Source organism: Lissotriton vulgaris, unplaced genomic scaffold (assembly GCF_964263255.1).
Source record: "Lissotriton vulgaris unplaced genomic scaffold, aLisVul1.2 SCAFFOLD_5318, whole genome shotgun sequence".
NCBI classification, from domain to species: domain Eukaryota; kingdom Metazoa; phylum Chordata; class Amphibia; order Caudata; family Salamandridae; genus Lissotriton; species Lissotriton vulgaris.
The window spans coordinates 1-131,052 of record NW_028245505.1 but is presented as its reverse complement, the minus strand read 5'-3'; the positions used below and the strand labels follow the sequence as shown (position 1 = coordinate 131,052).

General features: G+C 45.8%; 1 protein-coding gene across 1 annotated transcript; it reads right to left on the bottom strand.

Moving 5' to 3' along the window:
• Window positions 1-58,530: 58,530 nt before the first annotated feature.
• On the bottom strand, window positions 58,531-127,576 carry LOC147666393 (collagen alpha-1(IX) chain-like). The gene is made up of 5 exons (XM_086949095.1): window positions 127,435-127,576; window positions 119,991-120,068; window positions 119,746-119,878; window positions 59,067-59,463; window positions 58,531-58,542 (listed from the first exon to the last, which is right to left on the bottom strand). The coding sequence occupies exons 1-5, from the start codon at window positions 127,574-127,576 to the stop codon at window positions 58,531-58,533; spliced, it is 762 nt and encodes a 253-aa protein (XP_086805221.1).
• Window positions 127,577-131,052: the final 3,476 nt, after the last annotated feature.

Below are 131,052 nucleotides of genomic sequence, written 5' to 3'. Positions count from 1 at the left end.
AGGACACACACTTGTATATTAGTTTCTTATTGTCCACTGATGCAAGCTTTTAACCTAACATGACAGCTTCTCTTTCCGCCTACCAGTGACTGTTTCTCAGGCTATGACACTCTACTCCAGACAACCAATGAAAAAGATGCCAGTATGTCTAAATTTATTCATTTAGCATTTTGGGCTTCTGAAACCTTACTGTTACTTTGGTAATTAATATAGATATTTAACAATCATATTTTGTGAAATATAATGCTAAAAGCTGTAAGTGTCTGCCTCTGACAGTATGACAATGATTGATTTTAATGTAGCACTTCACAGTAGTGGTTTAGCTTTCTTCTAACCTCTCCTCCTTCATACAGTGAGCTGATGTATTGTCTAAACTTCCTAGCAGATGGAACCAGGACCATTCATCCCTTTGTTAGGGGACTGAACCCAACAACAGGCGAACGTCTGATTTCTCCACGGTTGCCTCGTATAAAGGCAGAGATGAGCTCTTGAAGAAAACTCCTATCAAATCAGTCTTCAAAATAACACAGAAAGAGAAAACAATGGTTTCTTCAAAGCTCCAAGGCTCTAGAATTTTGCTGTTAACTAAAAATAAGGCAATGGACAGGCAAGTTAAATGCACACAAGAATGTAACAACTTAAGACACATAAATCTTGTGATGTCCTGAAGTCTGATTGGTCGGTGGACCCCCTTGCCTGAACCAAGTTACATAAATATTAAGCCAAATAGATGCAAAAGTGATGAGGATCCTGGTTGAGTTTTGCCTTTGAATTACATTGTAGGTTGTCTTGCCACTAGATGTCCCTCACGTTTTCTGTCTAGGTCACCTGCCGCAGGCGTTGTTTTAATCCAACAAGTGATCCCAAATTCTCCCAGGACTGATAAAAATAGCACTGTATATTTGGGCAACTACATCATCTATTATGTGCAGCATCCTAAAGCAGCAGAAACTGAAGTTGCAAGCACTGAATAAATATAAAGTGGCGATATTGGAGGGTGTTTTGTTTTCCCCAAAATATCAGTTACCTTCTTGTGCAACAACGGTTTTATCACATAAATTTCCTGTGAACATGCCTTGCTCATCAAGGAACCCAAAGACCTTGTGATCGATATTAGCTAACGCTCCCTTATTTCCAATCAGCCACTCTCTTACAATCCATGGTGAACTTGGATGGTTGGAAGAAGGGACCCAAACGACACACAAGTGATGGATGGAATGCTGAACAAATCAACACATTAACCTCCAGTCAAGAGATCTGGGTTAAATCCATTGTTCTTTTGCTCACCATGCCACCCCAGTTTAGACCCAGTTATATGTAAATCAGTCTTGCCCATGTTCGTCATGGGAACGGTCAAGCCTGAACTGCCAAGCCAGGTCCTCCCCGGACCGGAAACAAGCTTCCCAAGACCGGTTTCAGGGTATCACCCCTCATCCGCCAGGCTATCTTGAATCCAGTAGCACAGTGAGCCCGGGACACACGTCGCACCTACCCGTCACACTTAGGGCGAGAAAGCGAAAGACACAGGGACCCACCTGAAATGCTGCAAGCAAAGACTTGAATAAATTATCTTAGGGCCTGAACTAAGTAACAACTTTTACAAGAAGATTTCACTTAATTTCACTTCAAATTCCTCTCGAAGGGACAAGCAAGCTCTGCAAGAGACAAAGTTCCAACAAAAGAGAAACTAGCATTGGCGAAACCTATAGGCAAGGTATCACTGGAATTATGCAGCAGTAGTGGACCAAATTATGCAACAGAGTTGAGTAAATTATGCGTCAGGAAAAGGCAAATTATAAGGCATAATGTGGCACATTTTGCAATAGTATTACTTCATTATTTATTCATTCTTAAACTTTGTAACTTTGTAGGACGTTGGATGTACCTCATTAGTAGCAGTCTAACACACAACTATAGCAATAAGCAACAGAAAGGCGACCAGTCCATTTTTGCAAAGGGCCTTTCACTGCGCTGCAACACGTGTTGCTGCATTTTTACTAATTTTTGAACTGTTTGAGCTAGAAATTAAAATGTTTTTTTTAAATCTGCAGATTGTGCAGGAGATGATGGATTATATGGCAAATCTATTATTATGTGTAAATCACCGCAGCCGCACAATTACACAATTCTAGTGTCCCTGCCTATAGGTCCCAGCTACGCAAGGCCAATCTATTTCCTTTGCCGAGGTTTTTTGCCACTTGCATGCAAACAAATAGATCTAGACGTATTTCAAGATGCCTGTAAATGCCATGCATGCATCATGAAACGCATATGCAACGTGAACCATGTCAGCACAGGCCTGGTGCATGGGGGCCATTTTTATTTACCATTCTTACATGATGGATGTCCATGTTAAAATGGCAAATAAAAGTAAAAAAGAACAAAGGAGAGCACGCAAATGAAAAGGGAGCGAGCATCCAGGAAGTAATTTGAAGCTTTTACCGGGTAAAAGGAAAATTAAAATAAATAAAATAAAATAAATGACAGGTTGTTGTGGAATATCAGGTAGGGGCATGAAAAGAGGATACTGGAAAAGAAAGGAGAATATCTGTTCTAAATAGCACAAGGAGCAGGATAGGGCAGGGAGCAGGCAAAGAATTCAGTGGAAAGAAAGGAGCACACAGGAAAGTCAAAGCAGGGCAGGAGAGCAAGAAAACATGCACTCCCATGCAGTGTTAAATTTAAAAATGTTAAAAATAGTCCCCTCAAGTGTAGTTCAACTCATCCAATCATAACACCGTGTAACCGAAATGCTACTTGGTGAGATAAACACAAGACAAGGGGTGAAATCGATCAAATCAAAAGCTTACACTGGGGATAGACAACAAAGCCATTCCGTCATGAGCAAGGGATTCGCCAAAGACCCACTCTTTGTATATACAATGTATTGGATACTATAGGTCTGGCCAAAAAACAGCTAAAGCTTCTGTAGCTGAGACCTAAAAAGGAAGAAAGAAAAAGGGGGGACCTCTAGTCACGAGAAACTAGTCAGTTCAAAAGCACTTACTTCACACATGGAAACATTCCTAGACCATAAACATAAATGGGGCGCATCGAACTTAATTCAGAGCTGCAGAATAACTTGAGACAAGTAATACTGAATAAGGGTTCAGTTGCCTGGGCCTGAAGAGACATTAAAAATAAGTACAAAAAGAGTGAGAGTGCCTGCCCGCTCCTTCTAAAAGGGAAACTGTGCCTTCATGCGGGTCATAATTTGACATTAAAAGGCAGACAATAGTTATAGGAGCAGTCCAGGCATACTGAATGTAAAGAACCTGACCTTAGTGGGTAAGGGAGCATTGGGAACCAAAAAAGGAGGAGCCCTTCTGTTGCATAAAACATCCTGGACATCTGGGGCCTCATTTATGAGGCCATGCATCACTTTTACGCCGCCGCTGCGTCACTTTTTGTGATGCACCAGTGGCGTAAAAAATGCGCCTTGTTGCGCCATATTTACAAAGTGACACATCTAGGTAGATGCGTCACTTTGTAAACCCCTGCGCCACATTATACCTGCGCCAAGTATAATGTATGTAAGGGGGGCGTTTTGACGTAAGAAAGGGTCATGGAAGTGACGCAGTGAAATCTATGAGATTCACTGCGCAACTTCTAGGACACAAATGCGTCAAAATCTTACGCCTGCCTCACAGCAGGCGTAAGACTGATGCAGGTCCTTTCACATGGGGCTTGCCCCATGTGAAAGGACGCATTGCTGGAGTTGCGTCACTTTTGTGACACACTCCAGCAATGCATCACTTTTGTGCCTACAGATACATCAGAAATACTGACGTATCTGTAACTCCTTGCACCATGATGCGTCATACTGTAAATATGACGCATCATTGGTGTTACAAGGAGGGCGCAGTGAAAAGTGACGCATCGCTGTTTTCAGGCAGCGATGCGTCACTTTTCATAAATGAGGCCCCTTGGCTTTAAGTGGGCCGAGTCCCCTGTGTCTAAAACCCGAGAATAATTAAAAAGGAACATTGAAACGTGTCCCTATCGGACCCTATATCCCTAACCTTAATGGCAAAAACACTGTTCGATTTCTGAACGAATTCATGAATATAAAATTGTTAAATTAATTCCTGTCAGCGATTTCCTTTCTATATATATGTCACATTTTACTTAATCTAGCATTCCCTTGCATTCCCAAAGAGTGTTAGCTATTTCCAAGATGTTTTGTTTCTTTCTTTTTTCGTGTAGCATGCTACTCTCTGTATAGTGCATTCTATGAACTATGGGCCAGATGTAGGTAAATCACATTTACCGATTTTGAAATACCGAATTTTACCGATTCGGTATTTCAAAATCGGTAAATGGGATGTAGGTACCAACATCTGGATTTTTTACCGATACCTTAAAACTCGGTATTTACCGATTCGGTAAATACCGAATCGGTATTTGCTATTGAATCCTATGGGCCTTGAAGCCCATAGGATTCAATGCAAATACCAATTCGGTATTTACCGAATCGGTAAATACCGAGTTTGTCAAGGGTGCAGGGGGTGTCACTTTGACACCCTCTAGCACCCCCAAAACGGGCATGTGTGCAATGTGGCACACAGACATGCCCTAAGGGCACGTCTGTCTGTCACATGGCACAGGTGTACATGCACAGATGTGCATGTACACAGGAATCGGTATTCCATGGTAAAATACCGATTCTGAAAGCCATGTGCCAATGGAAAATTGGCTACCTACATTCCAATTTAGCATTTTCGGTAATTTTACCGAATCGGTAAATATTACCGATTCGGTAAATTTACCGATTCAGTAAAATTACCGAATATGTGCACCTACATCTCCATAGCCCTTTACCGATCGGAAACGGCCGAAAATCGGTATTTTCGGCCGATTCCGATCGGTAAAGGGCTACCTACATCTGGCCCTAAGTCACCTCCAAGTGTTTATAACGGTCGGCACTTGAGAGCTCTGGAGCTGATGATGGAGGCAGGGAGAGTTTCTCAATGCCTGTCAGTGGGTCAAAGACTTCAGAATATACAGACACGCATTCAAAGACCTCTTTGAAGAGCGCAATGACCACACATTCCAGTTGCAATTGTGAATCCATGCAAAGGTGGTTGAAGGAGGTACACAGTGTTCAAAATATAAATAATGAGAAAGTAAAAGAAAATGCAGTGCTTGCAATTGAGTGGGTGTGTTGTGTATTTGTAGGGTGGTGAAGTGAAATACCAGTCGGGTGGCACATTAAGAGAATCACAGAAATGTCATGCCTTTAATTATATAGGCAACACCCCTTTTACACCCCCCCCCCCCTCTTTCATCCCACTTAAAGCCTTGCATAAGGTACCAGCAACATTAAGAAGTGAAATTTGCTGCTATAAACTTGTTTGGTCCAGGTGCATTTTGAGGTAGAATATTATTGTAGAAAATCATCTGTATATTTTTTGTGAATCAATAATGTAATATGTGTGTTTGTATTCCTTGGTAGGGGGTTCCTCCTTTGAATACCTGTCGTAGGCCTCGCTTCAATTAATCCCTTTTTATATTTGCAAATAGGCAGATTTCACCATTGCGTCCTTTACTGCACTTTAAAAAAAAAGATTCACATTTTACACGCACAAAAATTCATATGCATCAATGAATATTTTTCCATTATAATCTGTGGAGAAAATGTGCACATACGGTATTCTTTTTTAAATCAGGCAGTGCATGTGTAATATTAATAAAAATGAACGTCTTTATGTAGCATATCATACTCAATGCTGGCGCTTCTAAGCAATGCGAATGACAGATTTTACTTTCTGATGAAATCGGTCAGAAGAAAGTGTAAGAGGAAATTTATGTTCAAAAGGTGCTTAATTTCTGGTTTAATGGTTTGATTTGTTTGCAGGGACTCTGCAACAACACTCGACCGTGGAAGAGGTCTCTGGGAGAAGTGACCGATGTGACTAGTTGACTTTATTGCCATCTAGTGGGCAAATATAAAATACTGTTTAACTGTTCATCTGTTCCAGGGGTTTGTAAAATGATAGCAATTATCTAAGGCTAACTATGTGGCGCAGGAGAAGTAATTTTGTATTCGTTTAGAGAGCGCCAGTACACTGTAAATACCGTAAATACTAGTGTATTCTTTCAATAAGTGGACCTCTCCGTGGAAGTAGCTGATACATCCTTCGGAAAATAAAGCTAAACAGTCCTCGTGATGATACAGTTAGAAGACCTCAGTGTAGTGTCTTACTACAAGGATACACGGACACAGGCAGGTATATTCTTAACTCTTTATTTCTATGACTGCCTCGTTCCCCGTCCCTACTCTAACTGACCCTTTCCTGTCTTGTCCCCACCTCTTCCCCTCTGCCCACCTAGCTCCGCCCACCCCAGCTACTGGACTGCTAACTCTCTTACATCTCCCCCTTTCTTAACAACACAACAAATGAAAAGATTAGTCCATTTCTACGATCAGTCTCTTAGGGGGTTGCATGTGACGCCGAGGTCTCGCTGGTGTGGACACAATGTTCTCGGTGGATGGTTCCTTTGCCAAGGAATGCCCAGTGTCGGATGTGACAGGCTCAGGTTTGTCTTGACTCTCGGGTGTGGGGATTGTGGTCATGCTTTCATGGCCCTCAGGGGAACATTTCTTGAAGTGAGAAGCGTTGCGGGTGACTCGCCTATTTTCCGATTCTGCGGTCACCATGGTGCCCTTTTGTTGTACAATTGTGAGAGGCTCATCCTTGAAACGACAGTCAGTCTTTTGGCGCTGTTCTTGCTTGACGAGGACTTTGTCGCCCTCCTTGAGGGATGGTGACCGGGCTCTTCGCTTGTGGTCAGCATACTCCTTCATTTTCTCTTTGCGGCACTGATCCGTTATGGCCATGTCTCTGTGCTGCTGATCCGAGAGGGGCTTCCTCAGTGCTCCGTCCCAGGTTGGGATCCGATTTCTCATTGTCCTCCCAAGCATGAGAGTGGCAGGGCACTGGCCCGTCGTGGAGTGTGGAGTGGTCCACAGAACTTCATTCAGGGCTGACCCCAGATCTTTCTTCTCGGCGGTGGCTTGCTGGAAAATTCTCTTGATGGTGGACATGAATCGCTCTACGGTGCCGTTGGCTTGGGGCCAGAGTGGTGTGACTTTGCGGTGTTGGAAGTCCATATGCCTCGCAAAGTCACTGAATTTGCGACCGTTGAACGGGGGTCCGTTGTCTGTCTTAATGATCTTGGGGACGCCCCATGTTGCGAAGGTTTCTTCAAGCACCTTGAGGGTGCAGGCGGCACTGGTGGGTGATATGAATTGGGCCACTGGGAATCTGGAATACTCATCCATGATAACAACTACGTACTTCCCGGATTGCAGGGGTCCGTAAAAGTCCATGGCAACTTCTTGCCACACCCCGTCGGGCAGTGGGGTCATCTGCAGAGGTGCAGGTGGGTTGCCGTGACTGGTCAATTGACACGAATGACAGTCTTTCAATGTGTCCTCAACCATCTGGTCGAGGGCTGGAAACCAGACACGCTCTCTCAGTGCCCTTTTGGTGGATACGACCCCGCGATGTCCTTCGTGGGCGAGGTCAATTACTCCTTGTCTCAGTGTCGCCGGGATGACTAGTCTGTGATCTCTCAGGAGGAGGCCATCACTGGTTACGGAGAGTTCGTCAGCGATATGTCGGAAGGCCTGGAGTTCTTTCTTGATGGCAGGGTCCTCCTCTTCTTCCTGCGGGTGGTACCTCCATCTGTTGGATTGTATGCGCTTTAGTACTGCCTGCAAGATGTTGTCTTGTGTGGTTGCTTCCCGAATGGTGAGCATGGGGATGGCTGGTGGACGAGCATGGCCAGTCACAAAGTGGATGTATTCTTCCGCGATGGAGGGCGCAGTCTCTGAGGAATCTTGGGGGTGGCGGGACATGTAATCTGCTGGATTCTCTGCCTTCCCCGGTTTGTGAATGATTGTGAAGGTGTACTCTTGAAGCCGTAAGCCCCACCTTTCGATCCTTGGGGGCATTTTGCACTTGGGATTCCCATAGATTGTGAAAAGGGCTTGGTGGTCGGTTATGAGCGTGAAGTGTTTCCCGTAGATGAAGATGTGGAAATGCTCACACGCCCACACAACGGCCAGGCTCCCCTTCTCAGGTTGGGAATATTTCTTCTCGGGGTCAGTCAGGCTCCGACTGGCGTAGGCGATGATTCGCCTCTGGTCCGATTCGTTGTCGTATTGGGCCAGGATGGCTCCTAAGCCTACGGGGCTGGCATCAACGATGATTTCAGTTTTCCTCCTTGGGTTGAAGTAAGAGAGACAGTCAGCCGATTCCACGGCGCGTTTGATGTCAACGAAGGCACGCTCACATTCCGGGGTCCAATCAAAAGGCTGACCAGCTTTTGTGAGGAGCCTCAGTGGGTGACTTACGGTGGCGTAGTCACGAATGTAGCGGGCACAGTAGCTCGCCATTCCTAGGAAGGAACGTAGGTCATTGACGTCAGCTGGACTCTTGGTGTTGTTGAGCATGGCGATCTTGTCGGGGTCTGGTTTCATGCCACTGGACGAGAAGATGTGACCGAAGAATTTCAAGGTGGATTGATGAAATTCGCATTTCGCTTTGTTGAGGGTCAAGTTGGCGTTCATCAAGGCGTGGCAGACGCGGTCAAGGGCGATGTCGTGCTCTCGCATGTCAGATCCGTAAACTAAAATATCGTCGCTATAATTGAGGGCATTGGGTACGTGTTGGATGACAAGACGTATTGCCTCTTGGAAGATTTCAGCGGCTGATGAGACGCCAAAACGGAGTCTTTTATAGCGGAATAGACCAAGGTGCGTCGCAAAAGTAGTGATGGAACGTGAGCTGTCGTCCAGTTCGAGCTGATGATAGCCCTTGTTCAGGTCCAGTTTAGAAAACACTTTCGCCCCATTGAGCGCTGTGATCATGTCGCTCAAATGTGGGCCGGGGTGTCTCTCCCGTTCGATAGCCGTGTTCGGCAGGCGCATGTCCACACAGAGACGGACCTTGTTGGGGGTCCCTTTCTTGGGAACAATGACCACCGGGGACACCCAGGGGGTGGGGCCCTCAGTGCGTTCGATGATGTCAGCGTCCAAGAGTTCTTGCAGTTCATCTTCAACCGCCGATTGTAAGTGGAAGGGCACCCGCCGTGGATGTTGGGCCACTGGCTTGATTCGTTCATTTATGTGTAAGTGAATCTGTCGGCCTTTCAATTTACCCAGGCCCTGGAATAGCGATGGAAATTTTACAACATAGTCCGAGCTGTCGTTCACATTGAAGAGCACATGCACTAAACGGAGGCGTTCAGCGGTGGGGAGGCTCAGCAGACAGTCAGCATCGGGCCCCTTAATGACGTGGATGACTGCTGGGATGGAGATGTTGCAGTGCGTGAGGGTGGTATCGAACTTGCCGAGGCACGGGAGTGGTTTTCTCGACATCCAGGTGTACACACGGACAGGCGCGAAACGCAAGTGAGGTTTTGGGTCCATGCATTCATGTTCAGCAACTGAGATGTAGTTGAGCGACGCGCCACTGTCCATCACGAACTTGGCAGCGTGATTGCCCACCTTGATGTTGAGACGTGGGTAGCGTTTGAGCTGGTCGTTGTCGGCGATGTTGATGTACTCAATGGTGTAGGAAGACCGCCTGGATGAAGACGATCTTGATTCTCTTGACGGAGAGTGACGGTCCCATCTGGAACGTCGAGACTCGTGGCTGGAGTGGGACGACGTTGGGGATCGAGTGGATTCTCCCTGAACTGCTCTGACATGGTGGCGTTTGGTTTCAGACCTCGAAGGCCTCTGCTGGCTGTCACGTCGGTCATTGTTACTGCGTCTTTCTCTGTGGTATTCACTACACATGGCCTCAAAGTGATTGGACCGTCCACATTTTCTGCACCGTTGGCCTATGGCGGGGCAGGAATCAATGTGAGGGTAATCATATCCGCATCTAAAACACCGCCTCGTGCGGTCGGGTCGGCGATCTCTCCTCTCAGGTTCTTTCCTTCTGTAGTCCGAGCGACGCCTGGGTGAAAATCTGGATCGGCGTGACCTGTCACGCGGGTTGCCACGATGATCCTGTCTTCCATGTCGTCGGTCAGAGATACGATTGGCATGTTCATTACTGGCGCCGGGCCCAGTCTCGATATCCGCCGCATTTTCTTCAGCCTGGTCGTACAACCGGGAATTCTCCTCTATCTCGCGAGTTCTTGCGGTTTTCTTAGTAGTCGTCGTCTCAGCGACTCCGAGTGACACCCAGAGATTATTTGGGATTTGATGGCCGCATCGGGCGAGAAGTTCGTAAATTCACAGTATTGAGATTGACGTCGCAGTCGATGTATGAAGGAGCTCAGTGGCTCTTCTTTGCCCTGGCGCTGTTGGTGGAACTTGTGTCGCTCTTAATCGACATTCCTTTTGTGCAGAAAACGGTTATTCAACACGTCCCTCACTTTGGCAAAAGTATCACCTTCTGTGGTTGGGATCTCTCGTACGATCTTGCTTATCTCACGCCCTCCTAGGTTGCGAAGGGTTATTATTTTGTCTTTTTCCGATTCTATTTTGGACCCTTCAAGGTAGTCCTCAAGGGCCTCTAGCCATTCTTGCCATTTTAGGCCCATGCTGCTCCCTGTTGTGATGGTTAATGGCTCCGGTGCTCGTAGATGCGTTCCTCCCTTGACTTCCCTTTGCGCGGGAGGGTTAGACATTCTGACGGTGGACTTTCAGTGCTTGTTTTGACTTTGGTTGCAGTTACTGGCGTTTGTTTCCACAATTGTCTACTTCAGCTACCAATGCTTGTTTATTCCTTGCTGCCTGGGTTCACTTGGTAAGGTTTGCTGGGCTATCTTGCCACGGTTTGTCAGTTTGGGCTGCCAGTGCTCGTTTCTGGTTCTTTGCCTGACTCAAAGATGGCCGCCGCCTACTCACATGGGGTTTGTCTTCTGAACTGCCTGACTTTAAGATGGCCGCCCCCTCTTCAGCCCACAAGGTTTCCTCTCGCTCCAGGCACACACACGCTCAGGGCTGCTGGACTCACAGTTGCACTGTGGCAGGTCACCACTCTTCCGGCAGGGTTGGGGTGAGTGTCCGCTGTTCTGCGTGGTTGTCTGGCCTCGGGCGCCGCGCATCAGGCGGCACGGCTTCACTTTCACCGGCGGTGTCAGCGCTGGCTGCGGGCACTTTGCCACTCGCTCTTGGGGCACTTCTCTCACCCTCGCGGCGCTGCAGAGTTACTGGGGCAGTGCCGGAGTGGGCTTCCGACCCTCACTCGGTCTCTTTGCGCTCCCGGGTCTCGCGCGTCCAGCGCGACCGGCGCTCTTCCTTCTGGCGCTCCGGCGCTCTCACTCGGCGCTCTTTCTTGTGGCGCTTCGGCGCTTGCCCTCTGCGCTTTCTACCTCTCTCGACCCTTTTCCGCTGTCGAGGGGAGACCAGGTCGCTCCTGGGGGGCCCGCTGTCGGCGCCGCAGGGTCACGGTCGCAGCGGAGCTCTGGACGCTCCACTCTGTGGGACGGGGCTCGCTCGGGTGGGTTTACTTCTCATCCCACCCTCGTCGCCAGTTGTAGTGTCTTACTACAAGGATACACGGACACAGGCAGGTATATTCTTAACTCTTTATTTCTATGACTGCCTCGTTCCCCGTCCCTACTCTAACTGACCCTTTCCTGTCTTGTCCCCACCTCTTCCCCTCTGCCCACCTAGCTCCGCCCACCCCAGCTACTGGACTGCTAACTCTCTTACACTCAGTACCAACCCAATTGTGAGGGCAATGCAAGAGATGACAAAGCAGCCAGAAGACCTCTTCTTCGTGAAGCTACTGCGCACCACACGCCACCTACGAGAGGATCGTCTCCAAGGGGCATATTAGCAAGGGCCAGATCGCCGGTTTAGCTGCACTTTTTGCTGATAAAGCGGCAATTTTTTTAATCCCCCAGTTACCAAGCTGTTGCTAACAGCAGTTAGCCACAGCTTCCAGGCGATAGCGACCGGTTTGGGGCCCGCTTTACATGTAAGCGACATTTATCGCTAATGACATTCAAAGTGGGCACGACTGAAAGCAGTCGCTAACACAGCTATCGCCTATTAGCAATACCCGTGATGCGATTAAAAAAACGCGCGCTACCGCGATTAGCGTCATACACCTGGGAAAAACCTGACTTAGCCATAATAGTTAATGGGAGGTGGATTCTATGGCTAAGTCCCCACCTGCCTATTAGCGAGATTTTCCTTAGCGATAGGATTTTTATCGCTGAAAATCTCACGTTAAAGATGGGATTCGCCACTATCGCTGGACTGTTTATCGCCGTGGAGATAAACGTTGGTAATACTTCGTTATCTCCGCAATAAAATCCAGCAATAGGAGGTGATAAAACAAGATCACGCTAGGCGCGGTTTGCTATAATTATCGCAACTTGTTGCTAATATGCCCCCAAGTACTGTAACCAAAGTAGGACTTTTTTCAAGACTATCAATCTTTGAGTGAACTCAAAGTAGCTCCCACACTCTCCACTCGCAGAATAAAAATATATAATATATAGACAAATATCCAAACAATATCTTCTCCTACATGCATTCAGATCTCACTGCATCTTTGATCAACTTGATCATGAAGCTTCCTGAATGATGCGCAGAGAGAATTCCATGTCAAAGGAATGCAGTCTGGAGTATTTACTAACGAGAAACACATCCAGAACCATCTTACCAAATGCCTGGCAGCTGCCAATAGGCAGGCGATAAACTCCCACGTCTAAGTGAGTAATCTTGAAGGAGCAGATGCTCATTTTAAACTTATCATGCATTATTACAGTCTGAGTGACCACACAGCTGTTTTAACTACACAAGAGGTCTGTAACCCACTCTGTTTAGAATTTAAGACAGTGGAAAGATAAACTCTGTCTTTCCACTACAAGCGCAACAGAAATGTGAGATCGTGGCAGGCATCCAACATCCGCCCAAAAGAATACAAGATGTATTTATTAAATTCTTTATAACATTTTTTTTTATACATAGCACCACACGTCACCCAATTAACTTTTCGTGCATGAAGGTGAGCACCGACTGTTAAAATCACCCTGCCTAATGGGACAAAAGTATTCACCAAGACTTCACTTAGTCCAGGTAACAACCGGTCATAGTAAGAATATGCTTTGCCCTGATTAGGGCTCATCAGCCAAGCTATACCTGGCTGATGAGCCTTAATTGGGGCGAAGCTGGTCCTGGGTTGCTTGTATTCCGGTTCAGAGAGGACCTGGCCTGACAAACAATGATAGCAGCATGAGGCACATGTGCCTACACTTCAACTGTGCTCTTCTAACTGCCCTGTCCAGAGGCAGCCCAAGTGTAAGGGCCTGTGTTCTTTTGCCCAGTACTGTTCTTCCCTTATTTGTCTGCAAACTGGAAACGCTTCTCCCCCTGCAACTAGTCGTCAACATTTGTGACGTGTTGCCTGCCTAAGGCAGCCCTGAGCAGCTGAGGTGTACGTAGCGAGTGAAGAGTCTGTGTGAGTCAGAGCAATCCAACTCAGGTAGTGTGCTTGGTGGTAGCTGCTCTTCCAACGGTATCCCTGCCTAAATGTCTGTCCATCCTGAGACACAGGGGCATTGCAGACTAGCAATGACACATATTCAGAATAGGAATTATGACAGTATATTTAATGAAAGTACAACTCACATTTCCTTGAAGTAAAAAGTGGCCCTTATGTCCCTGTAATAAGTAGCACGTTCTGGACATATTTACTGTGAGTGCTATCTGTACAACCTGCTCCACCTCCACAACTAATTTTTAACTGTTAAGCCTCTTAACCTACTACAGGTCAAAGCATAAAGGGGGTAATTGGCAGCTCAGCCAACTCATAGAGGGTAACTGCTCCAGGTTTTTGTGCTTAACCTCATGGCCACAGCTACGAAGCCTTTTATTATACATACGACCTACTGCTCCACCCATATGATGGAGGAGCATCGCCCCACTGCTGAAAGGCAGCAGACAGAAGAAAAAGAAAATGATAATAAGATTTTTATTGTCATTTTATTTTTCACTTCCAGTCCGCTGAGTCTATGTTGGGGTGGGGCCATGCCACAGCATCTGCAGCAGGAGAATGAGAAGTGGTACACACTAAACGTGTGCATGTCTGTTTGGCCTGCCATCTTACCACAGCCAAACCAACATGCACACTTGCATATCTCCAGGCTGTTCCTTGGAGATATCAGAGGTGCTCAGGAGCACAGGCTCCTAGTCCCTGCTGAAGTGTAAAACCAGCCTGCCCCATCCAATCCCAGTGCTTCTCTCATACTGAGTAATTGCATGAGAGCAGCGTTGGGATTGTGTGGGGAGTCCAGAAACATGTGTTTAAAGGGATTACAGTACTGGTTACAGAGGAGCACAACTATACTCCAGTTAGGAGCCCCAAATTGACTAAAACATATCTCAAACGTGATACTGAAGGAAATGTGAGTAAATGTATGAATACATCATGAGGTCCTGATGGACCTTTTTGAAAGTGGGGCTAACTCAGCGGACAGAAGGTCCTACACATAGTCCCGGCCATTTGCTGGATGCGATCTTCTCCGACTGTCCGCTCCTGAAATTCACCAGGAACCTACAACTTCCTTGGTCGGACCATGCAGCGGTACTGTTTACTCATGCTCTGCCACCCTCTGTTGGTAACAAGCAGGTGTACATATTAAGCCATAGGTGTTTTCTTTGGCATTGCCTCGACCACACAAAGCTTTCCTTGGATCTCAGCCATAACAGACCCCCTCTTTCCACTGCCCCAGAAAGAGCAGTTCTAGACTACCATGACTGGATTAGATCCTGAATTCAGGCAACTGTTCCCCAAAAATCGGGAAAAATCACTAGGACAGCCCCTATTGAACCTATTAACGAGCTGAGACTTCTTAAAAGGCAGTGTCTCAGACAAGAAAGGGGCTAGAGACTTTTGTATGATCCCAAAGAAAAATAACACTACTGAGAAATACTCGCCCTTCATAAAGATAAGATTCAGAAAGCAAAACTCAAGTTTTTCTTATAAACTATTGACAGAGCAAAGAACAATGCCAAAGAACTATTTATCACGCTGCAAAAACTATGCCAAGTTCAGGTACATATATGGACAGTCCCGAACCAAGCCTTCTGTGACACTCTGGCTTCAACATTTTATAGAAAAGTCCAGGATATCTACAACAAATTTGCCCTGAGTCCCACCCAAGTGGCAAATAGTCAAGAACCCCCAAAGGCTAATAACCCTAACAACCCCAGTAACCCTGTTATCGTGATGGAGTGATGTGGCAGACACAAAATTTTGTGTACCCCTCTTGAAGTCAATGTCCCATAACAATAATGTTTACTAATTGCATGTTTTGTGAAAATAATCAACCATAGGGTAAGATGCACTCATTATTTTAGTTTTACACATGGGAATACAAATTTTGCTTGCATGTTGCAATAAACTTAGCTAATATGTATTGTTATTGTATTGTGAACTAATGTGCTGTTCAGTTATAAACAAAATGCTATTTAAATGTGCTTTTTGTACACATTGTATTGTGAAAAGAGAAGGTCGATTATGTAAGTATAAAACGCATTTGTGTGGCTTATTTGCTAGGTAACAACTAATGGGAAACATTAGTATGGTGGGTGGGAAACAGAATGGGTTTCAATTCAATAACTAACATGAATTTGTGTTAGTTTCTATGATAGCTCCAAAAAGTGGCCTCTGAGGCCTAAACAAAATGGACGTGTGGGTAAACTGTGAGCAAGAGCTGAAAAGCGCAGGCGCACTAAAATCTGCAAGTCAGAGTGAACTGCTTGTGTCAGAGAAAGTTTAAGGCTGACGTGGCCCGGAACCTAGAATGGGTGCCAAGCATGGACAATGTAATGCTCAAGAGCCTGGGAAAGATGGTCGATGTTGCTAATTGAGAATGCACCTAGGCCGCAAACTGAATATAACAAAGATCCTTTATTTTTCTGTTGACACATTGAGAAAAGTATGATGTGATGGTGAGATGATGCTCACCCACCCCGAAACTGTCCAATGAGAACTTGAATGAGGACTGACAAGTTACTTTAAGATAGATTAAGTTAGGATAATTAAGGTATAAAAAGCCCTGGATTTGACTAGAAGGGGTCGCTTTTCAATTTCTATCGGAGATGCTGCCCGTTTGCTGACCGATTCCTGGATTTAAGATTCTAAATATTTTACCTTGTTTGCTTTGCAGGACTTAAGGATAAGATGAGGGTGTTAGACAGGGATGTTAAGAGAGAATGAGTTTGGACTATCTGTTCTTTGCTAAACTTTACTGAAATCTAAACTAAAGCGATTTATCTTGAGCTTTGAATAAAATGATCATTATTGAAGTAAAGTTTAAGATTTTACTAAATAAATATTTGACTAATGCATAAATGTCAGGCATAATAAAGCTTTTCTTTAATACAAATTGGGAAATGGAATCTTAAAAGCTGGTCTTGTGATTTTCCTACGCCTAGTTTTCTTTCTAGCAGATCCATTGCCACTATGGTGGTGTGTCTGAAATAAATGTGCAATGGTAAATTGTTTTTAAAATTACAGGTGTAAATAATAAATATTTAAATAGGTTTAGACACTCCACCAAATGTTACAGCATTTCTCTATTGCGATTCACCAAAAGCCTTGAAGCCAAGAGTAAGTGAGTAGAGTAAATGCGAAGTGTTATGGACCCCACTAGTGCATGTTTTGTATGTTTAAAGATTTCAGGGAAATGGTGAGTAATGATTAGAAATAATTTTTGGAGCTGCGTTGTAGCAATCGCACCTGTCTCAGAGTTTCCTCTCATTGCTTCTGAGCAGACACTTAAACTTCTCGCTGCAGCCAAATCAGGATCTCCTTTGGACACATGCCCTCCAAAGTTTTTAATCGCTGTAATTGAACCGAAAGTCAGTCTCCTCACAAGAACTTACTAGGTTTATCAATGAAAATAATATCCTGGACCCCTATCAGAACAGCTTTCGTGGTAGCAATAGTACGGAGCTTGCATTAATCAAGGCAACAAAACAAATTAGGCGTTCAGTAGACAAAGGAGACATGGCTGCACTGATCCTTCTTGATCTATCTGCAGCTTTCGATACGGTGGACCATGGTCTCCTTTTACGCCGCTTTAAAGAAATAGGGATCTCCAGCACCGCCCGCCATACAATTGCCCAAATCCTTCCTCTCTAGCCGTGTATTATTTGTAGAAATGGATGGTGCAAGGTTGCAGAGCTTTACTCTTCCCTGCGGGGTTCCAGAGGGCTCCTCTCTTAGCCCAACCCTTTTTAACCTGTATGTAGTTCCCCTGGCCAGGCTTATCAAATCCTTTGGTTTCACTATGGTGTCACACGCCGATGACATGCAGATTATAGTGTCTATCTCAGAGGACCCTCAAAGCACCATCCACAACTTTCATGCCTGTGTGTGACAGGTGAGTAAGTGGATGGGTGAAAACTGCCTCAAACTGAACTGCAAAGAAACAGAGGTTTTTCTTTTTGGCAGGGATGTTTCCCATTGGTCCTCCGACTGGTGGCCCAGTGAACTTGGCCCTCTGCCCATGCCAGCTGGCAAGGATAGGAACCTAGAAGTTCTCAACACAACTCTCTCTTTTTCCAATCATATGAATTCAATCACACCATCCATATGGTTCACCTTAAAAATCCTAAGACAAGTCTTATGTTTTATGCCGCCTGACTTCAGAAAACAGTAGTCTCAGTTCTAGTGTTGTCTAGGCTGGACTACTGCAATGGCCTCCTGACTGGTTTAAACAAAATTCTTCTTACCAAACTGCAGGTCTTGCAGAATTCTGCTGCTCGCCTGCTTTTCAAACTTCCAAAATATGCGTCTGCAACAGCGGTCCTAAATTCCCTGCACTGGCGCCCGTTGGACAAGAGAATCAAGTTAAAGGCCCTTCGCATTGCCTTCAGAGTGCTACACAAGCAAGGTCCAGCTTATTTTATCGACCACTTCTGTTGGTACACTCCCTCAAGAATGCTGTGGTCAGCGTCCCTCCAGCTGGTAGAGGTATCTAAGGCGCGTCTGGCCAACTGGGGAGGGATACGCTTTTTTTACAACACCACCAGACTGTGGAATCAATTGCCACCTCCACTGAAAAACTCACCCGGCCTGATATCTTTCAGGAAAAACCTAAAGACCTGGCTATTTCAGTCCCATAATATGTAATCATTATTTTTTCTCTCCTTCGATGACTCATGGCCAGATGGAGACAAGGAGGTTAATGCCTAGCCACCTTCTGCTATTAGTTGCTCTATCCAAATACATACATAAAAAATAAATATAAATAAGAAAACTCCCATACACTACAAGGTCACGAAGCAATGGTTGACCAGAATAGTAAGAATAATTACAGCTATGGAGCATTCTTGAGGTTATTTATGGTGGTTTTATAGTGCACACCCACAATACGTGCTCTGAAATTTAACTGTGACCCCTACAGGCTAACATCACCTCACAAGAGGAGTTGTTTATTTTTTTGTGCAGAAAAAGTTGTAACAGACCAGGCAATGCAATGCTGTGAACATTTACTTGCTTTCAAAATTACGCTGCTTCACTCCTCTGGTGAGATGTAAATAAAGGAACACTGGTTTGTCACAGTAAACTCTCACAATATGCAAAGCGTGGGACTTGTCATTTCTATTCAGTTCAGCAGAGCATGGTTAGAAAAGGTGTTCCAGGATGGTGCTGTGACATATCGCTAGGTATAACACATGTACTATTAACTTCACTCACTGCTAACGCAAAATAGATATCTACTTTTCTCTGTTTGGTCTTGTGTGGTCCTTTTTTGATGAAGGGAACCCAGATTAAAATGAAAGCCATATTTGAAGGACCCTCTTCAACATAAATTAGCAAAAACCAAACCTCCCAAATTATTGGAGAATTTGAAGTCCAATCTTTACTTTATATTAAAAATGTCTGCTTATTTTTTATACAATGTTTAAGATGCTTTAGACTAGAGCATTTTAACTATAGTGCTTCTTTTAAAAATTCTACAAAGCATTTTGGATTTTCAATGGCTAAAAAAAAAAATCAACATTTCATTAAGAGTTCATCGGGGACGAGGCACACATCAGTGTCTCTGACATTCACAAATTGCCCTGGCCTCAGCAGAGGACCTAGAAGAATCCAGTACCTAAGTCCTTGTGGACTTGGAGAAAGCATTCAATTCTGCCCCAGTGCTTTGCAGCCTTCAGGCCTGGGTCCCCATGGGGTGTGCTCTTCCTAACCCATGTGGCCGCTAACATTTGGGGATTATGTGTGGGGTAGGGGACTCGAGGAGGTCGCAACACCGAGATTTACCTCTACTGTGCTCTGTGAGACTGCTGGAACAGGGGTGGATTGATGTAGGTCGCTCAAATAAATCGCCGTCTGACAGACCAAGTGACTGAGGGTGACGTTCTGGGCTCGATCCGGCCACTGTAGCTACCGGGACACTACCAGATGCCTGTGACACACCTCAACAACTACAGGCCATGTTATTGAAACCCAGTAACTCAGGCAATGCCGTACACAGCGCTGACAAGCTCCCAGGGTCAATGTGATCCACAAGGCCCTTTTTGTTCCCCTTCCTGATGGGCATAGACGGTTAGCGCTGCAAAGCGGACTGCCCTGGTGGTTTGGCAGTGATGGTAGCCTGCAGGCATTCGATGCTCACAAACTGTATGGTTCCATAAGGGGGAAGAATGCATCACCAATAAACATTTGCTGAATTGACATCAACTGGAGAGGAAGGTAGGAGTGTGGGCCCTAACCTGCAGCTTTTGAAAAGGCAAACAATCTGAATCTTTCAACCCACTCCCCATGCCATTTATACCCTGCCGCAACTCCCCATAGAGAATGGCAGAGAAAGGGAAACTGTAGTACCAGAAGCCAGTATTCAAACACTAGAAAAGAGATTGACTGATGCATTCAATGACAACGCTGTTTGCTGGCAGTACACTTCCTCTGAAGTTGCTTGATTCGGCCAATATTGCTTGGGTGACAACACAATTTAGAATCTTTGAAATGGGGGACATTTTGGGGAAACTGTTTGCCAATAGAGACATCAAACTTATAATGGTACCCTCCATTCATAATTTTCTTGGGCAGTTGATTACAGACCCTCCAAAATCACTCAAAATGTTCACCTCTTTTGTAAAAAGACAGAATATAATTTTTTTGCGGACTATTTACTCATATACGTCGAAGACCCTGTTAATGTGATGCCCAGGTTGACGCAGATCCTATAATTCTACTTAGATGGCTCTGATCTTGAAGTCAATTGGAAGAAATCAACATATACACCCAAGTCACTGAATGACACAACAAATCATTAACGTGGGGGCGGTCCCAACTTCTGAAATCCTACTTTGGCTTGTCGCATGGCTCCATCAGGTGGCTGGTCTGGAGGCTATTTTATTTTTGGGACTTAATCGGCCTATTCAAGCTAGGAGGAGTATGGGAAGGAACCTATTTCAAAACTTTCCAACAGCTGGTGGTAGAATACTCACTACTTAAATTGTAATTATATTGTTACCTACAGCTGCACCAGGTACTTATGATACACAAACAAAAACTAGATCCAGTAGCTGAGTTTCATTTCCTTGAACTAAAGATCACCATGGCACAAATGAATAAATAAGGGATCTCTAGAATTTTAAGATAGCTATTTCTACATACTCCTGACCCACTGATACTACTGCCCTCAAAACAGAAACAAGACATGAAATGTACCCTTGCAAAATCCAAAGGATTCAGAGTGGTTCACCTAAAATATTTGTACATGATATATTACAGCCCTAGACGACTATAAGAGATGAGCAGAAGTCCCAACCAAACTTGTCTTAGATGTGGCACTTAACAGGACTCCTTATTTCATACAATATGGGTTTGTCCATTGATACAGAAATACTTGTCCCATGTTCCTACTACACAAGCACAGATACATCCTATCAGACTGGACAAAAAAATTGCAATTTTGGGGCTAAATAAATGGGGTGGATCTAGGGGTATGCACCCATTGGTCGGTTAGTTGGTTGTAAAAACAAAACATTACACGTCTCTGGAGATGTGATATGATTAAAAAAATCACTTTGGACTTATGGCACGGATTACTGTGCTAAGGCAGAAGAATTTGTGTATAAATCTTAGGGATGTTCCAAGAAAATCCAGAAATTGTGGGGCTTGTGGTGGGAGCATTACAGGGTTATACTTCCAGAATACTCCCAGTTGACCTATGAAAATCGGACTTGATATGTTATAAATGTATTAAAACTCATTGGTTTCTTCCTATTAATTGTAACAAAACATTGTTACTGTTTTGTGCAAAGAGTTCCTGTTGTTAAATTCATAAAAAAGAGTTGTGAAAAAGAGTTTGGTAAATATTTAAATAGTCTTTAAAACAAAGTGTGAACACTGTTTTTAAAAGGACAACGTTTGGATTATATTGCTCAATATATTCAAAAGGACAATTAGAAAAAAAACTGTTATGCATACAACAGCTATTAAAGGTTTTAGAAACTTTGAAATGTGTTCAAAAGAGTGTACAGTTCCACATATATATTTCATTAAAATGTATTGAAGGGATAAATGGTTAGGATAGATGTGGCAGATGATAACTGGAGGCACATTTTCATTGAGAAGCATAGCAACTAGAAGTCCAGCTTGGTCAGGTTGCCCAAGTAACTAGATCTATTCACAGTTTACCAGAGTTTCATCTTCCATATGACTGTATCCCATTTACAATCATGAGAGAAAAAAAAGTGTAGTTCGTAGCTATGCTGTCCAGGTGCAGGTCCACTGCAACTTCCCATCTTTGTGTCACTCATGGGATAAGTGTCTTTCACCATCAACAGGCCCCCACAGTGAATACGGTAAGCAGAGAGGCTGTGTGTGGGTCTCATGTAAGCTGGCATACCCAAGGTAAACAAGGATGCAGCAGGCTACTGAACGTGTGCACCTATGATTGGCCACACAGACTTCTGAGTGTAATGTTATATAAGTGAGGTGTTCACTGTGCTGGAGGTGCACTCCTGAGGATATTGCGATGCTGTGAATCCTTTGTGACTCTTGTTATACCCCGGTCTGCCTGTGCTAATTGTTCCAAATTGGTGTCACACTTTTCTGCTTAAGCAGGTACAGCGTACACTTGCTATGCATTTTCACTGTTTTATAGTTGGGCAGGTGCCATATTCTCTACTGTGTACTTTAGTTTGAGTGCACTGTTTCACCATCGGTGTAACTAGGTGCAAATGCTTGAATTTCTGCCTGAACAAACATGTGGTGCTGATTAGTTAAAAACCTCTGTTTGCCGCTGACAGGGTTACCCGATTTGCTTGTTTGTTGTTTATTTGTTCAACTACCCTGCCGTCTAATTAAAGGGCCTCCAATTCTTGCCCCATTGTAGCTAAAAACCTCTGTTTCCTGCTGGGCTCAATGTTACATGTGTAACATTTTATGCTTGCTTTTTGTGTACTTGTCCAACTACCTTGCCATCTAATTAAAAGCCTCCCTTTCCTGTCCCTGTGTGCTGCCAGAGACATCCGTTTAATTGACAGGAAACACTTAGTTGTCTTCAAGAAGGCTCCAAATTAAAATTTGCTAGACAGCTTCTAAATACTGCTTTAAACTCAATCCCCTGCTTAGTTTCACCGATCCATCTTGAGAGAGAGGGGTGTCTCCAATCAGTGCTGTCCTTGGGTTACAAACCACGGCATCTGTGACAAGAATAACATGGACATCTTCACCTGGAAGCTGGGGGCCAACAACCCTTTTTGGAACTCCATCCCTCCGAGACTGCTTCCTACAATTTCAAACCCTGGAACCTGGTCAAGCAGCCAGCACCGCCATGCCCCCATTATCTTGACTATGACAATCTTCACACCATTTATTGCCCCAGCTGTTCGGCTCATTACATGAACCTCAGGGTTGTGCACAACCAGGTGCGAATAGTTTGGTATCCCCTTTCTCTTCAAGGACACCCTAGCAATTTGAGTTGGAATTAGAAAGTTTTGGCTAAAAGAAAAGGACTCATCGTGTTAAGTAATACAACATAAAGGGCAAACGAAGATTTTTGGAATTATCTAAGCAGAGATAAAAGGATACATGCTCAGGATTTAGTGCAGGGGTCAGTGTCCCTTCATATGGCCTCAAATTTCATATAGTACATCTTGTTTGGTATGTTTCATTATATGACTCGCACCTCAGACTGATTTTAACCCATTCATGTATGGCTGTCCGAAATGATTGTGTTCTTGCTAAAGAGCACCTTTCCTGACTGAATGAGTGCACCTGCAACTAGAACTTGAGGGGTCCTCCTCAGCAAGGATGACAACCACCCACCCTCGTCTTCACAGGACCTCCAGGTACATCAGAACCATCTATTTCTCTAGGCCTCCTTCTCCCCAGGATTAGTCACCGGTATCAGTCATCTCTTCTGATACTAAGAATAAACCACAAGGAGAAGTGGTGGAAGATTTTCGCTTCTGCAGAGGCACTGGGAATTCATGTGAGTGATCCTGGGTGTGACACCTCTAATGCCTTTTATCCTATTCACCTTCCTTTCATCCATCATTACCTAGAAAGCCTCACACCTGCTTAGTATTACATTACATTGGGCTGATAAAGTGAAAAGCCGGCTGTCAGTGCAGCATTTAAACATAACAGGCGCTCTGTGAATTTCACACAAGACAACTTCTGAAAGTATATTTTTTAACTTTACCAACTTGGGAACATCAAGAAATTAGATATGTTTACAAAAAAGTGGATGAAAAATCCCACTAAAAGCACATAGTGGAGAAGAAAATCCACAAAATCTTCTTTTTGCAGAAAGCTAAAAATACCTTGCTAGAAAAACAGACAATTTTTGCCACAGGTGGCTTTGTGTGACATTTCCAACTTGGTACAACCTCACAAGTGAAATAATAATTTCACACACCCATAAACAAAATACACCTCACTTGAAATCGTAAATGTTTTTAGTTCTTCATAAAAGACTTTCTCAAGAAGTGTACTGCTGTATGGGAGATTATCTCTCCGTGTTTCACATAGAATGTCTACATGTTCTTGTTTTTGTCATAAAGTCCTGACAATTGAATCTGTAAAGACATGTTATGTCCTTGGCACTGAATCTGTCTCTTAAGGGAAAAGAGAGAAAATAATGTATGTGTTTACATTCTTTGAATCATCAAATAATTGACCAACTACAGAATCATAGATTCTGAAATGTCACTGGGAAGAATAGACTTTTTCTTCAGAGGATTCTATTAAGACCTGCCTATAATATATTCTTCATTACCTGTGTCATCATCTTCTGGATCCACAGATTCTAGGAGATATCTTCTTGCTTCATCTGACAATATTCGGGCAAATTAAATTAACCTTTAGCAATTAAATAATTAGAGCTTCCTTTTTGGAAGAATCTACCACCAAAATAGTTAGGATACAGTATATATAGTGTCTGATAAGAGAAGAGTTTTAGAAGTGGAGCAGAGGTTTAATGATGCAGAGTTTCTGAGATAATGACAGTGGTAAAGAAACTCAAACACTCTTTAAGAAAATATAACATTTTTGTGGGCGCTAAAGGAGAAATATGGTAAAGTTTAGTGAAGAATTTTTATTGGAATTCCTGGGACCAGAAGAAATTTCATAGTATAATATACAGAGAGCCCGACGGATGGTAAAATGCCCCAATTCACAGGAAAAAGTGATAAACTGACAGATATAATCATTTAATCTTTGGTATTTTCACACGTCTTATGAAGGTGGCTTTATATTCGAAAGAAAAAGAACCACTTATGTGGTTATGGACTACAAGATGCAACCAATATTAGTGAAGCAAGAAATTCATATATTTAAGACATGGTCTGTAAAGTCATAGGGGCAGATTTACAAGGCCCTTGCGCCACATTTACACTGCCGTTGCGCAGCGGCAGCGTAAACCATGCACCATGCTGCACCTTAAATGTGACACATCTAGGTTGTGTCATGTTGTAAAGCCCTGCGCCACATGAAACCTGTGTTAGGTTTCATGCGGGCGTTCCGTTGCAGGGTGGGCGTCTCATTGCAGGAACGCCTCATAAAAGTGATGCAGTGAAATCTACAAGATTTCACAGAGTCACTTTTCTGAGGCCGCTGCGATAAAACCTTATGCCTGCTTGAATGAGGCGGAAGGAGAGGCGCACCACATTAGGTATGGGCGGCCCTTGTGCATTGCTGGAGTTGCGTCACGCTTGCGACGCGACTCCAGCAATCCGCCGCCCTTACGCCAAAAGATGCGACAAGCATCCTTGTGCCACAGTGCGCTGTATTATAAATGCGACGCATCCATGATGGCGCAAGGGGAGACTTGCGTGTCGCATCTGTCCTGGTGCATCCCTGCTGATTTGCAGAGATGCGCCAGAAATTGTAAATATGACACATTTCTTTTTGCTTCTTTAAATTCATCCTCAATGCCTCAATGAAGCGACTATTATTTAACGTTGTGTGGGTAAACTAAAGACTCAAAGCTACAGTCAAAATTAGAAGGAATTGAATGTTTCAAAATATAGCTCTATATGAAGTCTGTAAAGTATTATTATCGCCTTTCTTCTATTGAAGTCAATATGCTATGGTTTTGTTTGTAAGATTGTTAATATTAATATGAATTTCAGTTGATATGTTTTCTTCATTTAGAGGTGTGTTTCATTTGTAATTTCTCTTGTTTGTTCGTTTTGACTTCGTGTGGTTTAATCACCTCTTGTCATAATTTCTATCTTCTAAGTTTCTCTAATAAATAGCATCTATTTGATTGTAGACTCTTTCATTGTTTGTCTCTTTTGTTTTTTAAACATTTATAAATATATTTTCCTTTCTTCTCCATTATCTTTTTACTTCTCTGTATACATTTTTTATTGTATTATTTTATTGTGTTTATATGTGTCCAATGGGGCTATGAAGTAGCACAATTGTACAATACAATGTGGGTTAAATGGTTAGGTTACCCTCTTTGAAAATAAAGGGTCTTTGCAACCCATTTAAGACGCATTTAGCCAGCCCTAAAAAAAAACATTTTGTTACTTCAAAAAAATCACCCGATTGAGGATGAAGCCTGAACACTGAACAAACTTTGGAATAATAATGTATCTGTTTTCTCATTCCATTGTTATGAAAAATAGAATTATAACTATTTTTCATTAGGCCCTAATTATTAATTCTGTAGTTTATGTATCTGTCTCAGATGGTAGATGGTTATATCTTGATTTTGTTATAAATAGTGATCCCCTTCCTATTATACATGTGTGTCAGGTTCTAATCATTCTGATATCACTTTTTGAAACAATATCAATATAAAATGAAAGACAAAACAACTTAAACGTATTCAATGATTCAAATTAATTGTCTGAATATACTCCAAACCAAATGCAAAAATCATTAAAGACAAAAGCAGTAACTGAAAGAACATTGGGTGATTTGTGGAGCTATGTAAAAAGAAAGTTTTCATTTTTCTCAACATTGCATGCATCAAAGTCAAGAATTGATTATATGAATTCTGCCGAGAATATAATTGCTAACTTGTTGCATTAAGAAAATTACATTGATTTTGATGGTCGATCAACCGCTGGAACTCTTAGTTATTGACAATTGAGTCTAGGAAAAAACAACAATAAATGGAAGATAATTGCTTTCATTTTGAAAGAGTCCCAATTCGACTTGAGAAAGTAAAGACAAGAAAGACAAGGGAGCAAGAGCAAATGTAGACCCGGGATCCCTGATTGGCTGAGGTAGGTACATTAGGCCAAGTAGGGAGCCGCGGTTCCACGTCATGACCTTCTGAAATAGCACCCGCTCACCCCCTTGGTAGCTTGGCACAAGCAGCCAGGCTTATCTTCAAGGTAAATGTGTAAAGTATTTGCAACCACGCTCACAACAACCCAATGATGACACCACAAATAGACTCTGCACAAGTTTATAAAAACAAGTATACATTTTATATAAAAAGATATACGATAAGACCACATGATATAAACCTAACATTTGAATATGTGTACTATCTCTCCTGGCCAGTTGTTAGGCCAGCCAGCCCTTGTAAGTTCTGGCGAGATTAATGAGCGCGTTTAAATATTCCACTGTTATCCTAATACCATGTTATGCAGCTCGTAATACTAGAAACAGGCCCTTTTGCAATGTAAAAATTATGCAATGCGTAACACAATAATCAGGTACTTTGCAATGTAAAAATAATGCAATGCGTAATGTAACAATCAGGCACTTTGCAATGTAAGAACAATGCAATGCGTAATACAACCACCAGGTATGTCGTTATGCAGCAAGTAGGCAATGCGTAATATACTAATCAGGTAGTTCATTATGCAGGAATAATGCAATGAGTAATACGCTAATCAGGTAGTTCATTATGCAGAAACAATGCAATGCGTCATACGACAATCAGGTAGTTCATTATGCAGGAATAATGCAATGCGTCATACACCAATCAGGTACTCCGTAATGCCGAAATGATGCTATGTGTAATATGACAATCAGGTACGCTGTTATGCAGAAATAATATAAAGCGTAATACACTTCGGCACCGATCACAGTGCCTTAGGTGGTCTCTCCGCCACTTCTTCTGACTTGCAGTCAGCCTCTGTCGACAGTTGCCCCCAATACGGGTATGGTGTAACAAAAAGGGCACCTCGCACTCCGGCCCCAGTACTGCCACCCCCTTGGCAATACGGGCCATGATACGAGCCGAGGCAAAGGCTCGTGTTGTCAGAATAAGAGAGAGGCCTAGAGCATCTCCCTCTGAGCCTGCACCTCGCCCCAGAAGTTGACACACGTTACCTGGGGGTCGAGAGCGCACTCTCCTCTCCTCGTCTAGCTGTTTGGGCCTCCAATGCAAAATTTGTGAATTGGCAATGGCGGGCTCGGGCCGGCGGCTCAGCTCCTCCGGGGCTACCGTTCAGGGACGCTACTGCTAACAACATATCAGGCTGCCACAGGGCTCACACACACAGCGTCGCTGAGACTGCCTTGAGCTTCGGGTGCACGACTACCAGGCACTCCACATGAAGGTCTCTGGCTGCACAAAGAACACAGGCACAGCATCGCTGAGACTCACTTTAATTGCGGGTGCACGTTAACAAGGAAATCTCACAAAGGTCTCACGCTGCACAAAGCACACGCACACAGCGTCGATGAGACTCACTTGGACTCCAGGTGTACGTTAACACGATAACAAGGCAATCCTCATGAAGGTCTCACCCTGCAAAAAGCACATGCACACAGTGTTGATGAGACTCACTTGGATTCTGGGTGTGCACAATAACTGGACAATCCTCACAAAAGGTTCAGGCTACACAAAGCACATGCACACAGCGTCGATGATCCTTGGACTCCAGTTGCCCACGATCACAGGGCACACCTTACGTGGGTCTTAGGCTGCAACAAGCATGCGCACACAGCACCACTGAAACTCTCCTGGAAACTTTTTTGTTCCTGTGTTTCTGCTACAAGGAGCCAGCTCACCTCGGGCCCTTGGGGATAAGTTACTTCAGGACACAGCACAACAAAATGCTTTCAAGCAGGGGGACACAGCACACAGCAAAGTCCCTTTAGCCTTTCCTTGGTTAAAATAGCAAATTGCAGGCCAGTCCCAGAACACACAGCAAGGGTCAGTCCTTTCCTTCAGTCTATTCAGTTGTTTCTTCCTTGGCAAATGTTCCTCTTGACCACGAAGTAGCTCCAGTCTTGTTCAATCTTGATCAAGCCATTATCCAAAGTTCAGGGGCTTAAGCTGTCATAGTTATACCCCTCAATGGCTTTGGAGTCTTTGTGTGCAGGGGGCACTGACCCCTGTTTAAACCAGTTCTGGGTGCCTCCCTGCCAATGACACCTTCTTCCTTTGATTAGTGGGGGTCTGGATTCTCAATCACTCAGCAGGAGATGGGACAATTGTTTTATAGCAGCAACCCAGGCCTCTTTACCTCTAGGGACTACTAATCCCCCTACACTCCTGATGCAGGTCACCCTGTTGCTGTCTCACCTCCTCCCCTGGGTCAAGACAATCCCCAGATCATAACGCTTTTAAATCCAGACAGTCAATCCACAACCAGGAAGACACACAGAAATATTAGAGCAAAAAAACCCAGCCACTTGTAAAAGAGTGGCTTATAAACACACAACACAAAAACTACCTTCATAGAAAGATGTGTTATTACATTGTAAATACACTAAACTTCACCTCTCCATCTTAAGCCTTTGGGAAGATAGGCTGGAAAACATATTACACAGCCAACCCATTGTATCCGATGGGCAAGATGGCCTTTCATCAGTGAACAACGAAATGGAGATTATTTCCCTGCTAGGACATCGTACACACCTTGGTACATGTCCTACTTTTCACATGCACTGAACCCTGCCCAGGGGTTATCCTGGACCTACCATAGGGGTGTCTGATATGCATAGAAAGGGTAGGGTAAGGTCTGGCATGTGGGTGCCCTTGTCAGAACAACATGGCAGTTTAACAAACTTCATGCAGGCACTGCAATGGCAGGCCTGCGTTACCTTTTTAAGGCTACTTGTGTGGATGGCACAATTAGTGCTGCAGGCCCACTAGTAGCATTTGCATTACCATCCCTGGCACACATACTGCACATTACTAGGGACTTTACTAGCAAGGCAAACATACCAGTCATGGACAACCAATTACCATTACACTTTATACAGGGAGCACTTGCACTTTGACACTGTTTAGCAGTGGCAAAGTGTCCAAAGCATCTAAATAGGCAACACAATGTCAGATAAAATGTCTAGGGGGAAAGCAAAAAAGTTTAGGGAACTTTTTTCCAAAAATGGTCAAGTCCTACATTACCCTTTCCAAGAGATGTATCCTAGGTATGCTATTCGATGCTCAAAATCAGGCCACCACCCTGAAATGTGCAATGCAAGAAGCCTTATCAGGACAATATCCCAACAAAGTAGGCCCCTAGTTCATTAAAGATAAAGAATTATGGCATCAAATCGTAATAAAGACAAACAGCTGGTGGAGCCTGTGCCTTATGAACGGTACTACATCCCTCAAACTTAAAATAAGTTTTTATTTCATCTTATTATTTTTTGCCCTCTGTGTGTAAGTCATCATTTTTGCCCTGATCACCCCCATATCTTGACCAATACTGGTGGCTGCTGACTCTGACTGTTCCCTGGGCTCTGCTAACCAGGCCCTGGGCCAGTGCTCTGATTAAAAAGATCTATGGTAATTAGATGTAATTACAATTGGCACTGACAACCTACCTGTAAGTCCTTAGAATATGGTAAGGCACATAGGTTTAGGGGCCCAGCAGCTTTGAGGTACTTAAGTGTGCACTGATGTATTACCTGCTGTCATTTTAAAAGTAAAAGTCACACAGATGATGGATGGAATGCAGAGCAAATCAAACGTTCACCCCAGTCAATAGATCTGGGCTAAATCCATTGTTCTTTTGCTCACCATACCACCACAGTTTAGACCCAGCCATATGCAAATCAGTCTTGACCCTGTACCCCATGGAAATAGTCCAGACCGAACTGCCAAGCCAGGTCCTCCCTGGACCAATAACAAGCATCCTGGGAAAAGTTTTGGAGCATCACCAAAAACTCAGCTCTGCTTTGTAAGCTACTTTTACATTGAAATTACATGCAAATTTGACATTGAGTTTAAAGGTACTACCTTAATATTGACATATAAGTCTCCCCTAAGGTCTAGCCTAGGTACCCCCAGGGTATGGTGCATTTTAAAAGATATTTTATATGCCCTGGTGAGAGAAAAACGACTCTTGTTTTCCCTCCTTTGTAGCATTTTAGCTCCATATGCAAACATGAAAATACTGAAATACAGTGTAGCTATTCACAGGAGTGAGCTAAAATAATATTTCAAGGACTTAAAACATTGGTAATGATAAATCCATCAGTAGATTGGCTTAGCCAGCTCTTACTCCCAAGGAGAGAAATTCTCCATCTTGAATTTTAAAGTATAATGATTTGTGGGACAAGAAAATGCCACACTTTGGAGGAAGGTGTCATGCTTTTGGGTGGCAACCTGTACCCCATTTGTCAGGGGTGCCCCTATTTGTTACCCCAGAACATTTGATAAATATGTGAGATCTGCATAGCAACTCAGATCTGCTGCCTGAAAACTGCAAAGAGAAGGACTGTCCTGCTGGATGCCTGGTCTGCATCCCCAAAGGATTGCAGTCTGAAGAATTGCTCCTGCTGCACACTTGGAACTACAGCCCTGTGGACTTTGCCTTGCTTCAAAAAGGGTTAATCAGTGGACTCCCTAGATGCAACAGGTTAACAGAGCTCACCTGCACATCTCCCCAAGATGTCCTCAGCTTGGAATGCATCCAGTGGACTTTTAAGGATTTGTTTCCAGATGCATTGTGGGAATTGTAGTCCCAAACTTACAAGGGCCATCTCAGAAGTTCTAGACTCTTGGATCTGTGTTTTGAACACATTGAACACTCAAGAGGAACTTCAGGAAGAAGTTTCAGAAGTTTGGAACAACGTTTGGAAAAAGCCTCATAAGGTGACCAATTCGTGGATGAGAGTCAGGCTGCCGACATCTAACTGCGACCTTGCCTGGAAGTCAGGTTTATCTAGCTGAAAGTTCTGGACCTCAAGACTCACACGAGTTCACCAAGGCCTCACGCTAAGCCAAGCCGCCGTCATCGACACAAATCCTGGCCTGAAGGCGAGCCTTACTCAACCACGAGAGAAAAACTTCCAGAAATGATTTTAAGTGCAAGGGTGAAATTTTGACATGGACCTCCCACTTAGTGTATCTGACCAAGCCTTCATTGCAGTCAGCCTCAAACTTTGACTTTGACTGGGACAAGCACTACCAGATGTTCCAAGTTGGTGCTGCATGCTTTTAAGCACTAGAACGTGTTTACTCTGTAAGATGTTGTGGTAATTATCTCGGTGTAGCTGGGATGTATGTCAAGTAGATGTAATAAGTTCAGTTACAAGTAGTTACATTCTTGTGAAGCAGCCCCTCCAGGAGCAGTCTGCCTGCTGCTCAGCCCATACTCCAACTGTCACACTCAAGCATCCAATCCAGGCACCCAAACATTCTATTAAAGACCATCACACCAACATTCCATTCATCACATTCACATTGGCTGAGCGGCCAGGGAGGAAGAAACAAGATAAATATAATACAGGTTACTACATATTTTCCCATCTTCCACAGCACAAAAAGAGAAACCGCAAATAAGGGAACCTAAGAAATGCAACAGTGAAAGAGTAGAGAAAAAGCAAGAAGGAACATGAACCCAAACAATAAGGGATCATAACATAGATACCAAGAAAATCAAGCGTGAGCAAGGAACAAAATAAACAGGAGAAATGGAAGATTAAGTACATGAGAAAATGAAATGGAAGGTTTGGACAGAAATACAATAGAGAGAAAATGCAAAGAAAAATATACAAGAGTTATACAAAAGAATAGAAACAATATTGAGGAGATGCATAGACAATATACATAATAGATTACCCACCCATCCTCCTCGTATGTAAAATATAAAAGAACAGCAATAATAGAAGAACACTCAAATGAACTTTCCCAAAAACTCAGGTGAAAAGATGGACCAGAAACAACATGGAACATCCACACCCAACAATAACCTAAGAACCCTAGAAAATAGTTATTGGGAAAGAAAGAAAAGAAGGTTGACTGCTATCCATACAGCCACTATGACCTTGGGGCAGGCAACCAAAAGTGTGGCACATAGTAAAAAAAATACAAATAAAATAATACACGTACCACAGGGAAACTTCACCATAAACTTGAAAACGTAAGTAAAGGTTAATAGTGTGAAAAAATCAATGGCACACATGGGACTAGAAACCCATTAGAACCCAACGTGGAGTTAGTAGCATGAACAGAACAATAGAATACATGGGACCAATACCCATTAGAACCACTATGTGGAGGTTAGTAGCGTAAACAGAGCAATAGAAAACATGGGAATCGTACCCATTAGAACCCCTATGTGGAGGTTGGTAGCGTAGACAGAGCAATTGAAAAGATGGGACTCGTACCCATTAGAACCCCTATGTGGAGGTAAAACAGTGTAAAGAGATAGACTCAACGAAACTACCCTTGTGTAAGGGAAATAACAAAATATGTTTAATGGGACTAAGATTCATTAACCGTGAAGACAGTTGTGAATGGGATTAAAACCCATTAACAGAGAAAAATGTGTTGAATGGGACTAAAACCCAATCGTGTAAAGGAAAAGCGACTAAATGTGTGGAAATTGGACTAAAACCCAATCCCATCCGTCAAGAAAGGGACACTGACAACTAAAAAACAAACCAAAACAAACAATACCTCCAAAGAGTGTGGTCTTACAAACCACAAGAATGATTGACCACCACCCATAAAACATTAATACGACCCTCCTGTAATGTATAAGCAGACAACAGACAATAACAACTCTATGATGGATAAAAACACATGTAAATATTGTCAGCATGACGTAAACACAGACATAATAGAACAATAGAACATGGTCAAATAAAGACACAACAACCATTAACAACACAATCCTTCTCGGTGAGCGACCTCTCACCTTTCACTAATGTTAATAGATATAATTTCTAATACTTCTCCTAAATGTAAAGGAGGTGAATATTACAAGCAGAAATGTCCTGGGAAAGTATTTATCCTTGAGCAGCCAAGAGCAGGCGAGAACAAGCTCTAGGAATAGTATTAGGCATAACATAAACCCACCACGGCACACTGCAATCCATATTGATGGACTTCTTGGAGCCTAACCAACATGTCACCATGCTGTCACTATAAACATGTGAACTTAGAAAACAACTCAAAGGCAATCCGTAATGTGAGGAACACTGAACCATGTGGTGTGAGTATCACCACGCTGTCGCTATACACAATATGTCCTACAAAAGGGCAGTGCGCATCACCGCGATTGATGGCTAGTAAGCAAAGATAACGCAGTACTTATTACTATGGCGTTAGACACACAGCCACAGCTGACTTGGAGTAAGCATGGAATGAACATGTGAACAGGTACGTTTCACACTGTAAACTGTTCAAATCGTGTTAAAACTGTTCCATTGAATTCATCCAGAAAAGAGTTTTACCTCTGGAATCAACACGGAAAAGTTGATGTACACCACTAGCCCTTTAACTCCAACGATGCAGGTTGCCAACCCCAAGATGGCGGGACACAATTGATGCTGCACTCGATGGCTCACGGCGCGTCTGCGCAGCAGGGCGTCTCTCAGCAGCTCTGAGACTTGCTTAGAGATACCTACGTCGTCAAAGAATCTCCCCTGACTCAATGAAGAAGGTAAGTCTGCGCGCTAAGAAGGGCTTGTGTTCTGATTTCAAACCGCACAATGACGGTTTACCTGCCCTTCCTCTATTACAGAAATGCGTAAAATAAACAACTCACCACAATGTTTGGCACACCGCTGAAGCTCCCCCTTCGGCCGCCCGTACGAAGAGAAATATCCAATATTCACACAGCAAAATAAAAACGGCCATTTAAAAAAAAAAAAAAGGAGAGCAGAGACAAAACCATCAGCAACTTTTATGCTAGAAGTCAGAGCAGAACTGAGCATTCAACCTGTACCAAATCAGGGTGAGCAGCCATTCTTCCCCCAGACGCACAGATGACAAATAAGAATGTTAAATACTTTAGATGAAACAGTGCCTCCTTAGAGATTTCACCGTTTCCTGTTTATAGCAATTTGAAGGCAAATAACACTGTGAATGTGAATTTTTCATTGGATCAGTTGGGTGGAATAGTTTTGGTTTGCATCTTTAAACCAGTTACATGAAGTCCAAGTACTGCAGACATATGAACCATATCCAGGCTGAGACTGTCCGTTACTTTAAAACTCTCGGCGTTCATTGCGAGCACCGTTACTCTTCGAATTTACTTTGGAATATGACCTCCACTTAATCGAGCGTCACACTTTCAAACTAATTAGACTCCGATATTTTTGAAAACAGTGGATATTTTCAAAGCACCTGTTTTGTATCATCAAGGATAAAGAGTCCCCTGAGGAAGGGTCTTTGACCCGAAATGCACATAGGGATGCTTGAAACGAGATGTAAAATATACGGGATACTAATAAGCAGTTTACATGATGCATATGTGAGAATGATCATAATGATGCTGTAACTTCCAATAAAAAAAAAAATCTGGAGAAAGAAACAGTGAACACACGTGGATTTTATCTGAAATAGTGAAAGGTTACTCTGTCCGAACCTGGAGTGCAACAGGGGGACACTAAGAAAGATAAACTTAGGGGCATAACATCAAGAACGGCGTTGAAAATTATTGTCGCTTTAGCAGCAGAAAACTGCTGCTAAAGGAGTGATATTGGGCTTGATAATATGCCCTTGAGAATTCCAATAGAAGTCCATGTTATGGTGTGAACATGGGCTTCTATTGGAATTCTCCTGAGTTTATTATCAAGCCCATTATCGCCGCTTTAGCGGCAATTTTCTGCATCTAAAGCGGCGATAGTTTTACCGCCGTTCTTGATAATATGCCCCTGTATGCTTTATTTTCGAGCCACAGAAGAGAGACATCTTAGCTAATCCTTAGGTTAGGCACAAATAGAAAAAGTTAGATAAAGTAAAAACTTTTCAAAATATCCCTTCATCCACAAAAAGAAGCAAGATCATTCTATGGATTAGCCGGGTATATTTGAAAATACATGCATAATATGGCATGTGCCAGACTACCTCATTTCAACCCTGAATGTATGACAACTGCCACTAAACCTTATGTCAAGAAGTAGTACTGCTTAGTAAATTTTTTAAACAACCTTTTTTTCCAGCAAAGCAATGCACCAGGGATAGATTTAAGGACAGTATTTTCAGAATTAAATGATAAGAAGCAAAACAGACTAATTGTTTATATCAGCAGGAAATTTCCACCCAGATACATTGCTTAACAAACAATAGTGCTTAGGAATAACATTTACTGCCTTCACTGATCATGCCTCTCCAACATAGTTAGCTTGGGATAAGGACATTAACACTCCGTATACTCAGATTGCTTTCTGGTTTCAAACAGCCCACTCATATAAGAAATGATGAGAGGAGGAGAATAGAGATAAAAGTGAAGGGATTGCAGGCAGAGCAGTAAAGATTAGAGTGAGAAAAGGAGAGAAAGAAACCAGGGGTGTGGGGAGCCCATCAACAACCAGAAACAAAAGGTACCATACTGAGACATTACTTTTGTGACCAAAATCCACAGTCCTGAGACAAGACCTGGGTAGCAGGCAAGAGTTTGGGAACTAGTGGATAAAAACTCCAAACTACTAAATCTTCAGAAATATCAAGTCACCTGGGTACAATTATAATTCCAAACATTCACATGAGCCTGTGACTGAAGGTACGCTAAGTACTCTCCTTATTTTGGCACTGGATACATGGTCATTGCGAATTACCACTTTTCCCACTAGTTAATCTAAGACGAGAATGACATAGACATATCTGTTCAGTAAATGTTAGCCTTAGGGTGGTCATTCCAAAATGTTTGTCTTACTCCTCCTTAATTTTCTGATCTTGCTTTTGTTGGTCTTAGGACTCTGTTCTTAGTACCCCTGTTAGCAAGTGCTAAAGTACGTGTGCTCTGTCCTCTAAACATGGTAGGATTGTCCCTAGTAAAATGGTACTATATGTACCCATGGTCTGTAAATTAAATGCTACCAGTGGGCCTGTAGCAACTATTGTGCCACCCACTGAAGTAGCCCTTTAAGACTGTCTCAGGATTGCCATTGGTTCCTGTGAGTGGAGTTTAAACTACCATGTCGACCCAGCAAAATAAACCTTCAGCCAGACCCAAATATTCCTTTTTAATATTGATAAGTGAACCCCACAGTAGTGCCTACGCAGACCACAGGGCAGGGTGCAACGTATGTAAAAGTAGGACATGTCATTTTAAGTTTTACATGTTGTGGTTGTGAAAAACACTTAAATTCATTTTTCATTATTGAAAGCCTAGCTCTCCCATACGATAAAACTGGAGTTACCTTATAACATTTAATACGCTGTAACTTCCAAATAGGAACACGTACACAGTTCATATTTGATGCCTTTGGAATTGTAATGAAAAATCCTCTTGGCTCCAATTTTGAAAATGCCACTTTTAGAAAGACAGCATTTTCCAACCTTAGCTATTTAGTACCTGGGTCACATGACTGGGTGTAGTTGGCAGTTTTTCTTTATGCATTCCTCCTATACAGCCATAGCTCAGCTGTGTCTGAATGGGCCATCACTGGCAGGATGGGAGGACAGACCTCTAGTACAACAAACTGATACGTACCTGCAAGATACCAAAGCAGTACTATGCCTAATAAAAGACCTTGACTTCGATCCAACCACACAAATATTAGTCGGACTCGATGTGGAGAGTCTGTACACCAGTCTGCCCCACAAAGAAACCCTAGAAATTCTAGAGGAGGTATTGTTTGAGAGCGCATGGCAATATAAAACACCCAGACATGTTGTTTTGGAATGTTGCCGTTTAGCACTGACCGAGAACTATTTTCTATTCCAAAAGACGTTGTATTGTCAGATACACAGAACCAGCATGGAGAGTACTTTGCGCCGAGTGTGGCGGGGTTGTATGTACACCAGCTGGAGAAAAAGAAAATCTTGACCCCGAAAAAACCCCACTCAGGACATATCCATATGTGGAAACGTTACATTGATGACGTTTTTCTCATCTGGGAAGGTGATGAGATGGAAGCCAATCAATTCCTAGCCTGGTTAAACTTACAAGACCCATTTCTTAAGTTTACATCCACACTGAGCAGACAAAACTTGTCTTTATGGACCTAAACATCCAAGATAAAGGTGGGAAACTGGCTACTACCACGCATTTTAAACCGACGGCCAGAAATTGCTTGTTAAAGTTTGACAGCTTTCACTCGAGGCAACTGACGGAAAATTTACCATTCGGGCAGTTCTTACGCCTGAGGCGCAACTGCTCAGAAAAACATGATTATGACATACAAGCAAAAGACCTGAGCACCAAACTGTTGCAGAGGAATTACCCTTGACATATCGTGTCTAAGGCAAAAAAGAGAGCGTCAAATAACAATAGAGACGCCCTGTGGGAACCGAAATCCAGGGATGAACCTGACAATGACACCAACAGGAGACCGATCTGCATTATCACCTATAATGTGGCCTCAGAAAAGGTAACGAAAATTGTAAAGAAACATTGGAGAACGCTCAATAGTGGGGGTCTAAACCTTACCCAGCCAATGTTCAGTCACCGCAAAAGGAAGAACCTGAAGGACTTACTGGTCCACACACGCCCTAAAGAAACAGTGGGCCTGGTACGCCTCTTGCAACCCTTACCATCTGGACACTACCCGTGTTCGAGTTGCAGCGTTTGTCATTTGACTACAGCAACAAAACAAGTGATCTGTAACAATGGGATGACCTGGGACCTAAGGGTTTTCTTGAATTGCAACACGAAAGGTGTGGTCTACATGATCACCTGTACGTGCAATCTGCACTATATTGGCATGACCACCAGTAAGGTTAGTTTTGGATTTTGGAAAAGGTGATGGACAGAGTTTCTGAATGATGCAGAATACTCCTACCCAGTCAAGAGATCAGGGCTTGATCCATCACCGTTTTTTAGCTCACTGCACCATCCCAGCTCAGAACCTGGCTATATGCAAATTAGTCTGTTCCTGTCCCAGTGCATGATGGGAACAGGGCAAACCAAACTACCAAGCCAATTCTGATACTTGGAAGGAGACAAGCCTCCGGGGACTGGTTGCTGGCATTTCAGCCAATTTTGGAAATTGCAACACGAAAGGTGTGGTCTACATGATCACCTGTACGTGCAATCTGCACTATATTGGCATGACCACCAGGAAGGTTAGTACACATATAGTTGAACACCGTAGTAACTTTAGGTGTAAACACTCCATCACCAAAATGACTACACACTTCCTGGAGAAAGGACACACCCCCAACGACATGCGATGGGTGGTCCTGGAAACACTGCAGTCTCACACTGATATGGAGAGAACACTTTTGGAAAAAGAACAACGTTGGGTTTTCAAATTCCGTTCTCACATTGTGGGCCTGAATGATGACATCCCATGGGGACAATTCACATAATCAGACCTGTGCCATAAGATCCTTACATGCACAGAATACGATTTTTGCAAGGGATATTATCAATCTTAAACCTAGGTCTGATCAGGTGCAGTTAACATACTATCATCATTGAGTGAGAACTGAACATATCACTGCAGACCCTTGAAAATATGGGGTGCAACATACAAATCATTAAGGATTGCAAGAAAAGAGAAAATAACACCTCATTCGCTGGCAGTAACTACTCTGCCCCTTTAGACATTATCCCTTTTCTGTAAATTAGCCCTTGTTTGTATATTAGCGCTTGAAAGGAACACTAAGCACACTAACTATGACTCCACTAGCCACACGGAGACTTTCTTGTTTATATATTAGTGCTTTGAAAGGAACACAAAGCACACTAACCATGACTCCACCAGCCACATGGAGACATTCCGAAATAGACCCGGTCTCCTCTTGTGTGTTTTAAGAGTATTGCTATCATTTTTTAATTTTTCTCCAAAATGTCGTAAATTATATGGTAACACCCGCTCGGATAAGCACGGGCTCGATCATTACGGCATTTTTCCCTACAGACATAGGACCGGATCGGATTAACACAAAAACTTTTCTTCTATCCCCTTCCATTAGATTGCTGGGATACTGAATCCCTCCTAGTCCATGGGGCACAGTTAGGCCCGATCACATGTATGTAAAATGAAGTACACGAGTGTGCAAGTAGTGTGTGTGCCTGCTTTACGACGAGGTGCTAACCACGTTTTTTGTGCAGGAAAACGTTTTTCCTTATACACTATGTCGGCCACATGGATTATAACCATTGTTCATTTGGTTCATTTAATATGTGTGTAACTTGTGTGCATATATTGGGGGTCTGGATACCCCGTAACTACTACGTTATGTTTTTTCTTACTGGAACCACGTGATTAAATTTGTTACATAGGTACAGGATGCATGCTTTATTATTTGCAACATTTATTATCTAAAATTTCTTTTCACTTTTAGGTCATTGGGGCATCTATTAGGAGTGGTGAACACAGGGTTGGCCCCTGTGTAGTCCTGAGGAAGTGCTTGGGGGACGCACGAAACATGTTGACAGACAGAAGTTGATAGGTACACCTAAACACATTGTCATGTAGGCACCCTACTATTTCTACCCCGGTTTTAACTCTACCACCTAGGAGCAAGAATAAACTATTTAAAGCTTCCTAGGCAGGTATTTTTAATTATTCGATACACCCCACTCCATCACATCACAACTCTCTCACCACACATATAATCTAATCGTAAGTGCTCCTACGTAATTCGTAAGTCGCAGCACGCCCCAGTCCGCAGGGGACTGGGATGGCCCCTATGATGAAGCATGTCACTGTGAGGCAACCCTTGTGAGTGAGGGGACACCAAGAAAAAGAGCAATACTCATGTTGACAGACAGAAGTTGATAGGTACACCTAAACACATTGTCATGTAGGCACCCTACTATTTCTACCCCGGTTTTAACTCTACCACCTAGGAGCAAGAATAAACTATTTAAAGCTTCCTAGGCAGGTATTTTTAATTATTCGATACACCCCACTCCATCACATCACAACTCTCTCACCACACATATAATCTAATCGTAAGTGCTCCTACGTAATTCGTAAGTCGCAGCACGCCCCAGTCCGCAGGGGACTGGGATGGCCCCTATGATGAAGCATGTCACTGTGAGGCAACCCTTGTGAGTGAGGGGACACCAAGAAAAAGAGCAATACTCTTTTACTATCACTATATACACTATTCCAACTCGAGTGAGGGTTGCGAATAGGACTATAATCAACAGCTTGGCTCTTGATCTCTGTTTCTCAGAGATCTTTTGTGACAGGACAGAGTTAGGCACAGTCCCACTTCACCTGAATAGTCTGTGTCCTGCCTTCACACAAAAGACTGCATACCCCCTGTAGTCAGTCTGAAGCCAGGGCAGGCGACGCAGGAAACCTGTGCACTTCAATCTCTAGAAGCTTTCCCCACTTCAAAGGAGGCACCGTGTATAAATAATGGCCCTCAGACACCAACTCCTAACTACACTTCTGGACCTGTAGAAGACTCTGCTAGGAAGAAGCACTGTTGTGCTCCTGAAAGGACTGCCACTCTATTTGACTACTGCCATGAAGGACTCAAGCCTGCTGTGCTCATGTGTATGCCTGCTTCCCTCTTGCCTTTGTGAGAAGGACTAGACCTACAACCTGAACCCAGGACCACCAGACTAACTCCAAGGGATAGTCTCTTCTAACCCGCACCTGGACTCCAACTATGAGTCCTGCCCTGCCAAGTGGTGCCACTCCAGTTCTGGACCATTGGAAGTTGGCCTAAAGGTGCACGTACAGTGCATCTGTGGATCCTGAAGAAGCAACACATCACCTTTACTGCACGGTGCAAGCCCAAACATATCTGATGCGTCGCCTCTGCTGAGAGGGTTCTTCCAGTGCAAGAACTCCACATCAACCTCGCAGCCGCATCTGAACCACTGCTCTGCGACACATATCCAACGCAATCCCGCACATCACAAACCTCTAGTTGACGGCAGCCTGAACAATGACACCAGACGTCGCAACACAAACCCCTCAGTCTCTTTGGAAACAGCCTGTGAATGACATATGCTGGATGCAGGAACTCACATAGCAGCCCCACAGGTTCCTGGACACAATGCATCATCTCGGCTGCACCACACATCCTCAGCACAGCACCGTGCAACGCTTTGCAACCAGGGATTAAGGTACTCTTGTTCAGTGGGCCTAAGTGGGTCCCTATTGCTGGCCTGCACTCCATCACAGTTGGCCTGAACTTGTTTCTTTGTCCCAGTCTGGTGCAACCAGATTTCCAAAGTTGGCGTATTGTGCTTTTTAGTGCTATTGTCATATAAATCTTTAACATTGCATAACTCCAGTTCAACTGTTTGTATTGTCTTTTTGGTATTGTTTCATTTATGAAGATTTACTCTATTTTTATTATCTTGTTAAGGATCCTTTTGGTGGTGTATTTTCACGTTGTTACTGTTGAAAGTGTTGTACAAATACTTTACACATTACCTGTGAGTTAAGCCTGACTACTCTGTGCAAAGCTAACTGACGGTTAAGCACAGGTAAATTTTGGGTTTTCTTGTGACTTCACCCTGATTGTGGTTCATGTATGAGTTGGGGAGGTTCACCCTCCTCCAAAAACAGCCCAATTTCTTACAGTATGATACTTGCCTAATCCCATTTTCTGAGGTCTTAAGACAACTCAATGGCAGTCCTAGGCCGAAGATTTCGTACTCTGATGCCACTCATCAGAATCTATGGCTATTGACTTAATACCATTTAATATTTGCATAAGGAAATTCAATACCTGATACATAAAGATTTTTCTTCTAGTTCAAGAATTGCGAAATCACTTTTCATCATTACAACGTGAATAGACCAATAATCAGATTATAAAAATATTGTACTTATTATACTGGGTATAATTCCTGACCCAGAAGTCTTCCTAAGTGAATTTAACTCCAGCTTTCCTAAGATTCTCCCATCCAGATTTCCAAATAAATTGGAAAAAAACATAAAGGTGCTTCTATCTGAAAGAATTGTTTCTTTTCTTCTAAAACACTGGCAGTGACAATATTCTTTGCATGAATTTAATTGCCTTCTTTAATACTGACTGCATTATTTTTGCTGTAATACTCGATTCAATAAACTTTATTCTGTAGGTTAAAAAACAGTCATAAAAGTACATACAATAAATATTCAACATAAAAACAAATACATAAGACAAATGTTAAAAAGTCAACTATGCCTCCACCCATATTCAATCTAGCATACAATACTTTTCCTGTGGTTAATTGCCCCCCTCATTAGAAGAGAGATATTAAATCATAAAAAAGGATCTACCAGTGCAAACATATAGATCAGTGCATTTTTATCATTACAAATGTTCTGTGCGAGAAAAATTGGTTTATGGTGGTAACTCCTAAGAGTCTTATAAAAATCGCAGAACAGCATAAAGTGTTCTTTACATTGTTTAGACAGGCCAACACAGGAACAAGGCGTCTTGTCCGGTGGGCAACTATATATTTTAGGAAAGGGAACCAAACGATGTAACCTAGTCAAAACATAACGACGATTCTGTATAATGTTTATGCAGGACAAATAATATTGAAAGCCCTCCTAGAGGTTAAATGACATGTAAAAGGCAACAGTGGGTTTCTTCAACTTTTCATAAATCCTGTTTTCATATCTATGTTTTGAAAACGTTGCCTTATCAAAATGCTGATTGAGAGATAAAGCCACATGTGGATCTTCCAAAACAGATATTTTAAATACAGTACTAAAGGATACATTCACATATGAAAGCCATGGTATTTTAGAGGCTTAATCCAAATGCATACAATCTAGAATAGTCAATTTATTGAAACCTGTCTCTTCTTTAAACCATATGGCGAGCCATAATAAACATGTTTTAATAGAAGCAGATCCTCCAGTTATAGCAGGCCAACCTCCTTATGGGCAATCAGGGATGAAGCAGAAACAGGTAGGTATAACAAACATTTTACGAATTTTTTTTCCTTTACCTGAAGGGGGTCACTTGGGGTATAATCCCCCCACCCCTGACCCTAACATGGCTGTGGAAACCACCCTGACCTTGTGTATGTCTACCATAGGTCGACTGCCCAGTTTTTGAGAAAACCTAAAGATTCTGTGGCAATTTCTACTCATATTTGTTCTTACATTTAGGACCTGCTGGGACCAAGGACCATTGTTATCGAAGAAAATACCCAAATAACAGAAATAATTTACTCTAGTTATTGCGGGCCCCCAATAAATCTCCTTCAGGGCACAAAGGAAAAGCAGAGTTGGCCAGTGGATAGCATGGTTTACTAAGTTTGATGCACTGCTTAAATCGGCAAACCATGGTTTAGCCCTAGTATACTTTCAGATCAGCAGCTCTAGCTTCATGCACTTCTCGTCCGTCCCCAGACCCTTTCTTGATCCAAACTGTGCTTTTGATGAAATAGAGTTACTATGTCCCCTTTCCTCTAGTCTCAATAGTAGTATTTTACTCATCAGTTTTACTGATGACTGTAGGAGGGAAATCGGGCGGTAGCATTTGGGGTCTGATTTATCACCCTTTAAAAAATGGGTACAATTATTGAGACTGCCCAGGAGAGGGGGAATTAAACACTAGCCTACTGCATAAAATACCCATGTTAAAATAGGACCTAATGAATCATTGGTGGCTTTAAATGCATCAACTGGCACCCCATCTGGGCCTGGTACCTTCTCACCTGAACTTTGGTGTGGGGCAAGGAGGATCTCCTCACGATTAATACTTAAGGGGAGGAGATTACTACTTAAGTCCCCCTTACCCACAATTGGGTGGCTATTCTCCTGATTAAAGAAAAGTAGCAGACAAGTGTACAACCCATGCTTCACAGGAAACAAAGGAGTTAAACTCCGGAATCAGATCATTGTTTTAAAAAAGAAGAGGCGTTAACCGAGGTTCAAATTAACTTAATGTCATTCGTCCAGCAGCTTGGGTCATTTTAGACCAGGGTGTAGAGTTTCCTGTAATGAAAAGCAGAACGTGGGTAAGGGAAATTCTAATGACGTGAGTCAGTAACTTGAAGGTTGGCTCTGCGAAAGAAAGTCAGCAGTGTATAGCTGGGAAACCTGATAATAAATGAATAAAGAAGAAACAGTTGCCACTTCCTTTTTTTACATGGCGACGAGGATGGAATACGTGTAATTGGGTTTGCATAAAGGAGACTCTGCAAGCTTAAACACGTAAATTTCTAAAAAGTTTCTAGAGAGGAGCGATTTTGATGAACATATGTCATTAGATGAGTCTGATATTAAAGTAGTGGGTTATGCTGGCACAAGGATCAAAATAATGGGGAGGAAGTGGATGACCCTTAAGTTTAAATCTGAGGGTGTGTACGGACAAGTGTATGTGACCAATTTTGGGTCAGATTTATTATGCTGGTGTCCTCGAAAAGATTTGAATATTATAATAAACTCCAGTGCTGAGGAACCTGTAATGGTGGTGGAGCCTATGGGAAGTGTGGAAGCCATCCTTTTTGATGAAAGTCTGATAATGCCAAATTATCCTCAAGTGTTTACCGATAAATTGGGCTTACTGAAAGGATTTTTTCTCCCAAGACAATATTGAAGAAGGGTGCTAGGCCTGTTCTGCACAAGGTGAGGAATGTGACAAATATGACGAGGGAGCCTTTACATAAGGAATTGGATAAGATAATGGAACAGGGCATAATTGAACCAATTGAAGCATCTGATTGATTGGCGCCTGTGGTAGTGGCACGGAAGGAAGGGGGAAAATTTGATTATGTGTGGATTTATGACATCTGAACAAGAGCAAATGCATAGACAGACAACCTCTTTATAACATATCAGAGACTATTACTGTTATGGGGTAGATCTATCTTTAGTGTTTTAGGCGTGTTCTATGTGTATCATCAGGTGATTTACGGGAAGGGTCTCGTCATTTAACATCTTTTGTGACACCTTTGGGGGTGATCCGGTATAAAAGGATGCTGTTTAGATTGGCGTCAGCGTCTGCTATTTTTCAGAGGGTGAGGAAAAACATATTTAGGGACATCAGTCGAGTCATGTGCTTCCAGGATGACAGACTCATACTGGGAAAGGATGAAAGGGGTCACGATGTGGTGTTTGGTGAGATAATGATGAGGTTGGAAACCCATGATTTGATGATAAAGACAGAAAAGTGTCATTAAGGAAGAAGGAGGGGACATATTTGGGTCACGTGTTGAATGCAAAAAATAAGGCCCAAAGAGAGTATTGTGAAGACTATCCAAAATACAACGGAACCAACAAACAAAGATGACTTGAGATCTTTTCTTGGACTTGCTTAATATTGTTCCAAGTTTGTTAAGAATTTCACAGAAATTGTGGAGCCATTGAGAGTGATCACGGCAAAGAATGTTGTGTTTGAGTGGAATGAGGATTGTAAGCTGTCCTTGGGAAAGATAAAAGAGAGTATAGGACGGGCACCTACATTGGGGCATTTTGATAGAATCGGGAAGGACTTTCTGTGTTACAGATGCAAGTGGTATTGGATTAGGATAGGTTTTGATGCAGAGTGAGAATGGTGAAGAACGTGTAATTGTGTTTGCATCAAGGAGGCTGGGAGGTACACTGATTGAGAGGGAAGCTATAGCTAGATGTTGGGGCATCAAGCATTTTAGGTTTTATGAGTGGAGTATTCCTTTCAAGGTCAAACCTGATCATAAACCACTCATTTACTTGTTCTAAGGAGGTTGAGGACTAGAGGGTGCCATTACGCTATGGATATCAAGGTGGATGTTACCCGTTCTTGATTATAATTTTGAGGCGGAGTACGTCAAAGGTTGTAAGAATGTTATTGCAAATTGTTTGTCCAGGTTGCCTGTAACCGAAGGGGAACACAAGGAGAGTGAGGTGATGCCGAAGGAATTTGAGAGAGGTGATTGCGGATTGTTAGCATAGTGGAATGGCTTGGCATGTGATGAAAGGAGGTGATGGAGCGCACTCTATCAGAGGGTAGCCATGGACAAGGACTTGGTGTTGAGAGAAGTGGGGGTAGAGTAGTTCAAGGTTGGCTTGAGGAATATGTGTTGAGCAGGGAGCTGAAGGAATATTTCAAACTGAGGGATGAGTTGAGTTTGGTCGAAGGTAAGGTGATGAGAAGTAATCAAATTATTCCTCCTGTTGGTGTTTGGAGCCGGATTGTTGTTCTAGCCAATGAGGGACACCCTGGGAGGAACATCATTAAGAGGAGTGTGAATCAATCTTATTGGTGGCCTGAGATGGATTGTGATGTTAAAGAAGTGGTAAAAACATGTCTGGCATGCGCGAAAAGTGACAAGACCAAAGTGGTCAGGCAGCCACCCTTGGAATGCTTGGATTTACCAATGAGGCTGTGGGAAAGATTAGCCATTCATTTTATTGGTCCTGTAGGCAGACTTGGTGTAAGAAACAGTTATATTTTGATAATAATAGATTATCATACCAAGTGGTTTGTCACAATAATGTTATAGAAAGGTCACATCTGCTAATGTGATTGAATTTTTAGAGAGAACTTTCATGGAGAAAGGGATTCCTAAGACCTTAGAGTCAGATAATGGGGTCCTGTTTTTTTCTCGAGAGATGACTGATTATCTTTACCGGATGAGCATCATTCATGAAAAAGTGGCCTTGTTTAGACTACAAGCCAATGAATTGGTGGAAAGGTTTAACAGGGTGGTTATAGAAAACATCCAACGTTGTTAGTTAACCAGCTTCCGAGGAAGAAGGAATTGAGGAAGATGGTGTGGGCAAACAGGACAACACCACATTCGGTGATTGAAGTGTCACCCTTTGTTTCTCTGAAGGGAAGAGAGTCAGGGAGAAAATAGTGTCCTGTGTGGTTAAATATTCAAATGATGTATGGATTTACCGTAAGGGTATCAAGGAAAACATTTCTGGTCTTCAAGATGAAATCAAGAGATACTAAGGGGCCGATTACGATGGCGGGCCGTCAGCCATCAACCTCAATATTTCCACCGCAAAATCAGGATGGCCGGTGGGAATGGGGTTGGTACAGCAGCGGACGGAAAGACCCTTCGCCCTGGTCCCGCAAGGCAGTCTTTTCCCGCACACCTTGCGGGACATGGTACACTGGGGGTATGCTGGCGTTAATTATTTACACAGAAGCTTAATGACTGCATAATCTCTAGGGGAATGGTGTAGGGCCAATTTCAAAAGCTGGGAGGCCTGGATGCTAATATTTGTGGGTCTTTAGGGTCATGTAAGGAGGGAATTTATTTTGCAATTGATCTGGCAGAAAGAAGAACTTTCCATGATCCAAATCCACCTCGAGACAGTAATCAAACTCTACTGTATTCCTACTTACTACTTGGTATAGTACTCCACTCTGATCTATTCCTGTCCATTAAATTTGTACACTGTTTGGTTAGGTCTAACTGGGGTAATATTAGCTACACGTACGATGTTTATGGTTTTATTAGCCCCCCACTAAAAGAGGATAATACTACTGGATTGTGATAACTCATAGTGGTAGGAAAAGTACTGGAGGTACAAACCAGATCAGCCTACCTGGAGGGCGACGAGTGTGGCCGCCATCTTTGGGGTAGGGTACGGTTGGCGCTCTAGCGGTCGGGCGAATTAAGGCCCGATCGCTATAAATCTGGTGAGCATCCTAGAAACCGGGAACACTTTACTTCAAACCAGAATCGCTCCTGAGGCGGAAGCCGGGAGCTAGGCTCTAGAACTCCGTAAAATTATTGCTAATTTGCACATTGCTTGTTGCACCACTCTTCTATGCTCAACAAATTGATTTTTAAAAAAACGATCTATTTTTAAAACTGTCACTTTTCTCTCTAAATTTGCACTCTGCATTTTATTGTACTTGCTCACTGTTGGGGGTGCAAGACAGCGCGTGTCAAGTCCACCGAGGGCCGAGCCAAGGCTCCACTCGGACTGACACAGCCTACCTGGAGGGCGACGAGTGTGGCCGCCATCTTTGGGGTAGGGTACGGTTGGCGCTCTAGCGGTCGGGCGAATTAAGGCCCGATCGCTATAAATCTGGTGAGCATCCTAGAAACCGGGAACACTTTACTTCAAACCAGAATCGCTCCTGAGGCGGAAGCCGGGAGCTAGGCTCTAGAACTCCGTAAAATTATTGCTAATTTGCACATTGCTTGTTGCACCACTCTTCTATGCTCAACAAATTGATTTTTAAAAAAACGATCTATTTTTAAAACTGTCACTTTTCTCTCTAAATTTGCACTCTGCATTTTATTGTACTTGCTCACTGTTGGGGGTGCAAGACAGCGCGTGTCAAGTCCACCGAGGGCCGAGCCAAGGCTCCACTCGGACTGACACAGCCTACCTGGAGGGCGACGAGTGTGGCCGCCATCTTTGGGGTAGGGTACGGTTGGCGCTCTAGCGGTCGGGCGAATTAAGGCCCGATCGCTATAAATCTGGTGAGCATCCTAGAAACCGGGAACACTTTACTTCAAACCAGAATCGCTCCTGAGGCGGAAGCCGGGAGCTAGGCTCTAGAACTCCGTAAAATTATTGCTAATTTGCACATTGCTTGTTGCACCACTCTTCTATGCTCAACAAATTGATTTTTAAAAAAACGATCTATTTTTAAAACTGTCACTTTTCTCTCTAAATTTGCACTCTGCATTTTATTGTACTTGCTCACTGTTGGGGGTGCAAGACAGCGCGTGTCAAGTCCACCGAGGGCCGAGCCAAGGCTCCACTCGGACTGACACAGCCTACCTGGAGGGCGACGAGTGTGGCCGCCATCTTTGGGGTAGGGTACGGTTGGCGCTCTAGCGGTCGGGCGAATTAAGGCCCGATCGCTATAAATCTGGTGAGCATCCTAGAAACCGGGAACACTTTACTTCAAACCAGAATCGCTCCTGAGGCGGAAGCCGGGAGCTAGGCTCTAGAACTCCGTAAAATTATTGCTAATTTGCACATTGCTTGTTGCACCACTCTTCTATGCTCAACAAATTGATTTTTTAAAAAACGATCTATTTTTAAAACTGTCACTTTTCTCTCTAAATTTGCACTCTGCATTTTATTGTACTTGCTCACTGTTGGGGGTGCAAGACAGCGCGTGTCAAGTCCACCGAGGGCCGAGCCAAGGCTCCACTCGGACTGACACAGCCTACCTGGAGGGCGACGAGTGTGGCCGCCATCTTTGGGGTAGGGTACGGTTGGCGCTCTAGCGGTGGGGCGAATTAAGGCCCGATCGCTATAAAATGAAGCCCATCTTCCGTCCGCGCAGCGGGCGCGCCGATGGCGCGCCGGAGGCGCGCCAGAGGCAAGCCCGTCTGGGCCCGTCCGGGCCCGACCAGGCCCAGGGCCCGTTATTATGCCCGTGGATTCCCCGGTACCCTCGGCCTATTCTAGTGAGGAACTCTGTGCACTAAGATACTCCCTGAATCAGTGTGATCATCTTCCGGGGGGGACTGAACCTCTACGCACTCGCTGTTACCTCTGCCCCGATCCTCCACCCAAAGCCACCAATGGCAATAAGGCTGGCAAAATCATGAAGATGGCACTGCTAAATTGCAGATCCTTACCGAAACATGCGCTTGAGATCAATATGCTGATAGAAGAAAGTTGCCTGGATCTGCTCTTCCTCACAGAGACATGGTTATCCCCCCATTCAGAGTTTGACATCATCTCTGCCCTTCCCACAGGCTTTCTTGCCCAAAACCTGAACAGAAGCGAAGGAATAGGAGGAGGTCTCGCCATAATCTATAGAGATTCATTGACATGCAGACTAGAGAATGGCGGCATCTCAGACGCAGAGAGCGCCTGCTTTAGTATTCAACTAACCCCCGCACAATCCCTCTCTGGAGTTCTGATTTACCGCCCCCCGGGCAGCATTAAGCACTTTGCTGACTCCCTACTAGAAGTTACCCTGGCTGCGGCTGCCCGGGCTTCTAATTTTCTGGTACTCGGAGACCTTAATCTTCACTCCGATGACCCTAACGACAAAGTAGCTTCAGAGCTTATGTCAAATCTCAAATCATTCGAACTTAATCTTCTTAATGAGGAAGCTACCCATAGCAAAGGACATCTGTTAGACCCTGTTTTCTCTAACATTACTCAACTCTTAGTCACTTCACCTTTGCCCATACCTTGGTCTGATCACTTTGTAGTTCCCTTTTCTTGGGAACTACAATTGGAAGTGACCGGCGCCCCTCCCCCACGTACTCTCCAAAGAGCCTGGCCGAAACTTTCAGTTGAAAAATTGATATCGGCACTTGAGCAATCTGCTCCTGAACCAGAATCTGAAGTTCTACTCGCAGATCAGAACTTTCAGAACTGGCTCAATAATTCCCTGAATATGGTTCTGCCCCAAACTTTGGTGACCAAAAAGAGTAGTACTTTTAAATCTCCCTGGTATACCACAGCACTGAGAGATCTTAAAAAAGCCTGTAAAAAGGCAGAACGTATCTGGAGGAGGGACTGGGCCCTCAGTAGCAAAACCTCCTACCGGGCTGCCTTGAGACTCTACAAAGACGCATTACAAACGACTAAGGCCTCCTTCTTCGAAGAGAAAATCAAACAGGCAGCCAACTCCTCAAGGGAAACCTTTAAAATACTCACTCAATTGACCAAAACTCCATCGCCGATCATTTCACAAAATGATTCCACATCTAGTTGTGACCTGTTAGCAAAGTTTTTTGACCAAAAGATACAGAAAATACTAGACAGTCTTCCTCAAACAGGCTCTCCCCTGACTTCTGATCCCCCCCCTCCTTCTACTTCTGGTCCTTTACTCAAGACTTTCTCGTGCATCTCCAGGGAAGACTTCTGCACGACACTTTCCAATATCAAAAGTGGCTCGCCTTCTGACCCAGCTCCCATGCACGTTCTTAAGCAAATTATGAGTACCATCGCCCCTCTTGCTACGGATCTCCTGAATACCTCTTTCACTACCGGCATCGTCCCCCCGAGCTGGAAACAGGCAAAAATCAAAGCCCTCCTTAAAAAACCAGGACTTGACCCTGCCGACCTGGCAAATTTTCGCCCTATCTCATTGTTACCTGGATTGGGCAAAATCGCCGAAAAGTGGGTGAATCAGCAGCTCTCTGGATTCTTGGAGAGCAATGACCTGCTGGGTAATTCCCAAACGGGATTTCGCCCTGGGCAGGGCACAGATACTGCCCTTATAGTGGTGGCAGAAGAGGCTAGGTGCATCTTAGATTCAGGGGGATCAGCAGCTCTGATCCTCCTGGATCTGAGCGCTGCGTTTGATACCGTAGACCACATTACACTTGCCCACCGTCTCTCCAAACTAGGTATTGTAGGGTCTGCCCTCAAGTGGCTGAAATCATTTCTCGACAATCGGTCCTTTAGGATCTGGGAGAACGGCACCATGTCGAAGCCCTTTCCTCTTCAATGTGGGGTTCCTCAGGGATCTTCCCTGAGCCCCACATTGTTCAATGTTTACATGGCTCCGCTGGAAGACGTAGTAGCCCCATTTGGGATTAAATCTATCAGCTATGCTGACGACACACAACTTGTCGTCTCTCTGACTCAACAAGGGGGATGCTCGGACAATCTCTCGAGCTGCCTCTCAGCAATCTTCTCCTGGATGACAGACTCCAAGCTGAAACTTAATGGAGCCAAAACGGAGATTATGCTCCTAGGCCATCACCTTACATCTCTGCCTTCTGAGCTTTGGCCCCCCTGCATGGGTGATCTGCCACCAGCAAAGGAGAAAATTAAAAGCCTTGGGGTCTGGTTTGAACCCCAATTAACATTTAAGACTCATGCTCAGAAAGTCGCAGGCAGCTGTTTCGGCCTGTTGCGGTCAGTGCGGAAAGTGCTCCCCCTTCTGCCTTTCCAATCTAGGAAGCTCCTAATCCAAGGCCTCATACTATCAAGACTGGATTATGGTAATGCACTCCTCCTAGCCGCACCCAAAAAGACAATTAATTCCTTGCAGCGGGTTCAGAACGCTGCAGCAAGAATGCTCATGGGGGCACCTAGAAGGGCCTCGGCCAAACCACTTTTGAGGTCCCTGCACTGGCTCCCCATACAGGAACGAATTGTATTTAAGACTCTGTGCATCACACACAGGACATTGCAAGGCAAAGGCCCTCCCGCCCTAAGAAAGCTTATTAGCCCCTATAAATCCTCAAGGACCCTCCGCTCGGATGGGGAGAACCTGGTCTCCGTCCCTAGAGTAAGAAAAGCCCGGACTGGAGGACGGCGGTTCTCCCTGAATGCAGCAAAACACTGGAACGCCCTCCCCAGGGAGATCCGGATGGAATCCTCCTACCCCAAATTTAGAAAATCACTCAAAACCTTTCTTTTTCCTAAAGTAGATTAATCCTATTTCCCCCCCTTCCCTCCTTAGGGCCTTTCTGCTTTTCAGTTAAGTTAGCGCTGGGACGCTCAAGGGCATCCATGCGCTTTATAAATCTAATTTCATTTCATTTCATTTTCATCACAAGAATAGGTGAAGTTCAAGACAGGATCAAGAATGCTATGAGCATTTCTACCAATAAATGAGGGGGTAACATTCCCATCGGCTCATTGCTTACAATCTGGCAGGAGGAGGTATTCTTTAGAAATTAAAGAGTTCAATGCATGCTTGTAATCGTGATGGGGGAAATGTGAGAGGCCAAGCCCATTGGGACTGGAAAAACCACATATCTCCTTCGCTGAGAGAAGGCAAGCCTGTGTATTAATAGGGTGCAGAAAGGATTGCAATCCCTCATGAAGAGCATGGAACATCATACTACAGGAGGTGTCAAATGCATTCTTGTAGAAACTGACTATCACCGGGTCGAGGTCACCCTCCATTGACAGTCGCAAAAGTTGGGAATGGGGCACAACTCCTGAAAACCTGTTAACGATAACAGGTAATTTATTAGAAATTAAAATGTATACCACGCCCTTTCGCACTCCCTGCTGGGGTCAGTACAGCAACCAAACAAAGAGAAGAGAAGCCCCCACATGAATTGGGTCTACCCATTAGGTTTCCTGAATGCAAAGAATATCGGGGTCAGAAATAATACAAAGTCAGTCTTATTCTGTTGCCCACACACATTCCAGGTAACAAATGTATATGTGTCGTTAAGACTCAAATAATTACTAACTTAAATCTGTCTTTATAAAAGGAAGACTTCCTCACATAATTCAAATACCTTTTTAAATAACGTGGGTTCGTCAGATGCTTACATTTATGTGTTAACTTTGAAATCAGAAAAAGAGTGTGCTCATCTTGCCTCAGAATTTAGCTAAAGGATGTTTAGTATGAAATGCTTTTGAACCTAACTTTCTACAATTTCTTTCTTTCTTACATAATTTTCCTAAAGTGTCTGTTTATGATAATGTCTTCAATATCTCTGGTTTTCCCTTTAAAGAGGTCTTGTGCAAGTGGGTCCATTGCTCGCTATTTAGTTTATATTATAACAATTATTTTTAGCTGGAGAACCACCAAATCCTAATATAAATGGGGTCTGTTACAGTCAGATTAGGTGCTTTGCTTATTCAGTTGACATCCTTTTAAATGATGGAGTCAAGCTATCCTGGCTGAAGACGGCTGATAGCCAGAAACCGGACCCAGGATGCTTGATTCCGGTCCAGGAAAGACATGGCTTGGCAGTTCGGGCTGGACTGTTCCCATGAGGCAAAGGGTCAAGGCTGATTTGCATATGGCCATGTCTAAACTGGGGTGGTGTGGAGTGCAAAAAAACGATGGATTTAGGCCCAGATCTCTGTACTGGGGTGAATGTATAACATTGTTCTGCATTCTGTCCATCAATTGTTGTTTTTGCATTTGTCACCCCGAGTGGGATGGGTATGCTCAGACGTGAGTCCCATGCTCTCCACACCACTGGAGTCAAGCTATCCTGGCTGAAGAAGGCTGATAGCCAGAAACCGGTCCTAGGGTGCTTGATTCTGGTCCAGGAAAGACATGGCTTGGCAGTTCGGGCTGGACTGTTCCCATGAGGCACTGGGTCAAGGCTGATTTGCATATGACCATGTCTAAACTGGGTTGGTGTGGAGTGCAAAAAAACGATGGATTTAAGCCCAGATCTCGGTACTGGGGTCAATGTATGACATATTGTTCTGCATTCTGTCCAACAATGGATGTTTTTGCATTTGTCATCCCGAGTGGGGTGGGCATGCTCAGACGTGAGTCCCATGCTCTCCACACTACTGGAGTCAAGCCATCCTGGCTGAAGACGGCTGATAGCCAGAAACGGGTCCTAGAATGCTTGATTCTGGTCCAGGAAAGACATGGCTTGGCAGTTCAGGCTGGACTGCTCCCATGAGGCACAGGGTCAAGGCTGATTTGCATATGGCCATGTCTAAACTTGGGTGGTGTGGAGTGCAAAAAAACAATGGATTTAGGCCCAGATCTCTGTACTGGGGTGAATGTATGACATTGTTCTGCATTCTGTCCATGAATTGTTGTTTTTGCATTTGTCACCCCGAGTGGGATGGGTATGCTCAGACGTGAGTCCCATGCTCTCCATACCACTGGAGTCAAGCTATCCTGGCTGAAGACGGCTGATAGCCAGAAACCGGTCCTAGGATGCTTGATTCCGGTCCAGGAAAGACATGGCTTGGCAGTTCGAGCTGGACTGTTACCATGAGGCACAGAGTCGAAGCTGATTTGCATATGGCCATGTCTAAACTGGGGTGGTGTGGAGTGCAAAAAACTTGGATTTAGGCCCAGATCTCTGTACTGGGGTGAATGTATGACATTGTTCTGCATTCTGTCCATCAATTGTTGTTTTTGCATTTGTCACCCCGAGTGAGATGGGTATGCTCAGACGTGAGTCCCATGCTCTCCACACCACTGGAGTCAAGCTATCTTGGCTGAAGACGGCTGAAAGCCAGAAACCGGTCCTAGGATGCTTGATTCCGGTCCAGGAAAGACATGGCTTGGCAGTTCGGGCTGGACTGTTCCCATGAGGCACAGGGTCAAGGCTGATTTGCATATGGCCATGTCTAAACTGGGGTAGTGTGGAGTGCAAAAAAACGATGGATTTAGGCCCAGATCTCTGTACTGGGGTGAATGTATAACATCGTTCTGCATTCTGTCCATCAATTGTTGTTTTTGCATCCTTTTAAATGAGCCTGAGTCTACCTTGCCTGCATTTTTGCAGAAGCTAATAGGCTTTAGCAAGATTTACACTTAAATGTTCCCAATATCTATACCACTTCAGAACTTCTTAGCAGTCCAAATGTATTGTTTTGACAGCAGTGCAGATGAAAAAAGCAGTATTACTTCTGCAATCTGAAAGATTCATTAAAATATCTTCTAGAGTTTACATCGTCTTTGAAATTCATGAACACGGTGTTGGAAAATATATCCTCCCTAGGAAGCAAGATACTAGTTTGTTAATATTGTCTCATAACAACATCGTTTGTTTAGGAAGAAACATTCAGAAACATTCCTCTTCTACAGGGCTTCACTGGAGCATGATATGTTGTTTTGATATTATATAACTGACTGCTTATGGTTTGTAAAAAAAGATGTAATGGTAAATAACATATATTGTAATTACTGTTTCTGACTGCAAGAGTTAACATGTTGCTATGTGAAGTAAGCATTAGAAAGAGAAATAAAGGGCCAGCAAATTTAAAACGTTTTCAAAAGTATGTAATTTCATATACTTTGGTAGTCCAAAAACCTTCCATTGCATATGTTTTGTCTCAAGGATATGTACACTGGTTTTTTAATGTTTTGGAACAGATCTAGAAACGAACGATTCATAATTAAATATCTCTGACTCAAATTTACCTTTGATTGTTTTTAAGAGTCATTTAATGCTCTTATAAAAAATGTTTATCTACCAGCAATGCAATGCATCAAGGTAGGATATATTAAACCCCTTCCATGCTCATGACGAGCTCAGCTCGTCATGCAGTACACTGGTCGTGTGCTTATGACGAACTGAGCTCGTCATGAACAATGGGATTCATAGTAGGTCAGCACCCAGCGGGAATTGCCTTAGGAGTCAAGGTGTTAAAAAACAAAAGGTATACAAGTGGTCTGAGCGCTGTGAAGAGCCAGCTTACAAGCCTCCCCAGGTGCCACACCAGGCGTGGAACACACTCTTCTAATCCAGAATGGAATACTTAAGAGCAGATTATAGACAAATTGGTGGAAAGAAAATGTATCCTTTGTAGCAAAATGTTGGTGAGATATGAAGAACTGAGTGTCATTGCAAGACACAAAGAAATTGTGGGTGCTAATATGTGTACTAGAGCAAGATGATCATGTGCACTGCAACATCACTGCAGAGAGGAGGTTGCATTATAGGAGCAGTACTATGATGAACAAGCAAAACTAGAAACTGTCCTGTGATGTCTTTGAAATAATGGATGAAATTATTACTAGGGTTCTGGTGGTCGCTAGCCATAACAGTACCACCTGACTCAACACCATACACTTTTAATGTTTAAAAGCAGTTCTGAAGTGTGTAATGTTCCATTGGCACTTTAGAAGATGGAAACCAATTCACTGATGGAAAGGATTGATTTTGCATCCTGTAAACAAAAAAGAAAGCACCAATAACCCACAAAGTTTTACAACCATTGCACGTTTGCATAGTGAACATAAACTTCTGCCCACCTAGAATTAAATGAGCAAGAGGACTGGGTGACTCAGAAGAAAATTCTACCACTGGAGCAAACTGGCTTCAGAAAAACAGAGCAGAGGCCTTAGACAGCATTATGGCCATCAACCTAATGGCACAAGAAGCTCCCGTCCATTGAACTTCTACTTGACCTCGGTGCCACCTTAGAGTAAATAGGGTGACACTTTGGTGAAATTAACTTCCTAGTGTTTCCCATTAACCCTCTCATCTGCTATTTGTCTACTTCACACTGATTGTTGTGTTAGTGATGAAAACTGGAAATTATACCTAAGTGGGAAAATATATAGAATCGTGGCCCTTAAGCAGGGCTGCTTGCTAGTCCCACTACTTTTTAATCTGTTCAGGCTAAAACAGGCAGAAACTGGTCTGGGGTTCCTTGTGATTCCCTCTGGAAGGGACCTGGACTGCCATTTGTGCTGGACTGTTCCTACTGGAACAGGATCACATCTAATTTGTATGTGGCTGGTCTCTGTCTTGAGTGGTTTAGTTGTCAAAAAATGATAAACTGCAATGTAGCCTGGGAAATTACCCCAGGTTGGATTAATTCACTTTTTTCACCTGTCACCTGTCACTTTTTTGTATAGCGGATTTCCACAAGCACACCGGGGGATTTTTAAGAACCATTAAAAAGTAAGACATGCACATAAATTCACAGCTGTAAATCTGTGTTACACTTATGTCTGACTTAAAAAAAACATTTTTAACTAAGGTTTACATCTTTGAGCCCTATATACATTTTCAATGACAGGATACTGGAAAAAACAGTCCCGTTACTATTGGGGACTCTTGGATAACAGAAACAGTTGTTTTGATATAAGTTAAGTTTACAAAATGCTAAAAACAATTCTGACAAAGTATGTCTATGGTAACAACATGAAATTATGGAAATAAATAAATTAGGTGAGAAAATGAATCCTTCCTATTTTTCTTTTATGTACTGTTGTGGTTTTATGAAGTTTCAAAAAGGAAACCCTAATATCGGAGAATGGGTACGGGGCAGGGGCGGCTCTAGGCTCATGGTGGCCCTGGGCAGGGAGCGTAGGTAGGGGGCCCCAGAAGAGGGGGTCCGGGCGGGGCGGAGCGCAGAGGCCAGTGAAGAGGGGGGGTCGGGGTGTTTGGAAGTGGAACAGAGCCGGAAGCCACCAAATCCTTGCCGGGACCACCACGCAAATATGTATCCATCCACAGAAAATTATTATATTAAGGATATATATTGGTGTGGTGGCCCCTGGGGTTTGGTGGCCCTGTGCAGGTGCACAGCTTGCACATGCCTAAGGCCGCACCTGACGGGGGACAAAGAGCTGGTTCAAGAGGTCAAGAAGCCGTTGCTCCTTGTTGGGCCAGCGCTGCAGTGCCCTACAGGTCCCCTGAAGGGTCTCTTTAGCATTGGGCATTGCAGCGCAGGCCCAACGATGAAGCATGACATCCTCTAGGGGATGTATGAGGGCAACGTAAACAGTCCCATTGACTGTCCATTCCCAGGCACTCTCCACACTCTTAGAGATCATGCCTTGTACCCCCCCCCCCACCCCGCCCCCCTTCCCCTAGTGTTCCTGCGGAACCCTAGCCCTTTTATTGAATTTTGTGGTTTTATGAAGCACAAGAAAATACTCTGAAGCAAAAAAAATACTGAAAAGATAAAAATAATAAACAGCTTAACAGAAGTTAAAACAACAATAACTCAAATGAAACAATACTTTCCTACATGTTTTTTTTTAAATTCAAGAGGGAAAAGAGAAAAGCAAAACATTTGCAAACAGCTTGAGTCTGTAAAATGACAAATACAAATTTAAATTAAGAAACTTACCGGAACTGAGATCTGTGGGTTACTCTTCAGTTTGCCCAATAAAGTGTGACCTTCCACGTTAACTGGAGCTCTGGGACCGATTTTTATCGTTTCAATCTTGATGCAGTCGATAAAGAGTGACACTTTGTCATTTTCCACACTGATTAAAACTTTATGCCACTGGGAATCAAACAGGAAGGGCAGGTTGAAGAACCGGGCAGCATGAAGCCTCCCGTCCACTCCTTTGTAAAAGAACTCAATGGACTTTGCTTGGCCGTTAATCTTCACTGCAATTTGCTCACGCCCATAAGAATCCCAAATCTGCCAGATGCTCCAGTTTTTCTGAACTGTATTTCCAGTCATGCGGAAGGTAGCCAGAAATGAATATTCCTCTGGAAATCCATCGGGATAAAGAAATCTGAAAGGATAAATCATTTCATATGTATTTACAAATGCCTAAAAAAAAATTAAAGGATTTTTTACAACTGAAATATGTAGCGTTTTTTCACTGCTATAGGTTCCATACATTTAACACTTTCTGCGAAATAACATTACACATGTTTGAAGATCATAGTATTTTGCAAAGAATTAATACCATCAACCAGCATGTACTAGCAGAGTATTGCACTTAACTTTTCTGATATTTCATTGTGACACCCAAAAGGCCTCATGAAAAAGTAGCTAAAGAAATATCTGTCTTGTTTGGCTGTTTAGAATGAAAGTTGTCACACACACCTGGGCTATTACTAGGGATTTACTGGGCCTATTTCACAAATGTAAATGTACACTTTTGAGTAATTTTACGACTGCATGCTATTCGCAAATGTATTTTCCTAGTAGTATCCTTACTATAGTATCTCCGCACATAAACGATAGGACAGTCCTAGCTTTAAACGAGCAGAGACTTCGTAGTTGTAAAGCTACTACTAGCAAAATATCTTTGTGAAAAGCAAACAATCGCAACTTGCACAAAAGTAATGTTTGTCTTTCTGAATCAGGCCTGTAGCTTCCTCCCTAGCCTCGGAGCATGTAAATGATTATGCCGTGCACAGAGCTCGGTATTGCACCTCTTTATCCTTCAGCATGTAGCGTTTAACTTAACATTCTACATCATGTGTTCTATCAACCTCACCCAAATACTTACGTCACTGTTCTAGGTTGTCCTTCACGAACTAAAAAGGGTCACATCTCCTCTAACTCACAAGGATATTGTGATGGAATCATGATGTCAGCGGGTTGTGGAATCTGAGGACATTGGGTGTTCTGGACCGGAGAACGGGCGTAACGGGCAGAGAGCAGAGGTGTAAAGTGTTGCTGTACCTCAAGGTAATCCAGAATAAAATACTTAAAGCACTATTGTTTTATGTACTTTGTATAAGTGGCGACCAGTTGCCTGGAGGTGAATCCGCAGGAATTGCGTGCTACTTTCAATGAAAATATTTTTTTGGGCTAAGACGCTCTTCGCGATGGAGAGTCAAGAGGATACAGAGGCATCTATTTTCTTTCTTCTCAAGCAACTATTCCAGTTTCCTGATTTATCGTACTGTTTGGTGAGTATTAGCGAAGTCAGGAAGATTTGCGGTACCTTTGATGGAACTGCCACCCGTTGACTCTTATGTTTAAAACCACATTCCCAGGTAAGGCTTGTGCCCTCATTCTAGGAGTGAAACAAAGCTTGCGTTCCAGTGCAGAAACCATGTTAACAGATCAAGCATGGTATGTTGCTTCGCACTTCTGTTTGCATGTCGTCTTCCAGTGTCACGCGGCATGTCTGATGCAGCTGTGGTGTTAGACCTGGCTTTTACTGCTGGTTTATACCCAGATTGTTTGCTTTGTGGTCTTCTGTTTCTGACTTGTTTTTGTTGGTTTTATGACTCTGGGCGCTTCACCACTGCTGATCAGTACTAAAGTGCCTATGCTCTCCCTGTAAATTGTATGTATGGATTCGTGTTTCCATAATTGGCTGATTTGAATTACTAGTCAGTCCCTAGTACAGTGCACTGTATGTGTCCAGGGCCTGTAAATCAAATGTAGCTAGTTGCAGCACTGATTGTGCCACCCACATAAGCAGCCTGTAAATGTAACTCAAGCCTGCCATTGCAGAGCCTGTGTGTAGTCTAATACTGCCATGTCGACTTGGCAAATGCACAGACTTAGAATGCAGTTTGAGAGTGGTAGGATGCACACCTAAGTTCATCAACGTACTCACATTTTTTTTCTTTTTTCTTGTTGTTTATCCACGCTTGCATGCTGACTGGACCCGTGCCTCACCTCAAAGCACGTTTTACATAATTCAAAACATTTGCAACGTTGTGACGCTCCAATTCCAATCACACAGCTTAAAGCAATGATTGCAAAATTCCTCTTGTATTTTAATCCATGTTTATTCCAATTTTATCCTTGATTGATCAGACTTTGCTACACTGTACACGGTTAGACCGATGAAAGTCCCAATTTTTCAAATGAAATAATTATGCCCATCCAGGCCTTTTACTGCTCCACGTAGGTACATACAATTCACATTAGGCAGCTCTGATTTTAAAACATCCAATGCATTTCGGGCATTTTTTTGCCCTTCGTCAGGGATAGCTGTCAAGTTAAAACAAAGAACCTCTGTTAATGTCTTTTATGCTCATAGCCTTAATGGATTCACAAAAATCTCAGTTTTTAATCAATCATATTTAAATGTTTAAAATCATATTGAAATAACCGAATACCTTATTAAATCACCACATTGATGCCTTAAAAAACATTTTTTCACCCCAAACTAAATAACACCCTTTAGAGTGTCCGCCGAATGCGGTGACCCCCCCCCACTTCCATCCTCGTTCTCATACCTGCCAAATAAAACCGCGTAGCTTGACGAATTCTCAGTTACCCAATGTGCTTCAATTAACTCTGTCCACACTGTGTCTGTCAATCCTCCCACACGCCTTTCATGCACAGCCTAACCGCCCAACATCATTGCTTTTACCACTTCTATCCCGGTTGTAAACCCTCTTGTGAACCTGTTTTTCTTACATACCTGCTCTTCCCCCTTCTCTGCTTATCTCTTAACCGACATCTTCTCTCATTTACTGTGTGTTGCCGAATGGAGTTTCAAACAACTAACTCCTCCCCCTCCATACTCCTTAAATACTTCCCCCAACTTAACTCCCACCAATCTTCTGCCTCATTCCATACATGCTTTGAGGTGAGGCACGGGTCCAGTCAGCACGCAAGCGTGGATAAAAGACAAGAAAAAAGAAAAAAAAATTGAGTACGTTGATGAACATAGGTGTGCATCCTACCACTCTCAAACTGCATTCTTAGAATTACTCTTACCTCAAAAAACGGCAGTTTGCACCCAGCATAGACTGTTTGAACCGGATTATGAGTGCACAGCAACAGCATCACGAAGAAGACTGTGTTTAATTCTCGATAAGGAAACAATGAACTTTTGTGGTTGGCTCTGAGGCTCATGGTTGTGCAGCACTTTGAAATAAAATCAATGTATTTTACGGTTACTTTCTGAGTCAGTGAAAGGAGATGAGTGTACTAAACACGAGAACATATAGATTGTATTGTTTTGCACCTTAAAAACATGTTTTGTTTACACTAAAGGTGAAATACAGCAGGGACTGTTGAGGATCGAACTTCGGAACAAGATGGAGGGAGTGGGAATCATGCGCAAGGGATTGTGGAACAGGTAACTGGAGGGGAAGGAAAACGTAAGGAATGAGGCAGAAGATTGGTGGGAGTTAAGTTGGGGGAAGTATTTAAGGAGTAAGGAGGGGGAGGAGTTAGTTGTTTGAAACTCCATTCGGCAACATACAGTAAATGAGAGAAGATGTCGGTTAAGAGACAAGCAGAGAAGGGGGAAGAGTAGGTATGTAAGAAAAACGGGTTCACGAGAGGGTTTACAACCGGGATAGAAGTGGTAAAAGCAATGATGTCGGGTGGTTAGGCTGTGCATGAAAGGCGTGTGGGAGGATTGACAGACACAGGGTGGGCAGAGTTAATTGGAGCACATTGGGCAACTGAGAATTCGTCTAGCTCCGCGGTTTTATTTGGCAGGTATGAGAACGAGGATGGAAGTGGGGGAGGTCACCACGTTCGGCGGACACTCTACAGGGTGTTATTTAGTTTGGGGTGAAATAATGCTTTTTAAGGCATCATTTTTTTTTTTTTTTTTTTTTTTTTTTGAAGACGTTTATTATTGTAGAAGAAAAAGTGCAGTACATATGGCAGAGCCTACAACCCTGCGGGCCGGCTGCAAGAAATCCGTGAATTGTAGGGGCATAGGGTTACAGGGGTAGGCATTATGCATCAGCTCATTCTTTGTTTGGCGTGCTTCTTCACTGGCGGATTATGTATACGTTTCACATTTCGCACATGTTCTGTTCCATAATTGACGTCTCATTTTACATTTTTTTTCTATAATTCAACCAATAACTTTCCAACATAAAACAGGAATGATCATATCAGCGTGTCCCATTGTGTCTGTGCTGCCAGTGCCGTGCCACATATCATCTGTGCGCACGGCACCAACGTCCCATCAACATGTTAGGCATGCGCCGGTGGCGCATTAGTGAAATGCGGGGTCTATAGCTCGCGTGTGTGAGTAGCTGTGAAGCTGGTGTGGAACAGGTTCGGTGGGTGGTGACATCCCCCCGTTCGTCGGTTCAATGTACGACGTGCGTGGCAGACACAAGTGTCGCCCCTGTTGCATATTCGGTGGGTGGCACCCTTTCCTGTGTTCCTTGTCGAGTGTCCAGTCAGTGGCGCTTGACCGCCGCTGTGTGACGGTGGGTGTTCACGCAACTGGTAAGAACAGGAGTGCGGAATCTTTAACCTGTGGTTACGTGGGGGGGTCAGATATGAGGGGGGAGGGGGGGGGAAAGTGTACTCGCGGGGGCTAGGTCAGGGCGAAGTTGCTAAGATCCGTGGTCGGGCTGTTGTGTGGTGGAGGGTCCTCGTGTATGCGGCTGATTGTTGATCGTGGCTTGTACGTCGGGGGGAGTCAGTGCTACCTACATGGAGGGGGGGGGGCCAGTGTGGCGTGCGGTCCTGTCTATGGTGTCGCCGCTCGTGGGGCGCCTATCCTTCTCAGCTGACTCTGCGTGAGCCCCCTGGCCTCGCCTTCCTCCCGCAGGGACCCCAGGATATCATTCCAAACATGTGCGATCGGGAACTGCCTCAAACCCGCTATCTCTTCACTTCGCAGTGCCGTGCCCTCTGCTCTGGCCCAGTTGAGAAAGGATGTGTACCAGTGTGTGGGGGTTGGTGGTTCTCTACTTTTCCAGTGCCTGGTGAGCAGGCGCTTGGCCGTGATAAGGCCTAGGTCCCAGAACCGGGCTAGTGTTTTATTTTGTTTAGTTCTCTTGTATAGCCCAAGAACGCATGCCTCCCATGTGTTGGGTAGCCCCGGGCCTGTGCCGTGCGTCAGGAGCGATGTCACCTCCCCCCAGTATGTGGACAGAGTCGGGCAGCTCCAGAGCATGTGTAGGATGTCGGCATCCAGCAGGTCGCACCTGGGACAGGCTGTGGTGTCAGTCGCGAAATACTTATTTATTCTGTCCGGCGACAGATACGCCTGATGCAGTATATACAATTGAATAGTGCGGAAGCGGGAGTTGCGTGGGATGTTCACAGGGCTGGCTAGGACCAGTTTCCATTCTTTGTCTGTCCACCCCCTCCCCCGATGGGTCGCCCACTTGTCCCTGATCGGTTGTGTGGACCTCTGAGTGTGCATGAGGAGCGCCTGTGCCAGCCAGTGTGTAATGTGTGATCCCCTGCCCATAACATGCAGGTACTGGATCAAGTAATGAAGTTGTGGCTCCTCCTGGATGTCCCCCCAGGACTCCGTGTACGTCCTCACCACTGACGCGTGGAGCAGGAATTGCCCTGCTGGCAGGCCAGTGCTCACCGATAGTTCCGCAAAAGGAAGCAGGCCCCCGTCCGCGTAGAGGTCTCCCATTGTCTCCACTCCGGCGGCCACCCAGGGCTCCATGCTACGTGGTGACACCATCCCATTCCTCCGGGGGGTACCCAGCAGGGGAAGGGCGGGGGCATACGGTTTGACGTCCTTCGTCAACTTCAGGCAGCGAAGGAAACATTTGCGGGCTACGGCCACGTGCAAGGGCAGGGGGCGAGGCCCTTTGGCCAGTGGGTGAAACAGGGCACACACCTGCGGGTGTGTCCATTGGCGGTCTGCGTTGGCGGTGTCGTCGAGGTGTGAGTCGCTAAGCCAGTACGTGACCCACTGCAGCTGTGCTGCCAGGTAGTATAACTCCATGTTGGGGACCGCCAGCCCCCCTTCCGCCGTCGGGGAGTACAACTTCGCTAGGGCTACTCGTGGGCGCCCTGTGTTCCAGATCAGGCCTCGGAGCATCACCTCCAATTCGCGGAAGATCCTTGTGGGGACATATAGCGGGACGTTCGCAAAGTGGTAGAGTAGTCTCGGTAGCGCTATCATTTTAGACAGAGCGATCCGGCTAGGTACATTCAACGGCAGGGTCCTCCAGAAGTTCATCTGGGCCCTCAGCGAGGACACGGCGCGCACCAGGTTGCCTTCCAGTATATTCTGCGGGTCTCTATAAATGTGGAGCCCGAGGTACTTGAACGTGGTCGGGTACCAGGTGAGCCGGGCGCCACCAAGGTGCACCTCACATTCCTCCAGGTCCGAGCTGAAGGCGAATACTCCGGACTTAGTCCAATTGACTCTGAGGCCCGATACCCCTTCAAACGTCCGGAATATGTCCGACAGCGTTGCAGGCACCGTCGTGAGGTCTCGCACATAGAGTAATAGGTCGTCCGCGTAGAGCGAGACCGTGTGCACCCCGTCTGCCAGTGGGATCCCCCATTCCACTCCCTTGTCCCTCAGTAGAGCCGCCAGGGGTTCGATCGCCAGGGAGAAGAGAAGGGGCGACAGGGGGCAGCCTTGTCTGGTACCCCTGCGCACCCGCACCGTCTCCGACAGCAGCTTGCCCGTCCTTACGCGGACGTTCGGTCGCTGGTATAGCAGTCCGACCATATCCATGAAGGCATCACCAACGCCGAGTTTGTCGAGCACCGCTCCCAAGTACGGCCACTCCACCGAGTCGAAGGCCTTCTCCAGGTCTAATACGAGGCACCCCGACCTCGGCCAATGTAATGTGGCCGCTTCCTGGACCCGAAAGAGACGTCGCAGGTTACGGGAAGTGCTCCTCGCCGGCATGAACCCGTTTTGGTCTGCATGCACCAGCGCCGGGACCTCTAGGGTCAGGCGGCGGGCCAGCAGGGAGGTGAACACTTTGTAGTCCGTGTTCAGCATGGCCAGTGGCCTGTAGGACCCCATGCACGTGCTATCCCTGTCCGGCTTCAGCAGCGAAACCAGGTTCGCCTCGTTTAGAGAGTTTGGGAGCGCCGAGTCCTCAATCGCGTGTGTGTAGAGCTTGAGCATCTCCGGGACCAGTACGTCCAAGCAGGCCTTGAAAAACTCGGCAGGCAGGCCGTCGGGGCCGGGGGACTTGCCGTTGGACATTGCGAAGATGGCTTCTCGCAATTCCTCTTGGGTGAATGGGCCCCCTAAGTCCTCCTGCTGTGCGTTCGTCAGAGAAGGCAGTTGGATGTCAGCAAGGAAACCCTCTATGGCGGCCGTTGAGACCCTCAGCTGTGACTTGTATAGAGCCTGGTAGTGCCCCACAAATGCCTGGTGTATCTTGCTCTGTGTGTACACGATTTCCCCTCCAGTTGTCCGAATGGCGGATACTGGTTCCGTGCGGGATTCCTGTTTGACCAGCCAAGCCAGCAACCTCCCCGGTTTGTCGCCATGTTGGTGCACCCGCGCTGAGTGGGCCGCGAAGTTGACGTGTTTCAGTCTCTCTAGTAGCATAGCGTGTTCCTCACGGGCCTCCCGTAGCCGGTCACTCGCTCCGATCACTGCCTCTCGCTCCCAACGGAGCAGGTCCGCCTCCACCTTGCTTAGGTCCGCCTCTAACTTTTTCTGTATGCTCCCTTGTGTGCCCAAGCAATGCCCCCGTATCACCACTTTGAAGGCGTCCCACTCCACATTTGGGGAGGATGCCGTGCCCGAGTTGTCGGCGAAGTATTGCGCTACTCGGGCCTGTAGGGCGTCTCTGAAGGGTGCGTCGAGCAGCAGGGCGGGTTGTAGCCGCCACGTGGGTATTGGTGGGTGTGGGCGTTCCCATGCTATCGTCAGCGTGTGTGGGTTGTGGTCTGAGTGTGTCCGGCCGAGGTATTGCGACTCAGTAATGTGCGGTAGCATTTCCGTTGTCACCATGAATCTGTCCAGGCGGACATGTAGCGTGTGTGCCCCCGAGTAATATGAATATACCTTGGTGTCCGGGTTGTGCGCGCGCCATGCATCCCTGAGGTCCCACTGTGTCGCCCATCTTGCGAACGCCTGTGCAACCCCCAAAGATGTAGCATCTGGCCTGGGTGGGGTCGAGCGGTCTAGCGTAGGGTCTAGTACTGTGTTGTAATCTCCTCCCAGTACCCAGGGGACTCCGTGCCAGGGTGCCAATTTTTCCGATAGGTGTGTAAGGAAGCTTCCCTGGTCTGTGTTTGGAGAGTAAACGGACGCCAGAACTACTGGCTGCCCGTCCATCCGGCCCTTCACCAGTACATACCTCCCCCCCTGGTCTATGAGCACCTCAGACATTGTGAAGGGGGTGCCTGGCCTAACCCACAGTAGTGCCCCACGGGCAAACGATGAGTATTCCGTGGCGTACAACTGACCCCTCCACCTGCGCCGTAGTGCAGCCACCTCCGCCCCACATAGGTGTGTCTCCTGCAGGAGTGCGATTTGTACACGCTGCCTTTTCAAGTAGGAATATATCTGGTATCTGCGCGCCGGTGTGTGCATTCCCCTGATGTTCCAGGTGCATATCTTAATCGAGGTCATACTAGCGGCGTGTACTCCTCCCCCTCCCTCGCACAAACAGCCGTTCCACTAGAGGCCCCCCTCCCGCCATCCTCAGCATGTTCATCGCCACCCCTCGTAGTACACTTAGCATAAATCAGGTAGACATTAGGTGGGGGAAAAACGATAAGCAACATTAACCAACTGTGGGTAAGACCCACTGAAATACCAAAAGGACCGTGGCGAAACGGGCCACCGTCCATAATCTCAATTGAGAGGGACAACAGTTCCAGTCTAAGGGGCAGTGCGCATAAGCACGGTTGAGGCTAAGAGGAAGTTAAGTCAGTTAAAGAGGTTCCGGCTCCATCCCCGAGCCTCAGGGTGCAGGCCGTTTGCTGGCCACTGGCTGCGGACCGGCACTTGGCGTTTCTCTGGTCCCAAGGAGCCCCGTGTGTGTAGACCCCGGCCTTTTTTTCTCCTTTTTTTTTTTTTTGTGTTTGGGGGGAAGGGTCACAGTTCTGTGCGAGCTCTTGGCCCCAGTCAGGGAGGGCGCCTCTCCCCCCTAGGCCACACCTGCAGCCGGCCAAGGATGAGCACGGGTCAAGGGGCAACCCCACCATCATCAATCTCATCAGTCTTCAACGCCACTGAGGCAGTACTCACTGTGTCTGTGGTCCGCTGTCCATTTGGCGGGCAGGTGGGGTGGAGGAGTGCATTCCCAGTTGCACCCGGCGCTAGCTGCGTCTCAGCGTCTCGCCGGTCGTCACCGCATCCCCCTCGCCTGGACGGCCCTGTTCCAGACTGCTTCTGTGGGGCTAGTGAATCAGGTCCGAGGTTTGCGGCGTGACCACCGGCAGGTCCACAGAGATCTGTGAGTTCGGGATCCCGTATATGGCTTCGTCGTCGTCGCTGGGCGCTGTCTGCTGTCCGTCCTCGGGGTGTGATTCCTGGGAGGGTGGGTTGCTGAGCTGGGAGACTTTCCGCATAGCGTCGCGTTGTTCCTGGAGCATTAGATCCAACGGGGGAGAGTGTCGTGACCCTCCCTCTGTCCGCTGGGACTTTTGCGTTCCGTGCCTCCGGCGTTGTCGTGGGCCGCGTCTCCTGGGCCTTGTCTCGCCCCCCCGATAGGTCTTGGGTGCCGCGTCCGTGCCTCCGTCCAGCCACTCGCTGACCTCCCCGGGGGTCCCGAAAAAGTACGTGTTGTCCCCCGCTACCACTCTCAGCTTTGCGGGGAAGAGCAGTGAGTATTTGAGGCCTGCGGTGCGCAACCTCCTCTTAACTTCCAGGAAGTCATGTCTCTGGCGTTGCACCTGGATGGTGTAGTCAGGAAAAAACATGATCGCCGCATTGTCTATGCGGATTTCGCCCATTTTCCTCGTTTCCCGCAGCACTGCGTCCCGGTCCCTGTAGTTCAGTATCCTGAAGAGTAGTGGCCTTGGGTTGGCGCCGGTCGTGTAGGGCCTGGTCGGCACTCGGTGCGCTCGTTCTACTACAAACTGGGGCGAGAGCGCGCCTTCTGGCAACAGGGCCCGTAGCCAGTCTTCCACATGTTGTGCAGGGTGGATCCCTTCCCATTTTTCCGGGACACCCACGAGCCTGATGTTGTTGCGTCTCGCCCTCCCTTCCGCATCCTCGGCCCTGTCTTCCAGGAACTCTACCCTGTTCAGGAGATCCTGCACGTGCTTGTCCGTTTGGGTGAGTTTGGGCTCTATCTCTTTCACTGTGCCTTCCAGGGCTTTCGTTCGGTCGGACAGCTTCCTGTGATCGTCTCTCAGGAGGGTCAGGTCCACGGCCACGCCGTCAATCTTGGACTCCAGGGAGGTCCTGGTCTGCTGGAGCGATTGTTCCATTCGCTCGACGGCCGCCAGCACGCTGTCTAGTCTCGTGGCCAGTTGCTCGGCAGCCATTTTGTCGAGCTGCTTGTTCGTCTTCCCCTTCTGCGAGGCCCCACCAGTCCCGGTGCGGGTCCGCACTCCTCCTGACATGTGCTGTGGTGACCGGCCAGCAGATTGATCGTCTCCGCCGTTCTGGTGGCTCCCCTGGGACCACCCCTGGCCTGGGTTGGGGGCTCGCTGGTCCTAATTCCTCCCCGGCCGCGGCCGTCGCGGGGGGGCACGGGGGGTCCGTCGGGTCTCCGCCCTTCCGTGGCCCCTGCGGTAGCGGGCGCCCCTGTGGTCCGGGTGTCTCGCGTGAGGCCGGTCGTTCCCTCCTGGCTCCCCTTCCTCCCTGCACGTGTGCCTGTGCGTGCGTCTTCACTGCGAGGGGGGGGGGATGCCTGCTGTGCCTCCACCTACCGATTGCGGGCCTGACCGGTGACAGTGGCGGCGAGTTGTGTGGCTTCCCTGCCCCAGTCTCTCCGTGCCTGCACTTTTGCCTGCGGCTCCCGGTTGGCGTCGGTCGCAAGGAGCCGTGGGGGGAGGGCACCCTCAGTGCGCTGAACGCCACGCCAGTTCCCTCAGCAGGGCCCGTCCCCGCTCGGGCGTGGGGCGCCGTCCGGGTCTCAGCGCCGCTGATGCGTGTGCTATGGCGTGTAGCTCAGGCCCCCGCCTGTGTCCGTCTCCCCCGTGTGTCGCCGCCTCTGCGTGGGGGCGAGGGGGGCCACTTCAGGCAATGTCCAGGGTGCGGGGGCCCTCTGACCTGGTCTCCCGGGTCCGCCGGTGTGATGGGAGCTGTGCCGTCAGGGTCGCGCCGCTCTCAGGCGTGTGTGCAGCAAAATCCGGGCAGTCACACTGGTGTCACTCGCCGCCTCCGGCGTCACAGCTGTGCTCCGCCGGCCGATTTTTTGCGCCACTCCAGCGCTGGCCCCTCGCGTCTCTCCAGGAGCAGGGGGGGAGGCGGGGGTCAGAGTGTCCAGACGGTCGATTCCCGGTGTGGCCGGGGGTCGCGGCGACCCGGCTCCGTGTTGCGCAGCAGGGCCCTGTCGTCAGGCCCAAGCCGCGGCCTCCCGTACCCCCCCACGCCTTCCGGCCGGCAACATGTCCCGCCAGCGGCCTTCAGGAAAGGTCGGTGCCGTTGTTTCGGGTCTCCGATTTCGGAACTCGGCCAGACTGCCCGGGGTACTGTCGCCGTGGTCCGCCTGCTAATTCAGCCTGTTTCGAGGATTATTAGTCGGAGAATCGGCCCGGGGAAGGGGAGCTCAGCTCAGAGCTCTACCCTTTCGCGTCCTCCACCATTGCGTGCTTAGCCACGCCCCTCATGCTTTTTAAGGCATCATTGTGGGGATTTAATAAGGTATTCATTTATTTCAATATGATTTTAAACATTTAAATATGATTGATTAAAAACAGAGATTTTTGTGAATCCATTAAGGCTATGAGCATAAAAGACATTAACAGAGGTTCTTTGTTTTATCTTGACAGCTATCCCTGACGAAGGGCAAAAAAATGCCCGAAATGCATTGGATGTTTTAAAATCAGAGCTGCCTAATGTGAATTGCATGTACCTACGTGGAGCAGTAAAAGGACTGGATGGGCATAATTGTTTCATTTGAAAAATTGGGACTTTTATCAGTCTAACCGTGTACTGTGTAGCAAAGTCTGATCAATCAAGGATGAAATTGGAATAAACATGGATTAAAATACAAGAGGAATTTTGCAATCATTGCTTTAAGCTGTGCGATTGGAATTGGAGCGTCACAACGTTGCAAATGTTTTGAAAAATGCACAGACTCGCCAGGCCCTAAACTTCCTTTTCTTACATGTTAGTCACCCCTAAGGTAGACCCAAAGTACCCCTGTGGGTAGGGTGCAGTGTATGTGAAAGGTAGGACATGCCCTGGTGTGTGTGGCATGCACTGATAGTGAAATACTGCCAATTTTGTTTTACACTATTAGCAAGGCTACCTGTTCCCATAGGATAGAATGGGGAGTATGCTAATACCATCTTATAACCATAACTACCCCTGGGAACAAGGTAGAAAAATAAAGTTAGTATGCCTGAACTCAGAATGTTAAAATGCATCTTTTAGTGGGGGTGATTTTTACATTCTGTGTTTGAAAATGTCACTTTTAGAAACTAGGTATTTTGTTGCTTAGCCATCCAGTGTGCCTCTGCTAGGATGTTTATTGACTGTCTGGCTTTGGAGTGACAGGGGCTGGGGATGTGCAATGGCTCAGAGAGTCTGGATGAGTCAGCGCTAGGTTGAATAGGCCTGTTCTGCATTTACAGTGGTGAGAGGATTAGCAACTGCACCTGAATAAGGCTGTGCCTGCCTTTCACAATGATGGCTCTGCCCACTGTGGTGTGTCTGGGGCCAGGACTCACACTGACAATGGAGGTTGCTGTGCACTTGCAATGTGTCTCTCCAGAACTGCTTTGAACTGGGCTCTGAGCCCTTGGCCAGAAGAGAACAAAGAGATGTACTATTTAAAAGGAGGGGCCAAGACTTTTAGATCACTGCTAAACTGGGGAACCAGCCAGGAAGAAGGTTGCTCCTGTCTTGGGCAGGGAAAGGACTGTACTGCTTTCATCATCCTGCAATTAGAGTTTTCTCCAAGGGCTTGAACTAGAGCTTGCCTCCTGTTGGAAGTCTCAGGGATAGAAAAGGCTTCAAAGATCACTTCCGGGAAATTAAGAGGAACCTTTGCCAAGGAGAAGAGCTGGAGAAACTGAGGAGGAATACTGCCCTCTGTACTGACTGAGTGCAGTCTGGGGTAGGCCTGAAGTGGCTACTTTCTGCCTAGGAAAGGGAAAAGGGACTTTGCTATTTGCTGTGTCTCCTGCTTTAGGAAGATCTCCAAGGGCTTAAAACTGAGCTTTCCCCTTGTTCTGTTGTCTCAGGGACACAAACACTTCACCTCCAGTAAGTCTGAACTTCCTTGCTGGGAGTTCTGACCTGCTAAGAGTTGCCTGTTGTTTTTTAGACCTCTGGCGGCTGTGCTGGGAGCTGGAAAAGTACCAAAACTTTGAGAAGCGCGGCGCATCCGTACATGAATCTGATGGATCGCCGAAGAAATCATTGCAGTGCCTGCCTGTGGCTCTAGAAATCAAAGCATGCTGCATCGAGTGCACCGATCTCCGAAGTCCGAGATCACCACACTGATTCTGATGCAAGCCCTACTGTGTGGCTGCAAGAACCCACGCATCGTCCCAGATCGTCACAGTGCATTAATGCGGCAAGTCTGTTTCATGATTCGGGGACGCAGTAAGAAACTGATTCATAACTTCCATGTGGAGTAAGAAACCGATACATCACCTCCTCTCCAGTAAGGAACCAACGCATCAACTCACGTGCGCAGCAGTAACAAACCGACGCATCACCTCCCCCGAAGAAAGGAACCAACACATCACCGGCCCTGAGTGTAAGGAATTGAACCTTGCCTGCAATACTTTTTATTTATGTGCGTGACTTTGGGCCATATGTATCATGGCAAAATGGGTTCGCTAACGCCAAAATTCACAGAATTCCGGCGTTTGCGAACCCATTTTCGCTAAATGGTATGTATGAAACATTTTTGTTGCAAAATAAGGAATCGCTAAATTTGCCATTCCTTATTTTGCGATTGCATTTAAGGAATTGCAAATTTTGCGATTCCTTAAATGCAATGTGTTAGACCCGTCAGCTTCTGAGAGTCCCCTCACCACTATGATTTCTTTTGTTCCCCTGTACCTCCCAAAATTTGTCGCTTTTCTTTGTCTACCAGGACCTTTTTGTGTGCTATTTCAATGGGGCTAGATGTTCCTTGACGCCCAGTTGTTCACAAGGTTTTTGGCACCTATTCACAAGACACCTGGCGAAACCTGTGACATTATAGACTGGGATTGGCAACCTGTATGAATGACCTCAAAATGGTGGCCATCCATTTTCCTCATGAGAGTGACTCCCTGTGGAGCCTCCATGAACCCTGACCTTACAAGGTTTTGGCACCCTTTTACTTGGTGCGCATTCCTGACAGGAATTACTTTATTTCTCTCAGATACACAAAATGGCTGCACTAGAATCCCAGTATGGTGGCTGTTAGAGACCCAAATACCCCAGTAGTGCCATGTCATTGGCCTAACCCACAGAAGGTTCTAGAACCTACTGGCACGAGCCAGCACCTCAGGGCATTGGCTATATAAGGTCCAGTCCCTGGCGGCCATTTTAGATGACCAAAAGACTAGATAGGATAATGATGTTCCAGATCTAGGTGAAGAAGGAGATTCCAGACTTGACACCAGATTGACACCTGCCCTGTTGACCCCTGAGGCGGCTGGTAGTGTGGCAGTAGAGCAAGCAAGAGTCACTGGCGTGGATCCTGACTGGCGTTCCAGTCAGCTGTGTGTGCGGTGACCTCGCGCCTACAGCTCCTGCCCAGCGAGTGCCTCGTCACCTCCAAGAGACTGTGGCCGATTTTTCGTGTGCCTCCCCGCCCCCCCCCCGGTGGCGAATTACGACTGACTCGGGTCGCGAGGCGAGAGCAAGTTCGCAGCGACCACGAGCGTCTTCTGTGCCCCTTGTGTGACAGGCGCCTCCAGCGAGGAGCTCGGACGTCTCCGAGCTCCACTGGCGTAGAGTGCTTCCTGCGCAGACTGAGGTGAGGTGGTGCGCCGGGGCGGGGAAAGGCCGGCCTTCATTGGGCGGGACTACTGTCTCTGCCCCTCCCCAGTGGATCGGCGGCTGTAGCTGTGGGCGGGAACCATCCCTGTTTGAGGAAGTCGGAGGGAGGTCCGTGGAGCCCCTGAGAACCCGTCGCTGGTGAGAGAAGTGCTGAACCCGACTGAATCGCTTTTCGATTGCAGCCGATGTGAGGTGGGCCCGTTTCTTCAGGTGGGAAGCGCTGTTATAAAGGAACTGTGAACCGGCATTTATTTGACTGAGTGCGAAGATTGTGTGACCTCTTCGGCAGCCCCGTTCGGCAGTCTAAAGACTTGGAACTGGTGCCGCCTGAGTGCTAGCGGGGACAGAAACCCCTAGGCGCGCTTAGACCCCCACCGGCAAACAGAGATCTCAACCAGGTGGCAGCCGAGCGTAAATGAAGTGTTCACTGTCTTTACTTGCCTTTTAGATATACGCGCATAACCCCTGTGTGATTCTTAAAGAGTCCCAGCACTCCCTGTCAGGCCCAGAGAAGCCTGTGTACACTAATGGTGAAATCGTCATAAACTGTAAGAGTAATCTTTCCAACCTGAAATGTATTTGCAAATGTAGTGTTCCTGAAGTATTTAATTGGTGGCAGCGATACCAGAATGAATCTGTAGATGTTCTTGAACTGAACCAGTATTTACTCTGCTACACAGACAGTGATATTTATGCTATTTATTGAAGATATTTATTCCCGATATTTATTCTATTTATTGACAATATTTATTCCTGATATTTAATCTATTTATTGATGAACTGTACTCCTAAGCTTATTTATTGAATCTATTCCAAAATCGAAACCCAGCAAATTGTGACCCAAAAGAAATATAATTGTGCTTTCCTAATTGATCCCCATTCACAACAGAGAATTTTTACATAAAGGAATCGTATTTTTCTACAACAGTGGTGTGGTGTCCTTCTTTTTGGTGGTTGTTCAAGGAGATATTATTGGGTCGAAGCCGGCTTAACAAAATAGCCTTCACTTGCCTTGACACTTGAGCCAAGCTACCCCCTTTGTGCTGGGCTTGCCCATCGCAGGTCCACCACAATGTATCAAGGAAAAAAACATTCCAAAATGCCATTAAGGAATCGCAAATTACCACCAACTTCTAGTTGGTGGTAAGTTGCGAATTCTTTCAAAAAAGCATTATTTTAAAAATCAAAAGGTGCCATGTGACGCTCATACATGTATGTGTGCCATATGCACACACATGTCATTTTCAGGGGTGCAGCAGGGTGCTCTTGAGACACCTCTGCACCCTTGAAAATATTCACAATTTGCGATTAGCAAATTGTGATTTGCAATTTCCCCTTCATTCCTATGGGCCTCCTGGCCCATAGAAATGAATGGGAAATTATTCCTTAATTGCGATTAGCAATTTGCTAATCGCAATTATGGAATTTTAAGGAATCTCTATAAAGAAGCGATTTTTCTACATACATACGATTTTACGATTTCTAAATAGCGATTCCTTAAAAATCGCTATTTAGGAATCGCAAAATGGAATGTTGATACATATGGCCCTAAGTGTGAAAAGTGCAACACATGCAATTTGCTTTGAATCGAACTATTTCTACCATTTGGAAGTCATATTTTTATTATTGTATTGTGGAATTTTGTCGTTTGGTCTTGTTTTGGTTTAGGTAAAGATTACTTATTTTTCTAAACCGGTGTGTTGTCCATTTATACGGTTCTCACCGTATTACTTGGTGCGTTCACAAATGCTTTTCACGCTGTCTCTGAGATAAGCCTGTCTGCTCGTGCCAAGCTACCAGGGTGGGTGAGTAGGGGTTATTTTAAAAGTGTATCCTGCTTACCCTAACTAGAAGAAAGGGTCCCTATTTGGACAAAGGTACCTACCTCTGCCAGCTAGAGATCCCCATTTCTAACATGTGACCTTCTTGGATTGGGGCTGTTTCATGCGCTGTGTGTGTATTCCTTTTCGGTTTTAACATTTTCCCCAGCAATACTGACATGCACAGTTGGAGAACACTCATGCTTGCAGTTTGTTTCACCATTTACGCTGATGCGCACAGCTTGATGTGCTTGGCTGTGGAATTTACACTGACGTGCACAGTTTCTTCCGTCGTTGTTTTGGCTAAGGGAATTTGTTCACGCTGATATTCACAGCAATGCATTTTAAGGAATGTACTGTGTTTAAAGTTTTTTTTCTCCTTCATTCTACCACAGAATTAATTTTTCCTCTTTTCATTGGTACACCCTGCTATCATTCTTTCATTTTTGGGGGTATTCAGTGAAATATTTAATTGCAGATATGAGTGCATCAGAACCTACTGTCTCTAACATCACTGTTGTTAACCATAATTTCACAATCAGCCCACCAGGACCTTTCTGGTCATCTGGAAATGAGCCACTTTAAAAATGGGTGGAGTAGAAGAATTCATTTTAAAACTACCTGGCAGCACTTAACGAGAGGAATACCATGTCAGCAGAGTAGAAAAAAAGAATATTACTCCATTCAATAGGCACTTTAGTACTGGAGGTGTATTTAAAGTTGCTAAAAAGGTGGTGGTGGTGGGTGATGTAAATGTCTTTGATCCAACATTATCTGATTTAGATAATTATTATGCACCAGAAGTGTGTATTGGAATTTCTAGGTAAAGGTTTTTTTCAAAGGAAACAGGCTAAGAAAGCAATCGTGGATGACTGTGTTGCTGAAATGAAGAAATTAGCTTTAGACTGTAAATTTGAGGTCCTTCGTGTTGATCTCATAAAGGACCAAGTTGTCATGCATGCCAATAATGATGCTATACAGGAGCATGTATGGGTTAATGGGAACTCCGATTTGAATGTTGTTTTAGCTATAGTTTGCAGGGCCGAATTATCTAGTAGTGGGTCTTGTGCGTTAACAAAAGATGTGAAGGAGTATGAAAGTGTAAGTAAAATTCAGAACAAAAATATAACAACTAGATACAGGAGTAATTACAAAAAACTAGAGAACTGAGTAGGTGTTACAGATGTGGTAGTAAGGAGCATTTGGCTTACAGCAAAAATTGCCCAACTATTAAACAGGGCTGCATTAATTGTGGTATAGTGGGACATTTTGGTAAGGTTTGCATAAGGAAAAATAAATTAATTAAGTGTGTGAATGAATTAATTTGTAAAGAAAATGATGGAAGTTCAGAGGAAAGTGGGGATGGTTCAAATAAAGATGGCAGCTTAAGTAGTAATTTAGTTTTTAACATAAATGGCAAACCTCAAAAATCAAAACCTGAATGTTGGATGGCTATTGGGGGGTGTCGTTAAAAATCTAAGCAGATTACGGGTCCCCTTACACTATTATAAATGAAGATATTTTGAATGTTAAATTGTTAGATAAAGTAGGGACCAAACTTCTTGAACGTGGCGACAACCTTGAAGGATATAGTGGAGAACGTATTGATATTATAGGGTTTGTTGATTTAGTTTTACATTTAAGGACAGGAATGCCAGAGGCAAACTGTATGTTGCTAAAATTGGACCCCTAGTACTAGGATGGTTTGATAAGGGTAATTTACACATAGATCCTAACAATCTGGAACAATTTTTAGTTAGTGATTAAGGTGCACAGATTGAAAAATATTTGACAATGCATTTTTCCAAAGTTTTTAAAGCGCAAATTTGGAAAACTGAAAAGATTCAAGCATAAAATTGTGTTAAAGGACTGTGCAGTTCCTAAAATTCATAGAGTAAGAACCATTCCTTTCACTGTATCAGAAGAAGTTTCCAGAGAACTGGATAAATGGGTTGCAAGTGGGGTAATAGAAACAAGTGAAGCATCAGATTGGATTTCTGTCTTAGTCGTAGCCAGATGTGGTAATGGTAAAATTCACCAAATGCAATGCAGCGCGCGCAATTACATTTTTTTATGTATTTATTTGTAGACTTACCTCTGTTAGGCTATAATCCGAAGCTTACTACCCCCCACCCTTCCCTCCCCTGCCCTGCATCACTTCCCGGCAGCACTCCCTCCAGGAGCCGCTAATGGTGTTTCATATGGTTCCAGTCCATGTGTACAACCCACTTCACTTTAAACTGCAGGTTTAAGACATACTTTTATCAATTTGTAATGTATATTAACACCTTAACTGCTGGGGCATTCCTCTTCCAGTGCTGATCATTTTTCTGGCCATTTATGTTTTTAAAGAGGTACCCAATTTTTTCTATTTTTTGTGCATTCAACCTACTTCCAATTTGTGATGGAAAATAGTGAAAAACCCATCAGTGATTCAGGAAAGCTAAAGATTTCTGAAAACTAGCAAAAAAGCTGAATTCAGCAAGGTGTCATATGTGTAGATCCCTCAAGGGTTTCCCAAAGAAACTAACTAAGTAATGAAACATTGAAAATGAGTAGGAAAAAAACAGCAGCTCCCCCTGCACCTTTGCACACATGTGGTGGTGACCCCATCCTATCCTCCTGGGGCCACCACAAGTAGAGAAACACTGACTTTTGCTTGCAGGCAGGTCCGGGCCTGCAAGTGATTATGGGGCGCTTCCTCCATTCCCTGCGCATATCAGAACAGCGACTCAACCGCTGTCCTGGGGAGAGACGCACAAACTGCATTTCTTCGTGGGGGCCCAGTCCCACTCGGACCCCCAGGTAAGTGGATGTGGCTCAGGGAGCCCACCACCCGCTGCTCTGCAGGTTGTCAGGGGCCCGGTCCCACCCGGGCCCCTTGCAGCTCCTCTCTCTGTTTCTGGGGTCCAGGTCCCACCCAGGACCCCCACATGCCTCTGCGTTGGAGGCAGCCCAGGGAGCCCAACCCTGGCTGCCCCACCAGCCTGCCGTAAAGCCAGCACCCTTGCGTGCTGCAGCGGGAGCCAGCACCACATTTCTGGCTTGCCTGCTTCGGCGGGCAGACCCCGAGGCTCGCGCTGAGCTTGCTGGCCTTGGGGGAATGCGACGGCACTCCCCCCACCTTCTGGCAGCTGCGGGGGAGTTCAACGGCACTCCCCCGTCCTTCCTCTGTACTTCGGGGGCCCAGAGAGGGGGTCCCAGGCTCCCTGGCAATTTCTTAACCGGGAGCGCGACAGCGCTCTCCGGCTTGCCATCGTCTCCCCGGGGCCCAGAGTTGGGATCCCGAGCCCCTCCTCTGATTTCACCGACTTGCATTCTTCTGTGGAGACCAGGGTGGGCTCCTGGCACCCCGCGAACACCTCTTCACGGGGAGTGCAACAGAGCCCTCCGGCTTTTCATAGGGGCCTTGGGATGGGGCCCCGGACCTCTAGAGACCTCTTCGCAGGGGAACACGACAGCATTCCCCACCTCCTCCTCCACACACGGGGGCTGGAGTTGATATCCGGGCCCCTCCCCCTGTAATTCTTCACAGGGAGCGCACTGGCACTCCCCGGCTTCATTTTTGCTGGGGGTCCGGGTGGGCTTCTGGCACCCCATGGGGGCACCTTCACTGGGAGTGCGACAGTGCTCCCTGACTTATCTTCTCTTGGGGGCAGCCCGGGACCTGATCCACCCCGGGGTCACATCCTGGACTGGCGGAGCAGTCCCACGCGCTTTGTCATCTGTCCCTCCAGAGGTCAAAGGTCACCTACCTTCTGGGGGGGCATATCTCGGCCCCCAGGGATCCAATCTTCGGGATCTTGTCCTCCACTTGCCCCTGGTGGTGCACCCTAGCCACTGGGAGCACTCTCTTTTGCCCTCTTGAACTCACAGAGGGTGATTCCGCAGGGGGCTGTCTTCACTGGCTCCTTGCACCAGCCTTCTGCCTGGCTCTTATCCTGGTCCGTTCTTCTCCTTGCACAGAGGCCCCTGCTTCTGCACACTGGTCCTGGTCTCTTTTCCTGACGCTGTTCAGGATCCTGGGACAGTCAGGGAGTTCCTCCTTCCAACTGCCCATTGCACCAGGCTCCAGCACCCTCTGCCTCAGCAGACCACACCCCAGAGAGAGCCTCTTTTCTTGAGCAAACACTTTTTAAAGTTTGGGGAGGGGGTATTGCAGGAAGTCTCTGTTTGTCCTGTCAAACAGCGACACCTCACTTCACTGCCCCTGCTCTGTCCTTCCTGGCCAGGCCTCTGGGTTGGTTCCAGATGGCATCCTCCAGGGGTCTCCTGTCACATGGTCTCAGAAAACACCTTCCCTGTGCTGCCTTCTCTCTTGTGCAGCCTCGTGCCTGGCACCCAGAGACTGCTGCTGGCGGATGACCCTGTAGCTACATCCATCTTCTCTTTGAAGAGGAGGCCTTTGCTCTTTGAAGGAATGTGAATAATCCAGCCTGCTCGGGTCAGCCCCCAGCCAGGCTCTGGTTATGGCTGACTTAGAGAAATATACCATTTCTGGGTGATGCAAAAGCAGTACCAATATGACTTTGTGCTCTGCAGAATACTTTTTCTCACACAAGTTACAGTGGACTTTAGTGCGTGTCTGGAATTGGTAGGCCTTAAGAGAGTGAAACTAGCACGTCGCCTCCCCATCCCAATAGGAGAATAATGAAGTGAAAACAGTACAACACACTGAATTTCCCTGGCATGTTTCTTCCCAGAGTATAAAGCCTATTCCATGTCACCACCCAATTCTACATAAGTCCTGCCACACCATTCTCTTTGTATCTGCTCCTGGGCTGCACAGGCCAGGTATCTCACCTGCGCAGCCCGCACATGTGTGCGCCAGCATGTACACATGTGTCTGCATGTAACCAGCCCGGTGCCCCTTACTCCATCTGCTGTGCAGTGGCCTAGTCAACCTAGGGGTACACCAGTAAAATCCAGATGCAGTCTCGTTAATCATGAGTTCACTGTGGGTAAGTCCCAACTTATAAGGCTATCTCACAGTAAAAGCTCAATAAATAGGTGCTCAAAAAGCGAAAACTCCGGGCAGCCCAGAGTGTCGGAACCACATTCTAACAGTAAAACAAATGTTCTACTATTCTATGCTCCCACTTGTGTTAGTAGGCCTTGTGCCTGTGACACGAAGGGACCCAAAACACAACATTAACACATCTTATTTTTCCACTCAAAACTGACTGATTTTTTGAAAAGTGGGTCCCTGTAGATTTTGGACCCTAACTCAGCTAACACCTAGGAAAACCTGGCAAACCTGAACATTTTTTAAAGCTAGATACCTGAGGAAATTGAGGGGCAGAAGTGATTTGCATGGCTCTCTCAAAGTGTTCTAATCCCAGAATCCCTTGCAGAGTTTGACTTAAAAACACACCTTTTCCACACATTTCTGTGATGGAAAGTTCTGGAATCTGTGGAGCGCCTTCGCAAGGGCTCCGAATGGCCTTGGTTAAATCCATTCCTGTTGTGGGTACTAGACCAAGCCATGCAGGTGGCACAGCCATTTTCTCAGCACAGGCAGGTGGGGTAACACTGGGTGGTAGGATGTTTGTGGATTCCTGTGGATTCCAGACGTCTCCATCACAGAAATGTAAGGGAAATGCATAATTTCAGGAAAAGTTTGAGCTTTGCAGGGCATAGTGGGTAAGAAAACCTCATGGGATCCAAGACACGCCACCCTAGAATCCCCTAGCTATCTAGTGTTCAAAATGTCTGGTGTTCAAAATGTCTGGTGTTCATTGGTTTGCATGGTAGGTACCACAGCACGGCCCCAAGTACTGCAGCTACCCCTATTGCTTATCTATCAACGTAGTGCTTTGGGGCATTTTGTGTCGTGGTTCCTTGGCCCACCCACACAAGTTAGTTACTGTTCTTATCGAGGAACATGTGGGAACTCAGGGTGGTAGGAAAACTATGTCTCTTTAAAGATTCCAGAAGATTTCCTCACAGAAATGTAAGGAAAATGTGTGTTTCTAATCAAAGTTTGAGGTTTGTAGGGCATTGAGGGTAAGACAATGTTTTGGGATTCCCGCGAAGCATACCTACCTGGACTCCTCCAGATGTCTAGTTTTTAGACCTGTCCAGGTGTGGTATGTTTTCCCAGGCAGCAGCCTACCCAAGACTAAAAATTGCAGCCATTCACAATTGCGAATGAGATGTTATTGGGAGCTAGTCACACTTTCCAGGCCCATATGTAAAAACAACATTAAAAAAAATGGAATGTCTTCTCACCATTGGGATGTGATTTTATGTCTGCAGGGGAGCAGAAAGATAGTTGAGCCTTTAGGGCTGAGGATGTGCCTGATGTTAGTATAGGCAAGACCGTATCCATTCTTTAAAAAATATATATATTCTTGCCATACAGTGGGCTTTCTAACCAAAGGCAAATTGGGGGGAACCTCCTGTCTGTTCCGACAGGACACAAATTGATCTCTTTTGGGATGGTAGGTGGCCAGTACAAGACCCACATCACTTTCTCTTGCTCCAAAGGCAAAATCTGTAGGGGTAGGTGGACTTTCCACCCTTGCGGGGGTGGATTTGTGACACTCTCCTTAATTGGAACAAACCTCCTACCTACCCTTTGGGGGCAGAAAGACACTGATGGCACCTTCTGGTTCCATTTTGAATTCCACGGTGTGAAGTGGGCTTTCTGCCACACCTGGGGAAAACTGAAGGCAAGCTCCTGTCTGCCCCGGGGGGGGGGGGGGGGGGGCAAAAAAGCCTTATTCATGCCATTTGGGGTGGGGGAGTGGCAAAAGCTCACTTTCCTTTGCCCTAAAGGCAAAATCCCTGGTGTCATGTGGACTTTTTACGCACTTAGGGGGCAGATTTGGAGCATTCTCCTTAATTGGGACAAACCTTGTATCTGCTCCCATGAGGGGCAGGAAGGCACTATTGCCCCTCCTGAGGCGGGGTATGGCTCAATGCCAGTTTATGCCACAGAAAAAGGAGGGAGTGGCCTACTGTGGCATTGAGGTACACCCCCGTCTGAGAAGTGTCTTTCGTCCCCCCGTTGGCAGATAGGTGTTTTTTTCCTATTAGCGAGGGTACCCAAACTGGCCCGAGGGTGGGGGGGTGGGGTAGAAAACCCACCTGACATCAGGGATTTTTCCTTTGGGGTAATGGAAAGTGTTGCAGGTGTTGCACTCGGGCACTGGCCACACCCCCACTCCAAATGGAATAAACCAGAGAGCAACACCTTTACCACTTTCTTATGGCCCAAATGTAATATCCCTGGTGTCAGATGGTGTTAGATTTGGGGGTCTCAAGTTGGCACAGGTAGGTACTTGTGACAAATGCGGACCCTTGCCTCTAGTCAGGATAAGGGGATTACACTCCTAAAATAACCCCTACTCACCCCCTTGGTAGCTTGGCACGACAGACAGGCTTATCTCAGAGGCAGTGTGTAAAGCCTTTGTGACCACATACAGTAACCCAGTGATAACACTACAGACGGACACCATACAAGGTTTTGTATAAAAAATAGGTATACTTTATATAGATTTACCACAAGACCTTAGACAACAAAAAACACAATGCTGTTACTTTAAGATGGTAGATTTAGCTTAGTTCAGTTCAGTTCTTAAGATGCAACACTTTGCGTCAATGTACCTTAGGTTGCGTTGCGCTTCCACGACCACGACATGCAATGTCGCAGCGAGGAAAATGCGGCAAAGTTCAGGTACAAAGAAATAAAGACATGAAGATCTTCCAGATGCGGGACGCTTCTCCCGGGATGCGAGAAGTTCTCGGTTCCATGCGTGGACTGCAGAGGCGACACCCGTATTCAGCGATGCGACTGCAACAGCTCCAACTGCGACACTCTTCTCCCACGATGCGTGAAGCTTCCGCTCAAAGCAGCAACTACATCGGTGACATCCACGATGCGATGGCAGCAGCTCCGACGGCGGCACGCTTCTTGGGGATGCGAGGCGCTTTTCTTGGATGCGGTGCAGTGCGACAGTTCCAGCGGCGACACGCTCCAACCTCGTTCTGAGAATCTTCGCTCGATGTGGTGCAATGCGACAGCTACAGCAGCGACACCCTACTTCGGAGTTGCGACGGCAGCAGCAGCTACGGCGACATGCCTCCTCTTAGTTGCTGGTCAGCAAACTTGGAGGAGACCTGCCTTGGCGGCGCAAGGAACTACAGAAGAACGATTCTCGTGGGTCAAAACGATCAAGTGGCTCATGGCAGAAGAAGGCAGAAGCAGTGGTTTTCCGCGCATACACATCTTAAATAACAGGTGCCCGTCCATTGGTACAAAGAGCGAGTGGTTGGGAATGCAATAAGATTTTCACCTTCATCAGCAATACTTTTTGAGGAAATTCACAGTATAAACCAAGATTCTAGGAAGTCCACGGCGGTGGCACAGTATTATATATTGTGGTTTCTGGTCCTGATGAAAACCCCCAAAGTGGGTGGGGTTTGAAACGCGTAGACCATTTTGTTTTTCCACTATCAATCAATTGGTCATATATTTTGATTAAGACTGTGGGTACACTGTTTATAATTGTTTTATTTAGAGAAATTGGTGCACACTTTTTTAATATCCCAAGCAGTACTTTGTTTGTTTAGTGGTTCGGTCTTTCTTCAAAAATTTTGATAGGCCTATTAGGACTTTGTGGTGTGTGTTAGTGCGGTGATTGGTTGAGTGGAGTTGGAATATTTGTGGGTGTATGTTTGAATATTTGAATGGGTTATGATTGGAAATAACAGTATGTAGTAAATATTTATTTGTCTTGCATTTTTTTGTATGTATATTGCATACATGTCTTTCAAAAAAAGAAAAATCTTTTTGAATATTGAAAATAAAAGCAATTAATATGAATGAATGAATGAATGAAACAGTTCTTATATTGCGCAAACTTAGCCCAGTGGGCGTCAAGGCGCCTAAGACAAATGCAGAAGCTAGCACCCTCCCAAAGTCCTATTCTCTCATAGGTAGGCCCTCTTAAAGAAGCAGGTTTTGAGAGCCTTTTTAAACAACTCAATTGAAGGGAGAGTTTTTATTTCAAAGGGGATGGAATTCCAAAGCCGCGGAGCAACCACGGAGAAAGCTCTGGCTCCCCATCTAGCAAGTTTGACACGGGGAACAACCAGTTGACAGAGTCCCGCAGAGCGAAGGCTTCTTGTGGGGACATGACGCATTAGAAGAGAACCGATAGCACTAGAGGGACCATCCTTCAATGCTCTGTGGGCCAAACACAGAATTTTAAAAGCGATTCTGTGCTGCACCGGAAGCCAATGGAGCTCCTTCCTGGCTAAGGTGGCAGTAGAGGCTTTCGGAAGATCCAAGACAAAGGGTGCTGCAGCATTCTGCACAATCTGCAGACGGTGTATCAGGCTTTTATTGGCTTCCATGTACAGGGAGTTGCAGTAATCTAGCCTCGAGCCAATCAGGGCGACTGCAACCTGTTTGCGCGCCTGGGGGGAGAGGTACCTGCGGATTTTATTAAGTATCCTGATCACACCCCAGCAGGTGGCCACGGTCCTGTTAACTTGTAGGGACATAGAAAGCGAGGTGTCAAATAGTACACCAAGATTTCTGGCAGATTGGGAGGGAGTGGGGCAGATGCCAAGAGAGGAGGGCCACCACTCACTTGACCATAAATCTTGGTCCTTCCCAAAGATCAACACCTCCGTTTTTTCGCCGTTCAGTTTGAGGGAATTTATAGTCATCCAGTCTGCCACATACTGCATGCATACCCTGAAACTGGCGGCAGATGTGCTAACAGAGGTGTGAGCTAGTGATACCATGATCTGGGTGTCATGTGCGTAGGATACCACCTCCATCCCCTGAGATTTAACTAGTCTTGCCAGGGGGGCCACATAGATGTTAAACAGGGTCGGACTTAAGGCAGACCCTTGTGGCACCTCACACTGCAAAGACTTGGCAGGGGAGAGGTGGTTCCCAAGCATCACTCTCTGCTCTCTTTCAGACAAGAAGGAACTTAGGAGGCTAAGGGCCGGTCCCGTGACACCAACTTCCCTCAGCCAAGATGTAAGAATGGCGGGGGACAGGGTGTCGAACGCGGCCGTGAGGTCCAACAGAACCAAAACCGTAGTTTGGCCAGAGTCCACTTTGCGTCGGATGTTATCGACCACACAAGTGAGAGCGGACTCTGTGCTGTGGTGTTTTCTGAAACCATGTTGGGTGTTATCGAGGTATTCAGAGGAGTCAAGGAAGGAGGACAGATGAAAGTTCAGATGCGCCTCGAGCATCTTCGCGGGAGCTGGAAGAAGGGAGATCGGCCTGAAGTTTTTCAACAAGGCCGGATCAAGGGACGGTTTTTTAAGAAGAGGTTTCACAATTGCCTTCTTCCATATCAGGGGGAAAGATCCTTGGGTAATAGCCTTGTTCATAACCTCAAGCATGGGGGGAAGAAGGCTATTTCTGCATTCCTTCAGTTTTTTAAGAGGTATCGGATCAAGGGGAGAAGCCGATTTGGTCCTGTCCAGTAGTAGGTTCAGTGCTTCAAGGGATAGAGATGGAAATTCCATGAGTAGGCGGGATGGATCTTTGCCTAGCGAATCGAGACTGGATATGACAGGTGGAATATTTTGATCAAGAGCGAGGCAATGGGCTTCCAGAGAGATGTATGTCATGAATTTTGTTATGAAAGAAGTCAGAGATATCATTGCAAAGTTCTTGCGAGCTAACTACGGGGTCAGGGAGTTGCAAGGAGCATAAGGTGTCGGCGATTTTAAAGAGCTCCCTAGAAGAGGAGAGAGAGCTGGTAAGATTGGAGAAGTATTCCTGTTTCTCTATTATCATTGTTTGTAAGCCCGCAGTGCAGATTTATGAGCCTCTCTATCATTGAGGTCCCAAGATTTCCTCCAGTTTCTCTCACTGCTCCTACAGCCTTGTCTCAAAAGTCTCAGCTGATCGGAAAACCAAAGTGCCGTAGGCTTACGGCACGCTACATAGCGCAAGGATGAGTGGGCAAGTTGTTCCACTGCGTTAGAAATGGAATCCGTCCGTCAATAAGCGTATTGATGCTTGGTTTGGTTGTCCTTGCACTAATTATTCAGTTGTTAAAAATTGTTTCATCAGTTTTGGCATTTTGTTTGGTTGTTGGTTCCTCTTAGTTGCGGCACGCTTCTCTCAATGCGGTGCAGAGTGACAGTTCGAGCGGCGACACCCTCCTTCGGAGTTGCGACGGCAGGCACAGCACCAGCAACACGCTCCAACCTCGTTCCGAGACTCTTCGCTCGATGCGGTGCAATGCGACAGCTACAGCGGCGACACCCTCCTTCAGAGTTGCAACGGCAGGCACAGTGGCGGCGACACGCTTCTTCTTCGATGAGTTGCGCTTCCAGCTCCTTGCGACACGCAGTCCCTCAGAAGGCCCAAAACAGCAGCAGGCACTTCCAAAGTACTCCGGGGAGCTGGAGGTTGAGGTCTGTTGTCCATGAGACTTCAGCAGGAGGCAAGCTCTTTTCCAAGCCCTTGGAGTTCCTTCACAAGTTGAAAGCAAAGTACACAAAGTTCCTTTCTCCTTCCTTTGGCAGTAAGGCAACCACTGCAGGCCAATCCCACAAGCAGCACTTCAGCTTCGGAATAGTCTCTTCTCAATTTCTTCAGGTTCCTCTCCTCAGTAAAGGTTTCTTCTTGTAGTCCAAAGTGATCTAATAATTTCATGGGATCAGGGTCCCAATGTTTATACTGCAAAATCCTTTGTTCTCTGAGGGAGAGGGGCCTTTGCCCAGTCCAAACCAGTTCTGAAGCACTCTGTTTGTCAGACTTCTCCTTTCATTTCACAGTGCAGGGCAGGCACATCAGACGCCCCACAGGAGGCGGAGCCAGTATTGTGGTATGCAAGTACAGTCCTGGAGCACTTTGTTTACAGGACTCTTCTTCTTTCAGTGTGCAGGGAAGAGACATCAGCCGCTCCCCAGGAGGTAGAGCCAGCATTGTGGAAGGCTGGCACAGCCCTATTCAAGGTTCAGGTGCAACTCCTCCCTCCCATCTAGATGCAGATCTCTCTATTAACCACTGGGCTGACTAATCCTGTATCTTGGAATCCCCCAGCCCTGTCACTCACAAAACCAGACAAAGGAAAAACACAACCTAGCAGAGGCAGGCTTGAAATGTTAGACAAGCAAATACCTACTTTCTAAAATTGGTATTGGCAAACACAGAATGTTAAAACCAACTTTAGTGAAAGATATATTTTATCATTCTGAGTTCAGGCATACTGAACACGGATTTCTACCATGTTCTCTGAGTCAGTTAGGATTATAAGATGTAATAATTCTTACAGCCCATTCTGGCCTATGGAGAACATGTAGCCTTGCAATAGTGAAAAACGAAAATGGCTGTAATTCACTATTAGGACATGTCACCCACATCAGGGCTTTTCCTGCCTTATACTTACAATGCACATTGCCCTTGGGCCTACCATAGGGGTGACTGCTATGAAGAAAAGGGAAGGTTTAGGGACTGGCAAGTGGGTGCACTTGCCCAGTCAGCATGACAGTAACAGAGTGCACGCTGGCTCAGCAATGGTAGACCTTAGACACATTTTACAAGGCTGCTTATATGGGTGGTACAACCAGTGCTGCAAGCTCACCAGCAGCAAATGGATTTACACGCCCTGGGCACAGTATACTGTACTAGGGTCAGACAAGTAAACCAAATAGCCAAACATGAAACCACTGATTAATACATCAATTTACAATAGGGAGCACTTGCACTGTGGCACTGGACAGCAGTGGCACAGTGCCCAAAGCATCTAACACCCGCAAAAATACATGAGGCAATAGCAAAAATGGAAGGGAGATCAACGCCAATGGTGCCAGGTCTAACAGATGGACTTTCTGAACCTCCCCAGGGGACATCTTTGGGGTAAACTCCCCAACAGCTACTAATCGCCCACATGACCCCAACTAGGCAGAAAGACAGTTGTGCCACTTCTAGGCAGGTATGGCTTGATGCCAGGGTAGGCTGCCTCTTTCTTTTGCTTGTTTTGGCTCTGCTTTTATATGCCTGGTGTTTAGTGGATTTCTATGCCCAGGGGAAGAGATTGGGGTGAATACCCGTATCTACCCCCTTCAGGGGGCAGAAGGTCCATTGTACCATGAGATGGTCGAGAGCATGGGCCCATACCTATGGGGGCCTCTCTATCCCCTACAAAACTAGGCATAAATGCAGTTCCTGGTGTCTAGTGGTCTTTCAGGCCTCCAGGGGTAATTGCCTTTTGCTGCCTTTTTTAGGATGGACCAGGCCCATAGTGGGCAGCCTCCACCCCTGTACATATTTCAAACAAACTTTCTCTGGTGTCTTGTGGGCCCCCCCTCCCCAGGATGGGCAGATTGGAGGTAATCACCCCAAATCTGTCCCCCCAGGGGATGAAAAAGACTGACATTATTTGGGATGATGGGGAGCACAAACCCTTTCCTAAAAGGCTACTTCCTCCTGTCCCTGGGGCCTAGTTGGTTGATCCCTGTTTGGGGTTAGCCCTCCTGTGGTGATCTCCAAGCAGGGATCCACTGGACAGGGATATCATTAGAAAGAGGAGATTATCCCCTTTCCAACAATACTTCTGAAGAAATCAGTGCTCAGGGGGCTGAGATATGCTCCCTGAACACTGATGCAGTGAAAGTAAAATGAACCTATTCACTTTACTGTAATGAATTCAGCGTGCCCTTAGCGTGGAACGTCATGACAGTATTAAAAAAAATACTCAGGCTGCTCAGGAAGCTCTTCTCGAGCAGCTTGAGGTTAAAATAGGATAAGCAACTCTATCTGGTACAGAGTACCAGATGGGCCTTAAAATTCTTCCCAGTTTCAGACAATAGCTGACACATGCACTGAGGAGGTAGTATGGGTGCCAACCATTTTCCAACACCCGCGCTTAAGGGGTTAAATAGTTAAATGCTTCACTAATAAATTTGCTTAAAACTACACAGTAACAGTGTTGTGGATTATCATTAGTGCAGGTCGGTGTTTACAAATAGGTTCGGACGCAGAGCACCACCAAACACTGGCACAAACCAAGCACTGTGTTCATCTCTCAGACCCTTCTTATTTTGGGCAAGAGCAGCTGACTTCGAAAAAATGTTAGAAGGCCATGCAGTAATGGATGTATATTGCAGATAGTAGCCCGAATGGCCCTGTAAGTGTAAATAATCCCTGTAATGTAATACCTAGTGCCAGGAGGCACAGTGTATATATGTGATTGCATTCTGTGTTTTATGAGTAATACAAAGGCTAATTTTTATATAACCTTGTGCGGAGTTTCTTTTGTGGCGTGCCTAGTGTGTTGCTGCTGTGTGAGTGTGTTGCTCAAACGCTTTACACATTGACTCTGGGATAAGCCTGACTGCTCTGCCAAGCTACCAAGGGGGTGAACAGGGGTTATCTTTGGTCTGTAACTCCCTTGCTCTGACTAGAGTGGTGGTTTCTGCCTGGCTTAGGTGCATGCACTATCCAACCAGAAATCCCATTTCTAACAGTTAGCCTAAAAATTCTTGGAAATCTGAGTAAGAACTGGCTCAACATTAAAAATAATTGCTGAAAATCCCTGAATTACATGCCCACGCCATACTGATCGATAATCCTGAACTCCCAGAATGTTCATATCCCCTTACTTTAGAACCTGGCATGAGGGAGGAATTATTTATTTGAGGGACTTGTTTGACAGTCACTAATTAAAATATTTTTCGGACATACAGATAGCGTTATGCTCACATCGGTACAATTTTTTTAAATACCTGTTGATAAGAGCCTTTCTACTTGATAATTATTTTAGAGTAACAACATCATTTGCTCAATATGATTTTTCCAAGATGATTTTCAGTCCTAACCAATCCACTATTTCTGATCGATACTCTTGTCCAATGCATCATAAGGATGATTTAGAAATACAGGTGAGTAATTGGTCAACCTTGGGTGGGGGTTAACTATGGAACAAGAGGTGGCCTCTAGTCTTGCACGCTTTTGCAAAATCATAAAGGCAAATTCACTATTTGGCCGAGTATATAGTACTTTTTTTGATTTAGACGTTTTTCCCCTTAAACTCAGTAGATGGTACAAAACAACCTATCAAACCTAACACTGCCTAACCAAGGCTGTAGACAACATAAATATTTTTACTAAATGTCATGAGCTTATTGAATTCTGGGTCTCTATTGCAAGTGAAATTATACACATACAATTTTCAACAGTCACACATTCTTCTAAAATGTTTTTATAAGGGATTAAAACAGAAGACTGGGGGCCATATGTACGAGGACTGGGGAAAACTATTGCTAACATTATTTAGCTGTATTTTTCTTACCGCCGCGTACCGCTGAAAACTATCACCATGGTAGTGACATATTTACAAGCCGTCGCTACATGGTGATAGCTTCAGAGATCCACAGCAAAAATGTCTGCTAACAGTTACGTGATGGCGATATGGATTCCGGCGTTAGCAGGCGAAAACCAATGAAAGGCCCATTAGCGGCAAAAAAATGCACGTTAGTCAGCCCAATGTGAGTTCTTTTAGCCTCTAATGGAAAAAATAGCCTATCAGTCGACCTCCAGTAGAAAATAGGCAAAAAACAATTAAATGAAGAATGGAGCAGCCAGGGCCAAGTGCAGCATACATCAACAACCCCCTCAAGCCACCCTATATCCAGGATGACCAAGATGAGAGCCTAGATGCCTCGCAGAACCTGCACCTGGAGCCTGAATGCTTTGCTGGACCTGCGTCTGGAGCCTGGAATCCTCGCTGGACCTGCGTCTAGAGCATGGAATCCTTGCTGGACCTGTGTCTGGAGCCTGAAGTGGGATGCGGAGGTGCTGTGGAGTTGATGAGCCATGGCGGTGGACATTGAGGCGCGGTGATTGCTCGTACCTGGTGGGGAAGTCTTGCAGGTTGCATGGCGACACATTGCTGACCTGTATGAGAAGACTGCCTTAAAACCCTTGGAGCTGTGAATGGTAGAGGCGCCCCTGCGCACCAAGGTAGGGAGGTCTGCCTTGCATACTACGATCCACTACTACACCGGGGTGCATGGAGGGATTTACCAATGGTGAGCTGCGCCTCTCTGCATCACAGACCGGATGATGTTGCGTTGGCCGAACGCTGTGGAGGGTGAGGCCACTGAGCTGCACCAAACTTGTGTGGCGGGAGTGGCACAACTTCATGCATAAGGGGGTCCTGTTGTATCACCTGCATCAGGAAGTTCCCCAGCGGACTTGGCGATGACTGCTGTACCCAGGCTTGTGAAATCCTGCTTGGCTGAGGCTCCTGCTGGCTGAGTCACAGATTTGCAGAGAGTGCAGCGGATTGCACAAAGGTGTCAATGTCCAGGTAAGGAGAAGGTGGGACGCGTGGTGGAGGATACCCGGGGGTCGAGTAACACAGGCCTAGCACCTGTAGATGACGCACTCCCAGTGGCGGCTCATCCGCTATTGCAGAAGAGCGCCGCCCCACTGCTTTAAGCAGTGCAAGAAGAGGCAAAAGCATCACATGATGATAACTTCCTGATGTAATCATGCCATGCTTCCTATGCGATACAAAAGGGGATGATGGACGGAGCGTTTAAGCAAATCAAACACTCACCCCCAGTCAACTGACCCGGGTTTGATCCATCATCATTCTTTAGCTCACTCCACCACCGCAGTTCAGACATGGCCATATGCAAATCAGTCTGACCCTGTGCCTCATGGGAACAGGCCAGCCCGAACTGCCAAGCCATGTCTTCCCTGGACGGGAAACCAGCATCCTGGGACCGGTGTCCAGCTAATCAGCTGTCATCAGCCAGGCTAGCTTGAATACAGTGGCAAAGTGAGCAAGGGAGCCACGTCTGGGCATACCTTGCCAACTTAGGGCAAACAAAGCGATACCAAAGGGTATTCCTTTGCAGGCGGGAGGGTGGGTAGGGCTGCTCCACTCACGGAGCAGGGCAGGGGCAGAGTGGCATGCCCACTCAAATGCGCAGTGACTGTCTGGTAGGCCCGATCAGGCCGCCAAAAGCAGTCATGCACTCTGTCCTGCTCGCAATGCAGACTGCATTACAGCCTGCATGAAGAACATGCCCACCCCTCCAGCCCCTGGTCGAACGCCTTGTCCCGGGACCAATGACGAATCCCAATGCCGCATTGGATTGTTGTGATTGGCTTAGGGGAGGGAGCCTGGCTGCCTACTTCCTGTTCCTGGAAGCAGACTCAGGAAAGCAGGAGCAACAAAGACACAAGACCCGGTCACAAGGTAAGATTTGTTTCATTTCAATATTTACAACACCCGCTCACACACACACACACCTCTGCATCCACGCCCCATCCAGTATTCTTTCCAGCGTTTCCCACCTCCCAGTTGTCCAGTCCCCCCGCAGCACTTCGCAATGGCGGCCACCGTGTGGCCATGTGCAGCGGGCATACCACTTGTGTGCCAAAGGTATATATGAAATTAAGACACATACCATTACATCACATTCCCTTACAATGCATACTAATACTAGGCATATTGCAACAGTAGGGAAGGTGTTAGATAGCGGAGATGTAAAAATTACTATTCCCACTTAAGTTGGTGCAACCCTAGAACTAACCCTTGCACCCAAAAGCAAATCCTGGACCCTAAAATTCATCTTTGAGCCCTCAAAACACACCCTAAAAATCATAATTGACCCAAATGCACACCCCAATTTCCATAATTGACCCAAAAACACACCAGAAATTTCACATTTTACCCCATAATACCCCCACAATTTAATCTCTGACACACGAAACGTATACCCACCCTAAAACGTAAAAATACCCCATTACTGACCTCAAACGGCGTTGTAATGGAATGCGATGTAAAGGCACCTGCATTGTTAGAATAGCTTTGTAAAGGCATTACGATGTAATGCCTGCATTATAATGGGCATCTGCCGTGCCAAAGGCAAGCCCGTCTGCGTCCATCTGTCCCTGGACGGCGCTCAGCACCAAGGACCCTTCCTCTCGGAGACTCCACCGTTATGACATCAGCACCCTCCTTGCCATCAACTCTGGATGCCATTTCGCCTGCCAGGACCAACCTCTGCTCCGGATCGGACATCACCATCACTGACGGCTACTGAATCACCCACAGGTATCCCCCCGACCGTCCAGGAGGAAGCACCGCCATCACCTACAGAAGCACACTCTGACAGACCACACACTCTAATGACCCAACGGTGACTATAGAACACCTCAACATTCAGATCTGGACCAACCCCAAGCCCATCCTCTGCAGAACCATAATCTGCAGGCCCCATGCCATGAAGCCCCATTCTCGAAAACCATTGTAGACCTCTTTGCATCCCCTTCTCGGTGAACTCAAGTTGCACCTGGACAGCCCCAGTGACCAGAACACCACTCCCTCCTGGGGAAGCTCCCCAACATCAGACTCAAGAAGCTAGTCATTGCAGCAAGCCCCATAGCACGACACACGGTCAAGCACTTCTCCTCCGCCAGTGGGATCTTCAACTACAGCCACACCACTGTACTCTTCTGGACCAACCATCATTGTATACATCACGTCTTCACCATGCCCAACGTTCACCACCGCCATCATCGCCCCCCCCCCCCCTTGCTGCTGGATCAATGAGACCAAACAACGTCTCCTCAACTCCCTCAGCACCACCACTCTGCCAATGCTTACAGACAATGACACCGCAGCACGCAACCAATAGATCTCCAACTGCGCTGACACCGGGCACCCCTCAAGAACGGCACTGCATCAGTATCTTACGCCTGCCTCATGGCAGGCATAAGGGTGGCGAGGTGCCACAGGCATAGTATGGAGTTGCGTCATGATTGTGAGACAACTGCAGCAGTGGGTGACTTTAGCACAGACAGATACGTCAGGATTCCAGAAATATCTGTTATTACTTGCGTCATGGAGCTCTGTCCTGTGAATACAGGGATCTGTGGTGTCGCAAGAAGTGGGTAATGAAAAGTGTTGGAACGCTGTCTTGTCACATCGCTGCAACACTTTTCATAAGTGAGGCCCAGGAATTCGCACTATCTTATTGATGGTGCACAGTTCTGCCCTGCAGTTTTGTCGCAGGGCAACGCAGCAACATTGGTTGCAGCACTGTCCAGCACCAAAACCTGCTGAAAAGAGGCCTCAAGTGTTATCGCCATTTTTAAGACCAGCTGTTTTCCGGTCTTAAAAAACGACCTCTAACTGCAGTTAGCGGACGTTTTTTTGGTCCTCTGAAGTTCAGGAATCCCCTTGTAAATATCGCAAAGTGGGGTTAGCGGTCATTTTTGCACAGGAACGCCTCCCGTGCATGTCATTATCGCTAACAGAAGTGGCGATCTTTATAATGGTCTATTTCATCGGAAAACTGCTGCTAAAAGGGGTTAGCGGCAGCTTGTTCATAAGACAATAGAAATCTGGCTGCAAAACCCTTCCTAAGAGTGCTGCTAAGTCGGCAGTGACTCCTTGTGCATATACCCCGGGTGTTTTATGTACTATTGCCAGGGTAATGATTGCAAGGAAATGGAAATCAGAGTTTCCACCCACATGTGAAGAACAGTGGAGGGAAACGACACAAGTTTCTGAACTCGAGATTCAGATAGCTAAAATGTGAAGCTCAATTGCCAAGTTTCAACGACTCTGGGAGGAAATGAGTGATTATTTAATTAAATGAATGACTATCCATCTGAAATTAACTCTTCTGTTTTACATTGTACTTTTCCTCCATTATTTTCATTTGTACTGCGGTACTTCTTATGCTTTGCTCTGTATGTTCCATATAAAAAAGAAGACTGTGGGGAATAACAATGTTGTTAGGAAACCATGCTAAAAATCTAAAAAATATCACGTAGAATGCTTTTTTCCTGCTATTCAAGCACAAGGTAGGGTCCCTCAGAGAAACTCTTCATGTTTATTTATTGAAACTATATGGTTGTAGTAGGTTTCCCTTTGGATCGTGGGAGGTACACAGGGCTAAAAGATAGGTACCCTAAGCCAAAAATGTTCTTTCAGTTGACATTGAAGGTTTTAGAAAGCACCGCACTCAACCCAAGCATGCCTGATTGTTAGATTTGGGGGTCTCTAGTTGGCACAGGTAGGTACTTGTGACAAATAGGGACCCTCTCCTCTAGTCAGGATAAGGGGATTTCACTCCTAAAATAACCCCTGCTCACCCTCTAGGCTGCGTGGCCCGAGCAGGCAAGGCTTATTTCAGAGGCGTTGTTAGTTAAGCAGTTGTGACCACATACAGTAACCCAGTGACAACACTACAAATGGACACCACACAGGTTTTATATATAAAATAAGTAGACTTTATACAGAGTTATCACAAGACCATAAACATAAAAAATACACACTATGATTACTTTAAGATGGTAGATTTAAGCGTAGTTCAGTTCAGTTCTTAGATGCGCACTCTGTGTCAATGTACCTTAGGTTGCGTTGCGCTTCCATGACAAGCAATGATGAGCAATGGGAAATGCGGCAAAGTTCAGATACAAAGAAATGAAGCTGTGAAGATCATTCAGATGCGGCACGCTTCTCGGGGATGTGAGAAATCCTCGGTTCGATGCGTGGACTGCAGCGGCGACGCCCTTACGATGCGACGGCAACAGCTTCAGCGGCGACGCTCTCTCCACGTGACGTGAAGCTTCCGCTCAATGCGACAACTACAGCGGCGATATCCAAGATGCAACGGCAGCAGCTCTGACAGCGGCACGCTTCTCAGGGATGTGAGGTGCTCTTGGACGATGCGGTGCAGTGCGACAGTTCCAGCAGCGACACCCTCCTTCGGAGTTGTGACGGCAGGCACAGCGATGGTGACACGCTCCGACCTCGTTGCGAGATTCTTCTCCTGGTGCGGTGCAGTGCGACAACTACAGTGGCGACACCCTCCTTCGGAGTTACGAAGGCAGCAGCAGCGACAGAGACACGCTTCCTCTTCGTTGCAGCACACTTCTCTCCGATGCGGTGCAGTGCGACAGTTCCAGCGGCAACACCCTCCTTCGGAGTTGCGACGGCAGGCACAGTGACACTCTTCTTCTCGTTGAGTCACTCTTTCAGCTCCTTGCGACACGCAGTTCCTCAGAAGGCCCAAAACAGCAGAAGGCACTTTCAAAGAACTCTGGGGAGCTGGGGGTTGAAGTCTGTTGTCCATGAAACTTCAGCAGGAGGCTAGCTCTTTTTCCAAGCCCTTGGAGATCCTTCACAAGTTGAAAGCAAAGTACAAAAAGTTCCTTTCTCCTTCCTTTGGCAGTAAGGCAACCACTGCAGGCCAATCCCCCAAGCAGCACTTAAGCTTGGGAATAGTCTCTCCTCGGTTTCTTCAGGTTCCTCTCCTCAGTAAAGGTTTCTTCTTGTAGTCCAAAGTGATCTAAATTCATGGGATGAGGGTCCCAATATTTATACCCCAAAAGCCTTTGTTCTCTGAGGGGAGAGGGGCCTTTGCCCAGTCCAAACTAGTTCTGAAGCACCCTGTTTACCAGACTTCTCCTTTCCTTTAACAGTGCAGGGCAGGCACATCAGACGTCCCACAGGAGGTGGAGCCAGCATTGTGGAAGGCAAGTACAGCCCTGGAGCACTTTGTTTACAGGGCTCCTTCTCTTCTTTCAGTGTGCAGTGCAGAGACATCAGCCACTCCCAAGGGGGTGGAGCCAGCATTGTGGAAGGCAGGCACAGCCCTATTCAAAGTTCAGGTGCATCTCCTCCCTCCCATCTAGATGCAAATCTCTCTATTCACCACTGGGCTGACTCATCCTGTCCCTTGGAATCCCCCAGCCCTGTCACTCACAAACTCCAGACAAGGAATACACAACCTGGCAGAGGCAGGCTTGGAAGGTTAGGCAAGCAAATGCCTACTTTCTAAAAGTGGCATTTGCAAACACAGGATGTTAAAACCAACTTCACTAAAATATGTATTTTATCATTCTGAGTTCAGGCATACTAAACTCGAATTTCCTCCATGTTCTCTGAGTCAGTTAGGATTATAAACATGTAATAATCTAGCAGCCCATTCTGGCCTATGGAGAACAGGTAGCCTTGCAATAGTGAAAAACAAAAATGGCTGTAATTCACTATCAGGACATGCCACACACATCAGGGCTTGTCCTACCTTATACTTACAATGCACCCTGCCCTTGGGCCTACCATAGGGGTGACTGATATGAAGAAAATGGGAGGTTTAGGGACTGGCACCCACAGTCAGTGTGTCAGTACCAGACTGCACACAGGATCAGCAATGGCTGACTGTAGACACATTTTTCAAGGCTGCTTCTGTGGGTGGCAAAACCAGTGCAGCAAGCCCACCAGCAGCATTTGGATTTACACATCCTGGGCACACTCAGTGCACTAGACTAGGGTTTGACAAGTAAACTAAATAGCCAAACATGGAACCATTGATTAATACATCAATTTACAATAGGGAGCACTTGCACTGTGGCACTGGATAGCCTTGGCACAGTGCCCAAAGCATCTAATACCAGCAAAAACACACGAGGCAACAGCAAAAATGGAAGGGAGACCCACGTCAATGGTGCCAGGTCTAACACTTCTTCTTTGTTTGGCACTTGTATTTTTCAAAATACATATGACTTAAGTGATGAACATTAAGGGCAGAGCCCCTACTCTGAAAATTGTTCCAGCATCGCTGAAAATTGACAAGCAAATACCTACTTTTTAAAAGTGGTATTTGTAAACAGAATATTAAAATAAAAGATGTATTTTATTATTCTGAGCTCAGGCATACTAAACTCAAATGTTTACCATGTTCTCTGAGACAGTTAGGATTATAAAATGTAATAACTCTAAAAGCCCATTCTGGCCTATGGAAAACAGGTAGCCTTGCAATAGTGAAAAACGAAAATGGCTGTAATTCACTATTAGGACATGCCACACACATCAGGGCTTGTCCTACCTTATACTTACAATGCACCCTGCCCTTGTGCCTACCATAGGGGTGACTGATATGAAGGAAAGGGAAGGTTTAGGGCAGAGCTTCCAAACTGTGTGTCCCGACACAGTACTGTGTCGCCTGCGAAGGGTGGGTGTGTCGCAGGATGACACTGGTATTAATGGTCACTTAGCACATAACTGCTGCTAATTAAGAGGCATTAAGCTGTGCTTTAAGGCCTCTGCCGGTGACGTCATTCACCCATTCTCCCCTGGACTCTGTTGAAAACACCCGATTGTCCGATAAAACATCCCCCCCTCGCGCCGATGAGATACAGAACTGGCATGTGGGGGACCGTGAGTCATTCAAATACTTTCCCCGAAATTCGAGAAATTTATATACAAAAGGCTGTTAGAGTTTAAAGTGCCAGGCTTTCTACACAGCAGGGCACGTGATCAGCTTGTCTGTGTGCAAAGCTTATGTCTGCTCTGTGTATGGAAAAGAAAAATAATTCCGACCATATATTCTGCAGGAAGCGAAAATAATAATTTTTTTTTTTTTAGCAAATATTGTTAGCTTTTTATTAGAACTCTCCGTGTCCTCCTTCCCCACCGGGTCAATTTTTTATTTTATTTTACTCTTAACAAATATATTTTGGCCTCAAGAAATGCGTTGGCATGTGCCCGTCTAACCAACATACCGCTTCCGTCTACTGTGTGGAGTAGACAGAGGGAGACAGACAGAGGTAGGAGGGTGACATAGGGAGGGAGACAGACAGACAGACAGAGGAAGGAGGGCAACAGAGGGAGGGAGACAGACAGAGGTAGGAGGGCGACAGAGGGAGGGAGACAGACAGACAGAGGTAGGAGGGCAACAGAGGGAGGGAGACAGAAAGAGGTAGTGGGTGACAGAGGGACGGAGACAGACAGAGGTAGGAGGGCGACAGGGAGGGAGACAGAGGCTGGGCGACAGACAGACAGAGGTAGGAGGGTGACAGAGGGAGGGAGACAGACAGAGGTAGGAGGGCAACAGAGGGAGGGAGACAGAGGGAGGGCTACAGACAGACAGAGGTAGGAGGGTGACTGAGGGAGGGCGACAGAGGTGGGAGGGTGACAGACAGAGGGAGGGAGGGCGGGCGACAGAGGGAGGGCAACAGACAGACAGATGGGAGGGCGACAGACAGACGGAGGTGGGAGAGCGACAGACAGAGGGAGGGCGACAGACAGACAGAGGTAGGAGGGCGACAGAGGGAGGGTGACAGACAGAGGTAGGAGGGCGACAGAGGGAGGGAGACAGAGGGAGGGCGACAGAGGGAGGGCGACAGAGGGAGGGCGACAGATGGAAGGCGATAGAGGGAGGGAGACAGAGGGAGGGAGAGGGAGACAGAGGGAGACAGAGTGAGAGGGAGGGAGAGGGAGACAGAGGGAGAAAGAGGGAGACAGAGGGAGATAGAGGGAGAGGGAGACAGAGGAGGGAGACAGAGGGATGGAAAGAGAGGGAGGCAGCGAAAGGGAGACAGTGAGAGGGAGACAGAGAGCATGAGACAGAAGGAGACAGACAGACAGAGGGAGGAGGGCGACAGGGAGACAGACAGAGGGAACCAGACAGAGACAGAGGAAGGTAGACAGACAGAGGGAGACAGACTGAGACAGACAGAGGGAGAAAGAGGGGGAGAGAGGGAGAGAGAGGGAGACAGAGGGAGAGAGAGGGAAGGAGACAGAGAGAGGGAGACGGTTAGAGAGAGAGAGGGAGACAGACATAGTGAGTGAGAACCCCCCAAACCACCCCTTAGGTGGTTCGGGCTCGCTGGCTACGATCGCTCGCTACACTGTCTTATTCTGTCCCAAAATGATTCATCTCCAAAAAGTGTGTCACCAACATGAAAAGTTTGGAAAGCTGTGGTTTAGGGACTGAAGTGGGTGCACTTGCCCAATCAGCATGACAGTACCAGACTGCACGCAGGCTCTGCAATGGCAGACCTTAGACACATTTTACAAGGCTGCTTCTGTGGGTGGCACAACCAGAGCTGCAGTCCCATTAGCAGTATTTGGATTACCACCCTGGCACACTTAGTACACTAGACTTGGGTCTGACAAGTAAACCAAAATAGCCAAACATGGAATCACTAATCCATACATCAATTTACAATAGGGAGCATTTGCACTGTGGCACTGAATAGCAGTGGCACAGTGCCCAAAGCATCTAACACCAGTAACAACACATGAGGCACCAGCAAAAATGAAAGGGAGACCCACGCCAATGGTGCCAGGTCTAACACTGATACTTTGCATTTTCAAAAGCAGGGAATTTTACATATCAGGGTTGATTCATAAAGGCATGTAAGAGTACAGGACAGAGAACTCCTGCAGCAATACGGATGTATTTATAAATTATTTTGTGAATCAGCACCTGCATATTTAAAAACTTCTGAGTGCATGTCTGAATGGATGCATGAGTGTCTGATTGGGTCTGTGAGGGGGTGTAAGAGTGTCTGAGTGGGTTTGTGAGTGCCTTCATGAATGTGAAAGTCAGTCTGTGAGTGACTGCACAAGTGTCTTAGTGGGTCCTGTAAATGGGTGTGTGAGTCTCTGAGTGGATCTGTGACCCTGCAGGTGGGTCTGGAATGAGTGCATGAGTCTATGAGTGGGTCTGTGAGTGCATGAGTCTCTGAGTGGGTCAGTGAGTGAGTCTCTGAGTGGGTCTGTGAGGCATGCATGAGTCTCTGGGTAGGTCTGTGAGTGAGTGTGTGAGTCTCTGAGAGGGTATGTGATGGGTCCGTGAGTGTCTGAGTGGTTCTGTGAGTAGGTGCATAAGTGTCTGAGTGGGTCTATGAGTCAGTGCATGAGTGTCTCAGTGAGTCTCTATCAGTGGGTGCATAAGTCTCTGAGTGGGTCTGTGAGTGAGTCTGTGAGTATCTAAGCGGCCTCTGTTTTGCCCTCATCGCCTCTGTTTTGCCTTTTCTGCTCACTTATATGCCCTCTGTTTTGCCTATTCTGTTTGTTCTTCTGCCATCTGTATTGCATTCACTGCTAATTTTTCTGCTCTCTGCTTTGCACTTGTGTGCTCTGTTTTGCCTTTCTGCTCCTTTTTCTGCCCTCTGTTTTGTATTTCCTGCTCATTTTTAGGCTCTATGTTTTACCTTTACTGCTCATTTTTCTGCCCTCTGTTTTACTTTTCCTGCTCGTGCTTCTGTACTCCGTTTTGCCTTTTCTGCTTGTTTTTCTCTCATCTGCTCTGTTTTGCCTTCTGTCCGTTTTTCTGATCTCTGTTTTGCCTTTCTGCTAGTTTTCTGCCCTCTGTTTTTCCTATTCTGCTTATTGTTCTGCACTCTGTTTTGCACTCTTCTGCTCAGTTTGGCCATTCCTGCTAGTTTTTCTGCCTTCTTTTTTTCCCTCATCTGTAATGGGGAGAAGGACGGCAAGGCCCCATTCCCCGGTCAAATTTTGGCCCCAGGGATCTCAACCCCCAGGGGCCTGACCACATCAAAAGAATGAAAAGAATCTTATAACGCGCAACTTAGCCCGCAGGCATCAAGGCGCCTAACAGAAAAGCCAAAAAGCAATAAAAAAGGGACTACAGGTACGCCCTTGCAAACAACCATGTTTTTAGTGCCCTACGGAAATGCAGAACAGAAGGCTGAGCTTTAATTTCACATGGAAGGGTATTCCATAGCTTGGGGGCGATTGAAGAAAAGGCCCTACCGCCCCATCTGCTCTTACGGAAGCGAGGTATCACAAGCAGGATCTTTGAGGAAGAGCGTAAGAGTATGCCCGAGACATATGGGGCCAGCAGTTCCTTAACTCCTCCTGCACCATTGCCAGAAAGTGCACTATGAGTCAGACAGATCACTTTAAAAGTGATCCTCGCTTCAATAGGAAGCCAATGTAAGGCCTTCCTCGCTGCTGTCGATGACGCTAGTCTGGGGGCGTCCAGAACGAATTCGGCAGCCGCATTTTGGGCGGTCTGAAGGCGCTGTGTTAGGCTCTTATTAATACCAAAGTGTAGGGCATTACAGTAGTTGAGTCGCGAAGCAACAATTGCTACCACCACTTGCTTCCGCGCCTGGGGGGACAGGTAATGTTTTATTTTCCTGAGTATTTTGATGATCCCCCAGCAGGTAGCAACAGTTCTATTTACCTGCAAAGTCATGGAAAGGGCAGGTTCAATCAGTACTCCCAGATTCCGGGCTGACTCCGTGGGGGTGGGACAAGACCCCAGCGAGGACGGCCACCATTCAGGTGACCAGATGTTATTGTTAAGGCCGAACACCAGGATCTCCGTCTTCTCCCCGTTCAACTTTAGTGAATTGTAAATCATCCATTGTGACACTGCTTCCATGCAGTTCCTAAAGTTGAGCGGGCCGAGCCATCAGGGTGAGAGAGGGACACCAAGATCCGTGTGTCATCTGCATAGGAGACTACCTCCATCCCAAAAGATCTAACCAACTTGGCAAGTGGGGTCACGTAGATGTTGAACAGGGTCGGACTTAATGCCGACCCCTGTGGGACCCCACATTGCACAGGTAGGGATGGAGATAGAAATTCTCCCAGCTTAACCCTCTGTACCCTCTGGTCGAGAAATGAGGCTAGCAGATTCAGAGCCGCCCCTTCCACCCCTATCTCCCTCAGGTGAGATGTTAGCACCGAGGGGGACAGAGTGTGGGGTTAGAGGCGGCAGACCTGGAAGCTGAGATCGGTCCTGGACCAGGGTTCAATTCCCCGCCTCGGCGGGTCTTGGGCTCAAAAATTCCACGGACTCGATAATTCTCGTTCCGGTGCCTACTCGACTCACGGGTTCACACTCTGCGACTCTGGGCAATAGCTTGCTTAATCTCCACTACGGCCCCTCGCGGCGGGATGCCTGGCTTTCACCTTGTGGATACCCTGCTGGGGTTATCTCACAGGGGAATACCAGGACGGGTTCCCAAGGCAAGCGCCTTGATGCCTTCGGGTGATACGTGCGCTATATAAATCGCAATACATTTACATTTACATTTATCAAAGGCGGCCGTGAGGTCTAGAAGGATGGTGGAATGCCCGTGGTCTACCTCCATACGGATGTTATTCAATACGACCGTGAGGGCTGACTCGGTACTATGGTATTTTCTGAAGCCGTGCTGAGATTGATCCAGGAGATCTGAGGAGTCAAGAAAAGCCGCCAGATGTTGATTGAGGTACGTCTCAAGCATCTTTGCAGGTGCTGGGAGCAAAGAAATGGGGCGGTAATTCTTGAGCACCTCCGGATCAAGTGTGGGCTTCTTTAGGAGGGGCTTGACCACCGCATTCTTCCATTCAGATGGGAAGATGCCCTCTCTCATGGCCCTATTCATGATGTCATGTATAAAAGGGAGCAGGGAGTCTCTGCAGTCCTTCAGGACTTTAAGGGGACAATGGTCCAATGGGGATCCCGACCTCGTCCTACTTAAAAGCAGGTCAAGCTCCTGATAGGATAAAGGCGGGAACTCCAACAGACTCTTGGAGGCGGTGGAAGAAACCCCCTTCAGGAGCAGAGTGAGGGGGACAGGCGGGGGAGGGGTTACAGATCTTTGTGCTTCAAGATTCAGGTAGATGTCAGCGATCTTCAAATGGAAGAACCCTGCGATTTTATCACAGAATTCCTGGGTGCCTGCAACAGGGTCCTGTATCTGTAACGTGCAGAGCGAGTCCACTATTTTGAAGAGCTCTCTGGGAGAGGAGAGAGTCATTGTCAGGTTAGCAAAGTACTCCTGCTTAACTCTGATGATCTCCAGCTTGTACTCCTTAAGGAGTAACTTGTGTTTATCTCTCTCCTTCAGATTCCAACTTGTTCGCCAAAGCCTTTCTTGCTTCCTGCACCTTTGCCTCATGAGCCTAAGAGGCTCCGAAAACCAGGGTGCAGAAGGTTTCTTTCTCACAGAGTAGCAAGAAGCGAGAGGAGCTAGCGCATCGACTGCTGCACTAATAGCTTTGGACAATTCCGAAGCCGCTAGGTTGGTATCCTCATAGAGGTCAGGCTTGTAGTTTTGCATTAGTGGGGCTAGTGAGGTGCTTGTGATTTTCTTAAGGTTCCTCCTAAACTTGGTGTGACTAGAGACACCTGTGTTAGCAGGCGTCAGGGTGACCAAAAGCTCCAAAGGAACAGCAAAGTGGTCCGACCAGGACAGTGGAATAGGGACTTCTGTTTTAAGCCTGTCATTGTTGGAAAAAACTGCATCCAATGTGTGGCCTGCCTGATGCGTGGGGTGTTTGACCAGTTGCACTAAATCACATGCAGATAATGAGTCAAGAAAATCTAAAGAGTCTTTCGAATCAGGGTTGTCTAAATGAAAATGTAGGTCACCCAAAACTGTCAGATTGGCTGCTCCGAAGTACAGTTCTAGGATATTAAGAAGGGACTGGCTAAAGTCAGTTCTAGACCTGGGAGGTCTGTATACCAAGATACCTACGAAGGGAGTGGCCTCGGGAGATTTTATAAGAAAATGCAGGGCTTGAAAGAGGTCGGCAGGCCTGGAAAGTTGAGTAGTATGACAGGTCTGAGAGGTCTTGTAAAGGATTCCAAGGCCACCTCCTCTGCGCCCTACTCTGTCCAGTCTAGCTAAAGAATATCCATCCGGCACAGCCTCGACCAAATCCGGTCCAGAGGACTCAGTTGCCCAGGTTTCGGTGAGAAAAACCCATGTGGGCTTTCGGTCTATAACGAAATCGCGAAAAGCGACATTATTTTCCACTAAAGATCTAGTATTAATGCAAAAGCCTGATTCTTTCAGAAGAGGCGACACAAGGGTGGCGGCAGGGGGGTGCTTAACATGGCAAAGTGCGGATGCAGATGACTTACCACAGGTGCTGAAACACATACAGTAAAATGCATCCTGAAGAATATCTGGCGAGCAGGTAAAATGGCATGGAAGCCATGCAGGTCTTAGACGGATGAAGTCTTGATAGGAATATAGAGGACCTGCAAAGGGAGGCATTCCAAGTACACCCAGGGACCAGAGTCTCACGCCGTTTAGCCCGTCCTTGACGTGGACGGGCGCAGACGGGCAGGACTCTGGCACGACTCAGGTGCAGCGAAGGCGCGCCCGCTGCGCGGAACCGCTGCACGCTCCCTGGGTTCCCTGGCACCACCCAGGTACTCAGTGTGTACCGCTGGAGACAGCGGTGTGGTCCCCGCCGGCTTCCCACCTTCTGAATGAGTCAGCATTGCTCCTGCACACAGGGAGCTCCTAGAATGCAGCTCCTTGCGTGCTGAAGCACTTCTTTCCTCTGTTTCCTGCCCACATGACAGCCGGTAGGTCAAACAGATGAAACCTCTGCTCCCAGCAAGCGGCAACAATTTGACACCTCAAGCTTGCTGGGAGGGGAGTTAGTGTTTGCTCTCACTTTGCAGGAGCTGTCACAGCTCCCGCCAAGCAAAAGTAAACAGCTATCTCTCAAGGGTGGGCAACTCGGGAGAAAGCATTAGCCAGCCCTGGGAGCGGCAGTCCCCAGGGCTATTTTTGGCTCCAGGATGGGGGAGGGGCGTGTGGCACCCCTCCTTTAAATATGGTGGGCCAACTCCAGGAAGGTGATGGTCCCTGGGGCCCATGGGCCCCCCATTAGTATGTATTTAGCCCCAGGGAGGTATTGGTCCCTGGGGCTTCAAACAGCCCCAGAAGGGGGGTTTGCATGCCCCCTCCATTTTAATACTAAAGTCCCGGGAAAGTGGTGGTTCTCTGGGCTCCCTTCCACCTGTGTAGGGAAGTCTGAGCAACCCGCCTCAGTTACAACAATAATACCCCAGGAAGGTTCTGGTCCCTGAGGCTCAATAGACACATATGGGGGCAAAACCTATGCACCCCCTCTTTTTTTTACCAGATGTCCTCAGGACCTGGCCCACCCAGGGCTATATTTCAAACCAGCGTAAAGCCTTCAGTTATTTGTTTTTATATATTCACAAAATTTGCGAATCCATCATGATTTACAGTGAAAATGTTAGGAAAAATGCTTTTTTGCCCTGGTGAGTCCCAAGGGAACCCCAGGACTAGGGGGTCAGGGTCCTCCTATCCTGCCGCCTATAACTTTTTATTTTATTGGGGGGTACTTGGCTGGAGCCGAGTCCTACGATGGCTGCCAACAATTACTGGTTGAAGTGTTGGCAGCCAATCAGATATCAGCACAGGGAATGTTGGATCGTAGAAGGATTCGAGTCCTTGTTACACAAATTTGGCTTACCTTTAATTTCTCGAAGGCTACTGAATGGATTTACAACAAATAACAAAAAGTGTGCTTTCTGCAACCAGAGCTTCCTTTCTGCTAAATTTGATGTAATTCCGTCCAGCAGTTCGGGCTTTAGTAGTGTTCAAAATCCCTATGGGAATTAACCTGTTCCGTGCTCGTGTCTACCAACAGCCGTCGTGAGCACAACCTCACTGGGCTGCGCACGTCCGACGGCTGACGCAGCCGCACCCATTCATTAATTCTCCTGCACTGTGGGAGAATTTGCGGCGTGGTTAAGCAGTTAAAATGGGAAGCTTACTTCCCTCCCTCCACCCCACTTGACGGATCACTTCAAAACTTTCCATACACAACTAGAATGAAAGCTACACTCTTTTGTTAAAATTTCATGAAGATTCGTCAACGAGCACCAAAGTTATATGCAAGTCAAAAAATGCTTTTCTTATGGAAGCATGGTCCTAACTATAACTACCTACTGACTACCACCAGTATGTTATGCACATATATATATATGTAAAAAAGAAGGAGAGAACTCTGGATAGTTCTCAAGTTTAGGTGGAAAGCAGCTCTTGTTAGAGTACTCTCAACACCAGCGACACTCTAGATCTGGTCATCTCAAATGTCTGTTTTTTTTTAAATATATTTTTATTGTATTTTTTTACATAGACAGGATATACATAGACATACACGGTAGCAATGCTCTTTCTGACGCGTCGATCACTTGGCCCTTACAATTAACAACCTCGACAAATGGGTGATCTATGCGTTGTTTTACTCCGTTGGGCGGTTACTTTCCTGTCCATTTGGGCTAATAGTTCGATTCCATATATCGGTGGACTTCTTCTATCAAAGTCTTTAAGCATAGGATTAGCACACTGCCATCCACGCCGAGATAGAAAAGGACAAAGTAGTTTGCCATTTCTACAGCAAAGTTTTTAAGCATAGGACTAACACAGTGCTGTCCTTGCTGAGCTGTAAAATGACAAAAGCCATTTATCACTCCAGGCACAGTATTACAGCTTTGAAATGGTAAAATACCAACCCAAGCCAACCTGATATGTGTAAAAGCAACCCCTGACACAGTGTTTCACTCTAATTAGAGCTCTTCAGAGAGGTATAGCTTTGTCCAGACACAAGGGAGCACCCAGTATAAGTCAAACCAAAACCCTTTCAGGCATAGAGTGACGCATAAATTATGCTTTGTTTTGATACCCCAATGGATTTAAGAATAAATTAACACAAACTTATTCTTGTGTGGATTATGATTGATTTACTGCGACTCCAAGCTTTCCTCCAGTCGGAGGAATTGTTGTTGTCAGGTATAGCGGTTGGGCTCAACCGCAGGAGTAATGCGGCCACGTTTTGCAGCGCCTATCGGGAGAGGAAAGGGAGCCATATGGTTGGATATATATATGTGTGTAAATAAATATATATAGAGAGCAGGAGAGAGGGGGTAGGGCCAAGCACACAGACAACAGAGGCCGAAGAGGAGGTAGTCAAGGGCAGCAAGCTGACCATGCAGGGCAGGTGGGACGAGCACTGACTGCACAGTGGACCATGCATGGCAGGTGGGAGTGTTAATGGCTGCATAAAGAGTCTCGGCAGGCAAAAGGTAGGGGCATGTACAAAGGACCAAGGAGGGAAGAAGAGAGAGGTTAGGGGCTGGACTTAAACAAAAGAGGGCAGTGGGAGAGCGTCAGGGACAGGATTAGAGGAGGTGGGTAGAGGCAGCAGCTAAGCATGGAGGCCAAACAGAAAGGGCAGTGGCAGTACAAAGGACCATGCAGGCAGGTGGGAGCAGAAGACAGAGCAGGGTTGAGGGGGTAGGAGCCACAAGTTGACCATGGAAGAAAGACCTGCATGGCAGAGGCAACACAGCAGATCAAGGAAGGCAAGAGGGAGTAGCAGGGGCATGCACACGGACAAAGAAGGGAAGGAAGGAGAGGAGAGGAGCAGGGGCAGCAAGCTGACAATATAAGATAGGCCAGCATGAGCAGTGGCAGAACTGTTTCCACAGAAATCTGGTGGGATGGGGCAGGTGCACAGAGGTCAGCCAAAAGGGACAAGGGCAGCAATCTGTCCACAGCGAGCAGGCCAGGATTGGCAGACTCAGCGCAATGAACCATGGAGAGCAGGAGGAAATGACATGGGCATACACATGGACTATGGCAGGCAGGGGTGGTAAGAAGGGGCATGGGTTGCAATTCGACCATGGGAGGGCAAGCCTGCAAGGGCAGGGGCATCACAATGGACCACTAAGGTTAGGTAGAAGAGGCAGGGGCATGCTCATGGAGAATGGAGAAAGGAGGGCAGGGGGACGGACAGCCAAATGACCACAGAGGCAAGCCTGCAGTGGTTGGCCACCAGCATGGAGTGGGCCTTTGCCAGCCCACTGATATGAATGGCTGAAGGCTGGGCACAGTGGAGGTGATGGCTGAATATGTAAAATAAAAACTAGAAATTCACTGAAAAAGCTAAGGTTAAATAGATGTTACAGTCATGCATTTTAATATAATCTTCCCTAAAAATAAAAAGGCCATGAACTCCAGTGAAAAAAACACAGGTTACTGCGATGTTATTGTTAAGTATGTTAAAATGATGTTTGGTTATGTTTAAAAAAACTTCGAAATTCACTGAAAAAAACAAAGGTTGGTGTAACTTTATAGTTATACGTTGAAATAAGTTAAAACTTAACAGTGAGCAATAAAAAAAACTTGAAATTCGACCTTTGTGCTTCAGTAGAATAACCACAACCTACGCCTCACCATGCATTGCCTGTGACCTCACATATTACATAATATTACTTTACTCATGACATGTTATAGGCCATAATTGGGACAGAAGTGTGTGTATTGCTAGCATAACCACTGTGGCAGTAAACATTAAGTAAGCCTTCCAAAGTGGGACCAGCAGAAGCCCTGCTTTGAAAGAGGAGGAAAGAGCAAAAGCCAGCACACCGTGCTACAAGGCAGATGAAGAGAGAGCCATTTATAACACATAAAAAAGCATTGTGCAGTACACCCTCTGACCAGCAGGAGGCAATCATCAGTGATCGAGTACTTTACATCATAGACATTAGCTAAAGTTGACCAGCTTACATTAACCTTTTGAGGACAGTCACCTGAGTTCAGTGTTATCACTTGGGAATATTCACTTGCATATTTGAGGCACACAAATCGGTCACCGCAGCTCCATTCACTGATGGATTACAAATAAAATGTACAAAGCAAGGGGAAGAATGTTTTTTTTTTTGGGGATGTCGCAATCATTTTCTCCAAAGCAGCAGTCTAGGCTTTACATACACATATATCAACCCCAGTAGAAGGTTGTCTCTCACACACAAACGTACACACATGCACACACATGATCCATACTGCCAAATTGAAAGTCAGACCCATATACCCCATATTCCAACGAGGCAAGATGAAGACACACAGTTAACCCACTTGTAAGATGAGGACACACAGTCACTTGTTATGAAGTATGATGACACACAGGCACCCCTCGGGCACGATGAAGGCCCCTTTCAGCGTTCCAGAAGCAATATAATCCAGTGACATTTGATGGCACCTATTCATCAGCTGACAGCATGCCATTCATTAATACAAGATCAGATTTACAAAAATGTGCTTGAACATGATTTGTGCTTCTACGTGTGTTACTAGGGGAGGTGCTCACGGTAGTAGAGGTAGGAATCAAGAACCAAAAATATGGTGACATTCCATGAACACCTGAACCTGACCCACTCCCCATATTTCACATGCCCAGTGGCCTGCAGCCACAACACCACGTTCTATATCTACAGACACCCGTGCTCTCATTACAACCAGATTGAGAGCAGTTTACTCAAAACAACAGCCAGTACTAGCAAGTTGACTCAAGTATCACAGGAGAGTGCAGGTAGCGGTAGCTTCTCTTGGCCACTCGACCAGCGCAATCATAATGCGCAGTTGTTTTTGCCTAGAGAGAACTGGTGCAATCTTTGTAAATTTGCCCAGGCCTCAGCATACATAACTCACTATGAATGTTACATTTGATGCAAATAGAAGACAAGCTTTCTTTAGACCACTGCATACCATTTGCCCTGCAGTGGTGGTATTTGTCAGGGCCTGGACAGACACGAGCGGATAATTCCCTTAAATGCTACCGGGGATAATCACCACAGCTTTCATACCACAACAAAGTCGCAGACATTAAGAACAAACGTCTCCTTCTCTCCATTTTACTACTATCCAATTGCTCAATTTGTGGTTAAACATTTAAAGCTGTGTCAGAGGTATTCCGGCTTGTCATGCATTTCCGGTTGTTTTTGGTAATCTGACATGTAAAGTTTTGCTCGCTAGGCGATAGTTCAATCCGCCTATACCCCTTTCAGACCTTAAGCTTTGCACTTAAACGTTCTGGAGACTTATGTCCCCGTAATCCCTTGATGGGGCTTTCATACACGGCTACAGACAAAATAAAGGCGGCGCTCTGCATCGACGGTACACAGGCAACCTCTGGAATGTCCAGAGGGGGAGGGGGAGGGGGGTGTCGGGGCCGACATTTTAAAGGAAGTGCAACTGATCCCTGGGTGTACATTTGAGAGATGGCTTCTAAAACACCGCGTTACATTTGTAATTGTTTAAGTTAATCTTCAGTGAAATCTGAGGACATTTTGACAAAACTTTGTCATTCCTCTTTGGAGAACCAAAATGGTATGACTCAAAGTGGCCATATTGACAACCGTAAAAAGGAGTGAAAAATGTTCACTTCATTGTATAGGTCACACGTGCAAAAAATGATCTAGAAAAAATGATACCTGTCACTTTTCTAAAAAAAAAAAAAAATTCGTTTTGGATGTATATCGCACAAATAATAAATGATCACGAGGTAACACAGCAATGCACTTTATCTAGATGTTTCAGTGATTGAAAAAGCATATCCAAAGTCGTGCAAGCCATCAAAGTCTGCTGCTAACAAAAATGCAAGTCCGTTTATTTATGTATATGTATTAAAAATAAAGTTTTGCCCACAACAAGGGGATTTCTCTTGTGTTTTTTTAATGTCTCGCTCATTTGCCTAACATCTCGAACAGGAGAGGGTTGTAATCAATAACTATAAAGATCCAGGAGTAAAACAACAAACTGTGCTATTTAGGCAACTCATACTTTCGAGGAGATATTTTATGGGTCAGTCATATAATTTTATCTGTGTTAACATTTTTCAAATCTTATATCCATACTATGGTTGTCTTTCACCCTTTAGTTCATGGCCAGTTATGTGATGAACGAATTCCAGCATGGTACATCAGGTGCATCAATTTTCAGCGATGCTGGAAAAAATTTCAGAGTAGGGGCTCTGCCCTTAATGTTCATCACTTAAGTCATATGTATTTTGAAAAATACAAGTGCCAAACAAAGAAGAAGTGTTAGACCTGGCACCATTGACGTGGGTCTCCCTTCCATTTTTGCTGTTGCCTCATGTTTTTTTGCTGGTATTAGATGCTTTGGGCACTGGGCCCCTACTATCCAGTGCCACAGTGCAAGTGCGCTCTATTGTAAATTGATGTATTAATCAGTGGTTCCATGTTTGGCTATTTGGTTTACTTGTCAGACCCTAGTCTAGTGCACTGAGTGTGCCCAGGGCGTGTAAATCCAAATGCTGCTGGTGGGCTTGCAGCACTGGTTTTGCCACCCACAGAAGCAGCCTTGTAAATGTGTCTACAGTTTGCCATTGCAGATCCTGTGTGCAGTCTGGTACTGTCACACTGACTGGGCAAGTGCACCCACTTGCCAGTCCCTAAACCTTTCATTTTCTTCATATCAGTCACCACTATGGTAAGCCCAGGGGCAGGGTGCATTGTAAGTATAAGGTAGGACAAGCCCTGATGTGCGTGGCATGTCCTGATAGTGAATTACAGCCATTTTCGTTTTTCACTATTGCAAGGCTACCTGTTCTCCATCGGCCAGAATGGGCTGCTATATTATTACATGTTTATAATCCTAACTGACTCAGAGAACATGGTAGAAATTCGAGTTTAGTATGCCTGAACTCAGAATGATAAAATACATCTTTTAGTGAAGTTGGTTTTAACATCCTGTGTTTGCAAATGCGACTTTTAGAAAGTAGGCATTTGCTTGCCTAACCTTTCAAGCCTGCCTCTGCTAGGTTGTGTATTCCTTGTCTGGAGTTTGTGAGTGACAGCGCTAGGGGATTCCAAGAGACAGGATGAGTCAGCCCAGTGGTGAATAGAGAGATCTACATCTAGATGGGAGGGAGGAGTTGCACCTGAACCTTGAATAGGTCTGTGTCTGCCTTTCACAATGCTGGCTCCACCTCCTGGGGGGCGGCTGATGTCTCTGCCCTGCACACTGAAAGAAGAGCAGGAGTCCTGTAAACAAAGTGCTCAAGGACTGTACTTGCCTTCCACAATGCTGGCTCCACCTCCTGTAGGGTGTCTGATGTTTCTGCCCTGCACTGTGAAAGGGAAGGAGAAGTCTGGTAAACAGAATGCTTCAGAACTCGCTTGGACTGGGCAAAGACTCCTCTCCCCTCAGAGAACAAGAGATTTTGGGGTATAAATATTGGTACCCTGATCCCATGAATTTAGATCACTTTTGGACTACAAGAAGAAACCTTTACTGAGAGGAACCTGAAGAAACGGAGGAGAGTCTATTCCCAAGCTGAAGTGCTGCTTGGGGGATTGGCCTGAAGTGGTTGCCTTACTGCCAAAGGAAGGAGAAAGGAACTTTGGGGCATATTACCAACAACTAGCGATAATTTTTGTCTCTAACTTGTTTAGAGACAAAAATTATCGCCGCACATCGGCGATTTTTATCGCAGATAAACCTTGCTATTAACAAGGTTTATCGCAAATGCGATAAAAAACGGCCGAAATGCATGAATACCGCTGAAAAGTCAGCGATATTCATGCATTATCGAGCAAATGCTCTTAGCCATGTTATCCACCTCCCATTAGATAACATGGCTAAGAACTGCTCAGGGCAGGTGTTAGCTTTTGGAGATATTCCCGCTTAGCGCGAATATCTCCAAAAGTTGGTAATAGGAGATAGCGATGTTAGCGACTGTTTTCAGTCTCTAACATCTTGGCACGCCCACTTTGCATCTCATTAGTGATAAATATCACTGACATGCAAAGTGGAGCCCAAGATGGTCGCTATCTCCTACTAGCTGTCGCTAACTGGTGTTAGCGACAGCTTGGTAATAGGGAGATAATTTTATCTCCGCTTTCTTGGCTTTTAAAGCCAAAAAAGCGGAGATAAACCCCCTTGATAATATGCCCCTTTGTGTACTTTGCTTACATCTTGTGAAGGAACTCCAAGGGCTTCGAAAAGAGCTTGCCTCCTGCTGAAGTCTCAGGGACAACAGACTTCACCCCCCAGCTCCCCAGAGTTCTTTGGAAGTGCCGGCTGCTGTCTTGGGCCTTCCGAGGAACTGCGTGTCACAAGGAGCTGTTAACGCGACTCCTCAAGGAAGAAGCATGTCGCCGCCGCTGTGCCTGCCATCACAACTCCGAAGGAGAGTGTCGCCACTGGAACTGTCGCACTGCACCGCATCAAGAGAAGAGTGCCACAATGAAGAGGAAGCGTGTCGCCATCGCTGCTGCTTCCGTCGCAACTCCGAAGGAGGGTGTCACCGCTGTAGCTGTCACATTGCACCACATCGAGAGAAGAGTCTCACAACGAGGTCGGAGCGTGTCGCCGTCGCTGTGCCTGCCGTCGCAACTCCATGGGAGGGTATCGCCGCTGGAACTCTCGCACAGCATATAATCTTGACCCTTGTCCAGTACACCACTGGGAATTTTCACACCATAGGGTAAAAACCTGTCTTACTTATACTCATCTTTGACAAGTGTTAGGGACTGTGGGGTACATCTCATTCAACCTCTTGGGTGGCAAATATTTCCTATGTAAAAACTCTACAAGCATTTCCAGTCACCCTAAACACCGTTTCCATTCACCATCCTAGAGCTCTTGCCACAAATATCCTGACCAAACCATCTAAACATTTCCAGGTAACCTTTAGTGCTATTTCCGCTGTGCAGGATGTTACGTCCCGCTGCCACCTCCTGCGGCGGCGAGAGTGGGAGGCTAAAAGTTTGGAACTGTGGAAGCCTGTCTGGGCAATTGCCACTGCTCTCACAGCCATGCAGTAAAAGAAGAAATAGAAAGGAATGGATATGACTTATGTATCTTTTCTGTCTGCTATGGATACTCAAGTTCCCAGTGGTCGCCTGAGTTGATAGCCAGGGGTCCCAAGGACAACAGAAAAGTTGGAAAAAGCAATGGGAACTTCTGTGCTTCAGGTCTTGTGTATGATTTCCATTATGTCCGTAGTTGTATATAGGACAAGACTTACATGAGAAGATTCCTGCAAATGGTGATATAATTAAAGTATGTAAAAATTCAACTCTGGATTTTTCCTGTCAATAAAGTAAAATCAAAGAGAATGCATACATGCTGGCAATATTACAAACCACTTGTAACATTAACTACATTTTGACTACAGCAAAATTTTACTTTATTGATTACGTAGGGCCTTATTATGAGTTTGGCAGCCCTCTTATTGCACCACCACTGCTTTCTGGTAGGAGAACCGCCGAGCCTTTGGTGCTCCAACCCGCTGAATACAGAGTTCAATCCAGGGCGGGCGTGCGGCGCTGCAGCGGTCTCTCAGCAGCGGATGTGTTAGGCTCATAGGAGAGCCAGAACAGCAGACCGCCACTATGACTACACCTGCAGCGCATTCCTGCTTGGTTTATCATGCACAATGCCGTGAAGAGGTGCAATTCCAGAAGGACCCCAAATGCACCCGGGCCCAGGGGTTAGCAGGGGGCCCTGTTAGGGAATCTTTGGTTGCATCTCTGCCACCCTTTTCATAGCGGGCTCACCGCCATGAAATGCGTGGTGGAATTGCAACTCGGAATATGCTTGGCGGTGCCGCAGTGGTACCACCAGCATATTCATGATCCTTACCGCTGTGCCATCACTGCAGGATCCTGGGTCAAGGCGGAGGCAGCTGTCCTGCGGCAGTCCGATCATCACACTCAAGATATGATGGGTGGACCTGCAATGGTGGCAGTGGTTGGGCTGGGTCCTAGGACCACCGTACTCGGAATAAGGTCCTTATTGTCATAGAGACTTTGCTTATCTGTTAAAAAAAATCTGTTTGTTCCATGGATAGTCCCAGGAGCATGGTACTATCATTCTTCTATGGAGATGTCATTGGTGGATGAATGACATTTTAGCATCTCAAAGTGCTTGTGAAGAGAGGTAAATTCCTTTTCACAATCTGAAACGGCTCTTTGTTCAACATGTTAGCATGTATCATAGTTCAAATGGCGAAATAATGGATAAGTGGAATGTTCAGTACACTCTTTGCCCCACATGTAAGGCAGACGCTGAGCTATCCGTAAAGTGAGACCTTTTAAAAAGCATTGGAAAATCCAATTTGTCTGACTTTAACTCGCTAACAACATACACAAGCACACGCATATACAAATGCACACTGACTTTTTGTGCCATGACTCTGTGCAAACTGCCTCTTTCTGTGCCCTACTTTTTATCCCCCGTTATAGTGCTTTATGGCACTTGCACCACAAGCTGAGGAAATGAAAAAAGCACTATAAAAAATTATAACCAGGTGCAAAGTTGCATTGCAGTATCAGATTCACAAGCAACATCACATTTAGGAGCAAAATAGTGCAACATCATCCTTATTGCAACATCAACAAGAGTGTGAAGACACTTTTAGGAGAATAGATCATATTTAGGAGAAAGTACATATAGAGGCCAAATCACACTTCACGCAACATGAACAGAAGTGTGGACATAATTATGAGTACAAACCACATTGAGGAACAGAAACATATTTACGGGGAAAATCATCCTTGGTGCAAAATCAACAGGAGTGTAGATAGACTTAAAAAAAACAAAATCGAATTTTGATACAATATCACGTTTAGGTGCAAAATCACTTTTTTTGCGTTGTAAATTTAAACCACGCTGCAAAATCAGCAGGACTATCGAAACATTGTAAGGTGTAAAAAATATTGAAGTGAAAGCTGGAGGCACAAAATCACAACTTGGTACATCACAAAAGGGTGGTGTGGATCCTTTCGGGGTCTGAGTTTAGCAGCAAAACTAACATTTAGTTGTTGACAAACATTTAAGTGCAAAATACACCATGGGGCTCAATCAGTAACAGTATAGTATAACATGTAGAGATGCAAGATCACTCATTTCAGAGAGAAAATATAGCAGTGAGATGTAAGATTATGTGCAAAAGCTATAAGTCATTATGACAGCACATTGAGGTACACAAGCCCCTTGTATCATTAGCAAGAGTGTGGGGAAATTTTAGGAGCACAAATTTCATTTAGGTGTAAATTCACATTTAGGTGCAAAGCCAGTTTTGCTGCAAACTCAGCTTTAATGAAAATTAGCAATACTTTGATATCGCATTTAGAGGCAAAAAGCACATTTCCATGTAAAATTGCAATAACATCGACAATCACACTCGGTATGTCATTAGCAGGGATGCAGAAACACGTTTTAAATCGTGTTAGTAAGTTGTGAATTTGATTCTAGGTCCAAAATCGCAATCAGCAGCGTCTGTTAACACGTTTACGAACAGAACGTGCATCCATTGCAGGCCGTGGACGATTTGCCTCACGTTCCATGTACTTTTAAACTAAAACACTCCTTCGGCAGTCAGTTAAAAAGACCTAGCAGTCAAAATGTGAAAGTGAGACAAAAAAACCTGCTCTGGCATGACCCAAAATTCTAATGGAATTCTCCTCAAGCAATAGCTGAAGGGCTCTGACCCAAACAAAGCAATGTTCTCTGGATATATGTATTGTGTTGATGACATAACAACCTAACAAGCATTGACAAAGCCAATAAGTCTCCCTTAGCAAGGTGGGGTGTGGCTATTTTTCTTATTATTAAATTGTAAGCATCTGGTGTAAAAATAAAAGTGGGAAAAATGCCACTATCTAAAAGTGGCAGCCATAAGTTTGCAATTAATATTTTTACGTTGTAAATAAAATAACCATCACATCTATTTCAATAGAACAGTATGGGTGCTTCTATGTAGGCAATTATCCTTAGAACAAGCATATAAACCCTTTTAATTTGAATGAATATAACCGAAAGATGTGATTTTTATTGGCGCATAAAAAATGCCTAATTGACTTCGAATGACTGTTTCCTGAAGACTTAGTATAAACACAAGGACAACAAAAGGGATAAGGAATGAAGGACAATTTGTATCACAAGGTAAAGTATTGACTCTCCAGTCAGGCGCTGAAATGCATGTCTGTTTTGATGAATGTGCACAAGGGATTAAGTAAAATGCATCACTCGAAATGCAAGCGAGCCAAAGGCTGGTGTGGTTAGCCCACTGCCCCATGCTGTGATGGGCGAGAACTACATGTGAATGACAAGTGGCGCCTTCTCCGCCCGATTTGCATTGCCAATGGGGCGAAGACCCGCAGAGAAGCCTCGGCCATATGCTTCTCCACGTCAACGACAATGAACGTAGCGAGAATGGGGAAATTGACGTACCTGATCAGGATCGCCTTAAGGAGTCACAAGGATGCACCCTGGTACCTGCAACTGAGACGCCGAATGATGTTGAAGCATCTAGAGTGGCACCTGGGAGGCACAAAGGGGTACTACCAAGCTGCCCAGAACTTTTAAATCCGTGCATTTCAACACTTTTATGAATGGTTTAAGCATAAATGAAATATGAAAAACATTGGGGTTCGCACGCACCCAAAGCTTTATTGTTTTTACTGTAATGATTTTAATTAATCGTTCAGTGAATACAATTCAACTGTAATCAACTATGAATGGCAAGTGGATAACAACCAATAGAAGACAAGAACTGGGGCAAAGCTCCTCTATGAATGTTTTCGTTATGTCTTTAATTGCATCCGGCAAACCAGCTAAAGCTATTTCTATGTCACAGGCACCTGAAAATGGCCGAAACAGTCTCGGTAATGTCGCTAAACCTCCTGTGATTCTGCGCAAATCACTGAATCTCCCCTTGACTAACAAAATGAATGTGTGTCCTCATGTAACGTAACTGGTGCTATGTAAAGCGCTCTGATACCCGGTTTTGTTCGGGTCAAGTTCGCGCTATATAAAACTCTGCAAAAATATATATATATATATACATATGGTTCAGCACCATCCATATGGGACAGCGCTACTCGAGTATTACATCAAGCTTCCACCAGATGGAGTAATTTAGCTGTGCTATCGAACTGTCCCTGCTCACATGGGACAAATTCCATATTTAATCAAACAAAAGGGGCATCCTGTATTACAATTTCAAACAGCAATAGGGTAAAGCGGGCTGGTCGTGCAATTAGCATGGAGCGGCAAAAGATTACGCAAATCAGTGGAGAGCAGAGGAATCAACTAAAGGATAATCTGTCCGTTCTAGTTATTACATGAAGTCTGCATTACCTGGTCGGGAGCCGGAAGTCTAGGTTAGTTCCTAATTTGTAAGCCGTCTGCAGGAAGGTAGATCCTTGTATTTTCTTTATGGTTCCTCGGTTTGCTGCTGTGTCGATCTGGAACTGCGAAATGAGGTCATAACCTATTAAATGAAAAAGGCGAAGGAATTAGTGCTTGCTTCCCATCCCATGGGGTGCTCCAAGAGACTTTAACCGCGGGGCTTCCCAGCATGCATGCGGCTTCTGTGTGCTCACCTGGCAAGTCATCTTGCCCAACCCGGATAACTGGACAGAACTCTACATCTGGGTCAGCCTTAATTTGTTGCTGGAACCCTGTAAACGGTTGGAAGAGTGTTAACACCTCGTTTAATTTGAGGAAAATTATTTCATTACGAGTCATTTGAATGACACATTCCAATCTCCTCATACACGCTCAGCTTAAACCAAACGAGTGGTGAACTAGCAGAGCCAGAGCCCGCTGTTTAACCTGTTCAATAAAATACATGCAGGGTTCACTGCTACGGACATGTTCTATCGTGTTGTGGGTAGCAGGAACTAGTCCTCAATCCCATCCACACACCATACCAACCACATATGCACGCGCAGGCATGAAAAACTACTAGACATTCCCATTTTTGAAGAAACTTGATCGAACACGTATTAAAAGCTCCCATTGACTTTGAACTGGCTTAATACTTATTGTTTTAAACCCCTTTTAACTTCTGGTAAATGTATACTGTTTTACCAGGTAACGTTTAAATTACCTGCACCATGATACATTGATTCAGGCAGGCCCACATAGCGCCACAGAACAAAACAGAGGCAGGCTGTCTGAACAACTGACTCCCAAGATACATTTACATGTACATTTGTCAAAGTCTGCTGTTCCATGGGGAACAGGGTCAAGACTGATTTGCATACGACTGGGTCTGAACTGGAAAGGCACGGGAGCAAAAAAACGATGGATTGAGGCCCAGATCTCTGTACTGGGGCGAATGTTTGACATTGTGCAGCATTCTGTCTATCGGTTGTTCTTTTTACAAAGCAAGAGGTGGCACAATATTTTTTAGAACTTCACGGTGACTTTAAGCCACAAACCTGTGCAAACCGTGACCCCAGCACAGAAGAGCTGGGACTTTTTTCTGTGCTATAAGTGTGCTACAATCCTGCGCGGTCCAAGGTGAGCACACCTCCGTTGGCAGTTGGCACACAGAGAATGATGCAGGGGGACTTTGAAAAAAGTGTGGTTTCAAACCACAGAGTTTACACGCAGGAAGTAAAGTTATAGCACTGACTGTAACTGAAACAGTAGCTTTGTTTCAGACGGTATGTGTGCTTAACGTTCTCCCGGGGCAGGCCTGGTTATTCTAACCGGGCTATTTTGAATGGGCCAGTGTGTTTCTGCAACACCTTCCTGGGACATTGGCTGCATTATGTGGGCATGCATGGTGCCACTGAGAGCAGCCATTTATTCCCATTGCTATGTGAGAGGGCATTCTGCGATTTACAGAACCTGCTTTTTGAGGGGAAAACTGAAGGAAAACACGCGCTTCTTGGAATCAGGGAAGAACAAGCCGCAAGCCAATTAATGTGCAGACTGAAAAAGGGCCTTTCAGACCGACCCAGCTGTTTGCCCCATTCCCCCTTCGCCACCTTTCTGTGGTGTAATGAGCTCTACCTGGGGGTGGGCGAGGACGGGCTTACAGTAGAGGGGCGGCCTACTGGCGCTTTACAAGCAGGGGGGGACATCAAACGGGCGCTCGCTCTAACCTAAACACTGTACAGCAGGCTCGTTCATGAAAGCCCCCGTCAAGGGGAGGGAAAATAAACATTTCCCGAAAGGCTTGGAAAGTGTTCGCGGGCTCGCAGCGCCGCCCCCTCCCCCAGACACAGGCCCCCTGTGTGCTTCTGCCTCCCCTCACTCAGAAACAGCGTGCTTCCTCCCAGGCGCGCGGCCTGGTGCAGGCTGGCGCCCCTGGGCTATTTGCCATATTAAGTTGAGGCTTCTTCCCGGTGTTTAGACACCTAAAGGCGAGATCAGAACCACTTCCTGGTATTACCTCCGACATTGTCCCAAAGAACATACAGACTGTTCAGACCGAGCTCACTGTACAATCCGACATCAAGGGTATTCAGCATGACATCACGAAAGGCGTGGCCTAGTGAAAGAAGTCTTCCTTTACCTATCACAGGCCTGTTCACCTCCTTTCCTTTCTTTGGTTTTCTTTCATTCCCCTCTATGCCCCTACCCTCGCTCGTCATTCCCACCTTCTCACCTTCCCTCCCTCCCTCTATTCATTTCCCATGTCATCCTTTCTTCCCCGCTACCCTTCTTTCCTGTTCTTCCAGCCCATCTCTTTATTATTCTTTTGTCGCCCCTTCATTTAATTTATTGCTGTTTCTCAATTAACTTTATTTTATTCCTTATCTTAGTGTTTATTATCTTTCTTTATTTCTTGCTTTCTCCATTCTTTTGTTCTCAGTTTGCTCTTTCATTCTCCTCTCGTTTCTCCATTTGTTTCTATTTCATTATTTTCTGTTTTATTTCCTGGTGTCTAACGCGGGATCTAATTGTTGCATTACTGTGTAAAGGAATATTGATATAATGGAAAAGTAACTTGTGTAATAGATGTGCCCCAATAGCACATTATTTGGAGCAAGTTTACTACACTGATTGTCAACACATATTATCACAATATATTATCACTGACGAGAAAATACTGATGAATCCCTCACAGATTCCTTTCTAGAATCAGTTTACTGAAAAATAAAACACACTGGGCCACGCTCGCAAGGCATACTTACTGTGATTTTATCTCACTAAAAGGGTATACAACGTTTAGCACGCATTTTTTACCACGCACTACCACTACAACGCAGGCATTACCACGCATACCATTACAACGCATTGCGCTGGGGGGCGCTCTAGGATAGGGAATAAGTATAATTTTATATCCAACACCTTCCCTAGTGTCCACGGGGACTGGAGTTGGAATATAAAATTATACTTACCACTATCCAGCACCTCTAAGCGCTATGCGTTGTAACGGTATGCGTTGTAAATACCGCGTTGTAATGGTATGCGTGGTAAAAGTATGCGTGGTAACGTCATACATCCCACTAAAAGGGTTTAACCCCTTAAACACATGCATTTGTAATACTGCACAAAGCAAAACAGTGCAGCATGTCTGATGTGCGGATCTGCTGAGGCAATATACTTTTTCTTACCATTGTGGAGGGAAGAGGGTGGCATCCTTGTCCACTTGAGGCGTCACCTCTTACGAGACACGGCAAGTCTCAACAATGGGAATAAATATCATATCGCACTCATGGAAATAAGCAGAGCATGGCGAGGATGCAAGTTATAGTTATTTCAGTTAACTAGAATCAGTGGACTTCAATGGATGTTTTCAGTTTAAAATGTAACGTTTTAGCTTATACTTTCACCTAATTATAACTTTACTTCAACCTTTGTTTTTTCCAGTGAATATATCTTTTTATGTATAGTAAGCTATAATAAACTTACCTAAGGCCAATTTAATCAAGGGGCCATAATTATGACTTTAGTGGGGTGGCACATTTCACCTTGTTGTACTGCCCTGTGTCACAAGTCAAGAGCAGAAAGGCACTGTATTTATACAATACAGTGCCTTCCTGTCCTTTTTGCTTGTGCTGGAGCCATGTTGGCATACCAGCACCAACGTGGTCACCTGTGTTGTAGACAGGATTGTTTTGGTGCAGGAAGGGGTACCTGCACAAAAATAATCCTGAGAGGAGTTTTCCTCTTTTTATGTGTGCTGAAGAATGCAGCACATATGGGAAGAGGAAAAAAAGGAATAGAAATAAACATAATTCTCCTCGTTACACTTGCCCTGGGGAGGCTTATCTTTGTAGTGCATTTCAAGGTATACAAGGTCGTGTAAATCTGGTAATGCGTCATAAACCATGGGAATTGCATGGGAATACCCATGCAACAACTATGGAATTCCTAACCAGGGCAGAGTAATGCAATGCAGTGATTAACGCTGTGTTACTCCATATTTTTGGAGCCACGCAAAGTGGCTTTGCGTGGCTTCAAATGTCTTGACTTAAGGTTTGTGTTGCTTTTCCACCCCATTGCGAGGCACAAGAGTGACACAAACTGGGTCATAAATACCACTCAATATTTTTTTCCGGGGAATTTCTAGTTTTCTTCTAATGTAAAGTCATATTTTATTACCATATCTTACTATACCTACCGTGCACGGAGTGAGGTTGGCCACCAGGCCTGGCCAGTGGCCAGATCCTGTGCTCTGGCAGAGCATGGGGTTGATGCAGAGCTTGCTCTGGAGCCAGGCTCTGTGCCCAACATCCTGTGGGCGGCCAATCCTCTACCACGCCGGCCTTCAGTCATACACTGAGCGGAAATGGCCGCATTCTATGACCTGCAGCCAGGCTCTGTGCCAACCCTCAAGAGTGGCCAAGAACTTTTTACTGGCCAACCCACATGGTCTAGCAACACCTCTAAGCCCCATCTAATATTCTCATGGTGCTGCAGAGCTACTGCAAAATTACATGAGGTAGGGCGTACTGAACCCTGCGGTAGTACTGCTTTGCGGTAGTACGGCCCTTATGACTGGGACCCAGTCATAAGGGCCAGGATGTCAAAGTACCCCACCCAACACCCTTATTCTTTAGTTGTATTACAATTCTACAACCCAGGGATCGAGTCCCTCAATCATAAAATGGCGACTGCAACTTTCTCGCCATGTTCCCTACAGCCAATAATATTGAGCGTTTTGACTTCTGTACCAAGGCAGTACTGAAGGAATATCAAGTTAATTACAAAAACACAATGCCCTCACAGGATTTGTTTCACAATACTTCAATAGATACAATTCAGTCACCAAACAGTGATCTTCAATCAACAAAATGCAGGAAATACAATTTGTTGTGTTATTTATTCACAATTTTAAAAAAGATGAAATATGGCAACGTACATACTACTTGAATATTTGCACTTAGTTATCAGTAGTATAAAACACTTTTCGCTCCTTTATATGGACCAGTAAAAAGACCATACATAATATTCTTTTTAGAATATCAATGAACCCATTTTGAGGTCATAACCATGATTGTTATATCTGCCAAACAGTGTTAAACTGTCGACGTTTCGGTCCCCCGTTGGTCTATACAATCCTTGGGACCATCATCAGGATGGACAAGTTGCACATCAATACCTACAAATAAATACAATCAGAAAGAAGGAAAACCTTAAATTCCCTGCATATGAGGTATCGTCTACTCACTTAAAAAACAAACCAAGTGACCAACACCGAAAGTGTTACTAACAAGTTCCCCATAATAATGTGAATAGAGTGGAAGTGATTGGTAAAGATGTTTTGCCTAATACTGAATAACTTGAGATTTGGTATTATGTGGTGAATACAACATAAGGGGTTTTAGCACACTATTCACAATATTATGGGGAACTTGTTAGTAACACTTTGGGTGTTGGTCACTTGGTTTGTTTTTTAAGTGAGTAGACGATACCTCATATGCAGGGAAATTAAGGCAACTTGTCCGTCCTGATGATGGTCCCAAGGATTGTATAGACCAACGGGGGGATCCTGTTAGGGCATTGTGTTTTTGTAATTGATAATACCCAGTCCTTACCGGAATATTGGGTGGCTCTGTCCTGTTTATAAAGGAATATCAAGTTAGGCAGCCAGATCGCGTATTTTGAACTCTCAGTACCACAGTACTCTACAGTAGACCCATGTCACTATATACATGCATTTTGAACCTAATTTCTCAAAAACTACTAAACGGATTTACACCAAATCACAAAAAAGCAGGCTTTCTGGGTAAAGATCTAGCTTTTTGACAAATTTGGTATAATTCTATTTCAGCCGTTTTGGCTGTAGTAATGTTTAATTTTCCTCTGGGAAGTGGCATGGGGAAAACACATTTTGGGACCCCCTTCTTTTCCTCAGCCATTGCTTGAGGGACCATCCCATAACTTTTCACAAAGGAGATGAGTTTGCTTAACATTTTTGTGGAACGTTTTGTGAAGATTTGTCAAACAGAGCCAAAGGTATCAGCAAATCAAAATATCAATTTCCTATGGAAACCTGGTCCTAACTACAACTAAACAGTGGAGTATGGTTGATCAGGTTCCACCTCACCTTTACTATGGTAATTTCATGGGATTTGACCTTTGCACCATAGAAATCTACTTATGCCATTCCTGTGAATATAAAATGGGCCAACATCCCGTGTTTCTTTAAACAGGTGTACTTATAAATGCTTCTCTACATATTACAATGAAAACCACTCTGCTAATAGTCACACAATATGATCAGTCTGATTTTATCTCAGTGCATTGCTTCAACTTCTGTGTCATGGCTCTGACTGCATAGCTTTGTTTAGATCTACTGCGCATGCCAAAGAAGCATGGCATAAAACATATATGCCAATGCACATAGATTATTATGCTTTCTATTATCATCATTGAGGGCAGATGGGGATATCATGACCCATTCAAGACTTTGCCTCTTGTGAGTCGGGACCCCGCGATACAATCAACTATGATAATAAATAGCATACTACACTTTACACACCTCCATGTACTCTATGTCATGCTGGTGAAAACTAATATGGCCCAATAAGACATGTAATTTGGATCAAGCGTACTAATAAACACAGTTTCACACATTAATTGTTATATTTGAAACTTAAATCCACAGCAGTGTCGACTTGTCTTGAGAAAACACTGCCTAATGTCTCACAGATTTCCTTCTAACCTGCTTTCCAAAGCACATAACTCAGATTTATTAATTGTAATTATATCTCATTGCACACCTTTACTCTCGTGCGGCCTGATTATGGTCAGACGCCTTTATTTCTATTTCACATAAGAAAACATAATGGCATAAACCCTACATGTAGATGCCTAGAGTGCAATATGCTGTTGAATATCATGATTGAAGGAGGGGAGGTGCATCATAACTTAACTTTGCCTCTTGTGAGTCTTGGACCTACACCACAAACCTCAATGGAAATGAATAGCATATTTCACTCTGCCCATCAGCATATATAAGTCATCATATATAGGTGTATAATAAAAACACCGTTGATATATAAATTAGATCAATGTAATACAGTTTTCATTTTTTATCGCCCTACCATAAATCAATAGAAGGGAATACTACATAATGAAGATTAATTTTCTCTCATTCTCTTCTATCCTCTCTTATTTTAGTGTTATCCTTCTGGGCTGTTTACCACATGTTTGTTTATTGTTTTATTTCACATTGAAATTAAAGAAATTACAAAGTACCTCTATGCTCCTCTTCTGATAGCTATTATCTGAAAAAACGGTAATAAGCATCATCTTACACAAAAAATGAAATTATGGCCCATGTTAATTGCATGGTCCTCACCATCAACTAAATGATACATTTGTGCTTAAATAATAGCTGTAAATGTTGCAAAACTAAATATTCCTCATTTAATAAAGATAGATGAAATTCTTCACTGGGGTTATGACCTGAAGTTTATCTACCAGCAGATTGTCAACTTACTGAGTTATCTCGTTTGAATCTTAGCAGAATACATTCAAAAGCAACTAAATGAAGTACTTTCATTGGTAATGGAAGCTCCTGAGCAAAACAACACTGTGATCATGACTTTGGTTTTACAGCGCGCTGTGGCTTACTTGTCTGGTGGTGGATTGTGGCGGAGGCAAACAGGCCCAGTAAACTGAAGAGACACAAGAGCGCCGGAGCGAGCCTGGCGAAATCAAAGAGAAATGAAGGTATAAGTTTTGGTGAAAACAGTAGGTCAATCCTTCTGTACATTTGCTCTGACACGGTAGGCGTGCTGACATTCTCTACACATGTCCTGCCTTGCAGAGTTCCTGCACACTCACTCTGGGACCTGCAAAACACATCACAGATCCAACGGAGAGGTTGTCACCCTCTGCTTTCGTCCACCATGGAGGAGCTGGTACCTTCCAATTTGTTGACTCCACATTCTTGGTTAGGATCTTTCATATTCAAGAAGACAAGTTCTCAACCTGTGTCCATATCCTCCTCATGCACCCATGCTCTCAAGTGCCTGTGCTCTCAAGTGCCCGTGCTCTCAAGTATCTGTGCTCTCAAGTGTCCGTGCTCTCAAGTGCCTGTGCTCTCAAGTGCCAGTGCTATCAAGTGCCCGTGCTCTCAAGTACCTGTGATCTCAAGTGCCCATGCTCTCAAGTGCGCATGCTCTCAAGTGCCTGTGCTCTCAGGTGCCCATGCTCTCAAGTGCCTATGCTCTCAAGTGCCCGTGCTCTCAAGTGCGCGTGCTCTCAAGTGCCCGTGCTCTCAAGTATCCGTGCTCTCAAGTGCCGTGCTCTCAAGTGCCCGTACTCTCAAGTATCAGTGCTCTCAAGTGCCCGTGCTCTCAAGTGCCTGTGCGCTCAAGTGCCAATGCTCTCAAGTGCCCGTGCTCTCAAGTGCCAGTGCTCTCAAGTGCCCATGCTCTCAAGTGTCTGTGCTCTCAAGTGCCCATGCTCTCAAGTGCCCGTGCTCTCAAGTGCCCATGCTCTCAAGCGCCAGTGCTCTCAAGTACCCATGCTCTCAAGTGCCCGTGCTCTCAAGTATCGGTGCTCTCAAGTGCCCCTGCTCTCAAGTATCCGTGCTCTCAAGTGCCCATGCTCTCAAGTGCCTGTGCTCTCAAGTACCTGTGCTCTCAAGTGCCCATGCTCTCAAGTGCCCGTGCTCTCAAGTGCCTGTGCTTTCAAGTGACTGTGCTCTCAAGTGCCTGTGCTCTCAAGTGCCCGTGCTCTCAAGTGCCCATGCTCTCAAGTACCCGTGCTCTCCAGTGCCCGTGCACTCAAGTATCCGTGCTCTTAAGTGCCTGTGCTCTCAAGTGCCTGTGCTCTTAAGCGTCTGTGTTCTCAAGTGCCTGTTCTCTCAAGTGCCCGTGCTCTCAATTGCCAGTGCTCTCAAGTGCCCGTGCTCTCAAGTACCTGTGCTCTCAAGTGCCCATGCTCTCAAGTGCCCGTGCTCTCAAGTGCCCGTGCTCTCAAGTGCCCATGCTCTCAAGTGCCAGTGCTCTCAAGTGCCCGTGTTCTCAAGTACCCGTGCTCTCAAGTGCCCGTGCTCTCAAGTGCCAGTGCTCTCAAGTCCCAGTGCTCTCAAGTGCCTGTGCTCTCAAGTGCCAGTGCTCTCAAGTGCCCGTACGCTCAAGTACCTGTGCTCTCATGTGCCCACACTCTCAAGTGCCTGTGCTCTCAAGAGCCTGTGCTCTCAAGTGCCCGAGCTCTCCAGTGCCCATGCTCTCAAGTGCCCATGCTATCAAGTGCCCGTGCTCTCAAGTGCCCATTCTCTCAAGTGCCCATGCTCTCAAGTGCCAGTGCATTCAAGTGCCCATTCTCTCAAGTGCCCGTGCTCTCAAGTGTCCGTGCTCTCAAGTGCCATGCTCTCAATTGCCCATGCTCTCAAGTGCCCATGCTCTCAAGTGCCCATGCTATCAAGTGCCTGTGCTCTCAAGTGCCCGTTCTCTCAAATGCCCGTGCTCTCAAGTATCCGTGCTCTCAAGTGCCCATGCTCTCAAGTGCCCATGCTATCAAGTGCCCGTGCTCTCAAGTGCCCATTCTCTCAAGTGCCCGTGCTCTCAAGTATCCGTGCTCTCAAGTGCCATGCTCTCAAGTGCCCATGCTCTCAAGTGCCCATGCTCTCAAGTGCCCATGCTATCAAGTGCCTGTGCTCTCAAGTGCCCGTTCTCTCAAGTGCCCGTGCTCTCAAGTATCCATGCTCTCAAGTGCCCATGCTCTCAAGTGCCCATGCTATCAAGTGCCCGTGCTCTCAAGTGCCCATTCTCTCAAGTGCCCGTGCTCTTAAGTATCCGCGTTCTCAAGTGCCAGTGCTCTCAAGTGCCCGTGCTCTCAAGTGCCCATGCTCTCAAGTACCCGTGCTTTCAAGTGCCCATGCTCTCAAGGGCCCGTGCTCTCAAGTACCCGTGCTCTCAAGTTCCTGTTATCTCAAGTAACCGTGCTCTCAAGTGCCCAGGCTCTCAAGTGCCCATGCTCTCAAGTGCCAGTGCTCTCAAGTACCCATGCTCTCAAGTAAACGTGCTCTCAAGTTCCAGTGCTTTCAAGTGGCCATGCTCTCAAGTACACGTGCTCTCATGTTCCAGTGCTCTCAAGTGCCCATGCTCTCAAGTGCCCGCGCGTTCAAGTGTCCATGCTCTCAAGTGCCCGTTCTCTCAAGCACCCGTGCTCTATTCCTGTGTGCGCCACCGTCGTGTACACACGACTCGGCTGCATAATGCCCTTCTCACGTATATGTGCTCTGTTTTGGCTGCATCATGTTCTTTCATCCCGTAGTGCTCTTGGTGTGTTCACCCTCTATACAAGCCCTGTTACGAACAGGTCGTCATCCTGTAAACATGCCCTCGTGGACGTCATTTAAGGGTCGCCCAGGATGGCTGCTGCGACCCTTGGCATTCCCTTTGAGACCCTGGGCCCTGCCTTTGTGACCCCTAGCATCAGCAGTGGCAAAATAAGTGGCAGCAACAGAAGCAGCTCGTCCTCATGGACGTCGGTGGGGGCTTTAATCACCTCGTTTTTTTGTCAATTTGTTTGTAAACTGATAGTGAATATTATTACACCATTCGCTATTAGTTTAATAAAGGATGGCGTACAAATAAACAGCTGAAATATGTCTTTCCCTGGCGGCTGAGGTAAGTAAAAAGAAATGCTTTTAAATGTATATATGTTGTGTGCATGCTTGCAGTTTTGTGTTTTTATGTAAGAGTGTGTGAATGTGTAGGCAGAATGTGTGTGTGTATTTGTGAATGCATGTATATGTATACGCATATGGATGTGTGAGTGAAAGTGAAGGTCAATGGACATGTGAAGTCACTTCCACTACCCCTGGCATTTTGGTGAATTGACGTCCATGCATTTACACACATTCTCACAAAATAGTATTGATTGATTGATTGATTGATTGATTGATTGATTGATTGATATGCTCTCTTCAAGCACGGGTGGTCTCGTCATACACACATGCGCTAATGGAGCACACGTCCTGATATCGCATCCTCGTCCCTTTAGTACCCACGCTTGCATCCTCTACCCGTTAGATCTTCATAAACATGTGCTGTCATCCATTACATGATATTTTTTTGTCACGAGCTCTGATTGGCCCGGATGCACACGCTCTCATTATATGCACATACTGCATTCCGTGGACCTGCTCTCTATCTATGTTTGTGGCACTATCGTGAACACGCTACACGTCTACACATACTCGTCCTATATCAGGTTCTTGTTATGTTCACATGC

Coding starts and splice junctions, on each gene's coding strand:
- LOC147666393 (XM_086949095.1), bottom strand. CDS start 127,576: ATGTACAGAAGGATTGACCTACTGTTTTCACCAAAACTTATACCTTCA. Junction 120,069..127,434: donor CACAATCCACCACCAGACAA/GTAAGCCACAGC, acceptor AACCGTTTACAG/GGTTCCAGCAACAAATTAAG. Junction 119,879..119,990: donor TGGGCAAGATGACTTGCCAG/GTGAGCACACAG, acceptor TTCATTTAATAG/GTTATGACCTCATTTCGCAG.